The 102,792-nt window shown below is 47.9% G+C and overlaps 2 protein-coding genes across 7 annotated transcripts; one reads left to right on the plus strand and one right to left on the minus strand.

Annotated features, from left to right (window-relative positions):
• Nucleotides 1-24,606: 24,606 nt before the first annotated feature.
• Nucleotides 24,607-43,759, plus strand: rab14 (RAB14, member RAS oncogene family). 2 transcript variants are annotated; one of them, NM_001007504.1, is given in 10 exon segments: nucleotides 24,705-24,877; nucleotides 34,795-34,845; nucleotides 36,090-36,148; nucleotides 37,509-37,562; nucleotides 39,182-39,359; nucleotides 39,444-39,510; nucleotides 39,921-40,008; nucleotides 40,227-40,257; nucleotides 41,314-42,540; nucleotides 43,179-43,759. In NM_001007504.1, coding segments are annotated over 7 exon segments (648 nt in total). In that variant the 5' UTR covers nucleotides 24,705-24,877; nucleotides 34,795-34,845; nucleotides 36,090-36,096; the 3' UTR covers nucleotides 41,492-42,540; nucleotides 43,179-43,759.
• On the minus strand, nucleotides 41,791-102,227 carry cntrl (centriolin). Of its 5 annotated transcripts, none has more exons than XM_002941306.5 (44): nucleotides 101,961-102,226; nucleotides 98,276-98,474; nucleotides 97,109-97,233; nucleotides 96,858-96,988; nucleotides 95,135-95,276; nucleotides 90,052-90,238; nucleotides 88,812-89,005; nucleotides 82,998-83,117; nucleotides 82,136-82,364; nucleotides 81,544-81,653; nucleotides 79,904-80,098; nucleotides 73,021-73,174; nucleotides 70,049-70,269; nucleotides 69,691-69,867; nucleotides 69,455-69,589; nucleotides 67,318-67,463; nucleotides 67,023-67,230; nucleotides 66,648-66,827; nucleotides 66,377-66,556; nucleotides 65,710-65,826; nucleotides 64,047-64,191; nucleotides 63,384-63,526; nucleotides 62,828-63,020; nucleotides 62,443-62,744; nucleotides 61,937-62,112; nucleotides 61,457-61,649; nucleotides 57,231-57,361; nucleotides 57,003-57,143; nucleotides 56,790-56,916; nucleotides 56,430-56,594; nucleotides 56,089-56,248; nucleotides 52,375-52,490; nucleotides 52,066-52,283; nucleotides 51,819-51,976; nucleotides 49,678-49,751; nucleotides 47,899-48,099; nucleotides 47,550-47,775; nucleotides 47,135-47,340; nucleotides 46,459-46,599; nucleotides 45,976-46,251; nucleotides 45,834-45,896; nucleotides 45,540-45,749; nucleotides 44,255-44,350; nucleotides 41,791-44,083 (listed from the first exon to the last, which is right to left on the minus strand). In XM_002941306.5, the coding sequence occupies exons 1-43, from the start codon at nucleotides 102,219-102,221 to the stop codon at nucleotides 44,264-44,266; spliced, it is 7,263 nt and encodes a 2,420-aa protein (XP_002941352.3). In that variant the 5' UTR covers nucleotides 102,222-102,226; the 3' UTR covers nucleotides 41,791-44,083; nucleotides 44,255-44,263. The 5 variants fall into 5 exon arrangements, with proteins under 5 accessions (XP_002941352.3, XP_012809891.2, XP_004919852.2 ...); XM_012954437.3 differs by having other exon boundaries at nucleotides 47,911-48,099; nucleotides 101,961-102,225; XM_004919795.4 differs by having other exon boundaries at nucleotides 45,540-45,896; nucleotides 101,961-102,227.
• Between the last annotated feature and the right edge of the window lie 565 nt (nucleotides 102,228-102,792).

Consider the following 102,792-nt stretch of genomic DNA (forward strand, 5'->3'; position numbering starts at 1 on the left):
ATGAAAAAAGGGCAAAAGAAAAAAACGAGAGGAAAAGAAGAGAAAAAAGGAAACTTATCAACCAATAGCGTAAGTAGTGCTTCTACTTTTTAACCTACTGTCTCCATCTTGCCCTACTGTCTCCATCTTGCCCTACTGTCTCCATTTTGCCCTACTGTCTCCATCTTCTTCTACTGTCTCCATCTTTTTTTACTGTTTCCCTCTTGTCCTACTATCTTCATCTTATCCTACTGTGAACATCTTGTCCTATTGTCTTAATCTTGTCCTACTGTCTCCATCTTGCCCTGCTGTCTCCCTCTTGCCCTGCTGTCTCCCTCTTGCCCTGCTGTCTCCCTCTTTCCCTGCTGTCTCCCTCTTGCCCTGCTGTCTCCCTCTTGCCCTGCTGTCTCCCTCTTGCCCTGCTGTCTCCCTCTTGCCCTGCTGTCTCCCTCTTGCCCTACTGTCTTCATCTTGTCCTGCTGTCTCCATCTTGTCCTACTGTCTCCATCTTGTCCTACTGTCTCCATCTTGTCCTACTGTCTCCATCTTGTCCTACTGTCTCCATCTTGTTCTAGGTTCTCCATCTTTTGCAACTGTCACCATCTTATCCTACTGTCTCCATTTTGCCCTACTGTCTCCATCTTCTTCTACTGTCTCCATCTTTTTTTACTGTTTCCCTCTTGTCCTACTATCTTCATCTTATCCTACTGTGAACATCTTGTCCTATTGTCTTAATCTTGTCCTACTGTCTCCATCTTGCCCTGCTGTCTCCCTCTTGCCCTGCTGTCTCCCTCTTGCCCTGCTGTCTCCCTCTTGCCCTGCTGTCTCCCTCTTGCCCTGCTGTCTCCCTCTTGCCCTGCTGTCTCCCTCTTGCCCTGCTGTCTCCATCTTGCCCTACTGTCTCCATCTTGTCCTACTGTCTCCATCTTGTCCTACTGTCTCCATCTTGCCCTGCTGTCTCCCTCTTGCCCTGCTGTCTCCCTCTTGCCCTGCTGTCTCCCTCTTGCCCTGCTGTCTCCCTCTTGCCCTGCTGCCTCCCTCTTGCCCTGCTGTCTCCCTCTTGCCCTGCTGTCTCCATCTTGTCCTACTGTCTCCATCTTGTCCTACTGTCTCCATCTTGTCCTACTGTCTCCATCTTGTCCTACTGTCTCCATCTTGTCCTACTGTCTCCATCTTGTCCTACTGTCTCCATCTTGTCCTACTGTCTCCATCTTGTTCTAGGTTCTCCATCTTTTGCAACTGTCACCATCTTATCCTACTGTCTCCATTTTGCCCTACTGTCTCCATCTTCTTCTACTGTCTCCATCTTTTTTTACTGTTTCCCTCTTGTCCTACTATCTTCATCTTGCCCTACACTGATTCTATCTTATTCTATTTTGACTTTGCCCTACTGTCTCCATCTTCCTCTACTGTCTCCATCTTCCTCTACTGTCTCCATCCTGTACTATATTGACTACTTGTCCTATTGTCCATATCTTGTCCTAGTAGAGCTGTTCTTTCACTATGTAAAGAGCCCAGGTCCCTTTTCCACCTATAAGAAATACACCCCAAAACCGCTCTGATTGATTCTAAGGTGACGGGCCCCCTACATGCCCTGCTCTATGATACGTCGACATAAGGAAGTGAAGAGGAGCGCTGTTATTCCCATTGCTCAGGCCACATATTACTCCATTAAGTTACATGTAAAATACACTGATTTTGCTGGAGACCAGTAGACCATAGGCTTGTCTGCTGCTCTGGATTATAAATCATTATTAAATCAATTAAAGTTAGGCATTAATTTATAGGAATTTTTGGCACCTGACTCATCCGCATTAAAATGATAATTTCCTCGTTATTAATGGTTTCGTAATGGGAAACCTCCAGAGAGCAGTTTTTTTCTTCTCTCCTTGCTCAAAGGGGTGATTCACCTTTAAATTAACTGTTTGTAGGATGTAGACACTCATATTTGCAATTGGTTTTCATTTTTTTATTTTTAAATGATTTAGCTTTTTGTTCAGCAGATCTTCACTGTGGGATTTAGCAGCTATCTGGTTGCTAGGGTTTAACGTAGCAACCGGGCAGTTGTTTGTATGAAAAACAGTAGGATGATTATGTGAGGCCTGGGATAGAAAGACAAAGTAACAAATTGCCCGGATGGGCAATCTTTGGGTTCAGGCAAATGCCAGGGAATGGGAATGCCAGGGGAACTGTAAGGTGTCACAGACAGTCACTATTTATTGGGCTGGGGGGGCTGTTTGTGCCTCTGGGTACTGGGAATGCCAGGGGGCTGTAAGGTACCACAGACAGTCACTATTTATTGGGCTGGGGGGGCTGTTTGTGCCTCTGGGTACTGGGAATGCCAGGGGGGGCTGTAAGGTGCCACAGACAGTCACTATTTATTGGGCTGGGGGGGCTGTTTGTGCCTCTGGGTACTGGGAATGCCAGGGGGCTGTAAGGTACCACAGACAGTCACTATTTATTGGGCTGGGGGGGCTGTTTGTGCCTCTGGGTACTGGGAATGCCAGGGGGGCTGTAAGGTGCCACAGACAGTCACTATTTATTGGGCTGGGGGGGCTGTTTGTGCCTCTGGGTACTGGGAATGCCAGGGGGGGCTGTAAGGTGCCACAGACAGTCACTATTTATTGGGCTGGGGGGGGGGGCTGTTTGTGCCTCTGGGTACTGGGAATGCCAGGGGGGCTGTAAGGTGCCACAGACACTCACTATTTATTGGGCTGGGGGGGCTGTTTGTGCCTCTGGGTACTGGGAATGCCAGGGGGGCTGTAAGGTGCCACAGACACTCACTATTTATTGGGCTGGGGGGGCTGTTTGTGCCTCTGGGTACTGGGAATGCCAGGGGGGCTGTAAGGTGCCACAGACAGTCACTATTTATTGGGCTGGGGGGCTGTTTGTGTCTCTGGGTACTGGGATTGCCAGGGGGGCTGTAAGGTGCCACAGACAGTCACTATTTATTGGGCTGGGGGGGCTGTTTGTGCCTCTGGGTACTGGGAATGCCAGGGGGGCTGTAAGGTGCCACAAACAGTCACTATTTATTGGGCTGGGGGGGCTGTTTGTGCCTCTGGGTACTGGGAATGCCAGGGGGGCTGTAAGGTGCCACAGACAGTCACTATTTATTGGGCTGGGGGGTGTTTGTGCCTCTGGGTACTGGGAATGCCAGGGGGGCTGTAAGGTGCCACAGACAGTCACTATTTATTGGGCTGGGGGGGCTGTTTGTGCCTCTGGGTACTGGGAATGCCAGGGGGGCTGTAAGGTGCCACAGACAGTCACTATTTATTGGGCTGGGGGGGGGGGCTGTTTGTGCCTCTGGGTACTGGGAATGCCAGGGGGGCTGTAAGGTGCCACAGACAGTCACTATTTATTGGGCTGGGGGGGGGCTGTTTGTGCCTCTGGGTACTGGGAATGCCAGGGGGGCTGTAAGGTGCCACAGACAGTCACTATTTATTGGGCTGGGGGGGCTGTTTGTGCCTCTGGGTACTGGGAATGCCAGGGGGGCTGTAAGGTGCCACAGACAGTCACTATTTATTGGGCTGGGGGGGCTGTTTGTGCCTCTGGGTACTGGGAATGCCAGGGGGGCTGTAAGGTGCCACAGTCACTATTTATTGGGCTGGGGGGGGCTGTTTGTGCCTTTGGGTACTGGGAATGCCAGGGGGACTGTAAGGTGCCACAGACAGTCACTATTTATTGGGCTGGGGGGGGCTGTTTGTGCCTCTGGGTACTGGGAATGCCAGGGTCTATTTTGAATTCCAGTCAAGACCTGGTCTATGGAGTCCATAACCTGGCTAGGGTTTACTACAGGCCCAGACTGGCAATCTGTGGGTTCTGGCAAATGCCAGAGGGGCTGCTGTAAGATGCCATTGACACTATTTATTGGGTTTGGTCTCAATGTACTTGGAATGCCAGGGCCTGTTTGGAATATGGTTGCCATCTGTCCGGTTTTGATTGGACAGCCCGGTTTTCGGTAGGATCTTTGATGATTGACGCTGTGATTGGCCCAGTGATGACACATCCCACCCTTGTAACATCATGGAGTCCTTGTAGATAATAAACTTGGCTGTAGCAAGCAATGCCAGGCAGCAGCTGCAAGGGCAAACAGGGTATTGAGCTGTATTAAAAGGGGTATAGATTCACGGGAGGAGGGGGTTATTCTTCCCCTTTACAGAGCGCTGGTAAGGCCCCATCTAGAATATGCTGTTCAGTTTTGGTCTCCAGTGCTCAAACGGGACATTATTGAGTTAGAGAGGGTCCAGAGAAGGGCAACTAAGCTGGTAAAGGGTATGGAAAGTCTCAGTTATGGGGAAAGACTGGCCAAGTTGGGTCTGTTTACACTGGAGAAGAGGCGCTTAAGGGGTGACATGATAACTATGTATAAATATATAAAGGGATCATATAATAACCTCTCTAATGCTTTATTTACCAGTAGGTCCTTCCAACGGACACGAGGGCACCCACTCCGTTTAGAAGAAGGGAGGTTCCATTTAAATATTTGGAAAGGGTTTGTTACTGTGAGAGCTGTGAGGTTGCGGGATTCCCCCCCTGAATCAGTCGTACTGGCTGATACATTATATGGTTTTATATAGGGGCTGGATGGACTCTTAGCAAGTGAGGGAATACAGGGGTAAGGGGGATAGCTCTCAGTACAAGTGAGGGAATACAGGGGTAGGGGAGATAGCTCTCAGTACAAGTGAGGGAATACAGGGGTAGGGGAGATAGCTCTCAGTACAAGTGAGGGAATACAGGGGTAGGGGAGATAGCTCTCAGTACAAGTGAGGGAATACAGGGGTAGGGGAGATAGCTCTCAGTACAAGTGAGGGAATACAGGGGTAGGGAGAGATAGCTCTCAGTACAAGTGAGGGAATACAGGGGTAGGGGAGATAGCTCTCAGTACAAGTGAGGGAATACAGGGGTAGGGGAGATAGCTCTCAGTACAAGTGGAGGGAATACAGGGGTAGGGGAAGATAGCTCTCAGTACAAGTGACGGGAATACAGGGGTAGGGGAGATAGCTCTCAGTACAAGTGAGGGAATACAGGGGTAGGGGAGATAGCTCTCAGTACAAGTGAGGGAATACAGGGGTAGGGGAGATAGCTCTCAGTACAAGTGAGGGAATACAGGGGTAGGGGAGATAGCTCTCAGTACAAGTGAGGGAATACAGGGGTAGGGGAGATAGCTCTCAGTACAAGTGAGGGAATACAGGGGTAGGGGAGATAGCTCTCAGTACAAGTGAGGGAATACAGGGGTAGGGGAGATAGCTCTCAGTACAAGTGAGGGAATACAGGGGTAGGGGAGATAGCTCTCAGTACAAGTGAGGGAATACAGGGGTACGGGAGATAGCTCTCAGTACAAGTGAGGGAATACAGGGGTAGGGGAGATAGCTCTCAGTACAAGTGAGGGAATACAGGGGTAGGGGAGAGAGCTCTCAGTACAAGTTGAAGGGAATACAGGGGTAGGGGGGATAGCTCTCAGTACAAGTGAGGGGAATACAGGGGTAGGGGGGATAGCTCTCAGTACAAGTGAGGGAATACAGGGGTAGGGGGGGATAGCTCTCAGTACAAGTGAGGGAATACAGGGGTAGGGGGGGATAGCTCTCAGTACAAGTGAGGGAATACAGGGGTAGGGGGGATAGCTCTCAGTACAAGTGAGGGAATACAGGGGTAGGGGGATAGCTCTCAGTACAAGTGAGGGAATACAGGGTAGGGGGGGATAGCTCTCAGTACAAGTGAGGGAATACAGGGGTAGGGGGGATAGCTCTCAGTAAAGTGAGGGAATACAGGGGTAGGGGGGATAGCTCTCAGTACAAGTGAGGGAATACAGGGTAGGGAGATAGCTCTCAGTACAAGTGAGGGAATACAGGGGTAGGGGAGATAGCTCTCAGTACAAGTGAGGGAATACAGGGGTAGGGGGGATAGCTCTCAGTACAAGTGAGGGAATACAGGGGTATGGGGGATAGCTCTCAGTACAAGTGAGGGAATACAGGGGTATGGGGGATAGCTCTCAGTACAAGTGAGGGAATACAGGGGTAGGGGAGATAGCTCTCAGTACAAGTGAGGGAATACAGGGGTAGGGGGGATAGCTCTCAGTACAAGTGAGGGAATACAGGGGTATGGGGGATAGCTCTCAGTACAAGTGAGGGAATACAGGGGTAGGGGAGATAGCTCTCAGTACAAGTGAGGGAATACAGGGGTAGGGGGGATAGCTCTCAGTACAAGTGAGGGAATACAGGGGTAGGGGAGATAGCTCTCAGTACAAGTGAGGGAATACAGGGGTAGGGGAGATAGCTCTCAGTACAAGTGAGGGAATACAGGGTTATGGGAGATAGCTCTCAGTACAAGTTGCCCCAGGGACTGGTCCGATTGCCATCTTGGAGTCAGGAAGGAATTTTTTCCCCTCTGCGGCAAATTAGAGAGGCTTCAGATGGGGTTTTTGCCTTCCTCTGGATCAACTAGCAGTTAGGCAGGTTATATATAGGAATTATGGTTGAACATGAAGCACGTATGTCTTTTTTCAACCCAACTTACTATGTTACTATGGTCCTGCCCAGTGACATTAAGCCCCGCCTCCCTGCCCGGGCAGGAGACTGACAACCCATATTTGGAATCCCAGGCCTGTGTAGATTGTAAGGGGAAGGGAAGGGCTGAAAGAGCACATTGCTGTGTGGTTACCCCACAGAAGAAAGCTCTGTATTGTACTGCACTGTATTTTTTTGGCTTCTGGTCAAAAAATAAACAATATTGTGTCCTCGCCCAAGCTGTCCCCTAGCTCAGGTCTCCTCTGGCTGTATGTAGCGCGGGTGAATCACCCTGGGTAAATAGGAGTTCTATTTCACTATAACCTTTGCCTTATAAGCCTAATAGCAATATACTTCCTTCTTCAGGATAATATCACACAAGGATCTAATCTTCCCGCAGCGGGTTCAATGCCAAATCTAAGGGTTCAGTCTGCAATGAGTGGTTCATCTTTGTGTTATGTTATAGAATGGCCAATTCTAATTAACTTTTTAATTGATCTTCATTATTTATTTTTTATCGTTTTTGAACTATTTACCTTCTTTTTCTAACTCTTTGCAGCTTTCATACAGGGGGTCACTGACCCCGGCAGCCAAAAAAAATGATTGCTCTGTGAGGCTACAGTTTTATTGTTATTGTTACATTTTTAGCTTATTTTGCTATTCAGGTCCTCCGCTATTCATATACCAGTCTCTCGGTCAAATCACTCCCTGGTTGCTAAGGTAATTTGGCCCCTAGCAACCAGATAGGTGCTGAACATAAAGTTAAATAACTAACAAATAATAAAAAATGAAGACCAATTGCAAATTGTCTTAGAATATTACTGTCTAAAACATACTAAAAGTAAACGCTAAGCCAGGCCATGTAACAGCAGAAGCTCCATGTTGTATAATTGCTACCCTGGGAAGTGGTTACGTCTGTGTCGGGAAACGCAAAGTAGTTATTATGTTCCTCTCGTTTGTAACCACCACCAGGGATGTAAATGTGACCCAGTACCTAGAGAAGAGGGTGAAGGTGCCTATATGTGAGTGGATTTTAGCTGCCAACTAGGCATCTTCTGACCAAGTCAGAAGTCTGATGGCTATGGTGTCCAAAATGGGCCTTGGTCCCCTTGGTCTTATTGCTTTGTATCTGGATTTGTATGATTTTGGTGCCTCAGTTAGCAGACAGATGAGCAAGAGTGGGTGTTTCTGTGTGGGACCAGCCCAACATGCACTGCAAAAGGTGGGTGAGCACCCCAAGGTGCGAGATATCATCTTTTGAAGGTCTAAAGTTCCCCATACACTGGCCGATGTGTGGGCTACGGGTGGGCGATATCGGGAGAATCCAGGCTAATTTGATGGCCCCAGGGGCCAAACGATCTAATTATTACGGTGGGTATAGGGAAACTCTGTCCGGGGACCGCATCAACGAGCCGATGCGGTCCCTAATCCGACTAGATTTTTTAACCTGCCCAATCGAGATCTGCCCGATTTCAGGTCAGATATCGGTTTGGCAGGCCCGTCGGTAGTGCCTAAGGGACCGATATCGGCAGCTAGAATCGGCCCGTGTATGGGGACCTTAAGTATCACCCAATTCCACAAAAGGGGAATTAAGAGGTGAAGTCCATAAAGTCTTATCTGTGTATATGTGCCCCCCAAGTGCGCCCCCAAGCCTGAGATCTGCAAATGTTTGTGATGTCAGGTCTGGTCAGTGTCGGACTGGAACCTCAGGGGCCCGCCAGAAAACCTTAGACCATAGGCCCACTATCCAAACTTTCCTCACCCAGCCTCTTCATTCTCCCAGTCTCTTTTATTTACATGCTAGAATCTATTCTTCCATCTATTTCTCCTCTTTATTCCCATTCAGAAATAGGGAATGGCCATGAAGTAGGCCAAATGGTGAGGAGCAGGAGGGTCCACTGACACCTGGGCCCACCGGGAGTTTTCCTGGTATCCTGGTGGGCCAGTCCGACACTGGGTCTGGTTGCACTTGATGTCCATGTAACTATGGGCCAAGTACTCCTCAACCGTCACAGCTCTGCCATCGGATTTTCATGCCAAATTTCCCCCAAATTTGGTGGCTGGGGTTTTGTGCCTTTTTCTGGATCAACTAGCAGTTAGGCAGGTTATATATAGGCATTAGGTTTGACCTTGATGGACATATGTCCATCAAGGTCAACCATAATGCCTATATATAACCATAATGCCTATATATAACCTTAGCCTTACTTACTATGTATGATAAAGCCATCCAAGGGCATCTGAGGTCCTAGGCATGGGGCCACACCAAGGAGGCTACCAAGGACTAAAGCCAGGGTCAGAAAAAATTGGGTTTTTTGCCTTCCTCTGGATTAACTAGCAGTTAGACAGGTTATATATAGGCATTAGGCTTGACCTTGATGGACATGTCTATCAAGGTCAACCAAAATGCCTATATATAACCATAATGCCTATATATAACCTCAACATAATTTATTATGTTACTATGTATTTTACTATGTATGATAAAGCCATCCAAGGGCATCTGAGGTCCTAGGCATGGGGCCACACCACACCATGGAGGCTACCAAGGACTGAAGCCAGGGTCGGACTGGGCTGGTGGGACATCAGAAAAAAACCTGGTGGGCTCCAGATTTCACAAGCCCCTCTGACCCATACCCAATCCCTGCCTGCCCTCCCCCGTCACTCCTCTGCTGCCCTCCCCCAATCACAGCTAAAGTAATATAAGTTGCATGCATGGGGGAGTCTGGGGTGGGGTGACAGCCTTGGTGGGCCTCGTATTCCGCAGTCCTACTCTGACTGGAGCTGAGAAGCCCTTGAACCTCTATTACAACTGGGCATCCAAGGTCCCACCAGAGCTGATATAAAGGGAACTCTCCAAGCTCAGATCGGATTTAGTAGATTCTGGCTGCTATAAGATGCCGTCGATTGTCAGGGGCTCTGCCAGGCCAGTCTGATTTCATCTCCCATAATCCCCAGCAAGCAATCTGAATATATGTTGGTGAGTCGGTGCTGGGTAATAACATAATGAGATGTGCCACAGTCCCTGTAGGAAGTGATGGGCTTCTGACTGTCAGCCGGTGAGTAGGAGGTTGGCATCGGCCAATGAAAAAGCTCATTGTGTGATTGCCATCTAACAGTGAGTGTGGGTAAGTCATATGATAGGCACCAGTGTGGGGGAAATTCTTGGTTTCTGAAACATCACAACACGGCTCGGCACATGTGTGAAAGCCAAACATATCATTACGGTTGGCACCTTTTGTAGCCGGCAATACCGGGCACATGTAGGTAAATCACTGGTGGAACCCCCCCCCCCCCCCCCCACAGTTCTTATTGACTCCTAAAACCTGACCTGAGAAGTGAAACGGTATCGACAGCAATGGGGTAACCAATGGGTGAGCTTTCTGGGGTACCCAGGCTCAGTTTGGAGATTTACAGAACCGGCCGGCAAGTGTTAAAGTTCTACAAGCCCTGCTGCAAGGGTTAAGCTTTTGGCAGACAGGAGTTAATGCACTGGGAAATACCTTTGTATTGACTCTAATAACCCACAGCTAAATTTACAGGTGGTAATCACCTGACCCATAGACACACAGACACACAGCTTCTCTCTATGATTAGCTATATTATTATTATTAGTCTTAATGTATATAGCTCTGATGCATTCTTTAGCACTGTAATAAAATTATACACCATTTCCATCAGTCCCTGCCCCAGTGAGCTTACAATCTAAGGTCCCTATCACATTCCCATTAGTCCCTGTCCCATTGGAGCTTACAATCTAAGGTCCCTATCCCATTCCCATCAGTCCCTGCCCCAGTGAGCATACAATCTAAGGTCCCTATCACATTCCCATCAGCCCCTGCCCCAGTGGGCTTACAATCTAAGGTCCCTATCACATTCCCATCAGTCCCTGCCCCAGTGAGCTTACAATCTAAGGTCCCTATCACATTCCCATCAGCCCCTGCCCCAGTGAGCTTACAATCTAAGGTCCCTATCACATTCCCATCAGTCCCTGCCCCAGTGAGCTTACAATCTAAGGTCCCTATCACATTCCCATCAGTCCCTGCCCCAGTGAGCTTACAATCTAAGGTCCCTATCACATTCCCATCAGTCCCTGCCCCAGTGAGCTTACAATCTAAGGTCCCTATGACATTCCCATCAGCCCCTGCCCCAGTGAGCTTACAATCTAAGGTCCCTATGACATTCCCATCAGCCCCTGCCCCAGTGAGCTTACAATCTAAGGTCCCTATGGCATTCCCATTAGTCCCTGTCCCATTGGAGCTTACAATCTAAGGTCCCTATCACATTCCCATCAGTCCCTGCCCCAGTGAGCTTACAATCTAAGGTCCCTATCACATTCCCATCAGTCCCTGCCCCAGTGAGCTTACAATCTAAGGTCCCTATCCCATTCCCATCAGTCCCTGCCCCAGTGAGCTTACAATCTAAGGTCCCTATCCCATTCCCATCAGCCCCTGCCCCAGTGGAGCTTACAATCTAAGGTCCCTATCACATTCCCATCAGCCCCTGCCCCAGTGAGCTTACAATCTAAGGTCCCTATCACATTCCCATCAGCCCCTGCCCCAGTGAGCTTACAATCTAAGGTCCCTATCACATTCCCATCAGCCCCTGCCCCAGTGGAGCTTACAATCTATATAAGCAATAACATTACTTTATTGCTGTATTTAAAGTGTCTTATTAATGGGGCCCAGTCATTTTTAGCTATGTATTCTCTTTGGATTTGCACTAAATAAAGTTATATGATATTACAGGCCGGTGGATAATTACAAGGAAGGCACATATTAAAAAGCAACCACTATTTAGCGCTTTACAGCATTGGTGAGTGGTGATTATGCCAAACGCTCATAAATGAAAAAATTCCGTAATAAAAATGGACCGGGAGACTCCCATGTGCAAATAAAACTAGTAATAATTATTAATAATTATTTGAGCTATGTGCAATATTTCTGTGGGCAGAAATGGCTTTAGCCAATAGTAATGGATGCAGAGCTTTACTCAGTCAACAATAACTACCCTCATCGAGTTGCCGAGGTTACTGCCATTAGCAACCGGTCTCCACTGTTAGATACCAAGGGGCTGCACATCCTCTTTGTGCCCTGATTATTGTGCAGTTGCTTGGCAACCAGTAAATAACACTGAGGAAGTGTCTGACACATAGAACATTCTAGAACATGTCATACTTAAATAAGGTACTGTAGGGACGCCACAGACAAACCACATGATTGGCCACGAAGACATGCACATTGCTTCCTGTGTTTGCATGGTTTCCGACAATATTTCAGTACTATACGTCTAAATGTGTGTATTACAATGACTGGAGTGTGTGTTTATGTCTCAAAGGGGTTGTAAACTTTTAGTATGGTGAAGACAGTGATATTTTGAGACAATTTGCAGTTGGTCTTCATTTTTTATAGTTTGGGGTTTTCCAGGTATTTAGCTTTTTGTTCAGAAGCTCTCCTTTGGAAGTTCAGCAGTTATCTGGTTGCTAGGGTCTTGTCTCCCTTAACAACCAGGCAGTGGTTTAAATGAGAGACTGCAATTTGAATAAGAAAGGGACTGAATAGAATGACAAGTAAGAAAAAGTAACAATAATAATAAAAGTTGCTACTGTTTGCTAGTTAGGCATGCAGGATGTGGGTTAAAGATGTGGCTGGTATTAAAGGGGTGAGGTGGTAACCCTATCAGTGGGGGGCATCTACTTGGGCACTGTCTTTAAGGAGTTTGAATGCACTCCCCATGTCTGCATGGGTTTCCTCTGGATACTTTGGTTCCTCTCACATTTCAAAATATAGAGACAGGTTACTTGGCTCCTGATAAACCTGCCCCTAGTGTGTGTGACTGTGTAGGGACCTTAGATTGTAAGCTCACTGGGGCAGGGACTGATGGGAATGGGATAGGGACCTTAGATTGTAAGCTCACTGGGGCAGGGACTGATGGGAATGGGATAGGGACCTTAGATTGTAAGCTCACTGGGGCAGGGGCTGATGGGAATGTGATAGGGACCTTAGATTGTAAGCTCCACTGGGGCAGGGACTGATGGGAATGTGATAGGGACCTTAGATTGTAAGCTCACTGGGGCAGGGGCTGATGGGAATGTGATAGGGACCTTAGATTGTAAGCTCACTGGGGCAGGGGCTGATGGGAATGTGATAGGTACCTTAGATTGTAAGCTCACTGGGGCAGGGGCTGATGGGAATGTGATAGGGACCTTAGATTGTAAGCTCACTGGGGCAGGGGCTGATGGGAATGTGATAGGGACCTTAGATTGTAAGCTCACTGGGGCAGGGACTGATGGGAATGGGATAGGGACCTTATATTGTAAGCTCACTGGGGCAGGGACTGATGGGAATGGGATAGGGACCTTAGATTGTAAGCTCACTGGGGCAGGGACTGATGGGAATGGGATAGGGACCTTAGATTGTAAGCTCACTGGGGCAGGGACTGATGGGAATGGGACCTTAGATTGTAAGCTCACTGGGGCAGGGGCTGATGGGAATGTGATAGGGACCTTAGATTGTAAGCTCACTGGGGCAGGGGCTGATGGGAATGTGATAGGGACCTTAGATTGTAAGCTCACTGGGGCAGAGGCTGATGGGAATGTGATAGGGACCTTAGATTGTAAGCTCACTGGGGCAGAGGCTGATGGGAATGTGATAGGGACCTTAGATTGTAAGCTCACTGGGGCAGGGGCTGATGGGAATGTGATAGGGACCTTAGATTGTAAGCTCACTGGGGCAGGGGCTGATGGGAATGTGATAGGGACCTTAGATTGTAAGCTCACTGGGGCAGAGGCTGATGGGAATGTGATAGGGACCTTAGATTGTAAGCTCACTGGGGCAGGGGCTGATGGGAATGTGATAGGGACCTTAGATTGTAAGCTCACTGGGGCAGAGGCTGATGGGAATGGGATAGGGACCTTAGATTGTAAGCTCACTGGGGCAGAGGCTGATGGGAATGGGATAGGGACCTTAGATTGTAAGCTCACTGGGGCAGAGGCTGATGGGAATGTGATAGGGACCTTAGATTGTAAGCTCCACTGGGGGCTGAGAGGCTAGAAGCTGGGGCAAGATGTGTCTGGGAGGGGCAGATGGGTGGTTCCGCTGCAGCACCCTACAAGCACCCACACATGCACACAGGTGTATTTAAATGTATTTTCAGCCTATTACTCCTGGATATTTTTAGACAAACTTTTTTTCTTTCTGTTTAACCCAATACAAGTATAGGTGTGGCGCTCTGTGCATTTATACTATCCCCGGACACGCCATCTACGCTCCAAGTGACTGCAAACAGTTCCTATGAGTCACACGTATGAACTCCCCGTAGGGGGAATATGGACCGTGGCACAGCCGGATCCTGCCGGGGAACCTGTCATTGGGAACAGGCAGATTTGGGCCTGAAAATGAAATGCTAATATCTATGTATTTTGGTTTAAGGGGGCTATGGCTGTTGTGAATTTTATAGGTGATGATCACAGGCGTCGGAACCGGGGGGGGGGCCATGTGGGCGGCATGAGTGGGCGGCATGATTGTCCAAAAATTTCACCTTGGCACCTCTCCTGCTCCCCCCAACCAAAAACATCCTTTGCTGCCCCTGGTTATGATGACTGGTAAAAGGCCTACGAGGGTCTGAAGTGATGTGTGGGCCGACCCAGGACCCCCGGGTTTGGGCCGACACTCACACAATATTGGCGGCACCAAGGCAGTGGGTAAGGGTTGGGGGGACCCACACATCACTACCTGGACTGGCAATCTGTGGGTTCAGGCAAATGCCAGAGGGGCTGCTGTAAGATGCCATAGGCAGTCACTATTTATTGGGCTGGGGGGGGGGCTGTTTGTGCCTCTGGGTACTGGGAATGCCAGGGGGGTTGTAAAGTGCCACAGACAGTCACTATTTATTGGGCTGGGGGGGGGGGCTGTTTGTGCCTCTGGGTACTGGGAATGCCAGGGGGGCTGTAAGGTGCCACAGACAGTCACTATTTATTGGGCTTGGGGGCTGTTTGCGCCTCTGGGTACTGGGAATGCCAGGGGGGCTGTAAGGTGCCACAGACAGTCACTATTTATTGGGCTGGGGGGGCTGTTTGTGCCTCTGGGTACTGGGAATGCCAGGGGGGCTGTAAGGTGCCACAGACACTCACTATTTATTGGCTGGGTGGGCTGTTTGTGCCTCTGGGTACTGGAATGCCAGGGGGGCTGTAAGGTGCCACAGACAGTCACTATTTATTGGGCTGGGGGGGGGTGTTTGTGCCTCTGGGTACTGGGAATGCCAGGGGGCTGTAAGGTGCCACAGACAGTCACTATTTATTGGGCTGGGGGGGCTGTTTGTGCCTCTGGGTACTGGGAATGCCAGGGGGCTGTAAGGTGCCACAGACAGTCACTATTTATTGGGCTGGGGGGGGGCTGTTTGTGCCTCTGGGTACTGGGAATGCCAGGGGACTGTAAGGTGCCACAGACAGTCACTATTTATTGGGCTGGGGGGCTGTTTGTGCCTCTGGGTACTGGGAATGCCAGGGGGGCTGTAAGGTGCCACAGACAGTCACTATTTATTGGGCTGGGGGGGGGCTGTTTGTGCCTCTGGGTACTGGGAATGCCAGGGGGTCTGTTTGGGCCCCTGTGTACTTAAAGTGCCAGGGTCTATTTTTAATCCCAGTCTAGACCTGCCAGGGGCCCAACAAGCACTTCATACTATTATACCTGCATCAGTTTTCTCGTACCCCAGCTTGCTGCCACCTGTTTGAAAAATCAGAGCTTTTTGCCCTGCTGACCAGGCTGCCAAACCCCATGTAGGACTGACGCAGTGTCTCCACCTAGTGGAATCCAGGGGTACACCAGCAGAGGGCTATTGCAGTGCAATCATTCTTACTCATAATGCAGGGTGTTTTTCTCCTTCGCCTTTATGTTAACTTTTAGTATTACGTAGAGACTAATATTTTGAGAGTTTCGAATTTTGGCAGTTCTCTGGTTGCTAGGGTTCAGTATATCCTAGCAACCAGGCAGTGGTTTGAAAGAGAGACCAGAATATAAATAGAGAGGGGAATAAATAGAAATAGAATAAAAAAATTGAAAAATTGTAGCCGCCACGATATCGGCTGATGCATCAAAACGGATGCTGAGTTTGTGCTCTGACACAATTTCGGGGGGCAATTTTTGTCTCTTTGGGGGGATTTGTAATTTCCAGAATACACGTTCAAATGGCCTTTGCATCTGATTCACTGGGGACCAGTCTAGTGCGCCTACTGGAGCTACCATTGGGTCCTGGGTGCCAGTAGCTCAATGGGCGCAGTTGCCCACCAACCATCAGAGGAGGAAGGATGGATGCATTTAGGGTCGGACTGGGCCCAACCCGGTGGGCCCCGCTGACCCAGACCCCACTGATTTCCCTCCCCCGTTCATACTGAAGATAAGATAATGGAGGAGGTAGGACGTTCAGCAGGGGCCTCTGCCGGGAGTTGTGGGGGCCATGGCAGGGGCCCCTGGGGCAGTAACACCGGTGGGCCCAATCTGACCCTGGATGCCTATGTGAAGGTGAAAGGGCGTGTTTGGACGCAAGTACCTACGTCATTAAGTGCTTTCCATTGTGTCCATTGTAGAGCACCCACAAATGTCTTTGCAAATGATCCCTCGTATCTTCAGTTTTACCGTCCCGCACAGTTTAGTACCCCACATAACAAATATACATATACATATTTTTATGTATAGGAAGAATGTCATTTTGCCCAGGAACCGTTTACATGGCACCAGCTTCCCAGGAGCAGCTTGTAGTCCTGCAATGAACCCAGAAACATACATTGTTGGACTCTTTGGTGCGGGAACCCTGTAATGGATACACGGTACGATTCCTCCGCCCCGAGGAGGTTGGGCGGGTGGCAGGGGCCCCTGTGGGCGGTGAGGGGGCCACGACAGAAGCCCTGATGGGCCCTGCACCCCAAGTTAGACCCTGCAAGTGGATCTTCTCCTGATATGGGCAATATCGGCACAATTCGATCGGGCCAAACGACCAAATTAGAATGGCTGGCATAGGCGCCATCGGACCGAGCACCACCTTAACGAGCCAATGCGGTCCCCAATCCCACTGAAAATCAAACCTGTCCAATCAAGATCTGCCCAATTTTAGGGCAAATATGAGTAGGGGAGGCCGTTGGGCACATAAGCTGCCGAATGGGTCGTGTATGGCCACCTTTAGCCTCTCTGAAAAGAGATGACAGATATTTTATATATTTTATATAAATACACTGCAGGTTCTCAAATAAAAAGCCTTCAGTTAATAGCCTCCCCCAAACTGTCTCCCTCCTCCCCTGCCAGCACCGTAGTATTTACAACCCGTAAAAGGGTTAATGGATCCGGTTTCTTTAATGTTACGGGTAGAGAGACTGATGGGAGTGTATAATGATGTTATTTAATCATGCCCCATATCATTCTATGTAAAGAGTAATAGAAACGCGTTTCGCAGCATTCAGTTTATTCAGCCGGAATGTCCAGCAAATAAAATGCCGCACTTTGGCGCACAGGGGGACATTTACTCGAATACAGGAAGCGAAACTAACGCAAGAATACAAATACGAGGAAGACAATGTGGGGGGAGGGAAATGACACTTTCTGGCAGTTTGGAATGGAAAAAATACTTGTGCAGCCCACAAGGGGAGCTTGGATCGTACACAGTACGTCTGAGCCATTTATACATCCAGCAGCTGTAGTTTTACTCAACAAAGACTCCCCCCCCCCCCCAGCAGCTGGCTTGGGCCATGAGTTTCCTTTCTTTGGACACTGTAATGGCTTATATAGTATTATAGAGTGCTAGGCTGCCCCCTAGCTGACACATGTAGAATAAGCATTTGGGACATGATATGCAGTTAAAGGGGAACTCCACCCCCCTAGGGGATGCAATATACATCAATTAAATGTAATAATATGGTTTGGAACAGTTCCCTAAGCCCCGCCCGCTGTTCCCCTGCTGATCTGGCTGACTACTTCGAGATTCAAATAAAAAAAAATAGTAGTCGCCTCCCCTCAGCCTGGCTTCAGCCTTCCTCCTCCCAATCCCCCCTGCACACGTGATGCCAATAAGGAAAGGAATTTAACAGTGCAATGCATTGTGGGTTATGTAGTTCCTGCAGGCTGTCTGTAAGTGTGGAGAAGTTGTTACAATTTGTAACATCAATGTTTTAGTCCCTCCTCCCCTGCCAGGATTTCAAATGATGCAGACAGAGAAGAACTGTTTTGCAGCTGGATTTCAGCATATAAAAATGGTATTTATTCCTACTTTTTGAAGGAACAGATTACAGTGATAGGGATATTATGGGTTTCTGTGTTGTGTGGGGGCTCTTTAAAACAATTTTGGTCCGGAAGCTGACGTTCCCCATTAAAGAGATAGCAAAATAATCAGTTTATAGGTATGATCATGGTGTGCACTACACCGGCACTATACAAATGTAACACTGTAGAGGTAATTTACTACAGGGGCAGAGTGCAAAGTGCAGATAAAAGGGCAAATTCACCATGACTTTTTGCACTTTTTGTGTGCTGCCCTACACACTTGCAATTGGTCTTTTTCCTCCAAAACAGAGTGCATAGACATGTGGTTGCCCTATGAATACAGAACTGCCAACATTTTCCAGTGCTGTATTCATAAATGGTGGGCACACAGGCACCCCCAACTGCACCCTAGATGTCCCCTAACTGTATATAAATCATCCCTTATAACTCACCTCTAGGGCCAGAACAGTTCATGAAGGGGCTTAAAAATGACCCTTCTCTTCTTTCGCTGAACATGGGGGTCTCCTAAACTGCATACATCCGGTGTTTACTAATGCTGAAATAGAACAAATAAACATTTTAGGGATTTAAAAAAAAAATAATAATTTGGATGAAAAAAAATGTACTTATAAGCAACTTTCCATTTGGCATTAATTACAAATGTTCAACTATTTGTAAATAAAACTGCAGTAGTACTTTAAAGTGATACTGACACCAAAACACTACTCTTCAAAATATGAATGTACATTAAAAGTTCCCTATAGGTCATATTATAGGCCTTGCACCCCCAAGTCCGACCCTGGCCCTGGCACCCCAGTACGACACTGTTCAGGTGTATGGTTTACCATGCAGACATAGCCACAAGTTTTCAGTATGAAGGGATCCAGATATTAGCAGGTATACACAGGTAAAGCCACAAGGAACCAGATATTGGCAGCTAACATATGGGACACATACACAGGGCACATCCAAGTGCTTGAAAAAAAAAACCAAAAAATTGGAAGAGCAAGTACCCCATAAAAAAGTAAATGTATTACTCGCTAGTACCATCTAGTGGTTGAAAGGCTAATGGCACAGGCATGACAGGGTAAGAAATAATTATTTCAGGGGGCATGTTCTTTGGTGCAGTGAAACAACTCCTTGCAGCATAATGGAGAGACTCATACTGTGTGCCTGCAGAAACCCGACCAATGCGGCGCTTCCCCAGTGGGATTTTAAATCTCCCAAACACAGGCTGATAAGCTTCGATTCAGGCTGCAGGGCCCATGTTTATCGGCTTAGGTACAGCTTTATTTGCAGTATTAGCAGAGCATGGCAGTGCAGTGCTGCATTAGTATTCTCTTGGTCAATGGCATATCTATATATAAAGCAGACCCCGCAGTCGCGGGGGGGTGGCAGGCAACAGGGGGGCCTGGACCGAGGGGTCTGCTGTACCTTAAGGTGGCCATACACGTTCAGATCCACTCGCTTGGCAATGTCGCCAAGTGAGCAGATCTTCTCCCGATATCCCCCACCTACAAGCCGATGCGGCCCCCGATCCGACTATATTTTTTAACCTGCCTGATCGATATCTGCCCGATTTCAGGCAGGCCCGTCGGAAGTGCCCATACACGGCCTGATTAGCTGCCAAATCGGTCTAAGGCAGTGTTTTTCAACCTTTTTTGGGCCAAGGCACACTTGTTTCATGAAAAAAATCACGAGGCACACCACCATTAGAAAATGTTAAAAAATTTAACTCTGTGCCCAGCAGCAGGGCCCCCCTAGTACATTGGTGCCAAGAGCAGTGCCCCCCTAGTACATTGGTGCCCAGCAGCAGTGCCCCCCTAGTACATTGGTGCCCAGCAGCAGTGCCCCCCTAGTACATTGGTGCCAAGAGCAGTGCCCCCCTAGTACATTGGTGCCCAGCAGCAGTGCCCCCCTAGTACATTGGTGCCCAGCAGCAGTGCCCCCCTAGTACATTGGTGCCAAGAGCAGTGCCCCCCTAGTACATTGGTGCCCAGCAGGAGTGCCCCCCAGTACATTGGTGCCAAGAGCCAGCCCCCCTAGTACATTGGTGCCCAGCAGCAGTGCCCCCATAAGTCAGTGTGCCCCTTGGCCCCCCTAATACATTGGTGCCCAGCAGCATTTTACTTCTGCTCTTCGGCGGCTTCTTCGGCGGCTTCAGCAGCATCTTCGTATCCCTCAGGCGCGCCGCCTCTTCACTTCTGCCTACACGCGACCGCACACAGGCCCTTTTATAACGTTGCGCCCCGTGCGTACTGACGTCACCCGTACACACGGGGCGCAACCAATGACAGGGCCCGGATTTTATTAAAGGGGGCCCGAGCTACTAAGTAAAAATTGCAGCCCTGCCTACGGCACACCAGTCAGCATCTCGCGGCACACTAGTGTGCCGCGGAACAGCGGTTGAAAAACGCTGGTCTAAGGGACCCATATTGGCAGCTACAATTGGCCCGTGTATGGGGACTTTTAGTCCCTGGCCCCTCTCCTACCTTAAATATAGTGGTGCGGTCAGGCCCGGGAGGAGGGACTGGTTACACTGGGCTGTCTCAAAAGCTTTTCTGCAGGGGGGCACTGCTCCTGGTAGATCCCAGGATCTGTATCTCTGATTGTAAAACCCCTTTTCAGGACTCAGTACATGCAGACCCGGGGGAGAGTGTCCCAGAATCCGACAGAATCAAGACAGAAGCTAGTCAAGGGCAACTTATTTTCACTGAGCAACTTACTGGTTTTTTTTTTACTCACATGAAAGTTACCAGCTCCTTCTTATCTCAGAAATGACTGTGATTTGAACTTGGCCACCGGCGTGAACAGTCCATACTCTGCCCCCGCCCCCCCCATGCCTGCTCACACTTAATATTTTAAAGGTAGGAGGGGGGCTGGGGAGGGGGGACTACGATGCAGCAGATCCTGAAGTTCGGGCCCCCCAGTCACCCAGGTCCCTTTGCTGTATAGGTAGTTATACCACTGAGTAGTGGCAATCTGCAACATTCTTCCACCTGGATTGAGGATAGGGTTGTCACCTGTCCGGTTTTGACCCAATTTTTACGCAGCAATCGGCCAATCGCAGAAGCATAGCCCCGCCCCCATGACAGCAAGGGCCTGTCCCCGTGACATCAGAACAGACCCTGTGGTCTGGGCAGGAGAGGTGCGCCCAGATGTTGGGGGGCCAATATGCCCATTGTAGTGTGGAACTGGGTTGGCAGGACACTGGGAAAAAAATCTGGTTGGCCCAAGCTGCCCCAGACTCAGTCCCCTCCAGCCTGGGGTGGAGGGCCCTGGGGGACCCTGACGTGGCATCCCTGGTGGCCCCCCCAGTCTGATTCTGGCCCAGTGCTTAGTTACCCCACCCAGACACTACATTCCCCAATGGAGAAGGTCTGTGGGTTGGCCAGAGGCCACTGTTAAGCATTCATCCTAGTAGTGTATATAATTTCTCCTCCTGGTAGCTATATGCTTTTTTTTTTACTTTTTTTGATTGAAGCCCACCATTTGATCAGAGCACCCCCCCCCCCCCCCCCCCCCCCCATCCCTTAACTAATTCCAAGGTTCCAGGTGTATGAAACATTGCTGTATCAGCCATTTAGCCATTATCTAGTATCTAGGTCAGCAAACGTGTTCACACACACAAATATCACCATAACTGACCTTCAAGCTGCACTCCGAAGAGCATCGAGGAGAAATATTCACTCACTTCTAATCTTCCCCTTAACCGGCCATCAGGTTGGGACCCCAATTCACTGATCGGGGCCCCTGTTGGGCACTAGCTTCCATTCAAGGAGACTATTGTCATGTGTTAGTCTAAAAGAAATCAGTTGCCACTGGATTCCTGTTCTTACAGCTTGTTCTGTATTGAAACATATTTCATATATATATAAAGAAAACGGAACGGAACCATTATTAGATAACTTATACATAAAAATATGCCCCCTAACAGTCTTCTTGTTAAAGCTTCATATAATCCCAAATAATAATTTACCCCTAAGCGGACTGTACCTCACTGGTGCCTGTGATACCTGCTGCCAATGTAATAGAGAGAGAAGGTAATATAGATTATAGTATTTACATTTTTTACAGTGAAGGTGGTAACTTCTATCCCAGCAGTCTGTGGGGGCTTCCCTTTGTGGGGGTCTGGCACACACTGGCACACTCTCCACCGCAGACACTACTTATTAAGCCTGAGGAGGCCATGCTGGGCCTCTTTGTAGTAGAAAAGCCACAACCTATTTAGAATCCCAGTCGCAATGGGGCTCAGACTAAAGGTGAGTTAGGATGAGATATGCTAATAATACTCCTGAAAGCCCAGGTTAAATAAATAGTGACTGTCTGTGGCACCTTACAGCCCCCCTGGCATTCCCAGTACCCAGAGGCACAAACAGCCCCCCCAGCCCAATAAATAGTGACTGTCTGTGGCACCTTACAGCCCCCCTGGCATTCCCAGTACCCAGAGGCACAAACGCCCCCCCCCCAGCCCAATAAATAGTGACTGTCTGTGGCACCTTACAGCCCCCCTGGCATTCCCAGTACCCAGAGGCACAAACAGCCCCCCCAGCCCAATAAATAGTGACTGTCTGTGGCACCTTACAGCCCCCCTGGCATTCCCAGTACCCAGAGGCACAAACAGCCCCCCCCAGCCCAATAAATAGTGACTGTCTGTGGCACCTTACAGCCCCCCCTGGCATTCCCAGTACCCAGAGGCACAAACAGCCCCCCAGCCCAATAAATAGTGACTGTCTGTGGCACCTTACAGCCCCCCTGGCATTCCCAGTACCCAGAGGCACAAACAGCCCCCCTAGCCCAATAAATAGTGACTGTCTGTGGCACCTTACAGCCCCCCTGGCATTCCCAGTACCCAGAGGCACAAATGCCCCCCCCCCCCAGCCCAATAAATAGTGACTGTCTGTGGCACCTTACAGCCCCCCTGGCATTCCCAGTACCCAGAGGCACAAACAGCCCCCCCCAGCCCAATAAATAGTGACTGTCTGTGGCACCTTACAGCCCCCCTGGCATTCCCAGTACCCAGAGGCACAAACAGCCCCCCCCAGCCCAATAAATAGTGACTGTCTGTGGCACCTTACAGTCCCCCTGGCATTCCCAGTACCCAGAGGCACAAACAGCCCCCCCCAGCCCAATAAATAGTGACTGTCTGTGGCACCTTACAGCCCCCCTGGCATTCCCAGTACCCAGAGGCACAAACAGCCCCCCCAGCCCAATAAATAGTGACTGTCTGTGGCACCTTACAGCCCCCCTGGCATTCCCAGTACCCAGAGGCACAAACAGCCCCCCCCCAGCCCAATAAATAGTGACTGTCTGTGGCACCTTACAGCCCCCCTGGCATTCCCAGTACCCAGAGGCACAAACACCCCCCCAGCCCAATAAATAGTGACTGTCTGTGGCACCTTACAGCCCCCCCTGGCATTCCCAGTACCCAGAGGCACAAACAGCCCCCCCAGCCCAATAAGTAGTGGCTGTATGTTGCACCTTACAGCCCCCCTGGCATTCCCAGTACCCAGAGGCACAAACAGCCCCCCAGCCCAATAAATAGTGACTGTCTGTGGCACCTTACAGCCCCCCTGGCATTCCCAGTACCCAGAGGCACAAACAGCCCCCCCCCCCAGCCCAATAAATAGTGACTGTCTGTGGCACCTTACAGCCCCCCTGGCATTCCCAGTACCCAGAGGCACAAACAGCCCCCCCAGCCCAATAAATAGTGGCACCTTACAGCAGCCCCTCTGGCATTTGCCAGAACCCACAGATTGCCAGTCCGGGCCTGCCGGTACCTGGTTATGAGCCCTGTATAAAGACTGTTCCAATGAGTAGGGGCTAGAACCAAAAAGATGTCTAGCAACTACTTCCCTATACCCCCCTTAGCCCTAAGCGTAAGAACCCATGGAGTGGTTGAGTCGCCCGCGATAGATCTCTACAAAAGGTTTCCCATCAGCAACAATAGAAGTCACCGGTGTAAAGCCCTTCACATCGATTCGGTAATCCGAAGCCGCGGGTGACTTAACCGCTCCGTGGGTTCTTACCCTAACACTGCAATTTTTGGTACCGTTAGTCAAGTACAAATTGGCGGAGCTATTTCACGTTACCACGTTAGTCTATATGAAATGAAGGCCAGCTGTGGTTGGCCAATTTTATCGGTAAGGTTCTGCAGCCAGTGGTGTAACTCGATGTTACTGGGCCCCAAAACATTGGTAAATTGACCTTTTCACCAAGTTATATAAAAATTGCTCATTATTAGGGCTTTACGGGGTCCTCTGCACTCCTGGGCCCCCCTGCAACCGCAGGGTCTGCTTCTTCCATAGTTACGCCCCTGTCTGCAGCAGCCATGGTGGGTTTTTTTTACCACAGAATGTTAGGATGAGCATCAATCCCAGAATTCCCTGGGCTGACTTGGGTCTGTAATGAGGAGCAAAAGGGCTTGTACTGGATTCCCAAGAGGTTCTGAAGCAGTTAATAGAGTACTGTAGGTTCTAACCACAGAATACTACAGCAAGAGGTTGCATTAGTTTCCTCCACAAAAGAAGTGCAAGCTCTTGGACGTGTTGTGAGGCAACATGGCAGGCCTTGTGTCTGTACAGAGTAAGTCTTGCAAGGGCACCTTTATTACCACACAATATTAGGATAACATAACTCTCTAATCTAAAAGTGTATATAAAGCAATGGGACCTGTTTATGTACAAGATGGGACATATTTTTACCACAGAAAAGCAAACTATGCGCCCTGACACCATTTCAGGCGCTGTGACGTTTCCAGTAACTAAGGCAGGCGCGCCCCCGCCGCTTCCCCACGTCACCATTTCTCCGCAACACGTGACCCCACCCCGCCCCGTACCCCTGCGTGAAATGAAGCGCGCTCCCGGGCGCGCCCCCCGCCCCGCTGGCCCCACCCCTCTGTCTCTTCCCGTCGGCCCGTGACGGCTGTTCCGGGAAACCCCGTGCAATCGCCGCCGCCATCTTGGAGTGAGGGGAAGAAACCCCGAGCAGCCAGGGTAACCGCACTGAGAAGGAAGGGGGGAGCCAGAGAGCGGCTTCCGGAGGGTGACAGGAATACTCACACACACAGGGAGCCGGCAGCACGGAAGGGAGGGGCTGTCACACCGAACCCGCCCAGGCTCCGCACCGTCCGACACCGCTCCCACTCAGGTAAGCCTCCGGGGGAACCGGCACCTTTATCCGCCCATACCCGGGCCCTCACCTTTATCCGCCCATACCCGGGCCCTCACCTTTATCCGCCCATACCCGGGCCCTCACCTTTATCCGCCCATACCCGGGCCCTCACCTTTATCCGCCCATACCCGGGCCCTCACCTTTATCCGCCCATACCCGGGCCCTCACCTTTATCCGCCCATACCCGGGCCCTCACCTTTATCCGCCCATACCCGGGCCCTCACCTTTATCCGCCCATACCCGGGCCCTCACCTTTATCCGCCCATACCCGGGCCCTCACCTTTATCCGCCCATACCCGGGCCCTCACCTTTATCCGCCCATACCCGGGCCCTCACTCACCCCCTGGGCTGTGTTTCCCTGACACCCCGGCTGCACCCCCCCCCCCCCATTGCTCCTTTCTGCCCCTTGTCATCCCTACAGCCTGTGTCTGTCTGCGCCTGTCAGTGCCCCCCTGCCTGGCTGTAACTGCCCCTGCCTGGCTGTAACTGCCCCTGCCTGGCTGTAACTGCCCCTGCCTGGCTGTAACTGCCCCTGCCTGGCTGTAACTGCCCCTGCCTGCGTCCCACTGCACTCTCCATCTCTCATTGCACCAGTCTGTTTGTAATTGCCCCAGTGTGCCCTTACTTGCCCCATTCTATTCACATTTGCCTCTGCCATCATCCTGGTCTTGGTCTTAATACCCCTACCATCACCCTATTGCCCCTGCCTGCACACATCTACCCCTTGCCCTCCTCTGCCATCTCCCCACTGAACCCATCCCTCTGCACCCCCCCATCCCTCTGCACCCCCCCATCCCTCTGCACCCCCCCATCCCTCTGCACCCCCCCATCCCTCTGCACCCCCCCATCCCTCTGAACCCCCCCATCCCTCTGCACCATTAGTTACTCTTCCTCCTATCATTGTATCCTAGGCACAGTACTGCCCCTGCCTACTCACCCCATATAACCCTCTGCCCCCCTACTGCCCCTGCCTACTCACCCCATATAACCCTCTGCCCCCCTACTGCCCCTGCCGCAACCCACCTTATCCTCTGCCCCCCTACTGCCCCTGCCTCACCCCACATAACCCTCTGCACCCCTGTTGCCCCATCTCACCCCTTATTATCCTCTGCCCCCCTACTGCCCCTGCCTCACCCCATCTTATCCTCTGCCCCTGCTGGTAGTACTCAGTGCAGCCAGGTACCCCTGCTCCCCCCCAGAGCAGTGTCCCCTTGCAGCTCAGCACCCCGCCATTCCAGTTTACACCCCTGGGATCCCTCATTATCCACTTGCAGTATCATCTCTCTGTGTGCCCCCTACTACCCCTTTTGTCTCCCTTCTGCCCCCCCATGGGGCCATTTGTCCCATGCTGCAGTACAGCCGGGCCCTGCCGCCTCATTGTGCCAGAGCTTGGGGCAGGTGATGCCCATACACGCGGGCAGGGAGGGGTTTGTTGCCATTGCCTCGCTGGCCCAGTTCTTGGGATCCCTGCACTGCACAGCTATTGTGTAAGCAAGGCCTCCTCGGTACATCCCCCCCCCCTCCCTCCCGTAGCCATTCCACCCTCCGTATCATCGCTCCCCCATTCTCTGGGGGTGATTCAGCCTTACTCCCCCTGTATGTAGGTCCTGCAGCCCCCCTCCCTTCCCCCGAATATCCCCTTGTGATTGGGTGCAGGCCGGGCCCCATGCAGGCTGTATCTGTATATAGCAGTCTGTGTCAGTGCTAGCCCTATTGTACACGCCGCAGGATTACAGGAGCCCTGGGGATCTCGGAGAGAGGGGTTGGCAGATTCCGGAAGAACCAGATCCCGTGACCCTTCTCTTGTTTATTCTCCCAGTGCTAGCCGGCTAGTGTCAGGCCTGGTCGGGCTTTGGCCTCTCGTCTGTCACCGGCCTTATTTATCTACTGTGTTATTTTCCAGCCATTGTCCTGCCTCTGATATTAACCCTTTGTGCCCCCGCAGGTTTAACCCTTTATAGCAGCCTTTGTAGTCCCTTTGTTGTTGTGCAGATGAATGTGATGCTTTAGGGATTCCCTGCAAAGCACCCTCGGCAGTTGTTTGTGTCAGAAGCAGAATATTTGTCTCCGATTCACCTCACGTCATTGGCAATGTTACCGATTTGGAATAATAATACACATAAATCTGTTTATAAGGGATGCTTGCTCTAATGAGCTTACCTTATCCTCAAAGGCATTAAAAACAGTGACCTCTGGTGGACAGATTTGCATGAAAACTCTGCTTTTATTGAGCAAAAACCTTTGGGCAAAGCATCTTTTGGTCCCTGGGGTACCACTGGGGCATTTCGGAACCATGTAAACCCATAGGTACTAGTAATTACCATTGGGTTGTTCTGGTCTTGATGGGTTGCATAGGGGCCTTCAGTGTTAGATTTGTTGGGCGGGAGGTTACGAGAGAGTGTCGTGGCAGATCTATCTGTTAAAGTTACATTTAAAGGGGAAGTCTGACTTTCAGTCACTTTTTCTGGTTGTTTACATGCACTATAGTGTTCCCACTGATACATTAACACCTGCCTTTCCTCTAATGTTGCTGAGAAACGTAACTACTTTATTTAGGAAATTGGAACAGATCGGAGGGTCTGCCTCCTGACGTAAACGGCTACGAGGAAGCGCCGGAGGGATGAAACGAAAGCTAAATTGCTTTTAAATTGGATACATTGTAAACAATAATAATAGAAACAAACTGAGATATGTCACTGTTTCTACAGTTCTGCTAGAATGGGAAGTACCTTAATTTGCTTATAGGTATATGGTTATAGATATTTTTGTGCAAAAGGAATTGCAGTATAATGTACTGTTGCCCTGCACTGGTACAGCTGGGGTGTTTGCTACGCAAACCCTACTATAGAACACCTCAGCTGTACCAGTGCAGGAATGGCTGCCCCCGGGGCTACACAGTGGGGTATTTATATAAACTATAGTAGGGTTTCTGTAGCAAACACCCCAGCTGTACCAGTGCAGGAATGGCTGCCCCCGGGGCTACACAGCGGGGTATTTATATAAACTATAGTAGGGTTTCTGTAGCAAACACCCCAGCTGTACCAGTGCAGGAATGGCTGCCCCCGGGGCTACACAGTGGGGTATTTATATAAACTATAGTAGGGTTTCTGTAGCAAACACCCCAGCTGTACCAGTGCAGGAATGGCTGCCCCCGGGGCTACAGAGCGGGGTATTTATATAAACTATAGTAGGGTTTCTGTAGCAAACACCCCAGCTGTACCAGTGCAGGAATGGCTGCCCCCGGGGCTACACAGCGGGGTATTTATATAAACTATAGTAGGGTTTCTGTAGCAAACACCCCAGCTGTACCAGTGCAGGAATGGCTGCCCCCGGGGCTACACAGCGGGGTATTTATATAAACTATAGTAGGGTTTCTGTAGCAAACACCCCAGCTGTACCAGTGCAGGAATGGCTGCCCCCGGGGCTACACAGCGGGGTATTTATATAAACTATAGTAGGGTTTCTGTAACAAACACCCCAGCTGTACCAGTGCAGGAATGGCTGCCCCCAGGTCTACAGAGCAGGGTATTTATATAAACTATAGTAGGGTTTCTGTAGCAAACACCCCAGCTGTACCAGTGCAGGAATGGCTGCCCCCGGGGCTACACAGCGGGGTATTTATATAAACTATAGTAGGGTTTCTGTAGCAAACACCCCAGCTGTACCAGTGCAGGAATGGCTGCCCCCGGGGCTACACAGCAGGGTATTTATATAAACTATAGTAGGGTTTCTGTAGCAAACACCCCAGTTGTACCAGTGTAGGAACGGCTGCCCCCGGGGCTACACAGCGGGGTATTTATATAAACTATAGTAGGGTTTCTGTAGCAAACACCCCAGCTGTACCAGTGCAGGAATGGCTGCCCCCGGGGCTACACAGCGGGGTATTTATATAAACTATAGTAGGGTTTCTGTAGTAAACACCCCAGTTGTACCAGTGCAGGGCAACAGTACATTATATTTTCAATACTTTCATTTGTCTGTGTTACTGTTCCTTTAAGCTGGCCATGTACATACACATCTGCTTGTTTGGTAAGGTTGCCAAATGAGAGTCTTTTTCTACACGCCCTGTTGAATAAGGCTCATACAGTAGTTTAGCCCTGGGCCAATGATTGGGTTATCGAAAAATATATATAGGGGGGAGCACGAGACAAAATGCAAAATTGCTGCAAAAAAAGTGCTTTTATTTTTATGCCCCTTTCGTGCCCTTTATCACCACTTGAAAGGTGCCCGAAACATGTCGTGTATGGCATAAAAATAAAAGCACTTTTTTTGCAGCAATTTTGTATTTTGTCTCGTGCTCCCCCCTATATATATTTTTCGATTGGACATTGGCTGAGAGTGCGGCTCTATTGCTGGGGGTTTGATGCATGAGGTCTGGGAGGCTGGTCGCAGAGGACCTATCTAGTCAAGCAATGATTGGGTTTTGTTGCCAGCCTATGGACACCCATCAAAGGAGGACCCAGTTATTGCGCCAATCCAGTCTACGCCCAGTGAGATTTCCTAATCTATCCAGTAAATATGTGGCCAGTTGTCAGGTAGACATCAAAAAGGCTATGGGCTACTAAGCTGCCCATGTATGCACAGCCCTGACAGGCCTCCCTGAACTAAATATGGCCTAAAATTGCCCAGATCTTGATTGGGCAGGTTTAATTTTCCTGTCCAATCAGGACTGTATGGGCTCGCTCCAACGGCTCATATACTCGCCATTTTAATTCAGTTGAATTTGCTGGATATAGGTGGGCATTTGGGTTCTTCTTAGCCCACACGCGCTCTTGAGGATGAATAGTGCCAGTATAGGCATTTAAATGGTTTTTGGCAAGTCCCATCAGCTGTTGCACTTTCCTTCCTTGTTGATATTTCTTGGTGAGAATCAAATACCACAAATATCTGTGGCCTGTGTCGTGTCTGAGGTTTCTCCCTGTCACGTGCAGACTGATTTCTACTGTAATTTATCTGCCTGTTCTTGTTCTGGAATTAAGCAGTGTTCCTATAAGGGTGCAATAAGGAGCTTTGCATTGCGTTGTTAATGCCTGGCTTATAATAAGGAACATCGCTAATATAGTGAATAAAGTGCCCCCTATTGTAACATATAGGGATATTATAAGCCCCCGAGGGGTTCCTTATAATATATAGTGAATAAAGTGCCCCCTATTGTAACATATAGGGATATTATAAGCCCCCGAGGAGTTCCTTATAATATATAGTGAATAAAGTGCCCCCTATTGTAACATATAGGGATATTATAAGCCCCCGAGGAGTTCCTTATAATATATAGTGAATAAAGTACCCCCTATTGTAACATATAGGGATATTATAAGCCCCCGAGGAGTTCCTTATAATATATAGTGAATAAAGTGCCCCCTATTGTAACATATAGGGATATTATAAGCCCCCGAGGAGTTCCTTATAATATATAGTGAATAAAGTGCCCCCTATTGTAACATATAGGGATATTATAAGCCCCCGAGGAGTTCCTTATAATATATAGTGAATAAAGTGCCCCCTATTGTAACATATAGGGATATTATAAGCCCCCGAGGAGTTCCTTATAATATATAGTGAATAAAGTACCCCCTATTGTAACATATAGGGATATTATAAGCCCCCAAGGAGTTCCTTATAATATATAGTGAAGAAAGTGCCCCCTATTGTAACATATAGGGATATTATAAGCCCCCGAGGGGTTCCTTATAATATATAGTGAATAAAGTGCCCCCTATTGTAACATATAGGGATATTATAAGCCCCCGAGGAGTTCCTTATGTATTGTGAATAAAGTACCCCCTATTGTAACATATAGGGATATTATAAGCCCCCGAGGAGTTCCTTATAATATATAGTGAATAAAGTACCCCCTGTTGTAACATATAGGGATATTATAAGTCACAGAGGAGTTCCTTATAATATATAGTGAATTAAGTACCCCCTATTGTAACATATAGGGATATTATAAGCCCCCGAGGAGTTCCTTATAATAGTGAATAAAGTACCCCCTATTGTAACATATAGGGATATTATAAGCCCCCGAGGAGTTCCTTATAATATATAGTGAATAAAGTACCCCCTATTGTAACATATAGGGATATTATAAGTCACAGAGGAGTTCCTTATAATATATAGTAAATAAAGTACCCCCTATTGTAAAATATAGGGATATTATAAGCCCCCGAGGAGTTCCTTATAATATATAGTGAATAAAGTGCCCCCTATTGTAACATATAGGGATATTATACGTCCCCGAGGAGTTCCTTATAATATATAGTAAATAAAGTACCCCCTATTGTAAAATATAGGGATATTATAAGTCCCTGAGGAGTTCCATGACCATATAGAAGCATGAGGCTGAAGGTCCAGGTCATGGAACTCAGAGGTGGCTTCTAATACCCTCATATTTTCAACAGGGGGTACTTTATTATAATATACAAGTTTCAGTGAGTCATGTGACAGAAATGACATCACTAAGCTCTGATTATAACTGCTGACCTCACTAAGCACCGTTTAATTTAGAGTTTGGTGCCATAGGGAAATGACCAAGCTGTATATTGTATTGATTATAATGTTGCTGATCCTTATTAGTAAGTCACTCTAGGCCTGGCATGATGAAATCTCTGCCCTGCGGCTTCTGGTAGATAATATCCCCGGGCTTGGGGTTCACAGCCGGGACATTCTAGGGGCTCTGCGCCTTCTGTCTGTAATGAGAATCCTCTGCACCCCCTCAGAGCAGTGGAATTCTGCATGCTGTATTGCTCACGATAAATATATATATGTATAGAAATAAATGTTCCCATACATATAGCAACTCCCTGTTGGTTTCTATGGAGAGCGTACGTTGCCGACGTGACTGCTTGTGTTGTTTACCCTATTAAATCCCTAGAAATTGTGTGCAACTATTGAGCATTAGAGGTTGTCATGTTTTTGAAGTTTTAAAGGGGAAACTGTCAGACTGAAAAATCTAAATTGTCTTCAGAGTGAAGCAGACCCAGCTGAATGCAATGGGGTTTGTATTAGTAGGGTGCTGCCCAACCTGCTTCCACTGGGGTCCCCCAAGGTTCCCGTACCTGTACTGTAGGTATAAACTGGTGGCAAAGGAAATATCTTTTGCTTCATTGTTGTTTATTGAATTTGGTGAGTTCTAGTGTTAGGGCAAGGGCATGTTTGGGTCGGGGATTTCTTGCATTTATATAAAGATCCTGCCATATTGCAAACAGATTTTTTTTTTATATTTAATTTAGAAATTTCCATGGGGCTAGCCATGTTCTTCATTTCCCAGGGTGCCACAGCCATGTGACCTGGGCTCTGATCAACTTGCAGTAAAGTGTGCCTGAAGTTGGAGTGATACCCCTCCTCAGTGACTTATCAGCAGAACAATGGGAAGGGAGCAAGATAGCGACTCCCAGTAGGTATCAGAATAGCACTCAATAGTAAGACACCCAAGTCCGGCTTGGGACTCCTCCAGTTACATGGGAGTAGGAGAAACAATAGGTTAGCTAAAAGCAGTTCTAATGTGTAGCGCTGGCTCCTTTTGAAAGCTCAGACTCAGGCACACTTTACTGCTGCGCTGCAAGATGGAGTGATACCCCCCACCCTCACCCCCAGCAGCCGATCAGCAGAACAATGGGAAGGGAGCAAGATAGCAGCTCCCAGTAGGTATCAGAATAGCACTCAATAGTAAGAAATCCAAGTCCGGCTTGGGACTCCTCCAGTTACATGGGAGTAGGGGAAACAATAGGTTAGCTGAAAGCAGTTCTAATGTGTAGCGCTGGCTCCTTCTGAAAGCTCAGACTCAGGCACACTTTACTGCTGCGCTGCAAGTTGGAGTGATATCCCCCCCCCTCACCCCCAGCAGCCGATCAGCAGAACAATGGGAAGGGAGCAAGATAGCAGCTCCCAGTAGGTATCAGAATAGCACTCAATAGTAAGAAATCCAAGTCCGGCTTGGGACTCCTCCAGTTACATGGGAGTAGGAGAAACAATAGGTTAGCTGAAAGCAGTTCTAATGTGTAGGGCTGGCTCCTTTGTCTGTTGCTCAAAGTAATATGGCAGCTTCCCAATATGGGAAGCAGAATTGTGCAACAGGAGAATATTGGCTGTATAATGTGCTTTTCTGCACTGCTGGAAAGGCCGGCAGTCGCGCCTGGTTGGGTAGGAGGAAAGAGCTGAGTAATAATGCATGTGTGACAGTTTAAGGCCAGTAGGCAGTAGGCAGTAGAGCAGTACTATAGTGCCTCTCAGCCTGGCCCTGAGGCAGTGCAGCCGCCGTATTAGCAGTATAATTGCTATTATTACTGGGATGCCGGGTAACGCTCATTAGCACACACTGATTAGCTGCCGCTCTGGCTATAGCTGCTAGCCATCTGTTCAGCCCTAGAGGCTCCTATATAAAGTGAGCAGTGAGTCTTGTTTTTCCAACACTGTAACTGGCTGGGCACCCACATACGTACAGGGACTGTATTGGCTCCTGCTGTGCTTCAATGTTGCTCTCTTTCCAGTGTGGGAACTGTAAATGTTTGCATTTTATTTTCAACATTTGGCTATGGTATGTTTAACTGTTTCACTTCCTAATGCTGCATTGCCGTTCCACTGCTTTCTGCCCCTTTTATGTGGGTGCTGATAGGCTGATCCCCTGCCTGTCAGTGCAATGCTGCTCTGTATGTGTGGGTGCTGATAGGCCGATCCCGTGCCCGTCAGTGCAATGCTGCTCTGTATGTGTGGGTGCTGATAGGCTGATCCCCTGCCTGTCAGTGCAATGCTGCTCTGTATGTGTGGGTGCTGATAGGCTGATCCCCTGCCTGTCAGTGCAATGCTGCTCTGTATGTGTGGGTGCTGATAGGCTGATCCCCTGCCCGTCAGTGCAATGCTGCTCTGTATGTGTGGGTGCTGATAGGCCGATCCCATGCCCGTCAGTGCAATGCTGCTCTGTATGTGTGGGTGCTGATAGGCTGATCCCCTGCCTGTTAGTGCAATGCTGCTCTGTATGTGTGGGTGCTGATAGGCTGATCCCCTGCCCGTCAGTGCAATGCTGCTCTGTATGTGTGGGTGCTGATAGGCTGATCCCCTGCCCCTCAGTGCAATGCTGCTCTGTATGTGTGGGTGCTGATAGGCTGATCCCCTGCCCCTCAGTGCAATGCTGCTCTGTATCTGTGGGTGCTGATAGGCTGATCCCCTGCCCGTCAGTGCAATGCTGCTCTGTATGTGTGGGTGCTGATAGGCTGATCCCCTGCCCCTCAGTGCAATGCTGCTCTGTATGTGTGGGTGCTGATAGGCTGATCCCCTGCCCGTCAGTGCAATGCTGCTCTGTATGTGTGGGTGCTGATAGGCTGATCCCCTGCCCCTCAGTGCAATGCTGCTCTGTATGTGTGGGTGCTGATAGGCTGATCCCCTGCCCGTTGGTGCAATGAAACCTGCTGCAGACGGAAATTCATCAGATCCCCCAATGAAATAAATGGAAGTATTACCCAGAAACCCTTAGTGAGCTCAGCAAAGCTGCTTCCATATTACTGCAGTGTCAGTGATGTGAGCGGAATAGCAAGGTACCGAGCCGCCAACATGGAGCCCATAGCAGCCTGGGGATGTAGCTCTCTGTCCCACATAGGCATCACGGTGCTGCCCCAGCCGGCTCGCCTTCTCTCTGCAGGGAACTCGGGGGGTTAAACAGCCCCCAGGGATTCCCTATGGTTCTATATCATACAAAAAGTAACGCAAAGGGGAACATGTTTTTGAAATGTTTGCTCCTGGCCTAGTAACCCCTAGCAACCAATCAGCAGGTTGAATTGATAGTGATTTAGAAATAAGAAACAAAACCGCTGATTGGTTATTATGGTTACCCAGCCCCGGATCTGTATAGATTTCTGTATTTTAACACACATTAAAACGCACCTATTTTTGTTTTACAGAATCCTCTTTGGCGTTTGTGAATAGCGGCCCGGACCTTCGTCCCTTGCACGGTAAGGATTGGTTCCTGTGCCGGCGCGACCCACGTTGGCATGTCCGTCAGGGCCCCCCCCCTTCCTGAGCCACAGGCAGAGAAATGCCCTTGCCGGGTATCCCGTCTGTGCCGGTTGCTCAGGTCCATACATATACAGGTATAGGACCCATTATCCAGAATGCTCGGGACCAAGGGTATTCCGGATCCCAAAACAATTCTATTGGGATTAATTCATGTTTTACTTGTAGAGATTTTTTTCCTAGACTTCAGGTATAGAGATCCAACTTATGGACCCCCCCCCCCCCTAAGTCTAGGAAAAAAAATCACTAAAACATGAAATAAACCCAATAGGGCTGTTCTGCCCCCAATAAGGGGTAATTATATCTTAGTTGGGATCAAGTACAGGTACTGTTTTATTATTACAGAGAAAAGGGAATCATTTAACCATTAAATAAACCCAATAGGGCTGTTCTGCCCCAATAAGGGGTAATTATATCTTAGTTGGGATCAAGTACAGGTACTGTTTTATTATTACAGAGAAAAGGGAATCATTTAACCATGAAATAAACCCAATAGGGCTGTTCTGCCCCAATAAGGGGTAATTATATCTTAGTTGGGATCAAGTACAGGTACTGTTTTATTATTACAGAGAAAAGGGAATCATTTAACCATTAAATAAACCCAATAGGGCTGTTCTGCCCCAATAAGGGGTAATTATATCTTAGTTGGGATCAAGTACAGGTACTGTTTTATTATTACAGAGAAAAGGGAATCATTTAACCATGAAATAAACCCAATAGGGCTGTTCTGCCCCCCAATAAGGGGTAATTATATCTTAGTTGGGATCAAGTACAGGTACTGTTTTATTATTACAGAGAAAAGGGAATCATTTAACCATTAAATAAACCCAATAGGGCTGTTCTGCCCCCAATAAGGGGTAATTATGTTGATGGAGAGGTAGAGAGTGCTATTCTGAGACAATTTGCCATTGGTCTTCATTTTTTTATTTGCAGTTTTTTTATAATTCAGCAGCTCTCCAGTGTGGAATTTCAGCAGCTGTCTGTTGCTAGGGACCAGTTTAACCTGGCAACCAGGCAGTGGTTTGAAAGGGAGACAGGTATATTAATAGAGGAGAGCTATCAAGGTTGTGACACAGGAAAGAAAATATGGGATGCTGCATTCCAGTTATTTACTATGGGGGGTTCCTTTTATTGTCTAGGAAATTTTTATAAAAATTAATTCATTTTATTTTTTTCCTTATAGCGCCACCATGGCAACCGCACCTTACAATTACTCTTACATCTTTAAATACATCATTATCGGTAAGTGATCCCTCTATGTCCTTTCCTGCCAGGGCTCAGCCGCCGTACCCTTGCATTGGATTGTACCCTCAGTGAGTGTTAGTGCCCCGGGGACAAGCTGCCGTGTCCAATAACATCAACACGTTTGACCAGAAAGACTTCTACAGTTCAGGGAACAGCCCCCTAAGTTTGCTCATAGCCTGTACAGAGAGATACCATAAAACTATGGCACATAGGGGGCTGTTCCTGCTGAATTGTGCTTAGTACAGGGGGATCCCTAAGTTTGCTCATAGCCTGTACAGTGAGATACCATAAAACTATGGCACATAGGGATCCCCCTGTACTAAGCACAATTCAGCAGGAACAGCCCCCTAAGTTTGCTCATAGCCAGTACAGACAGATACCATAAAACTATGGCAGCATAGGGATTCCCCTGTACTAAGCACAATTCAGCAGGAACAGCCCCCTAAGTTTGCTCATAGCCTGTACAGAGAGATACCATAAAACTATAGCACATAGGGATTCCCCTGTACTAAGCACAATTCAGCAGGAACAGCCCCCTAAGTTTGCCCATAGCCTGTACAGAGAGATACCATAAAACTATGGCACATAGGGGGCTGTTCCTGCTGAATTGTGCTTAGTACAGGGGAATCCCTATGCTGCCATAGTGTTATGGTATCTCTCTGTACAGGCTATAAGCAAACTTAGGGGGCTGTTCCTGCTGAATTGTGCTTAGTACAGGGGAATCCCTATGTGCCATAGTTTTATGGTATCTCTCTGTACAGGCTATGAGCAAACTTAGGGGGCTGTTCCTGCTGAATTGTGCTTAGTACAGGGGAATCCCTATGTGCCATAGTTTTATGGTATCTCTCTGTACTGGCTATGAGCAAACTTAGGGATTCCCCTGTACTAAGCACAATTCAGCAGGAACAGCCCCAGGACAGATGACATGCTTAGCCAATGAGTGAGCAGACCCCTAGGGAGCTGGGCCACGTGAGCCCAAGTTGATTGATTTCAGGCGGGGAGGTTCCCGTATGGGAGCGGAGCAGCAGATGCCGTCAGGCCTATACAAACATACCAAGTGAGTGTCAGACTGGGGGGCTAAGGGCGGAGTCACATGATAATGCAAACTCACATGACCCTAGGAATGTGCTCAGCGCTCACACAGATAGGAACCCCCCCCCCCCCACTGCTTAAAGGGAAACTCACTTTCACACACATACAGTGCCGGTCAGCCCTCGGGGCAGTACTTGGGTTCTGGGGTACTTGCCATTATGGATTTATTACAATGGGATGTCTTTACCCAGCAGCCCCCCCCGGGGGGGGGGGGGGGGCAGTAAGCTGTGTGTGATTCCTGCCTAATACCTTTCTCTCTTTATAGGTGATATGGGAGTAGGGAAGTCCTGCCTGCTGCACCAGTTCACAGAAAAGAAATGTAAGTCCTTATATCATTTATATCTATATGTAGTGATCTTTTATTGTTAATAGCAACTATCCCATCAGCCCCTGCCCCAGTGAGCTTACAATCTAAGGTCCCTATCCCATTCCCATCAGCCCCTGCCCCAGTGAGCTTACAATCTAAGGTCCCTATCCCATTCCCATCAGTCCCTGCCCCAGTGAGCTTACAATCTAAGGTCCCTATCCCATTCCCATCAGCCCCTGCCCCAGTGAGCTTACAATCTAAGGTCCCTATCCCATTCCCATCAGCCCCTGCCCCAGTGAGCTTACAATCTAAGGTCCCTATCCCATTCCCATCAGCCCCTGCCCCAGTGAGCTTACAATCTAAGGTCCCTATCACATTCCCATCAGTCCCTGCCCCAGTGAGCTTACAATCTAAGGTCCCTATCCCATTCCCATCAGTCCCTGTACCAGTGAGCTTACAATCTAAGGTCCCTATCCCATTCCCATCAGCCCCTGCCCCAGTGAGCTTACAATCTAAGGTCCCTATCCCATTCCCATCAGCCCCTGCCCCAGTGAGCTTACAATCTAAGGTCCCTATCCCATTCCCATCAGCCCCTGCCCCAGTGAGCTTACAATCTAAGGTCCCTATCCCATTCCCATCAGCCCCTGCCCCAGTGAGCTTACAATCTAAGGTCCCTATCACATTCCCATCAGTCCCTGCCCCAGTGAGCTTACAATCTAAGGTCCCTATCCCATTCCCATCAGTCCCTGTACCAGTGAGCTTACAATCTAAGGTCCCTATCACATTCCCATCAGTCCCTGCCCCAGTGAGCTTACAATCTAAGGCCCCTATCCCATTCCCATTAGTCCCTGCCCCAGTGTGCTTACAATCTAAGGTCCCTATCACATTCCCATCAGTCCCTGCCCCAGTGAGCTTACAATCTAAGGCCCCTATCACAGTCACACACATTAGGGGCATAACTGTATATACATATAAGTACAATATGGCAGGTACTGTACCTGAGCCCAAGGCTTTGGAAGAAACCATCTCCCCCCCCTGGTGCTGTCTCTTGGCACTGCCCCCGCCCAATATCCCATAGCCGGGATTAAACCCATCCATTATGTATGAGCCGCCCGACTCCCCAGCATCTGCCATGTTGTTTTTTTTTTTTTTTAGTTAATAATGTTTATAGTGATTTTTGTGACTTGACTTGCTGTTTATTTCCCGCTATCAACGATTTTAACCCATGTTTTACTGGTACTGCCAGTAGCAGTTACTTAGTAGTGCCATTGTCCGTACATTTCACTGCTGGTTCTGACTACTGAGGCCTGTAAAGAAGCGAAGCAGCCCTGAGCTGTGTATGGTTAAAGGCAGGGCCCAAGGGGCAGCCGAGTGGAAAATGGAAAGTAAACATGTGTAAAGGGGAAGCTGTCACAGCAGGAAGTGCGTAGTTCTGTAAATAAGGGCAGGTTACCTATTGGGCCGGATCGGCTAATGTTAGTATTGGGGGGAGGACACTGTGGGTAAGTTACCGTCTCCTCCCCTGAGGCTATGGGGGATACATATTAACCCTAAACACCTGGAATTGATACACCCCCATGGGGGCATTGCTCCATCAGACCTGCTATAACCCAATCTCTGTACCCGCACAGTTATGGCCGACTGCCCCCATACGATCGGCGTGGAATTCGGCACCCGGATCATCGAAGTCAGCGGGCAGAAAATCAAACTGCAGATCTGGGACACAGCGGGGCAGGAGCGGTTCCGGGCCGTCACGCGGAGCTATTACAGAGGCGCGGCCGGGGCACTTATGGTCTATGACATCACTAGGTGAGTGGCGCCATCCTGCCCCTGGTACGTAGCCACTTGGCCAGCGCTGGTTGCTAATGAGATCGCTCTATTGGTTGCTTGCAGGAGAAGCACATACAATCATTTAAGCAGTTGGCTGACAGATGCACGGAACCTCACCAATCCAAATACGGTAAAGTCCAACCCAAAATCCACTGGCTTTGTACTGTATGTAGGGGGGGGGGTACTACTACTTCCTGTCCTAAACCATCCAACCATGTGACACTTTCATATGGAATGGATGAACCCCAGGGGTTTCCGTATGCAGGGCTAGAAGCCAAAAAATCCAACAATTCTCTATTGTTAGTGGTTTCTGGGACACTTGCAGTTTAAGACTGCTAATACCAGACTTGCAGCCCACTCGGTAGGTCAGTGTCAGCGACCCTTTGTGCACTTCCTGCATTTAGTTAACCCTATGGTTGCCGACTGAGACTTTCCGAGAGAGCTGCTGAGCCAAAAGCCCAGTTTTAGCAGTCTAAAACTGCAAATATTTAAGCAACCACTAACAGCCAATAACAAGGGCATTTCCCCTCTCGCTCGCAGGTTATCATCCTTATAGGAAACAAAGCAGATCTAGAAGCTCAGAGGGACGTTACCTACGAGGAGGCAAAGCAGTTTGCTGAAGAGAATGGTGAGTTCTTACCTCATTGCCATAGGGAGCTAGGACCCTGAGCCAACCCCATCTGTGGCCAAGTCTGTAGGATTTACCCCAATGTCCCCCAACAGATTGCACCGGGGAGGGTAAATGCTACTTGCTGATTGGCTGCTTTGGGTTACTAGCCCCGGTTTGCCCTTTGTTGATTGGTTTGTCAGATGGTACAGTCATTTTTGTTTTTGTATCTCCCACAGGTCTCCTGTTCCTTGAAGCAAGTGCAAAAACGTAAGTACATTTTGCTTTTCTTATCAGGTGGCCAATCCTATCTTTGTTCCTGTAAAAACCTCCAGAACTGAATCCTGGGAATGGTACATCCCAACATCCCCCCCCCCCCCATGTGCCCAGTAAATAGGCCATTCTGCCAATGGAAAGAGACCTTTCGTTTTTATTTCTTGCCCTAAAATGCTCAGAACAGTGACATTCAAAGCACTTTCTGATTGTTATTATACATGTTGAAGCCACCTTGCTTGTGGGAGGGGTCCCGTAGGATGCTTGTGGGGCCCTGTAGGATGCTTGTGGGAGGGGCCGCCCCGTAGGATGCTTGTGGGAGGAGGGGCCCTGTAGGATGCTTGTGGGAGGAGGAGCCCTGTAGGATGCTTGTGGGAGGAGGGGCCGCCCCGTAGGATGCTTGTGGGAGGAGGGGCCCTGTAGGATGCTTGTGGGAGGAGCCCCCCCGTAGGATGCTTGTGGGAGGAGGGGCCGCCCCGTAGGATGCTTGTGGGAGGAGCCCCCCCCGTAGGATGCTTGTGGGAGGAGGGGACCCCCCCCCCCCCCGTAGGATGCTTGTGGGAGGAGGAGCCCCCCCCGTAGGATGCTTGTGGGAGGAGGAGCCCCCCCCGTAGGATGCTTGTGGGAGGAGGAGCCCCCCCCCCGTAGGATGCTTGTGGGAGGAGGGGCCCCCCCGTAGGATGCTTGTGGGAGGAGGGGCCCCCCCGTAGGATGCTTGTGGGAGGAGGGGCCCCCCCGTAGGATGCTTGTGGGAGGAGGGGCCCCCCCGTAGGATGCTTGTGGGAGGAGGGGCCCCCCCGTAGGATGCTTGTGGGAGGAGGGGCCCCCCCGTAGGATGCTTGTGGGAGGAGGGGCCCCCCCGTAGGATGCTTGTGGGAGGAGGGGCCCCCCCGTAGGATGCTTGTGGGAGGAGGGGCCCCCCCATAGGATGCTTGTGTCTCCCTTCCTCATCCTCAATATTGCAAGATTTGCATCTCTCACAATTGAATGCCCCCCCCCCCCCCCCGGCTGCTCCCACAAACCCCCCCTGATTGGCCCTTTCTTTCCTTCCAGAGGGGAGAATGTGGAAGACGCATTCCTGGAGGCAGCCAAAAAGATCTACCAGAACATCCAGGACGGGAGCCTCGATCTGAACGCAGCGGAATCTGGCGTACAACACAAACCGTCCGCTCCCCAGGGCGGCCGACTAACCAGCGAGCCCCAACCCCAGAGAGAAGGCTGCGGCTGTTAGTGACGTCCCCCCCCCCCTTCCTACCCCCGGCGGTGGCAGTTCGTTTCTTGACCTTCCCCCGCTCTGTCTGTCCCAAGCAGTATTTTGTTACTGCCCCATTATCTTCTGTACATTCTATTGGTTTAAATTAAAGGTGGGAGGGCGGGGCTCTGCTAAGACGACAGTTTAACCCGATACTAAACTGCTAAATAACTAGATGTATTCAGGTTATTCCCCCGGCGAGTAAATAAACACAAAACACACACAGAAAAAACAAAAAACAAAAAAAAACCCCTTTCCTGCATGGTAAAATCTAGAACTTTTTTTTTTTCTTAATCGTATTTGTGATGTTCCATGATTTTAACATAGCACTGATGCTGGACTTATCTGATTCGTCGCCAGGCCGTCTTACAAGCTCCACCTCTTATTGTAAGTAACGCCCCCCTTTCCTTTCCGTGAGTCGTCATACTCTGTAGGTTTATTTGCTGTGAATCAGTTCACGCGGGGGCGGGGTTTCTGTAACCGCAGTGCAAGACTGATGGCGCTCCTAGCCCCTCCCCCAGACGTTGCCTGGAATTGCGTCTCCGTGCAGTAGGAGGAGCCATCAGCCTTATTATGCGGCGGGAGGGCGGGGTTTCCAACAACGTCTGTCTTAATCATTCATAGAATATATATATTTTTCTTTTTTGTGCTTTATCCTGTGTTTTTATGTGGGGACTTTAACACGTACATATGTAAAGAAGGAGGAGCACTAACACTGACGGACATCCTGTGTATATGATTTTAACGAAGCCAATAAAACGGATCCCGGCGTTAGTATATAAAGAAAACTCACTTTGTACAGTATGTAAGCCTCCCTTTTAGATAAGGAGCGCCGTCTCTTTAAGAAGTGTGGCCGTTGTTTGCACTTGTCATCGTTCAGACATCCATTGGGGGCGGGGAAACGAGCCGTTTGCTAACGAGCTTTCCTGCCTTACGTTGTACAGAAGGAAAAAGGCTGGGTTTGACTTTTGCACTTTTTGTTTTCCCCTCTTTCCTGTTTCTTTTATTCTGTTTGGAATCAGTCTGCTGCTTTTTAGGAGTTTAAAGGACAAGTAAAGCCTCAGTCAGTGGGAGGGTTGGGCCTCCACCATTTTCCCTACAGCCTCCCAGGTATCCCCAGTGCCGTAGTCAGGAAAACACCAAGTCGGACTAAGGCAGAGGGTATACTTGGGAGGCCGGGGTAAGATGGCAGAGGCGCAGCCTGAAGAAGGTCACTCAGGGCCAGGGCTTACTGTTCCAGGATAGGGTAACTGGGAGGCCGGGGTAAGATAGCAGAGGCGTTGCCTGAAGAAGGTCACTCAGGGCTGGGCTTACTGTTCCAGGGTAGGGTAACTGGGAGGCCGGGGTAAGATGGCAGAGGCAGGGCCTGAAGAAGGTCACTCAGGGCCAGGGCTTACTGTTCCAGGATAGGGTAACTGGGAGGCCGGGTCTGGGTAAGAGGTAACTGATTATGAATGGCTTCTACCCTGAGCTGGCACGCCCCTATAAGACAGCAGCCTGGGGTACTTCCATGCAGCGAGAACCTCCGCCATCTTCCCCCTCCCCCCCCCCCCAGACTCTCTGACTAAGGTTCAGAGGATATCTGGGAGCCTAGGGCAAGATGGCGGAGACCTCCTCAGGGTAAGAGATGTGGCCCAACCAGTTGGTGCCCTCCCCAGTGACTGAGGCTTTCCTTGTCCTTTAATGTTCATTTTTCTTTTAACACTACAAGTGGGCAGGTTTTTAAAGCGCAGCATCCGGTGTTTTAGATTGCTGTCCCCCCCCTTTCTCTCCATGGAATAGTCCAACGGTCACATGATTGGTTCCATCCATTCGATGTGCTGAGCCTATGGGAAGGGAAACTCGGGGGGAGTATAAAGGGGCCACGCTCTCCCTCGCGCATGGATAGGGGATAGTCTGATATGTTTGTGGCCCAGAGGAACCAATGGATCTGTTGGACTGGAACAGTCCCGCCTCCTCCCCTCTTCCTATTGGCTCACTTCTAACCTGAGGTTCTTTCCATGAAACGCCCTCATCATTCGGGGTTCACACAGTTTGGGGGGTTTGTCCAGGGACCACAGCTCATCTCACTCCCCTCATCCTGAGATTTTATTCCCCCCCCCCCCCAGTACCTTCAGTTACAGTCAGCCACCTGTTCATATCTGTGACTAAAGGGTTTTGTTTTGGACTGCTGTACTTTCCCTCGATGTAACAAAATGCTATTAATCGAAATATTTGTAAATAAAGTACCTGTATCTAGATAATTTATACCCGGCTTCGTTATTGACCGATTCCATTGGGTTTTGGAACAGCAGGGGGAGCTCTGAGCTACATCCTATGGGGGGGCAGGGATTTGACCAATCGGCATCTTACAAAACCCATTTATTTGTACGAAAGTAGAAAATGTACACGTGTATCATACAAAGGCCGAGCGGAGACACAATAATACAAAATAGAAATGTATAAAAATAAATTAGAAGAAGTAGTTAGTGCAGGGTCAGACTTGCCGGTGCGTCTGGGAAATGGATGCAGTGTCCTATGGGAACAGCCGACACGTCTGGGAAATCACAGGTCATTGGTTGGTGCTTGTCCCTGCAACAAAGGAGTATACTTTATACTGCACCCCTCAATTTACCCATCATACTCTGGGGGTTTAGTTTCCCAGTTATATGGAATTAAGCTTCCAAAGTCCATATTCCCCCAGAATGCATCTGTTTGGCCCATGGATACCTGGGAAGGGGGAGAGGTGCCTACACAAGTTACCTGGTCAGTTTAAGGCAGAATGTGGTGCGTATAGAGAGCGCTGAAGTGCTGAGTGCCTCCCCCGGCCGTGTCTGTAACGTGGGAGATATGGATTCCCTGCAACACACAATGAAACCGTATGTACAGCGAGGAACTGGTACCGGTAGCGTATACAGAAATATTGGGGTAACAGTCACCCCGCTATAATCCCAGGGCACAAATAAGCACTCACCCCAAATCCCCCCTAACTGGCCTTCAGGCTGGGCCCCCTTAGCCCATAACAAGGTTACAGATATATAGAAACATTGGGGTAACAGTCACCCCGCTATAGTTCCAGGGGTACCCAGGGCACAAATAAGCACTCACCCCAAATCCCCCCCTAACTGGCCTTCAGGCTGGGCCCCCTTAGCCCATAACAAGGTTACAGATATATAGAAACATTGGGGTACCAGTCACCCCGCTATAGTTCCAGGGGTACCCAGGGCACAAATAAGCACTCACCCCAAATCCCCCCCTAACTGGCCTTCAGGCTGGGCCCCCTTAGCCCATAACAAGGTTACAGATATATAGAAACATTGGGGTAACAGTCACCCCGCTATAGTTCCAGGGGTACCCAGGGCACAAATAAGCACTCACCCCAAATCACCCCCTAACTGGCCTTCAGGCTGGGCCCCCTTAACCCATAACAAGGTTACAGATATATAGAAACATTGGGGTAACAGTCACCCCGCTATAGTTCCAGGGGTACCCAGGGCACAAATAAGCACTCACCCCAAATCCCCCCTAACTGGCCTTCAGGCTGGGCCCCCTTAGCCCATAACAAGGTTACAGATATATAGAAACATTGGGGGTAACAGTCACCCTGCTATAGTTCCAGGGGTACCCAGGGCACAAATAAGCACTCACCCCAAATCCCCCCCTAACTGGCCTTCAGGCTGGGCCCCCTTAGCCCATAACAAGGTTACAGATATATAGAAACATTGGGGTAACAGTCACCCTGCTATAGTTCCAGGGGTACCCAGGGTACAAATAAGCACTCACCCCAAATCCCCCCCTAACTGGCCTTCAGGCTGGGCCCCCTTAGCCCATAACAAGGTTACAGATATATAGAAACATTGGGGTAACAGTCACCCTGCTATAGTTCCAGGGGTACCCAGGGCACAAATAAGCACTCACCCCAAATCCCCCCCTAACTGGCCTTCAGGCTGGGCCCCCTTAGCCCATAACAAGGTTACAGATATATAGAAACATTGGGGTACGATGCATTGGGAGGCTACGCCCCAAACCCAAGCCAATGAGATGGTACCTGACAGGGAGGACTGTGGGAAAGTTCATGGAGGGAGGAGTTGACCCCGGAGAGGTTCTGGGAGTGCAGCCAAGACTCGGCCGAGCTGTTACTGACCAGTTCATCCAGCGCCTCCACTTGGCGCCTCAGGCTGTGCAGGGTCCCCTCCGTGTGGCGTTTGGCGCGGCTGAGGGCGTCGGCTTGGCTGGACATGCGTTGGCGCAGCTGAGCCTGCGGATAGAGATATCCCTGTTGGCGGGGAGGTGCCAGTCTGGGCTTGGTACCTACCCACCGGCGCCACAGGAGGGGACTTACCTTCAGTCTGTCTTCGTGTTGCTGCAGTTTCTCGCGCAGGGATTCCCCGTGCCAATGTTCCTCCTGATCAGCCAAACAATAACAGGCAGGTAAGTGGTTAGACACCCTAGGTAAGTACCACGTCATTGGCCCCCACACTCACCATCATGTGATCTTTGCCCCTCCCAGCTCTGTCCGTATGTGGCGGCTGTGACGCTGTTTCATTGGCCGAGAAGGGAAAGTTCTCCTTTAGGCTTTCTAGGCGAGAATGCAGGCTGCGGTTTGACTCCGCCTCCACGTCCCCCAAGAGCTCGCGCTCCTCCACGCAGCGCAGATCTCGCAGGCCGCTTTCGATTTCGTTTTTAACCTGAGTCTTTAACGCTCTCATCGCTTCCCTCACTTCCTGCTGCCGCTTGTCCACTTCCTCTTGGGTTTTGAGCTGGAAAGAGAAAAAAAAAGCCTTGGAGGAAGCTGGAATGCGATTGGCTACTCCTGCTATACAGTAATAGGGTCTAGTAACCCATAGCAACTAATCCTTATAAAGTGTGATTGCTGAGTTATTAGACCTGGAGACAACATTGGGGCAATTATCTAAGGAGTAGGGGGGGGGGGGCAATTGTTACCCACCCCAGAGGGCAGATTGTACCTGGTTGCGCAGAACCGTGTGTTCCGACTGCAGCTGTTTCAGCTCCCGCATCAGTCGCTTTGCCCGCTCGTGGTTATCGTACGCCGCTTGTTCCACGGAAATCAACTGCTTCTGCAGGTTGTTCTTCTCCTGCTTTTCTTCCTGAAGAGCACAGGAGTAGAATCATTTACCCATAATGCAATGTGGAGAGGGGTGGGGCTATCTTCAACTGCCAAACGGCGCTTGGGTCATTCAAGTGACTGGCATTTTGGCCACCACAGTTCTCCCAGAGAGCCCAAATTCCCAGCAATACCCAGAGTATAAAAGTACCCCACCCCTCAGTAGCTCCGCCCATCAGTAGCTCCGCCCCTCGCACAACAGCTGGCCCAATCCCAGTTCTCTAATGGATCTTGTAAAGTAACATGACATCAGAGAACATGGCAGCTGAAAATGCTTAGGGAGCCCTATCTCTAATATAAAAGGCAGTTGTATTACAGTGATACTCAACTGCCAGCTCAGCCCCAATGGCCACATATGTGCATAATCCTGTACAGAGCTCCATCTGCTGGAGGACAGGGTGTAGCGCAGCACAAATCAATATGGCAGCTGCCTGTTCCATGGGAGACACTGGGAAGAACTTTATCTTCTGCCCTTACTCAGGCCCCATGCCAGTAAGTATGGCGGGCAGTGCACCTACCTGCATGGCTTGCTCATACTCCGCCCTCTGTTTCTTTACAGCGTCTTTCAGCAGCAGGATCCGCTTCTCGTCGTTTTTCCTCTGCGACGCCAACTGCTCCCGCACGCGGCCCGAGTCGGCCTTAGAAATCTCCGCCTCCTTCTGCATCTCCGCGAGTTCCGATGCCTTTTCCCGTAACGCCTGCTCTTTTTCCTCCAGCTGGTGCCCTGCAAATCCCAAAGCAAATCCCCAACTGAATTCTAATCCTTAATGGAGAGAGATAACTCCAACTCTGTACATTGCTAACAAAACAGTCACAACAAAGGGTGTTGTATATTGGTCAAATGATGCATTTTTACCACTCCCACCCCTTAGCACAGCTGCCAATCATAGAGCAGAGCAAAGAGACCATTGCACGGTGGCGGGACACACTCACTGGTGCTGCGGAGTGATTCCTCTAGGGCGGCCGACCACTTTTCCTCTTGCTGGAGCTGCAGGGCTCGTTCCTCCAGCGCATTTACTTTGGAGTTAAGCATTTCCAGAGAAGTCTTCCTATTGGCCAGTTCCCATTCCAGGGCCTGCCGGTGCTCCTTCAGTTTGGCCGTGGATTCTTTCAGCTGCTGTTCCTGGATGTCGAGGTCTCTCAGGACTTGCTTCAGGACCTGTGGGCCAAACAAGAACCTTACTGAGCCCGTTTAGCAGTGGGATACTAATCATGCTGTTAGGGGGGTCACCATAACACAAGTTTGGGGGGGGCTAATGCTACTGTAATGATGTATTAATACCCAGGCATTTACCGCATCGTGTTTTTCCATCTCGCCCTCTTTCTCCTCTATCGCCCTCTGGAGGTGGCTCAGCTGCTGTTCTTTCCGGGCCTCTTTGTCCTGCAGAGATTTGTACCTCGCCGAACTCTCCTCAATGGCCGCCTGTAGGGTGGTCTTTTCCCTGAGCATCTCGTCACGAGCCCTTGTGGCATTTCTCAGGTCCTGGGGAGCAAGCCAAGCACCTCTAAGCTTTCCCACATATATCCAGCATAATTACAATTGGGGGTCCAACTCTATGGTCAAGTGGCAGGGGGCTGTATCTGTAACCCCACTGTGGGGCCAAATAGCTCCAAGGGGCATCATAAGCAATTACTGGATCCAACTGACCCCTGCAGCTGTACATTCTCCCTGCCTGCCATCGGTGCTTAGTGATAGCAGTAACCAAGTGACCCCTGCAGCTGTACATTCTCCCTGCCTGCCATCGGTGCTTAGTGATAGCAGTAACCAAGTGACCCCTGCAGCTGTACATTCTCCCTGCCTGCCATCGGTGCTTAGTGATAGCAGTAACCAAGTGACCCCTGCAGCTGTACATTCTCCCTGCCTGCCATCGGTGCTTAGTGATAGCAGTAACCAAGTGACCCCTGCAGCTGTACATTCTCCCTGCCTGCCATCGGTGCTTAGTGATAGCAGTAACCAAGTGACCCCTGCAGCTGTACATTCTCCCTGCCTGCCATCGGTGCTTAGTGATAGCAGTAACCAAGTGACCCCTGCAGCTGTACATTCTCCCTGCCTGCCATCGGTGCTTAGTGATAGCAGTAAACAAGTGACCCCTGCAGCTGTACATTCTCCCTGCCTGCCATCGGTGCTTAGTGATAGCAGTAACCAAGTGACCCCTGCAGCTGTACATTCTCCCTGCCTGCCATCGGTGCTTAGTGATAGCAGTAACCAAGTGACCCCTGCAGCTGTACATTCTCCCTGCCTGCCATCGGTGCTTAGTGATAGCAGTAAACAAGTGACCCCTGCAGCTGTACATTCTCCCTGCCTGCCATCGGTGCTTAGTGATAGCAGTAACCAAGTGACCCCTGCAGCTGTACATTCTCCCTGTCTGCCATCGGTGCTTAGTGATAGCAGTAACTAAGTGACCCCTGCAGCTGTACATTCTCCCTGCCTGCCATTGGTGCTTAGTGATAGCAGTAACCAAGTGACCCCTGCAGCTGTACATTCTCCCTGCCTGCCATTGGTGCTTAGTGATAGCAGTAACCAAGTGACCCCTGCAGCTGTACATTCTCCCTGCCTGCCATCGGTGCTTAGTGATAGCAGTAACCAAGTGACCCCTGCAGCTGTACATTCTCCCTGCCTGCCATCGGTGCTTAGTGATAGCAGTAACCAAGTGACCCCTGCAGCTGTACATTCTCCCTGCCTGCCATCGGTGCTTAGTGATAGCAGTAACCAAGTGACCCCTGCAGCTGTACATTCTCCCTGCCTGCCGTCAGTGCTTTGTGATAGCAGGATCCATGACCCCTGCAGCTGTACATTAAGCCTTGCATGCACGGCAGTTGTACAAACCATTGGCTGCTGGCAAATAGAATGTACAGCTGTAAGGGTCACTGGCATCCAACTGTCACTAAGAACTGGGAGAATGTACAGCTGCACAGGTCACTTTGTGACACTGACTGCAAACGAAATTCAGCTAAATCTTCTCGGCTGACTGAGCAGAACAGTCTCCCTTGCCCGAGTCCTCACTCTGGAACTCAGAAAGGACACTGGGACCAACAGAATAAAAAGTGATTTGGCAATTACCTGCTCAATTAGCTTCAGTTGCTCCCTGGTATCGTTAAGCTCATCCTTAAGTAAGTTCAACTCATCTGTTCTATCTGCAAAGGGGAAACAGACAAATGATTATTCCAACTGAGCAGTCTGTAGAACCAACAGAACGCACCGGCCTATGGCACCTCCCTCCCATATGTATAAATACAAATATACAGAGAAGGAATGTTCTGGGCACACAATAAGCTGTACCCCCATACTGTACTGTCTAAGGGAAACACTATGGCACCTCCCTCCCATATGTATAAATACAAATATACAGAGAAGGAATGTTCTGGGCACACAATAAGCTGTACCCCCATACTGTACTGTCTAAGGGAAACACTATGGCACCTCCCTCCCATATGTATAAATACAAATATACAGAGAGGGAATGTTCTGGGCACACAATAAGCTGTACCCCCATACTGTACTGTCTAAGGGAAACACTATGGCACCCCCTACCCATATGTATAAATACAAATATACAGAGAAGGAATGTTCTGGGCACACAATAAGCTGTACCCCCATACTGTACTGTCTAAGGGAAACACTATGGCACCTCCCTCCCATATGTATAAATACAAATATACAGAGAAGGAATGTTTTGGGCACACAATAAGCTGTATCCCCATACTGTACTGTCTAAGGGAAACACTATGGCACCTCCTACCCATATGTATAAATACAAATATACAGAGAAGGAATGTTCTGGGCACACAATAAGCTGTACCCCCATACTGTACTGTCTAAGGGAAACACTATGGCACCCCCTACCCATATGTATAAATACAAATATACAGAGAAGGAATGTTCTGGGCACACAATAAGCTGTACCCCCATACTGTACTGTCTAAGGGAAACACTATGGCACCCCCTACCCATATGTATAAATACAAATATACAGAGAAGGAATGTTCTGGGCACACAATAAGCTGTACCCCCATACTGTACTGTCTAAGGGAAACACTATGGCACCTCCCTCCCATATGTATAAACACAAATATACAGAGAAGGAATGTTCTGGGCACACAATAAGCTGTACCCCCATACTGTACTGTCTAAGGGAAACACTATGGCACCTCCCTCCCATATGTATAAATACAAACATACAGAGAAGGAATGTTCTGGGCACACAATAAGCTGTACCCCCATACTGTACTGTCTAAGGGAAACACTATGGCACCTCCCTCCCATATGTATAAATACAAATATACAGAGAAGGAATGTTCTGGGCACACAATAAGCTGTACCCCCATACTGTACTGTCTAAGGGAAACACTATGGCACCTCCCTCCCATATGTATAAATACAAACATACAGAGAAGGAATGTTCTGGGCACACAATAAGCTGTACCCCCATACTGTACTGTCTAAGGGAAACACTATGGCACCCCCTACCCATATGTATAAATACAAACATACAGAGAAGGAATGTTCTGGGCACACAATAAGCTGTACCCCCATACTGTACTGTCTAAGGGAAACACTATGGCACCTCCCTCCCATATGTATAAATACAAATATACAGAGAAGGAATGTTCTGGGCACACAATAAGCTGTACCCCCATACTGTACTGTCTAAGGGAAACACTATGGCACCTCCCTCCCATATGTATAAATACAAATATACAGAGAAGGAATGTTCTGGGCACACAATAAGCTGTACCCCCATACTGTACTGCCTAAGGGAAACACTATGGCACCTCCCTCCCATACGTATAAATACAAATATACAGAGAAGGAATGTTCTGGGCACACAATAAGCTGTACCCCCATACTGTACTGTCTAAGGGAAACACTATGGCACCTCCCTCCCATATGTATAAATACAAATATACAGAGAAGGAATGTTCTGGGCACACAATAAGCTGTACCCCCATACTGTACTGTCTAAGGGAAACACTATGGCACCCCCTACCCATATGTATAAATACAAATATACAGAGAAGGAATGTTCTAGGCACACAATAAGCTGTACCCCCATACTGTACTGTCTAAGGGAAACACTATGGCACCTCCCTCCCATACGTATAAATACAAATATACAGAGAAGGAATGTTCTGGGCACACAATAAGCTGTACCCTCATACTGTACTGTATGGCAGCTCCTCTTCCCCTCCCCGAGGCTTTACCTTGCACTTGCTGCTGTACCACCGACCCTTCCTGCCTCAGAGAATGCTTCTGTTTGTGGAGCTGGTCGATCTCTTTCTGTAACCGTTTGATTTCAGACGCCAACTTCTCTGCATTGCTACTGGCCGCTCGGTTATTCTCCTCCGTAGCTGCGAGTGTTCTAGTGATGGAATGGGAAGGTGTTAAAGGGGAAATACGCCCAACCATATAACAAAGTAAGTGGAGTGCCTAGGTTATATGTGCCCTTACTTTGTGGCCTGGGCGAGCTTCTTCTCCAGCTGCTGGCTGCTCTCCTCCACACGGGCTTTGTCGCTGCCCAGGGAAGCCACATTCTCCTGGAGGGTGTGCATCTGCGTCATCAGAAGCTCCATTTCCCTATGGTCTTTCTCCAGCACTTGTCTCTGCCGCTCCACCTCCCCGTTTAGGCGTTGAGAGGTCCGCTGCAGGTTTTCCAATTCTAACTTCCCCTTTAAAAAGGAAAAGTATTACTTTTATGGTGGGTGGGGGGTGTAGGTGCAATGACAAAACCCACCATCCAACATGGAGAGTGCCCCCTACCTCTAGAAGGGTTGTCTGTATGTTCTCCATCTCATCCACCTTCTGGTTGTGCTGCAGCTTCAAGCCCTGCAGTTCGTTGTTCTCCAGTTGCACCATCTCCAACACGTGTTTCAGCTCTGTAATCAGCAAAATGGGCAAGTAAACGGCTGATGGAAGTGGGGTGAGTGCTTATTTGTGCCCTGGGTACCCCTGGAACTATAGCAGGGTGACTGTTACCCCAATGTTTCTATATATCTGTAACCTTGTTATGGGCTAAGGGGGCCCAGCCTGAAGGCCAGTTAGGGGGGGATTTGGGGTGAGTGCTTATTTGTGCCCTGGGTACCCCTGGAACCATAACGGGGTGACTGTTACCCCAATGTTTCTATATATCTGTAACCTTGTTATGGGCTAAGGGGGCCCAGCCTGAAGGCCAGTTAGGGGGGGATTTGGGGTGAGTGCTTATTTGTGCCCTGGGTACCCCTGGAACTATAGCAGGGTGACTGTTACCCCAATGTTTCTATATATCTGTAACCTTGTTATGGGCTAAGGGGGCCCAGCCTGAAGGCCAGTTAGGGGGGGATTTGGGGTGAGTGCTTATTTGTGCCCTGGGTACCCCTGGAACTATAGCGGGGTGACTGTTACCCCAATGTTTCTATATATCTGTAACCTTGTTATGGGCTAAGGGGGCCCAGCCTGAAGGCCAGTTAGGGGGGGATTTGGGGTGAGTGCTTATTTGTGCCCTGGGTACCCCTGGAACTATAGCGGGTTGACTGTTACCCCAATGTTTCTATATATCTGTAACCTTGTTATGGGCTAAGGGGGCCCAGCCTGAAGGCCAGTTAGGGGGGGATTTGGGGTGAGTGCTTATTTGTGCCCTGGGTACCCCTGGAACTATAGCGGGTTGACTGTTACCCCAATGTTTCTATATATCTGTAACCTTGTTATGGGCTAAGGGGGCCCAGCCTGAAGGCCAGTTAGGGGGGGATTTGGGGTGAGTGCTTATTTGTGCCCTGGGTACCCCTGGAACCATAGCGGGTTGACTGTTACCCCAATGTTTCTATATATCTGTAACCTTGTTATGGGCTAAGGGGACCCAGCCTGAAGGCCAGTTAGGGGGGGATTTGGGGTGAGTGCTTATTTGTGCCCTGGGTACCCCTGGAACCATAGCGGGGTGACTGTTACCCCAATGTTTCTATATATCTGTAACCTTGTTATGGGCTAAGGGGGCCCAGCCTGAAGGCCAGTTAGGGGGGATTTGGGGTGAGTGCTTATTTGTGCCCTGGGTACCCCTGAACCATAGCGGGTTGACTGTTACCCCAATGTTTCTATATATCTGTAACCTTGTTATGGGCTAAGGGGGCCCAGCCTGAAGGCCAGTTAGGGGGGGATTTGGGGTGAGTGCTTATTTGTGCCCTGGGTACCCCTGGAACCATAGCGGGGTGACTGTTACCCCAATGTTTCTATATATCTGTAACCTTGTTATGGGCTAAGGGGGCCCAGCCTGAAGGCCAGTTAGGGGGGGATTTGGGGTGAGTGCTTATTTGTGCCCTGGGTACCCCTGGAACTATAGCGGGTTGACTGTTACCCCAATGTTTCTATATATCTGTAACCTTGTTATGGGCTAGGGGGCCCAGCCTGAAGGCCAGTTAGGGGGGGATTTGGGGTGAGTGCTTATTTGTGCCCTGGGTACCCCTGGAACCATAGCGGGTTGACTGTTACCCCAATGTTTCTATATATCTGTAACCTTGTTATGGGCTAAGGGGACCCAGCCTGAAGGCCAGTTAGGGGGGGATTTGGGGTGAGTGCTTATTTGTGCCCTGGGTACCCCTGGAACCATAGCGGGGTGACTGTTACCCCAATGTTTCTATATATCTGTAACCTTGTTATGGGCTAAGGGGGCCCAGCCTGAAGGCCAGTTAGGGGGGGATTTGGGGTGAGTGCTTATTTGTGCCCTGGGTACCCCTGGAACTATAGCAGGGTGACTGTTACCCCAATGTTTCTATATATCTGTAACCTTGTTATGGGCTAAGGGGGCCCAGCCTGAAGGCCAGTTAGGGGGGGATTTGGGGTGAGTGCTTATTTGTGCCCTGGGTACCCCTGGAACTATAGCGGGTTGACTGTTACCCCCAATGTTTCTATATATCTGTAACCTTGTTATGGGCTAAGGGGGCCCAGCCTGAAGGCCAGTTAGGGGGGGATTTGGGGTGAGTGCTTATTTGTGCCCTGGGTACCCCTGGAACCATAGCGGGTTGACTGTTACCCCAATGTTTCTATATATCTGTAACCTTGTTATGGCTAAGGGGACCCAGCCTGAAGGCCAGTTAGGGGGGGATTTGGGGTGAGTGCTTATTTGTGCCCTGGGTACCCCTGGAACCATAGCGGGGTGACTGTTACCCCAATGTTTCTATATATCTGTAACCTTGTTATGGGCTAAGGGGGCCCAGCCTGAAGGCCAGTTAGGGGGGGATTTGGGGTGAGTGCTTATTTGTGCCCTGGGTACCCCTGGAACCATAGCGGGGTGACTGTTACCCCAATGTTTCTATATATCTGTAACCTTGTTATGGGCTAAGGGGGCCCAGCCTGAAGGCCAGTTAGGGGGGGATTTGGGGTGAGTGCTTATTTGTGCCCTGGGTACCCCTGGAACTATAGCGGGTTGACTGTTACCCCAATGTTTCTATATATCTGTAACCTTGTTATGGGCTAGGGGGCCCAGCCTGAAGGCCAGTTAGGGGGGGATTTGGGGTGAGTGCTTATTTGTGCCCTGGGTACCCCTGGAACCATAGCGGGTTGACTGTTACCCCAATGTTTCTATATATCTGTAACCTTGTTATGGGCTAAGGGGACCCAGCCTGAAGGCCAGTTAGGGGGGGATTTGGGGTGAGTGCTTATTTGTGCCCTGGGTACCCCTGGAACCATAGCGGGGGTGACTGTTACCCCAATGTTTCTATATATCTGTAACCTTGTTATGGGCTAAGGGGGCCCAGCCTGAAGGCCAGTTAGGGGGGGATTTGGGGTGAGTGCTTATTTGTGCCCTGGGTACCCCTGGAACTATAGCAGGGTGACTGTTACCCCAATGTTTCTATATATCTGTAACCTTGTTATGGGCTAAGGGGGCCCAGCCTGAAGGCCAGTTAGGGGGGGATTTGGGGTGAGTGCTTATTTGTGCCCTGGGTACCCCTGGAACTATAGCAGGGTGACTGTTACCCCAATGTTTCTATATATCTGTAACCTTGTTATGGGCTAAGGGGGCCCAGCCTGAAGGCCAGTTAGGGGGGGATTTGGGGTGAGTGCTTATTTGTGCCCTGGGTACCCCTGGAACTATAGCGGGGTGACTGTTACCCCAATGTTTCTATATATCTGTAACCTTGTTATGGGCTAAGGGGGCCCAGCCTGAAGGCCAGTTAGGGGGGGATTTGGGGTGAGTGCTTATTTGTGCCCTGGGTACCCCTGGAACTATAGCGGGGTGACTGTTACCCCAATGTTTCTATATATCTGTAACCTTGTTATGGGCTAAGGGGGCCCAGCCTGAAGGCCAGTTAGGGGGGGATTTGGGGTGAGTGCTTATTTGTGCCCTGGGTACCCCTGGAACTATAGCAGGGTGACTGTTACCCCAATGTTTCTATATATCCTTAACCTTGTTATGAGCTAAGGGGGCAGGTCAGATGAGAGTGATAACATATCAGAAGGAAGAAGCATTACAAAGGATCACAAAGGGCAAGCATTTCACCCACTTACCAGATTTGAGCTTATTTATCTGGGAAGCCAATGTTTGGAGATTATCTTCTTCTTGAAGGATTTCCTGTTTCAGTCGCCCCAGCTGTGCCTTCTTCTCGCTCACTTGGGCATTGAGCTCTCCTTTTTGAGCACTTAAATCTTCCAAGAGAGACTTGACTTCCTGCAATGACATGAAGGCCGGGGTGTAAGCCTACAATAAGTGAAACTTACGCTGCTGTAGTGCCTAAGCCTCCTTGAGAACCAATCATTTATACCCTTAAATCTGTGTATAACCTATATACACTACTTACTCCCCTGTACTGTCGATTACACCCCCATTTGCTTTGTGTTCCCCCTATTACTTGTATCTCTTGTCTGCAATCCGCCACATCCAGTTCCCCGTCCCGTAAGACTTCCTTCAGATCTGCTTTCTTATGGTCAATGTGATCCTGCAGAAGGTGCAGCTCCTCCTTCTTCTGACCTAGAAGGCGGTCCATACCCGCTATGTCTTGCTGCTGGGCGTATACCTGCAGGAGAAGGATGGAAGAACAACGCTGAAAAGGGATTCGGATCCGGATTCAGCCTTTTTTTAGCAGGATTTGGCCGAATCCATGCCTCTGGCTGAACCAAATCTACGGTTGGGTATTCAGCCTAATGTTTCGCAAATGCAGCTTGTTTTTTCCCAGAATGCCACAGTCATTGATGCACCAATACAACCATACCTGCTCATCTATTCGCTCCAGGACTGCCTTCTTCTCCTGCAGCAGGGATTCCGCTTCCTTAAGTGCCTGAAGATGATTGGCTTCCTTGGCCGCTACCACCTGGATATCAGCATGGAGCTTCTGGAGACTGCAAGGCAAGTGGCTAATGAAACACCGTAACCCTTTGTGTGCCAAGGTTATAAACCCTAATGTGGGGGCCAACATAGGACTTACCTTTCAGTCATCGTGTCAATCTTTTTGCCGAGTGCCTGGAATTCAGAGTCCTTTTCGGATACCACGCTGTTTATTTCCGTCAGCATGCTCTCTTGTTCCGCTCGGTGCTGCTCCAGGTCGCAGGCGCTCCGTTGCAGCATTCTAAAGTGAACGTGTGTAGTCTTTATATATATTCATTGTAAACAGACGATAAACCCAGCTGAACGAGAGGGTATCTATCCCTGGTACCTGAGTTGCTGATCTGCTTTCACCAGCTGCCTGGCTGTCTCTTGTGCCCGCCGCTCCAGCTCTTCGGCGTCGCTCTCTGTGGTGCTCAAGTGCTTCTTTGCACAGGTGTACTTTTCAATGATGTCGGTGGTCTGCAGGGAAAACAGAAAAACGGATAAAATGGAGTCCTGGGGTGAACGGATGTCTTCAAGTCATTGCACACTCCAAGTGCAATGTGAACAAGGTACCTATAACAGTATCACCAAAAATATTTTAAAGTTATTGAAATATAATGTACTGTTGCCCTGCATTGGTAAAACTGGTGTGTTTGTTATAGAAAAGGTATTATAGTTTATATAAATACCCTGCTGTGTAGCCCTGGGGGCAGCCGTTCCTGCACTGGTACAGCTGGGGTGTTTGCTACAGAAACCCTACTATAGTTTATATAAATACCCCGCTGTGTAGCCCCGGGGGCAGCCGTTCCTGCACTGGTACAGCTGGGGTGTTTGTTACAGAAACCCTACTATAGTTTATATAAATACCCCGCTGTGTAGCCCCGGGGGCAGCCGTTCCTGCACTGGTACAGCTGGGGTGTTTGCTACAGAAACCCTACTATAGTTTATATAAATACCCCGCTGTGTAGCCCCGGGGGCAGTCGTTCCTGCACTGGTACAGCTGGGGTGTTTGCTACAGAAACCCTACTATAGTTTATATAAATACCCTGCTGTGTAGCCCCGGGGGTAGCCATTCCTGCACTGGTACAACTGGGGTGTTTGCTACAGAAACCCTACTATAGTTTATATAAATACCCCGCTGTGTAGCCCCGGGGGCAGCCATTCCTGCACTGGTACAGCTGGGTGTTTGCTACAGAAACCCTACTATAGTTTATATAAATACCCCGCTGTGTAGCCCCGGGGGCAGCCATTCCTGCACCGGTACAGCTGGGGTGTTTGCTACAGAAACCCTACTATAGTTTATATAAATACCCCGCTGTGTAGCCCCGGGGGGCAGCCATTCCTGCACTGGTACAGCTGGGGTGTTTGCTACAGAAACCCTACTATAGTTTATATAAATACCCCGCTGTGTAGCCCCGGGGGCAGCCATTCCTGCACTGGTACAGCTGGGGTGTTTGCTACAGAAACCCTACTATAGTTTATATAAATACCCCGCTGTGTAGCCCCGGGGCAGCCATTCCTGCACTGGTACAGCTGGGGTGTTTGCTACAGAAACCCTACTATAGTTTATATAAATACCCCGCTGTATAGCCCCGGGGGCAGCCATTCCTGCACTGGTACAGCTGGGGTGTTTGCTACAGAAACCCTACTATAGTTTATATAAATACCCCGCTGTGTAGCCCCGGGGGCAGCCATTCCTGCACTGGTACAGCTGGGGTGTTTGCTACAGAAACCCTACTATAGTTTATATAAATACCCCGCTGTGTAGCCCCGGGCAGCCATTCCTGCACTGGTACAGCTGGGGTGTTTGCTACAGAAACCCTACTATAGTTTATATAAATACCCCGCTGTGTAGCCCCGGGGGCAGCCATTCCTGCACTGGTACAGCTGGGGTGTTTGCTACAGAAACCCTACTATAGTTTATATAAATACCCCGCTGTGTAGCCCCGGGGGCAGCCATTCCTGCACTGGTACAGCTGGGGTGTTTGCTACAGAAAATGTATTATAATTTGTATAAATGTATGTATGTATGTATGTATGTATAACTTTATTTATAAAGCGCCACAAGGGTACGCAGCGCTGTACAATCTTACAAAATACAAAATTACACACAGGGAGGACAAGTGATATCATAAATAAATACAATAAATAAATATATATAAATAAATATATATATATATATATATATATATATATATATATATATATATATATATATAAATGCACAGGTAATAAGTGCCATGTGGAATGAGACACAGTAGGAAGGATGTCCCTGCCCCGTAGAGCTTACAGTCTAAGTGGTTGGGTAACATAAAGGCACAAATTGGAAAATAAGAGTGCACCAGGTATGGCCATTTGCCCTTAGGCGCAGGACTAGGACAAAATAATGTTTTAGTGCTCCAGAAGGTAACAGCTGAGTTTTTTCTTAAAGAGAGTGGGTGAGTGTTCCCTACGGAGGGATTCAGGGATAGAGTTCCAGAGGGAAGGAGCAGCGAGATAGAAAGGGTTAAGATGAGAGAGCGCAGTGGGTGTGGATAGTGTATAAAGACGGAGGCTCTGAGAGGAGCGGAGGAGACGACCAGGAACGTGCAGGGAGACCAGTGAAGTAATGTAGTGAGGAGCAGGGAGACCAGTGAAGAAATGTAGTGAGGAGCAGGGAGACCAGTGAGGGAATGTAGTGAGGAGCAAGGAGACCAGTGAAGAAATGTAGTGAGGAGCAGAGGAGGGAAGGGCCGAATGTTAGCAGGAGGATTCTGTAAGCTCCATTGCTTAACAGGCAGCCATGCAAGAGAGCTTAAGTGAGGCTGAACAGGTTCCCTCTTAGGAGAGAGCAGGAGGATCCTGGCAGCAGAGTTTAAGATTGATTGCAGGGGAGAGAGGTGGGAGTCCGGGAGGCCGTTTAGTAGGAGATTGCAGTAATCTAAGCGGGAAAGGATAAGGACATGTATTAGTGTTTTAGCTGTTACTTTTGAAAGAAAGGGGCGTATCTTGGCAATTTTGCAGAGGAAAAAACGGCAGGTTTTGGCAGTGTTATTAATATGGTTAGAGAAGGAGAGTGACTGGTCAAAGATAACCCCAAGGCAGCGTGCAGAATTTACAGGGTTGATGGTCATGTCATCAATAGTGATGGTGAAAGGACGAGGAGGGCCAGGTTTGGGCGGGAAGACCATTGGCTCTGTTTTAGCTAGGGTAAGTTTGAGCTGGCGTCGGTTCATCCAGGAGGCAGTTAGCAATCTGGGTTTGAACATCAGCAGTTAGTGCAGGGGTGTCTAAATATATCTGGGTGCATCTGCATATAGGTGGTATTTAAGACCAAAAGAAGAAATAAGGTCTCCTAGAGAGAGAGTGTACAGGGAGAACAGCAGGGGACCAAGCACAGAGCCCTGAGGCACCCCCACACTGAGCGGCACCCCCACACTAAGCGGCACCCCCACACTAAGCGGAACCGGGGTAGAGGATTTGTTAGTAAGAGCGACAGAGAAGGAGCGGTTAGAGCGGTAGGAAGAGAACCAGGATGCAGCCTGATCCCGGATACCCAGAGAATAGAGAATTTGTATAAGGATAGAATGGTCGACAGTATCAAAAGCAGAGGAAAGGTCTAGGAGAACGAGAACCGAGTAGCGTCCTTTGGCCTTGGCAGTCTGGAGATCATTTGCCACTCTGCATAAGGCCGTCTCAGTGGGGTGCAGGCCAAAAACCAGACTGCATCGGGTTCAGCAGATTATGGGTGCAGAGGGAGTTAGTGACACGAGAAAAGACAAGACGTTCCAGGAGTTTAGAGGCATGGGGCAGGAGAGAGACAGGACGGTAGTTAGAAAGGCAGGACGGGTCCAGCGTAGCCTTGAGAATGGGTTTGACACATGCTTGTTTGAATAGAGAGGGAAAAGTACCAGAAGCCAGAGAGGAATTGAATATGTGGGTAAGAGCTGGAGTAAGGGCAGGGGCACACTGTTAGTAGGGATGAGGGCATAGGATCCAGCGAGCAGGTAGTAGGCGGAGAGGATCGGAGAAGCTGAGAAACTTCAGACTCTGTTACGAGATTGAAGGAGCTGAAAACGGAGAGAGGAGATTTAGGAAGGTTGAGATTAACGGTATCTGAGGGTTGGGAAAATTGTTTGCGGATAGAATCGACTTGGCTTTTAAAGAAGTCAGCAAAGTCCTGGGGCGTGTGTTCAGATACGACTGATTCATTAGGTAAAGGATGAAGTAAATACCCTGCTGTGTAGCCATTGGGGGCAGCAATTCAAGCAGGAAAAAGGAGAAAAGGCACAGGTTACATAGCAGATAAGAGATAAGCTCTGTTGAATTCAATGGTGTTTTCTCTGTTATCTGCTATGTAACCTGTGGCTTTTCTTCTTTGAATGGCTGCCCCTGTGTTTATATAAACTATAGTAATCTTTCTGGGGCAAACACACCAGTGCAGGGCAAAAGTACATTATATCATAATTATTTTTATACACTTTCATTTTTTGGTGTTACTGTTCCTTTAAACATTCCAGTGTTTCTTGGAATACGTGTGGGTCCCTTCCTGCTTCCGCCCTGTGTAACGAGGGGAGGCAAACCATTTCATACCTTTGCCCGTGTGGATTGGAGCTCTGCCTCTGCTTCCGCCAGCAGCCGATCTGCCTCTCTGAGTTCCGCCCGACGCTTTAGGAGAGTCTTCTCTATGCACCCTATCTCGTCTTCAATCTCATCGTGGTGCTGCAAGGACTTCTCCAGTTCCAGCTCGGTAATTAGGGTGCCGATGTGCCCGTCGACAAAGTTTCTGCAACGGAAACCCCAGAAAGGGAAAGTTAACTTGGGAACTCCTCCATGAACCAATATCACAGCTTATTGGTGACGCACCAAATAAGATCTGCTGTTTGGCCATCTGGGCAAGAGAACTGATCTGTACCTTTAAGGGAGAAGAAAAGGCTACATCACTGGGGGGCGCCCCTAGTGATTTAGCCTTTCCTTCTCTTTTATGTTTCAATAGGTTACAGAATGTCCTACTCTTAGCCACTTTATTTATCCAAAATGGCTACTCAGTGGTTCAATACCACCAATACATACTTCCTCTTCCGCCTCTGGCCCGAAACACGCAGCTCCTCTACTTCCTTCCTGAGGATTTCTTTCTGATGCTCGAGGTCGTCGATATCCTCCTGCAGACGTTCCTTTGATCGTTTCTCTTTGTGCCGCCGAGACTTGAGGTGATCGATAATGTCCTCCAAACGGGTCAGCTCGTTTTCCTACAGAGAACAACAACAAAAAAAAATAATTTGGTGCCTGACACTGAGCAGGGCTATATAACTGTAAATAAGAAATGAGAATTCTGCCACCTAGTGGTATAAAGTAGATCTGCACGGTCCCTGTGAATTTAAAAGGACCCTTCTCATAGATGGGAAATGTAGTGGGTAAATAAAGCCTAAAATGATTAAAGTTGTGATGGTGGATCTGGTGTAGGTTAGTAAAGGCCAATTTTGGAGACAAGGGACCCCGTGATTCTGCTGCATATCGTAAGGGCTGACACTTTCCACACTAGCATGGCAATACCACTCTGTTCCATAGACAGAACGTACCAGATTGTGATGCCCAGGCACGTTACAATGAAGGACCCCGGCTGGGATAACAGGGATGGTGAAATGGGGTGGAGGAGGTCCATAGATAATCTGAGTTCCGACAGGAGGGGGGCCATAGATAACAGTCCCAGGGGCAACTGGTCTGCCGCTGGAGGGAGGCGGAGGTCCGTACACCACTGTTCCCTGAGGTGCAGGAGTGCCGTCTGGAAGCACAGTGTAAATAACAGAGCCAGCGGGTGGCATAAAATGGCGCTGGGGTGTGGCACTGGCATCACTCTCTTCTCCATCGCCATCTTCTCCATCTACAGACAAAAGGAAGCCAATGATAATACATAAATACAGTAGTTATTGGGGCAGTTAGGGAGCCACTGAGACTAGCACATACCTCTGTGGGTGTGCCCCCTGCGCGTGCCGTGTCTGAGGGGTGAATAGACCCAATGCCCCGAGGCACAGCGAGCGCACTCATCCTTCTTGTTATGTCGGCCGTGGCTGCACTTTCTTCTGGCCGGTGATGATGTCACGGGGTAATGGAGGCCAAGCCCAGAGTCTTTGGTACTCAGAGAATCTGGACCAGATGTCTGGAGAGAAAAATGGGTTAAGGAGTGGGTAAACACTAAAGAACTGATTAGTTACAATGGGTAAAAGTGGCCATACACAATTGGCGAGGTCGCCAAGTGAGCAGATCTTCTCCCAATATAGCTCCCGATATAGGGCTAATTCAAATTACAATGGCCGACACAGGTGCCATCGGATCAGGCACCACACCAACACAGTCCAAGATCCAATGGAAAATCAAACCTGCCCAATCAGAGACCTTGCCAATTTTAAGCCAGATCTCGGACGGGTAGGACCATCGGGGGTTCCCATACTGCCCGTCTATGGCCTCCGTAAGTGAAGGAGGGCAAATTAGCACTTATTTTGGTAAATCAGCTCAGGCTTACATTTGATGGGGATGGCACATAGTACCAGTAGCCCTTTCGTCGGAATGGGTCAGCCATACTGGTGATATAATCGTTCTGGTAGCCAAGGGTGTTTCTGAGAGACTCAATCTCATCCAGCAGATTCTCAATCTCGTCAATATTATCTTAACATAAAACAAACATATACAGTAATTTTATTATATATATATATATATATATATATATATATATATATATATATATATATATATATATATATATATATATATATATATATATATATATATATATATATATATATATTATATTATATATATATATATATATATATATACAGGGAGGAGCACACCCTATACAAATCCAAACGCCCTTGGTGCAGGTCAAAAAACAAAAATATAGTAGAAAGAGTGCCGCACACACAGGGACTTGATACAAAAGAAAAAGTGGTTTTATTGAAAAAATTCCAAATTTTTTCAATAAAACCACTTTTTCTTTTGTATCAAGTCCCTGTGTGTGCGGCACTCTTTCTACTATATATATATATATATATATATAGATATATATAGATATATATAGATATATATATAGATATAGATAGATAGATATAGGTATATAATCAGCTGAGTAATAAAGCCATTATCTGGCTCATCTCCGGCCATTTTCTAACTGTCAAACAGTCCCTACCTAATCTGGCATGATCCAGTAAATGTTTAAGGCGGTCGATTTCGCCCCGCTGTCTTCTCATTGTGTGGTTCAGTTTCTCGATCTCCTGATGTTGGTAGCTGGAAGTTGCCATACCGGCATCGGCATTCTGCATTTCTTCCTGGAGCTGAAGAAGAGATGGCTTTGTGAGAGGGGCTCATTGATTAGGAGTAACTGAACATGGTGCCATAGTGTTTCCTTTAGACAGTACAGTATGGGGGTACAGCTTATTGTGTGCCCAGAACATTCCTTCTCTGTATATTTGTATTTATACATATGGGTAGGAGGTGCCATAGTGTTTCCCTTAGAGAGTACAGTATGGGGGTACAGCTTATTGTGTGCCCAGAACATTCCTTCTCTGTATATTTGTATTTATACATATGGGTAGGGGGTGCCATAGTGTTTCCCTTAGACAGTACAGTATGAGGGTACAGCTTATTGTGTGCCCAGAACATTCCTTCTCTGTATATTTGTATTTATACATATGGGAGGGAGGTGCCATAGTGTTTCCCTTAGACAGTACAGTATGGGAGTACAGCTTATTGTGTGCCCAGAACATTCCTTCTCTGTATATTTGTATTTATACACATGGGAGGGAGGTGCCATAGTGTTTCCCTTAGTCAGTACAGTATGGGGATACAGCTCATTGTGTGCCCAGAACATTCCTTCTCTGTATATTTGTATTTATACATATGGGAGGGAGGTGCCATAGTGTTTCCCTTAGACAGTACAGTATGGAGGTACAGCTTATTGTGTGCCCAGAACATTCCTACTCTGTATATTTGTATTTATACATATGGGTAGGGGGTGCCATAGTGTTTCCCTTAGACAGTACAGTATGGGGGTACAGCTTATTGTGTGCCCAGAACATTCCTTCTCTGTATATTTGTATTTATACATATGGGAGGGAGGTGCCATAGTGTTTCCCTTAGTCAGTACAGTATGGGGGTACAGCTTATTGTGTGCCCAGAACATTCCTTCTCTGTATATTTGTATTTATACATATGGGAGGGAGGTGCCATAGTGTTTCCCTTAGACAGTACAGTATGGGGGTACAGCTTATTGTGTGCCCAGAACATTCCTTCTCTGTATATTTGTATTTATACATATGGGAGGGAGGTGCCATAGTGTTTCCCTTAGACAGTACAGTATGGGGGTACAGCTTATTGTGTGCCCAGAACATTCCTTCTCTGTATATTTGTATTTATACATATGGGAGGGAGGTGCCATAGTGTTTCCCTTAGACAGTACAGTATGGGGGTACAGCTTATTGTGTGCCCAGAACATTCCTTCTCTGTATATTTGTATTTATACATATGGGAGGGAGGTGCCATAGTGTTTCCCTTAGACAGTACAGTATGGGGGTACAGCTTATTGTGTGCCCAGAACATTCCTTCTCTGTATATTTGTATTTATACATATGGGAGGGAGCATATCAAAATTGACTGAATACAGATATATTGGGTGCACATATTAGCTATTGGGTATAGGGTATAAGTCAAACCTGCCCGTGTCCCATAAACACCCTGCTGTGCCAGTGCTGTCTTACAGATTAAACAACACCTTTCTGAATCCCATCTACAAGGGACCCCTACCATAAAGAAACCCCTAGATCTGCTTTATAGAATGTTGGGGCTCACTGTACCTGTTTCTCTCTTTCTTTTAGGATGTTCTGCAGCAGGTCAATCTCTGCTTCCGCTTTGGCAAGATTCCGAGATGCCTGCTCTGCCTGAGTATTGACGTTTTCTGCTTCCTTCATTTCCTGCAGAATAAAACCCATTATTATCAGCCTTTATTTATATAGCACCAACATTTTCCCTAGCGATATACAGAAAGTATACATCATTGCCATCAGCCCCTGCCCCAGTGAGCTTACAGTCTAAGGTCCCTATCACATTCCCATCAGCCCCTGCCCCAGTGAGCTTACAATCTAAGGTCCCTATCACATTCCCATCAGCCCCTGCCCCAGTGAGCTTACAATCTAAGGTCCCTATCACATTCCCATCAGCCCCTGCCCCAGTGAGCTTACAATCTAAGGTCCCTATCACATTCCCATCAGCTCCTGCCCCAGTGAGCTTACAATCTAAGGTCCCTATCACATTCCCATCAGCCCCTGCCCCAGTGAGCTTACAATCTAAGGTCCCTATCCCATTCCCATCAGTCCCTGCCCCAGTGGAGCCAGGAGCCTACAATCTAAAGTCTCTGTCACAGTCACACTAGCAATATATAGAGATGGCAGAGAAATAAAGTCAGTGTTACCCCTTAGAGGAAAGTCGCCCATTATAATTTATAAATTAAGCAGTGAGAGTTACCTCCACCCGCTCCTGGTTAATTTTAAGTACAGTTCCATGAAGAGACTGCAGCTGCTCCTTGGCGTTAGACAGCTCGGATGCAGCCAGCTTATCGGAGACAGCCACCGCTCGCTTCAGCTCCCGCAGTTCTTTATCCAGAGCAGACAACTGCTTCTGCGCCACGGCATCTTCCATTTTTCTCTGGAACAAACCAATCACAGCAGAGACACTTGGCAACTCTGTTCAAACAAGACAGGGGGCACTATAGAGATCGTAAGGGCAGCAGACTTACTTGGTTCTCCATATCCTGAAGTTCAGATAGAAGCTTCTCCCGCTCCTCGTCGGCCTCTACCAGCTGCTGATCCGCCAGGCCTTGGATTTCTTCCATGCTCTTCAGTTTGCCCTTTAGCCGCTGGATTTCATTCTCCAGCTGCCGGAGCTTCGCCTCATACTGTCTCTTTAGCGCCTGCATCTAATATGGCGGAGACAGGAAATATCATGGTAACATGGAACCAGTTGGCCAATCTAATTTTATTCTACATGTACCTGTATACCAAGCATAGGGCAGGCGGGAAGGGGGGAATGCTGGGCCACCAACAGGGGGCAGGCAAGAGCAAGCAGGGATAACACATACTGGGTGAATTCCCATTAGCCCATTCTTTCTTACCTTGGCTTCGGCGGCCTTGTTGCAGGCCCTCTTGTACTCCGCCGGTGCTTCCTTGGCTTTCTCCTGGAGGGCGGCTATTTCCTCCTGCAGTTTGCGCTGCCTTTCCTGCGCCTCCTTTTTCTCTTCCTGGGACTTGGCGAGGATCTCATTAAACTGCTGCTGAAGTTCTGCCAGGTTCCTACCCAAGACATCCGTGGGACTGGTGCACCTTCATTGGGTGAGAACACAGCAAGTCAGCATGGCGGCAAAGTATGACCCAGCAGTCTCTGCAATTGGTCGGTATGATCCAACCTACCTGATTTCACCAACTCCTGTCTGCAATTTGCGTTTCAGTTCGGACACTCGGGCGCTGATCTGCTCGGGGTGGACCAAGTTATCCACGGCATTGGCCAGCTGGGCTTGGAAATTCTCAAGCTGCTCTTTCAAATAGTCGTTTTCCCCCTGCCAATCACAAAGCAAACTGTGTTCCTCCACCATGTGACTTGCCCCGAGCCATACAAACAAAGCATGGATTGTCTTACGCTGTTTATTAAAGAATAAGAGACAACCCCCAGCAGTAACCCCGCCTTGCTGATCCTAATGGTATGGTCTGACTGGAGGCTTTATTGCTATTAAATGGTTTTCTATGGGAGAAGTCACACGAGCAAAAGTCATATGACTGAGGCACTCAGGCTGACTGTACATGTAAAGGCCCACTCTTTTGGGCAGGAAATGTTTATTTACTGAACTGGACCTCTACATGTATGGTCAGCCCGGGGGCCTCATAGGGCTTTTGCTAATGTGACTTCTCCCATAAAAAGTCACAGACCGTACCATTAGGATCAGCAAGGCGGGGTTGCCTCTTACGCTTGTTTATGTGCTGATGATTAAAGAATAAGGGGCAACCCTAGCAGTAACCCAGCCTTGGTGATCCTAATGGTATAGTCTGACCAGAGGCTCTGTTGCTATTAAATGACTTTCTATGGGAGAAGTCACATGAGCCAAAGCCATTAAAGGAGAAGGAAAGGTAAAAACTGGTCTATGTAAATACAGCCATAAGCACTCACAGAAACGCTGCACTGAGTTCTCTGTCAAAAGATTTGTTGTGTCTGTTTCCTCTGCCAGAGACACGCAGCTCTCTGCTCTCTCCCCTCTCCTGCTCCCACCTCCCTCAAGAATGCTTAGAACTCACCCCCCCCCCCCTTAGGAATGTGGATCTGAGCCAATCAGCAGGAAGCTGACTCATAGTCTAACTGAGCATGTACACTGGTCTGGGTCTCGGTGCAGGAGCAAGGCATTATGGGAACTTTCTTTGCAGAGCTAAGCGTTTTTTCTTCCTGTTTGGCTTCTGATCATCTCAACGGGAGAAATATGGGGAGACTTAAGGGCACTATTGAGAGAAATGAAGGTATGCCTGCAGCTTGGGATTAACTCTTTATTAGCCTTTCCTTCTCCTTTAAGGCACCCAGGCTGAACACATGAACAATGGACTTTTACATGTATGGTCAGCCTGAATGCCTTAAGGTGCCCCATACACGGGCTGATTGTAGCTTCCAATATGGGTCCCTTAGACCGATTCGTCAGCTAATTTGCCCATGTAGGGGCACAAACGACCAGCCTTCCCGACTGATATCTGGCCTGAAATCGGCCAGATATCGATTGGGCAGGTTAAAAAATTTAGTCGGATTGGGGACCGCATAGGCTCATTGATTCCGTCCCCGAACAGACTGTGCCTATTCCAGCGCTCTAATTTGATTGTTTGGCCCCAGGGCCTAAATTCTCCCGATATCGCCCAGCAGTAGGTGGGTATATCTGGGGAAAATCCACTCGCTTGGCAACCTCGCCAAGCGAGCAGATTTTCACGTCTATGGCCACCTTTAGTCACTTCTTCCATAGAAAGTCATTTAATAACAATAGAGCCTACAGTCAGACCATACCATTAGGATCAGCAAGGCTGGGTTAATGCCAGTATTGCCCCTTATTCTCCCAATGGTATGGTCGGACTGGAGGCTCTATTGCTATTAAATTCTATTGGAGAAGTCATATGAGGCACCAAGGCTGACCATACATGTAAAGGTCTACTCTCTTGTCAGCAATGATCATTCCCTGGCCAAAAGAGTAGACCTTTACATGTACGGTCAGCCTGGGGGTCTGCCTGCTTTGGCCACCGAAAGTGTGCAGTTTTACTTTCCTTGGCCAAATTGGAAACCTATCTGCTCATATTCTCAGCAAGCATAGACTGGAATTACACTGCGGAACATTGGATATTCGAGTGGAATGTTTCTAATACTCTGGCTGGCTGCAGGTTGGAATAGTAGGGTTATGATGGTTCTAATTCTGTAATGGGCTGCCTCTGTTCTGATTGGCTGTGTGCATTGGTTCCATTTTATACCACTTTCAGGATGGTTGGCCAGCAGGCACTTGTGCAGATGGAGTGGGCCAAAGGGTCCTACCTGCAGTTGGTCCATCTGAGACAACAGCTTTTGATTCTCTTGATCTGTCTCCTCCAACAACTGCGCCTTGGTCAGTGCATTCTCCAGCGCCTGTTTGTCCTTCTCCAGTTCAGCTTGCAATGCAGAGCTCTCCATCTACGTGATCAGGAACCAAACGCCATGTTGGGTTATTAAAAGCAAATAAACAGTAATGATACATATTATTTACAGAAAGGACATTGGGAATGGGAGCTTACATGGCTCAGACGTTTCCTCCTCTCCAGCTCCTCCTTTAACTGCTTGGCCTCCGCATCTCGGGCTTTCAGCTGGGCCTCAAGTTCGGCCTCGTACTCGCTAAGATCCCCCTGAGCCTGGCGCAGGGATTCGTTCAGTTCCTGCTGCTCCTGAAGACTGTGCTCGAGCTCAGCGATCTCCTAGGATTGCAAACAACGTGAAGAAGTTACCCGACATACTGTATGGTATAAGGTCAATGCCATTTGGCTGGACCTCCCCAGAAGGCCTTCTAGCTCTGTGGAATGGCCAGTTGTTCCTCTGGTTCCGACACTAGCTGCCCACTGTGGAAGCACAGCACCATATTAACTAGCCAAAACTTACTTTTCTCATGCCTTCAGCCTCCAAAGCCACCGCCTCCAGCTGCTTCTTCTCTTCCTCCAACTCTGTCAGTCTCTGGAGTAAGTCTTCCCTCTCTGCATGAAGCTCTCGGCACTCATCATGTGCCTGCTTGGCCTGGCCTTTCACGCTCTCTAGGTACTCCTGCAGGCCCGCTATGATGCCCTCCAGATCCCTCTTCAGAGCTTCATTGGCTGCTATCTGGCCTGGGTGGAATGTAACAGGATAAAGAGATTGGTAATGGCTCTCTATCAGGCCAATGTTCCTCTTATCTTGCACCTCCCCATATCTCTCCCCCTGTATCTCCAAACATTCCTCAGTGTCTCCTCCATTCCTCCTAGAGTCACAGCCTTTCCTCAGCCAGTCTTAAACCATTCTTCCTTGTTGTTACTTACTCCTGGAATTCCATCCCTAAAAAACTCCCCTGTACTAAGCAAGATTCATCAGGAACAGCCCCCTAAGTTTGCTCATAGCCTGTACAGAGAGATACCATAAAACTATGGCACATAGGGATTCCCCTGTACTAAGCACAATTCAGCAGGAACAGCCCCCTAAGTTTGCTCATAGCCTGTACAGAGAGATACCATAAAACTATGGCAGCATAGGGATTCCCCTGTACTAAGCACAATTCAGCAGGAACAGCCCCCTAAGTTTGCCCATAGCCTGTACAGAGAGATACCATAAAACTATGGCACATAGGGATTCCCCTGTACTAAGCACAATTCAGCAGGAACAGCCCCCTAAGTTTGCTCATAGTCTGTACAGAGAGATACCATAAAACTATGGCACATAGGGATTCCCCTGTACTATGCACAATTCAGCAGGTAAAGCCCCCTAAGTTTGCTCATAGCCTGTACAGAGAGATACCATAAAACTATGGCAGCATAGGGATTCCCCTGTACTAAGCACAATTCAGCAGGAACAGCCCCCTAAGTTTGCTCATAGCCTGTACAGAGAAATACCATAAAACTATGGCAGCATCCCCTGCATGAAGCACATCTCTACAGACAAATCTGAGGGTACAGTCGCCCTTTAATACAGTACTGTATTGTATAACAAGGTGGAGACAAGGAAGTGGCTTCTGCTACACTTAATTAATTCCAGGAATGTTGTTTTTAAGCTTGAAATAAATGTTAGACTGACACAGGCAAAAGGGCTAATCGGGCAATGAAAATGTGATAGGGACCTTAGATTGTAAGCTCACTGGGGCAGGGGCTGATGGGAATGTGATAGGGACCTTAGATTGTAAGCTCACTGGGGCAGGGGCTGATGGGAATGTGATAGGGACCTTAGATTGTAAGCTCCACTGGGGCAGGGACTGATGGGAATGTGATAGGGACCTTAGATTGTAAGCTCACTGGGGCAGGGGCTGATGGGAATGTGATAGGGACCTTAGATTGTAAGCTCCACTGAGGCAGGGGCTGATGGGAATGTGATAGGGACCTTAGATTGTAAGCTCACTGGGGCAGGGGCTGATGGGAATGTGATAGGGACCTTAGATTGTAAGCTCACTGGGGCAGGGGCTGATGGGAATGTGATAGGGACCTTAGATTGTAAGCTCCACTGGGGCAGGGACTGATGGGAATGTGATAGGGACCTTAGATTGTAAGCTCCACTGGGGCAGGGGCTGATGGGAATGTGATAGGGACCTTAGATTGTAAGCTCACTGGGGCAGGGGCTGATGGGAATGTGATAGGGACCTTAGATTGTAAGCTCACTGGGGCAGGGGCTGATGGGAATGTGATAGGGACCTTAGATTGTAAGCTCACTGGGGCAGGGGCTGATGGGAATGTGATAGGGACCTTAGATTGTAAGCTCCACTGGGGCAGGGGCTGATGGGAATGTGATAGGGACCTTAGATTGTAAGCTCACTGGGGCAGGGGCTGATGGGAATGTGATAGGGACCTTAGATTGTAAGCTCACTGGGGCAGGGCCTGATGGGAATGTGATAGGGACCTTAGATTGTAAGCTCACTGGGGCAGGGCCTGATGGGAATGTGATAGGGACCTTAGATTGTAAGCTCACTGGGGCAGGGACTGATGGGAATGTGATAGGGACCTTAGATTGTAAGCTCACTGGGGCAGGGGCTGATGGGAATATGTCAGCGCTATATAAATAAATGATGATGATGAAAGAAGAGTAGTTTGTCTTTAAAATGAAGCAAAGCCAATGATTGGTTCAAGCTGTAACCTTCTCCGTGCCACTGGAGGACTCATTGTGTAAACTGCACTCAGGCAGGGAAGGGGTTGAATCTCTGACCCTTTGCGTTATATTGTACAGGAAACCGCTCTACAGAGGAACCCAGGGTTCATTTCCTTTTTGCTGTTATAATGCATAAATATAATCAGATCTAAAAAGAAGTACTACTACCGCTTGTGCAGGGAGCCACCCCTTAACCAACATCTTTCATTTTTTAACCCGAAATATGGCTCTTTCTGTGTAAAGAATGCAACTGTGCAATGCACTAGCCATTATGGCACCTCCCTCCCATATGTATAAATACAAATATACAGAGAAGGAATGTTCTGGGCACACAATAAGCTGTACCCCCATACTGTACTGTCTAAGGGAAACACTATGGCACCTCCTACCCATATGTATAAATACAAATATACAGAGAAGGAATGTTCTGGGCACACAATAAGCTGTACCCCCATACTGTACTGTCTAAGGGAAACACTATGGCACCTCCTACCCATATGTATAAATACAAATATACAGAGAAGGAATGTTCTGGGCACACAATAAGCTGTACCCCCATACTGTACTGTCTAAGGGAAACACTATGGCACCCCCTACCCATATGTATAAATACAAATATACAGAGAAGGAATGTTCTGGGCACACAATAAGCTGTACCCCCATACTGTACTGTCTAAGGGAAACACTATGGCACCTCCCTCCCATATATTGTGACTGTATGACTGTAGAGAACAAGACACAGACTCAGTACTTACCCTCTGTAAGTTGCTGTTCCAGATCCTTGATCTCCTCCGTTTCCTTGGCTATGCGGGAGAGCATATCATCCAGCCTCCCTTCCAGCTGCCTGTAGTTCTGGTCCATCATATCCAGCTGTTGCTCCTTACCGGCCTTCTGGGCCTTCACGTGGGACTGGGGGGGGGGGTTGAAGCACAAAAATACATCACATTTTCATTACTGTGGGCAATAGCTGCTCCGTCTGATACCGGGCAATAAGCAATCACTGTCCTACTGCTGCTCTGTGTCAACTAGCGAGGAGTTAATCATTAAACCCAAAAGCGCCAATAAACGGGGAAACAAATATACTGAAATCATAATGAAGTCTGACAAGTGGGGGTAATGATTAAAGGGAAAGTACACCTTACAACCGGCCTGTTCTATTTTAAAAGGTTAAACATAACATATTATATATATATATATATAATATCCTCTATTGTAACATATAAGGATAATAGAAGTCTTGGAACTCCTCTGTGACTTAGAATATCCTTATATGTTACAATAGGGGGCACTTTATTCACTATATATTATAAGGAACTCCTCGGGGGCTTATAATATCCCTATATGTTACAATAGGGGGTACTTTATTCACTATATATTATAAGGAACTCCTTGGGGGCTTATAATATCCCTATATGTTACAATAGGGGGTACTTTATTAACTATATATTATAAGGAACTCCTCGGGGGCTTATAATATCCCTATATGTTACAATAGGGGGCACTTTATTCACTATATATTATAAGGAACTCCTCGGGGACTTAGAATATCCTTATATGTTACAATAGGGGGCACTTTATTCACTATATATTATAAGGAACTCCTCGGGGGCTTATAATATCCCTATATGTTACAATAGGGGGTACTTTATTCACTATATATTATAAGGAACTCCTCGGGGGCTTATAATATCCCTATATATTACAATAGGGGGTACTTTATTCACTATATATTATAAGGAACTCCTCGGGGGCTTATAATATCCCTATATGTTACAATAGGGGGCACTTTATTCACTATATATTATAAGGAACTCCTCGGGGGCTTATAATATCCCTATATGTTACAATAGGGGGTACTTTATTCACTATATATTATAAGGAACTCCTCGGGGGCTTATAATATCCCTATATGTTACAATAGGGGGCACTTTATTCACTATATATTATAAGGAACTCCTCGGGGGCTTATAATATCCCTATATGTTACAATAGGGGGTACTTTATTCACTATATATTATAAGGAACTCCTTGGGGGCTTATAATATCCTTATATGTTACAATAGGGGGTATATTATTCACTATATATTATAAGGAACTCCTCTGTGACTTATAATATCCTTATATGTTACAATAGGGGGTATATTATTCACTATATATTATAAGGAACTCCTCTGTGACTTATAATATCCTTATATGTTACAATAGGGGGTATATTATTCACTATATATATATATTCAGATGCTTCTTTAGTGTTAAATCAAAACAAAGACATTAGAGGGGCTCTAAATGCTGATACAGAAGGCACCGCTTATGTTTGAGGGTGGCAGCCATATTGTTGACTGACTGGAATGGGGACCAATGGGAAAGGAGTAGGCGTGTCTATAAACTGATGATGATTGTTGCACATAAGCTTATTATTTTATTTGGCTCCCATTGGGGTCAGTAGAAGGGTACAGCCGCCGCCCTTTTGCTAACGAGCATTGGAACTTGGATAAGGAGGAGTTTAATAATGAAAACAATGCAGGGCTTTGTGCATCTACAGCCTTAAGTTCCCCTTTAATGTCACGTTACTTTAAAACCATACTGGTGCCCGAGTTGCTGCAGATGCAGAATTCTAGGGGAAATGATGCATTGTGGGTAAAAAACATGGAGATTTGCAGCAGAATTCTTTACTCGCTCCATTGATAAGCCCCCTTAGTCTGCCAATCAGCCGGGACGGGTACAGAAAAAAATCTTAAATGTCCCAATAAAGTGCCAGTAGTGCGGAACTTCCTCTGTACAGCGAGTGTGTGCGTGTCTTTCTGAGTCATGTATCAGCACGCTACCGTATGTATCAGCACGCTACCGTATGTAACTGCTGCCCTGTGTGTGAGTTGTATCAGGAGTCAGAACCAGCAGTGCAGAGAAGGGAAAGGGACAGACACAGTGACAGTTACACATAACTATAAACCCAGTGAGAATGAGGAATGAATGGGTATTGGGGAGTTGTATCAGGAGTCAGAACCAGCAGTGCAGGGAAGGGAAAGGGACAGACACAGTGACAGTTACACATAACTATAAACCCAGTGAGAATGAGGAATGAATGGATATTGGGGAGTTGTATCAGGAGTCAGAACCAGCAGTGCAGAGAGGAGAAAGGGACAGACACAGTGACAGTTACACATAACTATAAACCCAGTGAGAATGAGGAATGAATGGATATTGGGGAGTTGTATCAGGAGTCAGAACCAGCAGTGCAGAGAGGAGAAAGGGACAGACAGACACAGTGACAGTTACACATAACTATAAACCCAATGAGAATGAGGAATGAATGGATATTGGGGAGTTGTATCAGGAGTCAGAACCAGCAGTGCAGAGAAGGGAAAGGGACAGACACAGTGACAGTTACACATAACTATAAACCCAGTGAGAATGAGGAATGAATGGATATTGGGGAGTTGTATCAGGAGTCAGAACCAGCAGTGCAGAGAGGAGAAAGGGACAGACAGACACAGTGACAGTTACACATAACTATAAACCCAATGAGAATGAGGAATGAATGGATATTGGGGAGTTGTATCAGGAGTCAGAACCAGCAGTGCAGAGAAGGGAAAGGGACAGACACAGTGACAGTTACACATAACTATAAACCCAGTGAGAATGAGGAATGAATGGATATTGGGGAGTTGTATCAGGAGTCAGAACCAGCAGTGCAGAGAAGGGAAAGGGACAGACACAGTGACAGTTACACATAACTATAAACCCAGTGAGAATGAGGAATGAATGGGTATTGGGGAGTTGTATCAGGAGTCAGAACCAGCAGTGCAGAGAAGGGAAAGGGACAGACACAGTGACAGTTACACATAACTATAAACCCAGTGAGAATGAGGGATGAATGGATATTGGGGAGTTGTATCAGGAGTCAGAACCAGCAGTGCAGGGAAGGGAAAGGGACAGACACAGTGACAGTTACACATAACTATAAACCCAGTGAGAATGAGGGATGAATGGGTATTGGAGAGTTGTATCAGGAGTCAGAACCAGCAGTGCAGGGAAGGGAAAGGGACAGACACAGTGACAGTTACACATAACTATAAACCCAGTGAGAATGAGGGATGAATGGATATTGGGGAGTTGTATCAGGAGTCAGAACCAGCAGTGCAGGGAAGGGAAAGGGACAGACACAGTGACAGTTACACATAACTATAAACCCAGTGAGAATGAGGAATGAATGGATATTGGGGAGTTGTATCAGGAGTCAGAACCAGCAGTGCAGAGAAGGGAAAGGGACAGACACAGTGACGGGGAGCTGTTGGAATGACATTAGTCAGTAATTGGGTGGTATTGCCCTTTAAGAGAAGAGAAAGGAGAAGTTGCAGTAGGACAGTAGGGAGGAACAATACTTACAGATGCCCTGCTTGCTGCCTATGGGAGACCCCACCCATTATTGGGTGCTGATAAGTTAGTGCAGAGGGGCTCCCTTGCCCCAGTGTTGGCCGGAGAGAGACTGATGTGCAACTTCCTCATGTGAGTGGGGGAAACGGAAAGCTCTGAAAGCAGCAGCAGCCCCCCCAGCCCAGCCCTCCTTGCTCCACTGCTCGGCTCTTTTGTCGAGGGGAATGTGCTGCATAGCACAGCTGTGCTTGGTTTGAACTCACAACACAGGAAGCCCCGGCCCCTCAGCCAATCACAAGCTGAGTAAGAACTCCAGGCACTGCTGGTTCTTGCAACAGCCTCCAACAATGCTTGCACTATGGCAGGACCCCTTGGCTGCCTTCCCGAATTTCATAACTCGGCGTTGGGCTGGAACTGAAAGCTCTTTGGCTCTAATAGCAACAGGCTAATTAGTCGATTGTGATCCTTTCTCTAATTGGTCTCCTGAGACCCCAGCGAGTGTGCGGAGAAGTGTGGGCTTTAACCTCATTAGCTCAGCGTTGGCAAACACCGTGTCTCTATGCCATGTTTGGAGCTGGCACGTCATGGGTTAATTTATTTAAACAGCGAAGGAATAAGATTTGAAAAACAGGAGGAGCTGCAAGCAGTTCCTATGTGTGTCTGTAGTGCAGTGTTATGGCCAGACTAGTACAGTGAGAAGCAATTAAATTAATAAACACAGTTAAAAAAAAAAAAAAAAAAAAATTCTAAAGCCCTAAATTGCCCTATAGTGTTCCACTGTGTTTGTAAGTTGCTGCCGGATACGTTAGACTAGAGGCACCAGAGACAAATGGAGAGGAAAGACACAGGGCGTGCATCCCGAGAGACGCCTGCTAGTAGCTCAGGAAACCAGAGATAGCTAGAATCTCAGCCATAAAGCAGGGCAGGACTGCTGCTTACAATGGGGGGGTATCAGATAGGATCTGTGCCACTGTGACAGAATGTTCTGTTATACAGATAGCTAGAATCTCAGCCATAAAGCAGGGCAGGACTGCTGCTTACAATGGGGGATCAGATAGGATCTGTGCCACTGTGACAGAATGCTCTGTTATACAGATAGCTAGAATCTCAGCCATAAAGCAGGGCAGGACTGCTGCTTACAATGGGGGGGATCAGATAGGATCTGTGCCACTGTGACAGAATGCTCTGTTATACAGATAGCTAGAATCTCAGCCATAAAGCAGGGCAGGACTGCTGCTTACAATGGGGGGATCAGATAGGATCTGTGCCACTGTGACAGAATGCTCTGTTATACAGATAGCTAGAATCTCAGCCATAAAGCAGGGCAGGACTGCTGCTTACAATGGGGGGGATCAGATAGGATCTGTGCCACTGTGACAGAATGCTCTGTTATACAGATAGCTAGAATCTCAGCCATAAAGCAGGGCAGGACTGCTGCTTACAATGGGGGGATCAGATAGGATCTGTGCCACTGTGACAGAATGCTCTGTTATACAGATAGCTAGAATCTCAGCCATAAAGCAGGGCAGGACTGCTGCTTACAATGGGGGGATCAGATAGGATCTGTGCCACTGTGACAGAATGCTCTGTTATACAGATAGCTAGAATCTCAGCCATAAAGCAGGGCAGGACTGCTGCTTACAATGGGGGGATCAGATAGGATCTGTGCCACTGTGACAGAATGCTCTGTTATACAGATAGCTAGAATCTCAGCCATAAAGCAGGGCAGGACTGCTGCTTACAATGGGGGGGGGGTCAGATAGGATCTGTGCCACTGTGACAGAATGCTCTGTTATACAGATAGCTAGAATCTCAGCCATAAAGCAGGGCAGGACTGCTGCTTACAATGGGGGGGGGATCAGATAGGATCTGTGCCACTGTGACAGAATGCTCTGTTATACAGATAGCTAGAATCTCAGCCATAAAGCAGGGCAGGACTGCTGCTTACAATGGGGGGGGGATCAGATAGGATCTGTGCCACTGTGACAGAATGCTCTGTCATACAGATAGCTAGAATCTCAGCCATAAAGCAGGGCAGGACTGCTGCCTTGTAAAAGAAATGTAACAAGACAGTTGTGTCAGTACATTTACCTATGCAACCATTTTTCCCATAAGCCCATGCCCTATTATATGAAATGATTTGAACCCCTACCATGCCATCCCTAACACTGTCACTCTGTGATCATTTGTTGTCCCTTTTAAAAAGGGGTATAAAAAGCACTTTCTAACCAATCGTCACATACCTATGACAACAGCCGTCCCACATTTGTCACAAATTCAATTAGCTGTACAGGTAACTTAAATTAATCAGTGCAGCCAAGGGGATGTAAACCCTGAAAAATTGTCTAATATAAAAATATAATGTAATTCTAAGCAACTTTTCAACAGATATAATTAAACATTTAAGGAAATAAACGTTTCCAGTGCTTGTACAGTTAGGGCGAAGACACACAGAGTTACTTAGTAGCAGCTACTTGTCGTGACTACTAAAATAGACAATGTTGATCATTCACTGATAACTGTCTCTACGTGTGTTTTAGCAGAGGCAATTGTCAGTATTGTCTATGGCAGGGAATTTTCTGGAGTTTAGTAGCCGGAAAAAAAGTACCTGCTACTAGTAGCTCAGTGTGTCTTCACCCATAGGGTGAAGACACATGAAGCCACTAGTAGCAGCTACTAAATGCCAGAAAATACCCTGCCATAGACAATACTGAGAATTGCCTCTGCTAAAACACACGTAGAGACAATTATCAGTAAATGATAAGCACTGTCTATTTTAGTAGCCACGACAAGTAGCTGCTACTAATGTGTCTTATTAATAAATGGAGTTGCAGCTGAAAGCTGTTGGTTCTGACTACTGACACAATATTGCCAGTGAGTTCTCCCCTAGAACCGCCATATGCTGTGGACTATAACTCCCCGTAGTCTATTTATCCGATTATGGAAGGTGGGGGAACTGTAGTCCCTGGCAGCCCCACTCTAAGGGTGAAGACACACAGAGCTACTAGTAGCAGCTACTTGTCACGGCTACTAAAATAGACAATGCAGATCATTTACTGATAATCGTCTCTACGTGTGTTTTAGCAGAGGCAATTCTCAGTATTGTCTATGGCAGGGGATTTTCTGGGGTTTAGTAGCCGTGAAAAATAGCTGCTACTAAGTAGCTCCGTGTGTCTTCACCCTAACCCTATAAAACATAAAGGCTTGTTTATACTGAGTCACACACAGCAGGGGAATGTCTCAGTGCATCAATGCAGCACTTACATGTCTGGGATCCAGAGGGCTGAGGGATGCCAAGTGCTTGCCAAGATCTTCGATCTCCCTGTGCTTCTTGTCCATCTCCCTCCTCTGCCATTCCATCTGCTTCTCCAGTTCCAGAGCCTCCTGGCGCAGTTGGTTCAACAGTTGGATCTTCCCGCTCAGCTGCTGCCGCAGTCTCTCCTTCTCCGCCTCCGACATCTACACACAAGTAAAACAAGGTGATGTCCATGTTCATTTTTCTCTACTGCCAGAAAGAAAGGTCATATGAGCAGTCTAGAAAGGGGCCAGCAATTGGTGGGTGGCAAAACCCAAGGAAAGTGAGTGGAAAAAAATGTTTATGTAATGTATTTGGTTCATATTATTAGGTTAAAGGGGAAGTTAAACAAATAGATGTTCAAAATTGCTCTTCTGAGCAGTTTTGCAATTTGCATTATTTTCAGGTTTGTTTCTTTTTTATAATTTTAGCAGTTTTACTCTGCTGCTATCATTATCATGATTATCAATAGCAGCACTACTGTGCAATATGGCCGGCCAACATAAGGATAAGGGATACGCTGGGCATCAGTAATGGCCTTGCCTGCCTAACTGCCTTTATCCTGCATACTGATTGGCTGAAATCACCCATATGCCATTATCTTGTAGGAATGGTCCCCAAACCCAGCAACCAAAGGGTATAATTATTAACCCCACTGTGTCTAAGACTAGTATCAAATTAGTTAGCAGCTTCTCAATTGGTCTTCATTTTTTTATAGTTTTTAAATTGTCTTCCTCTTTCCAGCTTTCTCTTGGAGGAGTCACTGACCCCAGCTGCCAAAAAACTATTGACTATATGACTTTTTATTACTTATCTTTCTATTTAGGCCCTCCTCTGTTCATGTTCCTGCCTCTCTATCAAACCACTGCCTGGTTGCTAGGTTAAACTGGACCCTAGCAACCAGATAGCAACCAAAATTAGAAACTGGAGAGCTGCTAGACAAAAAGCTAAAGAATGCAAAATAGCAAAAAATTAAGACCAATTGCAAACTGTCTCAGAAAAGCACTCCCTACATCAGGGGTGGGCCCTGACTCCAGCCTCCTTAAAAGAATTATGGGCCCTGATTGTTTGCGCCCCGTGCGTGCGTAACCATATAAAAGGATGCAGTGGGGAGTCGGGGTCAGAAGCAGCCGGTAGATGGAGGGAGCCGCAGGTCGCTGGGGGGGGGGGGGGGAGATGGAGGATGCTGGTGGGAGGATGCTGGTAAGGACGTTGGGGGGAGCTGGGGAATGGAGCTGGAGGATGCTGGGGAGTGGAGCTAGAGGATGCTGGGGAGGGGAGCTGGAGGATGCTGGGGAGGGGAGCTGGAGGATGCTGGGGGGGAGCTGGAGGATGCTGGGGAGTGGAGCTGGAGGATGCTGGGAAGGATGCTGGGGTGGGGAGCTGCAGGATATTGGGGAGTGGAGCTGGAGGATGCTGGGGGGGGGGGAGCTGAGAGGCCCCGTGATTTCTGATGGCGGCCCTGGGCGTAACGCTGGCCCGGCCCATCCCGTCTGTAAGTCAATGTGGCCCCTGAGCCTAAAAGTTAGCCCACCCCTGCCCTACATAGTACTTACTAGAAGACCCTCTTTAAATTAACCCATGAGTCTTTCTGGAATCCCAATCGTACCTTTTTTTGTGCCACGGCATCTTCCAGTTCTTTCAGTTCCTCTGTGGCTTTTAAAATCTGCTTTTCAGAATTAAGAATTTCGTGCTGCAGATCCGCTAATTTCCCTTGCGCTGCCAAAAGTAACGACACAAACAGTATTAGCCGACTGCTCGATACAAGTAGCACCGACTAAACCACAGATCGCTTTCCATTCAGGCGTTTCAGACTTACACTAACAATTATTTCCATTGTCCACTATGGGGAAACAATATGTGAAACTTCCCCCACCATTAGTGTTCCATTTCTTTATATGTATCCCTATACAGGGAGGAGGGGAGGGGGGACTTGACCGAGGCAGCTACCAGGGGTGGATCTTTTTTTAAAGGAAACATGGGCTCTAAATCAGTATCATTGCTCAGGGCACTCTTTTAAACATATTTTTTTTTCTGGTTTCCAAGTAATTTGTACTTATTTTGACACAACAGCGCCACCTGCTGTTCAGTTGTCACATACAGCCCCAGCCAAAAGAAAATAGCGGAGTAAAGTCTTGCAACGTTTACCCTGCACATACCAACCAATCACACGTGTGCTTTCAGTAAGAGAGATTAATTACCCGCCTGGATGTTTCTCTCCTTGTCTCCCAGTTCAACATCGAGGGCTGTATGGATTCTGGCCTGGATCTGCTGGTTTCTAATCTGACTGTCCTCGTCGGGCTCGATCTTCCCCATCTGCAACGGCTGGGCAGGGTTTGCTATGAAGCTTTCCCGGGCATACATGTTCCTTTTGTACCTGGCTTTGCCGATGTAAGGACTTTCCCCGGGAACGTCTTCTACTTCCACATTCTTAGAAAGAAAATTTGGGTTACAGATTTATTCCGTTGAGCCAGAAATTTCCTGTGCCAAACCAGAGGCTGCTGAAGCTTACCTAGCGGTTGAAGGGAGCATTGAAGAACATATAAAAAAGAACTAAACCTCAACAAAGAATAAGGCTAGGGCTTCCTCATTAGCCCAAGGCAACCACTGGCCTTTAGCAGTGAATATCTGAACCTCAGACATGCCCCCAGTAGCCCCCCATCTTCTTCTCTGACGATTTCCAGCACATACTCTGTGCTGCTGTCATTTCCCTGAGCTTAGGGATAGTGGATAATGCACCCCCTATTGTAAAATATAAAGATATTATAAGTCACCAAGGAGTTTAATGACCCTATAAAAGCACAAGGCCAAAGGCCGAGTACTTTTTTACAGGTCACGGAACTCTAAGGTGATTTCTAATAGCCTCATATTTTACAACAGGGGGTGCTTTATTTATTATAATATACAAGTTCAGAGAGCCATGTGACTAGTGTTACATCACTAAGCTCCGATTATAACTGATGACATCACTAAGCACCATTTATAAGGATATAATTTACAGTATATTCATGTCTCGTGTGTATATATATGTAAAGCACAATTTATAGGAGTGTTGCCCTTTACCTCTGATTCAAAGTACCCCAATGGCTCGAATTTGGCATCGATCTTATAGAAGGCCAGCTCCTGCTCCAGCTCGTACTGTTTCTGGCAGGCCCTGGTTAATTCCACAGTCTTCTGCTTCAGCTGTAAGAAGAGAACGGACATTAGAAGAGGACAGTAGTCAGAATAGACTTTATGGGACACTGAAATACATGCTGTGCAGCAAAGAGCAGCTGAATTATTTATATACTGCTTTACACACAGGGTTAAAAATGAATTCACTGGTTATCAGCAGCGGGGGGGAAGCATTTTTGCCTTACACTTATCACTTCCTGTGGGAGGCAACAATCAGTGGGAAAAGGCAAGGGAGGAAACATTAACGGAATTCACTTCCTGTGGCCAAACCAATGGAAGGCATCGCATAGAGAATTCCAAGATAAAGGAAAGGGTGAATGGATATATTTGTGACTGTACAGTATATACAATGTGCCTTTTTATAAACACACACACAATGTAGGGCCGTGACACAGACCCTCTAGTACCGACTGGGTGAATGGTTACTCCACTGTTGGGAAGTTGTATCACTTGTATCAGGAGTCAGAACCAGCAGTGCAGGGAAGGGAAAGGGACAGACACAGTGACAGTTACACATAACTATAAACCCAGTGAGAATGAGGAATGAATGGGTATTGGGGAGTTGTATCAGGAGTCAGAACCAGCAGTGCAGGGAAGGGAAAGGGACAGACACAGTGACAGTTACACATAACTATAAACCCAGTGAGAATGAGGAATGAATGGATATTGGGGAGTTGTATCAGGAGTCAGAACCAGCAGTGCAGAGAAGGGAAAGGGACAGACACAGTGACAGTTACACATAACTATAAACCCAGTGAGAATGAGGAATGAATGGATATTGGGGAGTTGTATCAGGAGTCAGAACCAGCAGTGCAGGGAAGGGAAAGGGACAGACACAGTGACAGTTACACATAACTATAAACCCAGTGAGAATGAGGAATGAATGGATATTGGGGAGTTGTATCAGGAGTCAGAACCAGCAGTGCAGGGAAGGGAAAGGGACAGACAGACAAAGTGACAGTTACACATAACTATAAACCCAGTGAGAATGAGGAATGAATGGATATTGGGGAGTTGTATCAGGAGTCAGAACCAGCAGTGCAGAGAAGGGAAAGGGACAGACACAGTGACAGTTACACATAACTATAAACCCAGTGAGAATGAGGAATGAATGGATATTGGGGAGTTGTATCAGGAGTCAGAACCAGCAGTGCAGGGAAGGGAAAGGGACAGTCACAGTGACAGTTACACATCACTATAAACCCAGTGAGAATGAGGAATGAATGGATATTGGGGAGTTGTATCAGGAGTCAGAACCAGCAGTGCAGGGAAGGGAAAGGGACAGACACAGTGACAGTTACACATAACTATAAACCCAGTGAGAATGAGGAATGAATGGATATTGGGGAGTTGTATCAGGAGTCAGAACCAGCAGTGCAGAGAAGGGAAAGGGACAGACACAGTGACAGTTACACATAACTATAAACCCAGTGAGAATGAGGAATGAATGGATATTGGGGAGTTGTATCAGGAGTCAGAACCAGCAGTGCAGGGAAGGGAAAGGGACAGACACAGTGACAGTTACACATAACTATAAACCCAGTGAGAATGAGGAATGAATGGATATTGGGGAGTTGTATCAGGAGTCAGAACCAGCAGTGCAGAGAAGGGAAAGGGACAGACAGACACAGTGACAGTTACACATAACTATAAACCCAGTGAGAATGAGGAATGAATGGATATTGGGGAGTTGTACAAAGAGACACTGCGGTACCTTACAGATAGGGTGCTGAGTAGTCCCGGCCAGAAGCACAGTAAAAGTCAGATATAAAAAAATATTAAAGACACAGAAAAAACAACAGCATTTCATGCAAATCACAGTCACAAAATCCAGCAGCATTACCCCCCCCCCCCCATTCATGCACATTGTATCATGCAGGGCACAAGGGGGTAACCAGGCCACACATAGCCACACTGACTACCTTCATAGAGGAACACAGAGCCAGTGAGAAGGCTGAGTAAAGGCTAAAAGAAAGAGAAAATCAAGAGTTGCATAAAGGCAAAGTAAAGCAGTAATGTACATGGAGAGATAAAAGGGGGAGCACCAACCCATTCACCAACAAAGCTACTTACTCCTTATGGGGAAATGTATTACGGACAGTGGGCTGGGCTACAGTTTACAGGGGGTCAGTGACTTGAGCAGTGGGCTGGGCTACAACACTCTAATGGGAGCTTACAGGGGCAGGAAATCTGTAACCTCAGCAGTGGGTGGGACTAGATAGAACAATCTGATAGACTTCCTGCCTCTGTAAGCTTCCAAACCAAGCAATGGCTAGGACTCTGATGGAGGCTTACAGGCACAGGGAGTCTGTAAGGCAAGCAGTGGGTGGGACTAGATAGAACAATCTGATAGACTTCCTGCCTCTGTAAGCTTCCAAACCAAGCAATGGCTAGGACTCTGATGGAGGCTTACAGGGGCAGGGAGTCTGTAAGGCAAGCAGTGGGTGGGACTAGAACACACAGGTGGAAGCTTATAGGGTGACGGGCAGGGCGGGTTGTATTTAAAGCAGTGGGAGGGACTAGAGCAACCTGATTGAAGTTTGAAGGGGTGGGGCAGGGGGGGATCTGTATCTCAAGCAGTAGGTGAGACTAGAACACTGATGGAAGCTTACAGGGGAGGGGGTCTGTAACTAAAGCAATAGGTGGATTTAGAACATTCTGCTGGCAGCTTATAGGGGGAAGGATGGGGGGGGGGGGGTCTGGAACTAGAACACTGAGGGAAAGCCTACAGGGGGAGGGGCAAAAATACTGATGGCAGCTTACAGTAAGGTGACCAGATGACTTGAAAATTCAGGTGCTGCCCTGCAACATGCATTTATTAGACATGTCCCTGAATGTCCAAGTGATCTGGGCACCTTAGCTTACAGGGGGCTCAGCAGGGAGTCTGTAACGGGACTCGTACACTCATAACCATATACAATGTTTGCACAATACCTCCGACAGAATACCCCAGGCCTAATACTTCATTGCATGTGTGTCTTAGCATTGTGAATAGTGTTCAGATAAGTGTCCCCCATTGAAGCAGAAGAAATCTGCACACATTCGGGCCCCCCTTCAGGAAGCTGATCTCATACGGATGCACAAAGCACACAAGGGGCCCATTATACAAACACGGACTTGTCCCTGGGGGGGGGTACAATATGCAGCTGCGCGGGAAGCCTTTAGGCAGGGGAAAACTACTTACAAATTGGGCTTATCTACATGCATTTTGTTAGGCCAATGTCCCACCGAGACATTAGTTGCCCGTGATTGGTCTCTGCTACCGCGGGCAACTAATCTCACCAAAATGAGATGAAATAGCCTTAGATAGAAGGGGCAGGTAGGAATACTATCACGGGGGACTCATTTCTCGTGGGACATTAGCCTTAGATAGAAGGGACAGGTAGGAATACTATCACGGGGGACTCATTTCTCGTGGGACATTAGCCTTAGATAGAAGGGACAGGTAGGAATACTATCACGGGGGACTCATTTCTCGGTGGGACATTAGCCTTAGATAGAAGGGGCAGGTAGGAATACTATCACGGGGGACTCATTTCTCGGTGGGACATTAGCCTTAGATAGAAGGGGCAGGTAGGAATACTATCACGGGGGACTCATTTCTCGGTGGGACATTAGCCTTAGATAGAAGGGGCAGGTAGGAATACTATCACGGGGGACTCATTTCTCGGTGGGACATTAGCCTTAGATAGAAGGGGCAGGTAGGAATACTATCACGGGGGACTCATTTCTCGGTGGGACATTAGCCTTAGATAGAAGGGGCAGGTAGGAATACTATCACGGGGGACTCATTTCTCGGTGGACATTAGCCTTAGATAGAAGGGGCAGGTAGGAATACTATCACGGGGGACTCATTTCTCGGTGGGACATTAGCCTTAGATAGAAGGGGCAGGTAGGAATACTATCACGGGGGACTCATTTCTCGGTGGGACATTAGCCTTAGATAGAAGGGGCAGGTAGGAATACTATCACGGGGGACTCATTTCTCGGTGGGACATTAGCCTTAGATAGAAGGGGCAGGTAGGAATACTATCGCGGGGGACTCATTTCTCGGTGGGACATTGAAAGTCTACTATCATAATGCAAATTTTATAGAAAAGACAACTGTTTCTTGAGCAAACGGATGGTTCCCTTGTTACGCACCCACATACCTAATATCAGGCACTGAATCGGCACAGCATGGAAAAGAAAACAAAATGCTTTTAATACATTTTAAAAAGCCTTTCATGGGCTACAGCTAGCCAAGCCCCCCACAATAATATCTAGATTCAAGGCTCCTAACATACACCTCTGCTGTATGGAGGGTATACTGAACCTGCACACTATTGGCAAGGTCTGGAGACTGGAACAATTGAACGTTTCAATTGTTCAATTGAACTGCATAAAGGGCAACTTTACCCCCAAACTTTCAATAAGGATTACGCTTTGTACATGGGATGACCAATATTGGCTAAAGCTGGCCATACACACACAGATATAATCTTGTACGATTTTCGGACCGTGTGTGGGCTCAGAATTATCGTCCCAATAGTTTTCCTACCATATTGATCGGTGGTTTAGTCGTACAGGTTTGAAAACTTCAGTCAGACAAGGATAAAACAGTACCTGTACTTGATCCCAACTAAGATATAATTACCCCTTATTGGGGCAGAACAGCCCTATTGGGTTTATTTAATGGTTAAATGATTCCCTTTTCTCTGTAATAATAAAACAGTACCTGTACTTGATCCCAACTAAGATATAATTACCCCTTATTGGTGCAGAACAGCCCTATTGGGTTTATTTCATGGTTAAATGATTCCCTTTTCTCTGTAATAATAAAACAGTACCTGTACTTGATCCCAACTAAGATATAATTACCCCTTATTGGGGGCAGAACAGCCCTATTGGGTTTATTTCATGGTTAAATGATTCCCTTTTCTCTGTAATAATAAAACAGTACCTGTACTTGATCCCAACTAAGATATAATTACCCCTTATTGGGGCAGAACAGCCCTATTGGGTTTATTTCATGGTTAAATGATTCCCTTTTCTCTGTAATAATAAAACAGTACCTGTACTTGATCCCAACTAAGATATAATTACCCCTTATTGGGGGCAGAACAGCCCTATTGGGTTTATTTAATGGTTAAATGATTCCCTTTTCTCTGTAATAATAAAACAGTACCTGTACTTGATCCCAACTAAGATATAATTACCCCTTATTGGGGCAGAACAGCCCTATTGGGTTTATTTCATGGTTAAATGATTCCCTTTTCTCTGTAATAATAAAACAGTACCTGTACTTGATCCCAACTAAGATATAATTACCCCTTATTGGGGCAGAACAGCCCTATTGGGTTTATTTAATGGTTAAATGATTCCCTTTTCTCTGTAATAATAAAACAGTACCTGTACTTGATCCCAACTAAGATATAATTACCCCTTATTGGGGCAGAACAGCCCTATTGGGTTTATTTCATGGTTAAATGATTCCCTTTTCTCTGTAATAATAAAACAGTACCTGTACTTGATCCCAACTAAGATATAATTACCCCTTATTTTTTTTACCCCTTATTACCCCTGATTTTTCAGTAGACTTATGGTATAGAGATCCAAATTACAGAAAGACCCCTTATCTGGAAAACCCCAGGTCCCGAGCATTCTGGATAACGGGTCCCATACCTGTACAAATATAAATACATGACCATGACAGACACTTACAATTTCGTTCTTAGTTTCCATCTCCTGCTCCAGCTCCTTGTAGCTCTTTTTCTGCTGCAGCGCCTCTTGCTTTAGGGATCTATTCAGCTCGTCCTGGTTCTGCAGCTCCCCGGTAATCTTGGCTTTCTGGTTCTGCAGCTCATCAATCTCACTTATTTTCTTTTCCAGCTCTCTCTCCAGTTTCTCTAACTCTTCTACCAGGAAAATAAAACATTATTTGTACACTCGATTCCAATGGTGCAAAAAATTCCATTGGACTGAAGTGGCCTGAAAAATTGATTCTAAGCAACTTTTCAATTGGTCTTCATTATTTATTTTTTTTACAGTTTTTAAAATGATTTGCCTTCTTCTCCTGACTCTTTTCAACTTTCAAATGGGGGTCACTGACCCCGGCAGTCAAAAACCCATTTCTCTGTGAGGCTCCACTTTTATTGTTACATCCTCTCCTATTAAAGGAGACATATTGGATAAATGGAAAAAACCCTAATTGTGTAGGCAATTATGAATAATATATGGTGGAGCTCCCTATAGATCCTCTCAGGTCCCTGTCTGTGTTTCAAATGAGGGGTGGGCGTGTCAAAAGCACAGTAGGAGGGGGAGAGCCAATCACAGCCCTGCACTCACACAAGCAAAAACAGGCTTCAGTTCCCTGTCAGGTCAGCCTAGCTGCTGATTGGTTCTTATCCTACAGTGCAGTGTACTGAGAGCCGCCGGCCCCCCTCCACATCCAGAGAATTCAGCCAGCAGGAAGTGGAACAGATGGGCGGGGCTAGTGGGGTTTTGGGGGAATTTCTCAATAAATCAGTCCAAAACAGAACTTTTTTTTAGCACAATCCTTCTTTATGTAGAGGAGTATAATTCACTGATATATAATTCATTTTTATATATGTCTCCTTTAATGTATCAATCTCTGGTCTCTAGGGTAATTTGGACCCTAGCAACCAGATAACTGGAGAGCTGCTGAACAAAAAGTGAAAAAAAATAATAAAAAATGATGACCAATTGCAAGCTGTCTCAGGAAATTACGCTCTACATCATACTAAAAGATAACAGCTCCTTTAAAGAGAACCATGCACGCAGCATGCAGTGAAAAATCTTCAACTTCCGTGTTTATGTTTATGGTTTTAAATCCGAAAACTGCTGAAAAAGGCCCGAATCTTGGCTCAATCCTGGTAGTTTCTATAAAGAGAATAAGGGCAACTGAAACAGACATAGGGGCTACGAGCAATGGGGCACTTACCTAGGTTAAATCGTTCGTGGGCCTCCTGTCTCTCCTGATTGGTCACTGGCTGAGCATCCAAGGAATTCAGGGAGCGCAGGTGAAACACGGTATAGAGCCGGTAATGAGGGAGGTTGGACACGGGATTATCAGACAAGGAGAGGGTAGTGAGGTCTTTCAATGGCTTTAACCTGGAAACATCCTGAAGCTGGAAACAGTAGAGAAGAATATAATATACACATAATATCTCAAACAAGGTGCCTTAAATGTACAAACACAGATGCAACAGGTACAAAACAAATTAACCATGGCCAGTCAGATTTTGATCAGGTATAAAGGGTTGTACACCTTTAAATTAACTTTTTGTATAATGTAGACAGCGATACTCTGAGATCATTTGCAGTTGGTCTTCGTTTTTTCATCTTTTGTGGTATTTCAGTTATTTACCTTTCTATTCAGTGGCTCTTTAGTTTGATATTTCAGCGGCTATCTGGTTGTTAGGGTCTTATGTAACCTGGCAACCAGGCAGTGGTTTGATTAAGGGAGTGGAATATGAGTAGTAGAGGGACTGAACAGGAAGTTAAGATACAAAAGTGACAATAACCATAAAATCGTTTTTTGGCTGCTGGGGGTCAGTTTCTCCTACTCACATGTAACTGGAGGAGTCCCAAGGCAGACTTGTATTTCTTACTATCGAGTGCTATTCTGATACCTACTGGGAGCTGCTATCTTGCTCCCTTCCCATTGTTCTGCTGATTGGCTGCTGGGGGGGAGGGGGGAGATATCACTCCAACTTGCAGCGCAGCAGTAAAGTGTGCCTGAGTCTGAGCTTTCAGAAGGAGCCAGCGCTACACATTAGAACTGCTTTCAGCTAACCTATTGTTTCTCCTACTCCCATGTAACTGGAGGAGTCCCAAGCCGGACTTGGATTTCTTACTATTGAGTGCTATTCTGATACCTACTGGGAGCTGCTATCTTGCTCCCTTCCCATTGTTCTGCTGATTGGCTGCTGGGGGTGAGGGGGGTGATATCACTCCAACTTGCAGCGCAGCAGTAAAGTGTGCCTGAGTCTGAGCTTTCAGAAGGAGCCAGCGCTACACATTAGAACTGCTTTCAGCTAACCTATTGTTTCTCCTACTCCCATGTAACTGGAGGAGTCCCAAGCCGGACTTGGATTTCTTACTATTGAGTGCTATTCTGATACCTACTGGGAGCTGCTATCTTGCTCCCTTCCCATTGTTCTGCTGATCGGCTGCTCATTTAAAAGCTGGAAACGGTCATAAGAAGACAACTAATTCCAATACAAGAAATAAATAATGAAGACCAACTGCAAAATTGCTAGGAATAGAAAATTCTACACCATAGTAAAAAGGTAAAGCATCCCTTTAAAGGGGACATTCACCTTTGAATAAACATTTAGTATGATGTAGAGAGTGAATTTGCAATTGGCCTGTTTTTTTTTTAGTTATTTAGCTTTTTGTTCAGCGGCTCTCCAGTTTGGTATTCAGAGCTATCTGGTTGCTAGGGTCTTATTTCCCCTTGCAAACAGGAAGTGGTTTGTTTGAGAGGTTGGCAGATGAATAGGAGTGGGCTTGAATAGAAAGATAGGTGATAAAAATTAATAACAACAAAATTGCATTTCTCAGGGTGCCACAGCCATGTGACCTGTGCTCTGATAAACTTCAGTCTCACTTTACTGCTGCGCTGCAAGTTGCAGTGATACCCCCCCCTCACCCCCAGCAGCCGATCAGCAGAACAATGGGAAGGGAGCAAGATAGCAGCTCCCAGTAGGTATCAGAATAGCACTCAATAGTAAGAAATCCAAGTCCGGCTTGGGACTCCTCCAGTTACATGGGGGTAGGAGAAACAATAGGATAGCTGAAAGCAGTTCTAATGTGTAGCGCTGGCTCCTTCTGAAAGCTCAGACTCAGTCACACTTTACTGCTGCGCTGCAAGTTGGAGTGATACCCCCCCCCCCCCCTCACCCCCAGCAGCCGATCAGCAGAACAATGGAAAGGGAGCAAGATAGCAGCTCCCAGTAGGTATCAGAATAGCACTCAATAGTAAGAAATCCAAGTCCGGCTTGGGACTCCTCCAGTTACATGGGAGTAGGAGAAACAATAGGTTAGCTGAAAGCAGTTCTAATGTGTAGCGCTGGCTGAAAGCTCAGACTCAGGCACAAGGCACTGAGATGGCGCCTACACACCAATATTACAGCTAAAAACACATTTGTTGGTTCAAGAATAAAATGCTAAATGGAAGAGGGAATTATTTGCTGTGTAACAGGGTCATTTAGAGATAAACAGTGCCCCATAAAAATCATCACAGTATCCCTTTAAAGGTGCACAATCCCATTAAATACATTGGTGGGAGTTCCCTTAGTTTGAGCCGATAGACTCAGAATCACTGACTCCGACACAAAGCTGTGTATAGAAAGGATGACAGAGAGGGGGACAGCAAAGGCTAACTTGATTATTTCTGAGACAGCAGACAGTTTTTAATTGATAATACTAGAAAGTTCCTTATTTCCTGCCATTTACATTGAAAAATACAAAGAAAAAAGAAACACTCCTTTGTCATAAGCAAGTGATCAACGTGTGACTGCATTAGCGGTCCCTTTGTGCACCCTGCAGCTGGCTGTACCCTGCCTCCAAGCAGTAACTGGGCAGCGCCTAGACAAACAAGCCTTGTCAATTGCCCTGTCTAGCACCTTCCCCCATTCCAAGTCACGCAGAGACTCACTGGTGCTGAGACAAGAATTTATTAGTCCCAAAGGACATTCTCCTGATAACTTTTTGATGTTTGTGCTTCAGAAAAAAGAAGAGCAATGGGGGGGGGGGGACCCAACTACAGTTTATATAGATACACCGCTGTGTAGCCCCGGGGGCAGCCATTCCTGCACCGGTACAGCTGGGGTGTTTGCTACAGAAACCCTACTATAGTTTATATAAATACCCTACTGTGTAGCCCCGGGGGCAGCCATTCCTGCACTGGTACAGCTGGGGTGTTTGCTACAGAAACCCTACTATAGTTTATATAAATACCCCGCTGTGTAGCCCCGGGGGCAGCCATTCCTGCACTGGTACAGCTGGGGTGTTTGCTACAGAAACCCTACTATAGTTTATATAAATACCCCGCTGTGTAGCCCCGGGGGCAGCCATTCCTGCACTGGTACAGCTGGGGTGTTTGCTACAGAAACCCTACTATAGTTTATATAAATACCCCGCTGTGTAGCCCCGGGGGCAGCCATTCCTGCACTGGTACAGCTGGGGTGTTTGCTACAGAAACCCTACTATAGTTTATATAAATACCCCGCTGTGTAGCCCCGGGGGCAGCCATTCCTGCACTGGTACAGCTGGGGTGTTTGCTACAGAAACCTTACTATAGTTTATATAAATACCCCACTGTGTAGCCCCGGGGGCAGCCATTCCTGCACCGGTACAGCTGGGGTGTTTGCTACAGAAACCCTACTATAGTTTATATAAATACCCTGCTGTGTAGCCCCGGGGGCAGCCATTCCTGCACCGGTACAGCTGGGGTGTTTGCTACAGAAACCCTACTATAGTTTATATAAATACCCCGCTGTGTAGCCCCGGGGGCAGCCATTCCTGCACTGGTACAGCTGGGGTGTTTGCTACAGAAACCCTACTATAGTTTATATAAATACCCCGCTGTGTAGCCCCGGGGGCAGCCATTCCTGCACCGGTACAGCTGGGGTGTTTGCTACAGAAACCCTACTATAGTTTATATAAATACCCCGCTGTGTAGCCCTGGGGGCAGCCATTCCTGCACTGGTACAGCTGGGGTGTTTGCTACAGAAACCCTACTATAGTTTATATAAATACCCCGCTGTGTAGCCCCGGGGGCAGCCGTTCCTACACTGGTACAGCTGGGGTATTTGCTACAGAAACCCTACTATAGTTTATATAAATACCCCGCTGTGTAGCCCCAGGTCAGCCATTCCTGCACTGGTACAGCTGGGGTGTTTGCTACAGAAACCCTTGTTGTATATATATCAGCGAGCACCACAGCTTCTTTGTAATCAGCTTGAAAAAGGAACTAGAATGTTCTGAAAGCTTGCTATGGTTATCTTAGTTAGCCAATAAAGGTATCACCTTTATAACACTTTTGTTATTTTTTATTTCAAAAGGGTTACCCTGTAAACTACAGAAACCCTACAATAGTTTATATAAATACCCCGCTGTTTAGCCCCGGGGGCAGCCATTCCTGCACTGGTACAGCTGGGGTGTTTGCTACAGAAACCCTACTATAGTTTATATAAATACCCCGCTGTGTAGCCCCGGGGGCAGCCATTCCTGCACTGGTACAGCTGGGGTGTTTGCTACAGAAACCCTACTATAGTTTATATAAATACCCCGCTGTGTAGCCCCGGGGGCAGCCATTCCTGCACTGGTACAGCTGGGGTGTTTGCTACAGAAACCCTACTATAGTTTATATAAATACCCCGCTGTGTAGCCCCGGGGGCAGCTATTCCTGCACTGGTACAGCTGGGGTGTTTGCTACAGAAACCCTACTATAGTTTATATAAATACCCCGCTGTGTAGCCCCGGGGCAGCCATTCCTGCACTGGTACAGCTGGGGTGTTTGCTACAGAAACCCTACTATAGTTTATATAAATACCCCGCTGTGTAGCCCCGGGGGCAGCCATTCCTGCACTGGTACAGCTGGGGTGTTTGCTACAGAAACCCTACTATAGTTTATATAAATACCCCGCTGTGTAGCCCCGGGGGCAGCCGTTCCTGCACTGGTACAGCTGGTGTGTTTGCTACAGAAACCCTACTATAGTTTATATAAATACCCTGCACTGGTACACAGCAGGCCATTCCTGCACTGGTACACAGCAGGGTAAAAAGTATTATTACTTGTACATTGAAAGCAATATCTGTCTGGCAGCTTATATTCTCCGCACTGCTGGTTCTGCCTCCTGAAGGAAGAGGACAGACCTGCTACACTGTTTCAAGAAACAGAACCAGAGAACAGAAAAGGACAAACAGACTTTGCTGTCAATAGCAGTGACAGTTACACGTAACTATATGCCAGTAAACATTATGGGCGGAGTAAAATAACCTTTAAAAGTACTTACTGAAGAGATCCTGTTTTCCTTCAGGTTTAGGGCGGTGAGAGACTTCAGCTTCTTGCCAACCCAAACCGGGATGTGCTCGATTTCATTCCCTGCCAGGTTCAGTTTTTTCAGATTTTGCATGTGCTCGAAGTGCTCAATTTTGCTTGGAGCAGGGGAAGGAAGCAGTTATATGAATTTACTAAGTGATCAGACATTAACGGAAGCCATTAAATTTCATAAGCAAAGCCCTTGTAACCTCCTCTATAGATCAGGATTTGTATGTTATCTGTATGTTTGAGACTGTACTGTCTAAGGGAAACACTATGGCACCTCCCTCCCATATGTATAAATACAAATATACAGAGAAGGAATGTTCTGGGCACACAATAAGCTGTACCCCCATACTGTACTGTCTAAGGGAAACACTATGGCACCTCCCTCCCGTATGTATAAATACAAATATACAGAGAAGGTATGTTCTGGGCACACAATAAGCTGTACCCCCATACTGTACTGTCTAAGGGAAACACTATGGCACCTCCCTCCCATATGTATAAATACAAATATACAGAGAAGGAATGTTCTGGGCACACAATAAGCTGTACCCCCATACTGTACTGTCTAAGGGAAACACTATGGCAGCGTTTTTCAACCGCTATTCCGCCAGATGTTGCCTGGTGTGCCGTAGGCAGGGCCGAAATTTTTACTTTCAAAAAAAAAATCCGGGCCCTGTCATTGGTTGCGCCCCGTGTGTACGGGTGACGTCAGTACGCACGGGGCGCAACGTTATAAAAGGGCCTGTGTGCGGTCGCGTGTAGGCAGAAGTGCAGAGGCGGCGCGCGTGAGGGGAAGATGCTGCTGAAGCCGCCGAAGAGTAAAATGCTGCTGGGCACCAATGTATTGGGGGGGCCACGGGGCACAATGACTTATGGGGGCACTGCTGCTGGGCACCAATGTACTAGGGGGCTGGCTCTTGGCACCAATGTACTGGGGGGCACTGCTGCTGGGCACCAATGTACTAGGGGGGCACTGCTCTTGGCACCAATGTACTGGGGGGCACTGCTGCTGGGCACCAATGTACTAGGGGGGCACTGCTCTTGGCACCAATGTACTAGGGGGGCACTGCTGCTGGGCACCAGTGTATTAGGGGGGCACTGCTCTTGGCACCAATGTACTAGGGGGGCACTGCTGCTGGGCACCAATGTACTAGGGGGGCTGGCTCTTGGCACCAATGTACTGGGGGGCACTGCTGCTGGGCACCAATGTACTAGGGGGGGCACTGCTCTTGGCACCAATGTACTAGGGGGGCACTGCTGCTGGGCACCAATGTACTAGGGGGGCACTGCTCTTGGCACCAATGTACTAGGGGGGCACTGCTGCTGGGCACCAGTGTATTAGGGGGGCACTGCTCTTGGCACCAATGTACTAGGGGGGCACTGCTGCTGGGCACCAATGTACTAGGGGGGCACTGCTCTTGGCACCAATGTACTAGGGGGGCACTGCTGCTGGGCACCAGTGTACTAGGGTGGCACTGCTGCTGGGCACAGAGTTACATTTTTTAACATTTTCTAATGGTGGTGTGCCTCGTGATTTTTTTCATGAAACAAGTGTGCCTTTGCCCAAAAAAGGTTGAAAAACACTGCACTATGGCACCTCCCTCCCATATGTATAAATACAAATACACATAGCAGAAATCATTTGTATAATGTTATCAGTATGTGCATGGCAAGCTTTATGCTGGTACCTGATTTTGTTGTAGGCCAAGTTGAGTTCTCTGAGCCTTATCTGCTTTTCCAGCTTCTCGATCTTCTCTATCAGGTTATGACTCAGGTTTAGAACTTCAAGTCTTTCACATTTTTCCAGGTTCTCAATGAACTGCAAAGGTAAGAATTAATTCTATTAGAAAGGGCAGAACTAGAATAACATAAAGAGTGTAACACACAGAACCATAGTAACATCAGCAAAAAAAGAACTGAATGGAATTTCCAAACAAACCTTGAATTTTTTGCCACCTTCTTTTGCAAGGCAAAGATTCAGGGAGGTGACGTATGCCAGGTTTTCTTGTTTGGTCTGCTTCTGGATCAGAGATTCTGTGATATAGCGAACTCCCACCTCATTGCCTTTAACAGAATCAAAACAAGAAATGTGAAATATTTACAAACAAATCCCTTCCCCGGGAAGTAGGAGTATGGAGTCACAAAAGCCATGAACAGCCTGCAAATTATATACCGGTACTCTCATTGGCTACTAGACCTGCACAGTGAGTGATTAATGGCCTGTTCTCCATTGTTATGAACACAACTGCCTTTTGATTTGCTAGACCCTAGGCCTTAGAAGAGCGTATATGTGCTGCCCCATCCATTCCACATTTGCTTCCCACCAGCGCCAAATCTAATGCAGCAGGTTGCACCCCACGCACTGATGGAAAGAGGGCAGGTTGCCCTAATACAGTCCTGATGGGGCACCGCGATTACTGATGGCGACCCTGGCTGGAAGCAGGTCATTTTGGGACATTTAATTTTCTCTGCTTAAGGCCGTACAGAACTGTAAAAACATATAAACTGGACCCATTGTATCAAAATAGGCCCTGGCATTCCATTACACAGAGGCACAAACAGCCCCCCCAGCCCAATAAATAGTGACTGTCTGTGGCACCTTACAGCCCCCCTGGCATTCCCAGTACCCAGAGGCACAAACAGCCCCCCCAGCCCAATAAATAGTGACTGTCTGTGGCACCTTACAGCCCCCCTGGCATTCCCAGTACCCAGAGGCACAAACAGCCCCCCCCAACCCAATAAATAGTGACTGTCTGTGGCACCTTACAGCCCCCCTGGCATTCCCAGTACCCAGAGGCACAAACAGCCCCCCCAGCCCAATAAATAGTGACTGTCTGTGGCACCTTACAGCCCCCCTGGCATTCCCAGTACCCAGAGGCACAAACAGCCCCCCCCCCAACCCAATAAATAGTGACTGTCTGTGGCACCTTACGGCCCCCCTGGCATTCCCAGTACTCAGAGGCACAAACAGCCCCCCCAGCCCAATAAATAGTGAGTGTCTATGGCACCTTACAGCAGCCCCTCTGGCATTGGCTAGAACCCACAGATTGCCAGTCCGGCCTGCATTGTATTATCTCATGTATAATCCCAGCAGCAAATTGCTCACCCCTCGTTTTCTCTCCATCATGTTCCGGAGCATCACTTTCTTCCGTCACATCTAGCAGGTTATAGCCCGACGCCAGCGACCTATAAGCCACAGGCGATTTTCCTTTACTTGCAGAGGAAGGCGACTTCATGTTTGGCGACTTATTAGGCCTCAAATTTTTCTTCATCTTAAGGAAATGGGGCCAATCATACGCTGCAGCCTGCAACGAATAAATGCGTACATTAATATTGTGTATATTAAAAGTGAAACTGTCTGTAGAACTCTAGAACTCCAAAGTTCAGCTGAGGGATTTCTGCAGAAACTTACCGAGACACTTATACCGAGGGTTTGTTATGTGCAGCCCTGAGGTTGTGACACGGTACGTAAGATCAACAGGAACTAAATAAAGAAAAGCCCTGAAGAGGGTCGGCTTCCTTCCTCTATTCTCAGTACTGTCATGTGTCATCCTTATACACAGTGACTAACGCAGCACTGTCTCTTATGTGCCACCCCGGCATGTCTCGAGCTTCCAATATAAACACCGGGGCCTTGATACGAGCCAGATCCCAGCATGGGCCTCTGTTATTCCCACATCTTATACCTCAAATTACGCCGTTCAGTTTAAAAGGCAAGTAAAGACCACAATAATGTGTAACTATCACTGTGTCTGTCTGTCCCTTTCCTTCTCTGCACTGCTGGTTCTGACTCCTGATACAACTCCCCAATATCCATTCATCCCTCATTCTCACTGGGTTTATAGTTATGTGTAACTGTCACTGTGTCTGTCCCTTTCCCTTCCCTGCACTGCTGGTTCTGACTCCTGATACAACTCCCCAATATCCATTCATTCCTCATTCTCACTGGGTTTATAGTTATGTGTAACTGTCACTGTGTCTGTCCCTTTCCCTTCCCTGCACTGCTGGTTCTGACTCCTGATACAACTCCCCAATATCCATTCATTCCTCATTCTCACTGGGTTTATAGTTATGTGTAACTGTCACTGTGTCTGTCCCTTTCCCTTCCCTGCACTGCTGGTTCTGACTCCTGATACAACTCCCCAATATCCATTCATCCCTCATTCTCACTGGGTTTATAGTTATGTGTAACTGTCACTGTGTCTGTCCCTTTCCCTTCCCTGCACTGCTGGTTCTGACTCCTGATACAACTCCCCAATACCCATTCATTCCTCATTCTCACTGGGTTTATAGTTATGTGTAACTGTCACTGTGTCTGTCCCTTTCCCTTCTCTGCACTGCTGGTTCTGACTCCTGATACAACTCCCCAATATCCATTTATTTCTATTTCTCACTGGGTTTTTAGTCATGTGTAAGGGCACTGGCACACGGGGAGATTAGTCGCCCGCGACAAAACTCCCTGTTCCCGGGCGACTAATCTCCCCGAGTTGCCATGACCCGCCATCCCAGTCGCCGGCGGGATGGCACACGTGGCGGCGCGATTTCCCGAAATCGCCGAAAAAGCCTTGCGAGTCTTTTTCGGCGACTTCGGGAAATCGCGCCGCCGCGTGTGCCATCCTGCCGGCGACTTACATGTTCACCGGTGGGATGGCGGGTCATGGCAACTCGGGGAGATTAGTCGCCCGCGAACAGGGAGTTTTGTCGCGGGCGACTAATCTCCCAGTGTGCCAGAGCCCTAACTGTTACTGTGTCTGTCTGTATCTAAATCACAGGGGGGTGCTTAACATTTTGGCACCCCCAGTGATTGTAACGTCCCTTTATCTTTTACCTGACAATGGAACCCTTTCAAGACCTGTGCAATGCAGATAAGACTATGTACACACATATGCAGGTATTTGTAGGCCTTTGTATCTGCATTCCCAATCCTTGCAAAATAGTTGTCACAAAGGAGTTTGCACGCTCTCTCCCTCCCAACCACAAACATACCGGCAGCCTAACTTTATGTAAACGACTCATGGGTGCAGGGATAAAGAAATTAGATTGTAAGCTCCGCTGAGGCAGGGACACAGGTTGAAACTGGCATAACTACAGTGGGGGGGGCAGACGTTGGCAACACAGAGAGGATAAAAAGGATTTTGTTTTATTCCACTGAAAGCTATGCAGTGTACCTGGGACCTGTGCCCTAGGCCTGCTGCAATAGAGGTGGTGATGCCTCTGAGGCTGGGGGGGGGGGGGGGGGGGGGTTGGCCCCTGTCCGACACTGATGGTAGCACAGTATATGGGAATTGCATTAGACCATCAATTTGTCTCTTCTTACCGTGTCCAACACCAAAGGTGGCCGTTTTGAGTCTTTTAGACCAAGGTGGCAGCTTATCTGACCATGTATGGGGACTCCCGATGGCCCTACCTGACCGATATGTGGGCGAAAATTGCCCAGGTGTTGACTGGCCAGGTTTAGTTTTTTAGTCGGAGCGGGGACGGCAATCCCCTGTATTGTAATGCAACCATTTGGCGCTAGGGAAACTACGCCAAATGAGCTAATCTTAGCGTTTATGGCCACCTTAACCCCTTCTGACCGGGGTTAATTATATATAGTTGGGGGGTATATTGCCTTGGGCTTGGGTACCAAAGGTCTTGTGCTGCGTGCTTTCCACATTACAATGGAGCTACATACATAACATATATGTTCTTTGCACTTCCTGCTACATTTCCCCCTTTGGGAAACATGAAATAAACCCAATAGGGCTGTTCTGCCCCAATAAGGGGTAATTATATCTTAGTTGGGATCAAGTACAGGTACTGTTTTATTATTACAGAGAAAAGGGAATCATTTAACCATTAAATAAACCCAATAGGGCTGTTCTGCCCCCAATAAGGGGTAATTATATCTTAGTTGGGATCAAGTACAGGTACTGTTTTATTATTACAGAGAAAAGGGAATCATTTAACCATGAAATAAACCCAATAGGGCTGTTCTGCCCCCAATAAGGGGTAATTATATCTTAGTTGGGATCAAGTACAGGTACTGTTTTATTATTACAGAGAAAAGGGAATCATTTAACCATGAAATAAACCCAATAGGGCTGTTCTGCCCCCAATAAGGGGTAATTATATCTTAGTTGGGATCAAGTACAGGTACTGTTTTATTATTACAGAGAAAAGGGAATCATTTAACCATTAAATAAACCCAATAGGACTGTTCTGCCCCCAATAAGGGGTAATTATATCTTAGTTGGGATCAAGTACAGGTACTGTTTTATTATTACAGAGAAAAGGGAATCATTTAACCATGAAATAAACCCAATAGGGCTGTTCTGCCCCCCAATAAGGGGTAATTATATCTTAGTTGGGATCAAGCACAGGTACTGTTTTATTATTACAGAGAAAAGGGAATCATTTAACCATTAAATAAACCCAATAGGGCTGTTCTGCCCCAATAAGGGGTAATTATATCTTAGTTGGGATCAAGTACAGGTACTGTTTTATTATTACAGAGAAAAGGGAATCATTTAACCATTAAATAAACCCAATAGGGCTGTTCTGCCCCCAATAAGGGGTAATTATATCTTAGTTGGGATCAAGTACAAGTACTGTTTTATTATTACAGAGAAAAAGGAAACCATTTTCAAACATGTGAATTATTTGATTACAATGGAGTCTATGGCAGATGGACTTTCTGGATAATGGGTTTCCAGATAAGGTGTCCCATACCTGTACTATAGGCTGAATGGTAGTGGGGAAGATGCTGTGTGGGAAGTTTATAAGAGAAAGAGTCCCAGGCGGAGAGTTACCTGTCCCCACAGGAGCAGCTGCAGTCGGTCTGTGCTGGGGTGTTGCCATGGCAACGCGTAGCCTCCTTTTAATTTCCCTCCTCCCTTGGTGTGAAGTTGATTCCTAACTTCAGGTGTCGGTGCGACGCTGGCGAGTGTCGCAGCAGCACTGGAGGATAGGGGGGAGACGACTTGCGGGGCAGGGTCGGTGTCACCATCCACGCAGCAACTCAGGAGGGCGGGCTGAGACGCGGGCAACAGGGAGGGGAAGTGCGGGGCCATTTTTGGTAGTTAAGGGGCGCGGCTTCAAAGTGACAGGCTGGGAAGCAGGGCAAAGTTCGAAGCCACGCCCTCACTAAGGGGGCGGTACTGTAGTGTGAGCGTTCTCAGCTCTGGGACAGTACGCATGCGCAGGCTTTGTACCTCAGCATCGCACTCCTGGCGCAAAACAGTAAACTAAACACAAAGAAGGGGCCCAGCAACCCAGTCAGGGCACACTAGCATCTAGTTATAACATTCATAAAATAAAATTGAGAAAACTTTGCACCACTCTGTAACTCTGAGCAACCAATGAGCAGTTTCTGGTTTGGTACCACAGGCTTTGTTTATCTATGGTTGCCCACCTGGCTAATAGTAGTAATTTAGCTAAACATTAAAAATAACACTCCATGCAAATGGTTTCATAATTAAAAATAATGAGAGATACCCTATCTCTGGTATCCCTTGGTAATAACAGTGGTCTATGTGGAATGGGTGGGCCCTTGTGTGGTGGCGGGAATATCCCATTCTGGCAGTGTGGGGGTTCATTTCGACCACTCCAGCCACTAAAATAATAATAATAATACTTGATGTC

Source organism: Xenopus tropicalis, chromosome 8 (assembly GCF_000004195.4).
Source record: "Xenopus tropicalis strain Nigerian chromosome 8, UCB_Xtro_10.0, whole genome shotgun sequence".
NCBI classification, from domain to species: Eukaryota; Metazoa; Chordata; class Amphibia; order Anura; family Pipidae; genus Xenopus; species Xenopus tropicalis.

Coding starts and splice junctions, on each gene's coding strand:
- rab14 (XM_031890375.1), top strand. CDS start 36,097: ATGGCAACCGCACCTTACAATTACTCTTACATCTTTAAATACATCATT. Junction 36,149..37,508: donor CTTTAAATACATCATTATCG/GTAAGTGATCCC, acceptor CTCTCTTTATAG/GTGATATGGGAGTAGGGAAG. Junction 40,009..40,226: donor GCAGTTTGCTGAAGAGAATG/GTGAGTTCTTAC, acceptor TATCTCCCACAG/GTCTCCTGTTCCTTGAAGCA.
- cntrl (XM_004919795.4), bottom strand. CDS start 102,221: ATGGCCCCGCACTTCCCCTCCCTGTTGCCCGCGTCTCAGCCCGCCCTC. Junction 90,239..95,134: donor AGGAAAACAGGATCTCTTCA/GTAAGTACTTTT, acceptor TACTGTTTCCAG/CTTCAGGATGTTTCCAGGTT. Junction 69,590..69,690: donor GGAGGAAACGTCTGAGCCAT/GTAAGCTCCCAT, acceptor CTGATCACGTAG/ATGGAGAGCTCTGCATTGCA.